Source organism: Apus apus, chromosome 8 (assembly GCF_020740795.1).
Source record: "Apus apus isolate bApuApu2 chromosome 8, bApuApu2.pri.cur, whole genome shotgun sequence".
Lineage (NCBI taxonomy): Eukaryota > Metazoa > Chordata > Aves > Apodiformes > Apodidae > Apus > Apus apus.
Window position 1 is genome coordinate 8,167,253 of NC_067289.1, and position 144,179 is coordinate 8,311,431.

At 42.0% G+C, this 144,179-nt stretch overlaps 1 protein-coding gene across 2 annotated transcripts; it reads right to left on the bottom strand.

Moving 5' to 3' along the window:
• Positions 1 to 5,960: 5,960 nt before the first annotated feature.
• EPHA4 (EPH receptor A4) lies at positions 5,961 to 111,023 on the bottom strand. Of its 2 annotated transcripts, XM_051626518.1 has the most exons (19): positions 110,931 to 111,021; positions 109,896 to 109,963; positions 104,893 to 105,556; positions 69,956 to 70,111; positions 53,861 to 54,199; positions 33,424 to 33,548; positions 32,079 to 32,238; positions 30,901 to 31,012; positions 25,667 to 25,725; positions 24,755 to 24,868; positions 24,389 to 24,574; positions 20,495 to 20,556; positions 19,716 to 19,925; positions 17,062 to 17,211; positions 14,476 to 14,669; positions 11,836 to 11,991; positions 10,678 to 11,551; positions 7,806 to 8,397; positions 5,961 to 7,225 (listed from the first exon to the last, which is right to left on the bottom strand). In XM_051626518.1, exons 1-17 carry the CDS (start codon positions 111,019 to 111,021, stop codon positions 11,437 to 11,439), a joined length of 2,961 nt encoding a protein of 986 aa, XP_051482478.1. In that variant the 3' UTR covers positions 5,961 to 7,225; positions 7,806 to 8,397; positions 10,678 to 11,436. The 2 variants fall into 2 exon arrangements, with proteins under 2 accessions (XP_051482478.1, XP_051482477.1); XM_051626517.1 differs by having other exon boundaries at positions 5,961 to 8,397; positions 110,931 to 111,023.
• Positions 111,024 to 144,179: the final 33,156 nt, after the last annotated feature.

The window sequence follows — 144,179 nt, forward strand, 5'->3', positions numbered from 1 at the left end:
CTTATTTCAGTTGGCTCAGTGTTTGACAACAATTAACTTTGGGAGGAGGGAATGGAGACCATATAATTTTTCAACAAACTGCAGAACTACGATCTGTAAACCCAATGTAGCTCTGTTTTCAGTTAAAATACACACAAACTTAGCATGATTTTGCAGGTGTTTCTGATTAAAGCCACTCGTTTGTTCCCCCAACTCCTTTAGTAACCAAATGACAAGCTAAAGGCCAGCTATGATATAAAACATACCACAAAAGCATCAGCCAGGGCACCAGATCTGTTGCTCCTCAGCTTCTGAGCCTAGAAAGTGTCCCTCTGGAGACCTCAAAATATACAGGGCTCAGGTGCCATCACTAGCTGAGCCTGGGAGCTCACTGCGGTCAGGAAGGGCTTGTGCCGCTTCCATAATTAATTCATTCTTCAGGAGAAGCAACCTTTTCTTCTCCTGATACTGTAACAACTCCCAGCCCTGCCACCCAGCCCAAAAAAAGAAAAAATTACCTTGCATTCTCATGGAAGTGAGCTCCTTCTCTCCTCCCAGAGGGTTGCTGGCTAACTGGGAGAGGAGAGCACAGAGGGCTGTAATTGTGGCTTGCAATTAACAGAAATGCCCAACAGCTGGGATGCACTTGGGCTAATTTTCACAGCTGGCAAGGCTAGATATACACTGACCACTGGTGGCTAATGCAAAGGTCATGCTGAGGGCAACCAGTTGCATCTACCTCAGAGGTGAGGTGCTCAGCCCTGTACCAGGACAGACAGCCAGAACAAAGGTCTTTTCATGCACATGCATGTACATAAGGAAATTACATAAACACATCCATAGATACAGATGGATTTTATACACCTTGTTGGGATGAAAGGAGCCTCTTTTGGAAAACTTTGTCAGATGCTACCAGCAGTATTACAGCAACTTTTTAATAGGAAAAACTCCTCAAATTCTGTTCAAAGGATCCATAAACTTATTATTCCCACCATTTAACTTGTAACTAAGCAAGAGAAAAAAAAAAAACAACACATCCAGTCTAATCCAGCACAACTCTTGCACACCCATCTGTGTGTTTTGCTCATAATACTCAGTACTGTTGAATTCAAACACAGGTTTAATCCATAATTTACAAGTTATTCCCAGAATTGAAACAGTTGTGTGGACTTTCTTGGGTTTCAGAATAGCTCCTTCATAGAAATGCCACAGTCAATCAATTAAAAAAGCTAAAAGTAATCAGTCACCCACGGCTGATTGGATTTAGCAGTTGGTGAATGCTTTTTGTTCTTGGATCAACTACACCCACTTTCAAAGCTGATAAAAAATTTTTGATGATCTCTTCTATTTGTTCAGGATGATAACCTGGGTCCAAAACTAATTAGCTCCAAAACTAAACACCTCCAAAACCCTGAGTAAGTCAAAAGTAACTCTTAGCAGGCTGCAGCGTAGTGTGAAAATAAAAGGAGGTGAAAAGTGAAACAGCACCTGTGTAAGAGAAGTTTCTAGACATCAGTTTTTGAAGCTAGTAACACTTGGGAAAGCAGAATCCTTGGGCATGGGAAGAGTGGAGATGCTGCCTGCAAATATTCAGTAACTGCCAGCAGGCTTAGGGCTCTCCTCCCCACCCCACTGAATGCAGTAAGGAGCCACCACACAAGTTCACATGGTGTGAAAAGGCACCATGGTGGATGAACCTTCAAAACATGAAACTACAGAAGCTGCACTGCTGGTTCTTCTGAAAAAGATTAGTTGTTTTCACCTCTGAGAGTGATCAGCCAAGTCAGCAAAAGACCCTGAATCCTGGCTCTGCCATTCCCACAGCTCCTTCAGGCAAAGCTGAGCTGCTGCTTCCTGCTCGCTGTGCTGGATAACTGGGAGCACGTCGTGTTCATGTACACCTGCCCAAGTCTGAAACTCATATCATGGCAGGGGGGATGTTTCGTTTTCCATTTCTTCCCTGCACCTGTGGATACTAGAGATCAAAATCCAGTGAATGATACATTGATGTCCTGCCTCTTCAACAACCATAGTGAGCAAACTGAGGGTCTGCAAAAATGACAGAAAAGGCCCCCCAGGACTCAGCATTGCAATCCTAACCATTTGGTCAAACAAAACCCATCTGCCGCCACAATATGAACCTGAAAACAAAGCCGACTGAGGCAGGGTTGTGGGACTCCACAGAACCCTTCTTGTCTGTGGATACCATTATTTTGTATTGTTGAATATGTACTTGAAATATTTGCATGAGCAATGGCCACATAAAATAAAAATACGATAGACAAAAAGAGCAACCTGAACGTGCTATCGCTACTGAGTCATTGCCAACACACGCTTTGAAGTACATCTTTTGATGAAAAACACAAATCAAATTACCATACAAGTTTCACATAGCTAAGGACTAAACCCTTAGCTGATACAAATCAGGGCAGTCCCAGTGAAAACAGTTCATACCATGTGCAGGACCAGATCAACTCATTTTCCTTATTTTCTTATTACTGCCAATATCACCTTTCCTAGGCCTTTGACATCACACTGCTCCAACAAACCCAGAAGCCTCTCTTAAGTGTTGAGGGGAACCATCACTCAATTTTAACCTCACAATTTTTTCCAGAAGCATCTTTTTCTAAGGGAGTTTTAACCCATTTTTCAAAAAGGTGAAAGTAAATGCTCTTTAATACTTGTCATACATTTTGAACCTGCTGGCAAGTCCCAGGTGAGCTCTCAGACAGATTTATCAGGTAAACAGATTAGCTGGGCACTCCTCTGATTCCATGGGGATTCTCATGCTGATTTAGATGTTGAGTTTCCAGGTGCAATAAGATGGCATCAAGCTCTATAGCACTTCTGAAAATATGACATCAGAGTTTTCAAGGGACTTAAAACCTACTGAAAAACTCTGTGATGCCCACTCACCTCCCAGAAGTTTGTGTTTTCAAAGCTTGTGTGCCTTGACCAGCCACAGGTACTGAACAGCCTAGAGGCTGATGCTATCCCAGAGCTAATGACATTTCCACAGCCTTCAAATGGATAGAAGCTGAGAAAGCATCTCCCAGGACCAGGAACTCCCACCCATCCACTCATTTGCCAGAGGATCCTCCTCTGCCTTTGACTGTGCTCAGGCCGGACAACAGGAACCCAGGTGAGACCACCAGTTGCTGGTGACGAGGAGGAAAGACAACATATTTCATGAAAGCCAACATCCCAGTAGTATTCTAAGAGGACTGATTATCAAGGCCATGAGAGGCAGGAAGGAAGAAGGGCCTGCACAGGCAGGACCTGCCTCGGGCAGCTCTCACAGAGACTGGCTCAGGGTAGAGTTTGCAGCAGGCTCCAAGGAATGAGAGACACCAGAGCATCACAGCAGGTGATGCTTCTTGTTGTGATAGTCAGCTTCTGAAAAGTTCCTCCCCCAGGTGATTATGATGGAGACATTTTGGAAGCTTCGTCAGCAAGACACTGCAAGGCTGAAAATCCAACTGAGAAGCTGTAGATCATTTCATTGAGCTGCTGCACCCCTTGGCTAAGCAGCTCCAAAGCATCATTAAAAAATTGGCAGGAGGCACCGACCTGCACCTGTAATTGCCTAACAGCCCTAGACTGCCCAGCCTGAAGATTTTTGGTTTTGACCCTGGGGGAGCCAAGTTAGCTTGGAAGAAATGGGAAGAGAGCAGGGCTCCAGACAGTGGTTTTGTTCTACTGACCAGTGGGGTGTTTTTTTAACTTTAAAAACAGTCTCCAAAAAATGAATACCAAAATGCCTCAGCCCATTTAATTTGTTACAAGATTTTATAGAACAGTGATGAGTAACTTCAAGAGCACTATAAACCTAAGGATTTCATTATCTTTTGTTGCTCTGGTTACAGGCTAGTAATCCACAGCAGATTACTGGAATATAATTGCCCTATATATACATAAGTATATGTATAAAAGTAAGTTAGTGCAGCCTATTCCTGTGGCTACTCTCCCCATACATCCATGTAAAATACATTTTATTAAGGTGATTGGAATTGAATGGTTTAGGTTCTAATTTTATTTTTTAAAGAAAATATCCACATATGCATGTAACTTTCTCAGAGGCTCCTGTAAACAAAGAATTATGTCCAGGGCCACTGCCAGAAATAAGATATGTCAGAGGTCTGTAACCCATTCAATAGAGAATCAGTCAATGGCCCAAGGGTACTTCCTTGAAAGGGAAAGGGTAAAATAACTGAGGTCAAGGCCTCAAACACAGCTCTAGTTTTAATCGTGTTGTTGATTTAGAGCGTAACATGCTTTTTTATTTTCTTCTCAATTGTCAAAACCCATTTTGCTTTTCTTGACATGTCTAGAATGGCCCCAATGTCTCTAGATAAAACATGCCAGTTCCTCAACACTACTTCATGCTGAGCCCATGGGCAGCTACATACATTGTCACTGAGATGAAAATATATAGGCTTTAGATGTAACTAGAATCACATGCCTCATGCTACTGAATACATATGTGGAAAGAATGAGGCGTGGAGAGAAAAATGTCTTTTTGCTAAGGAAACAGTTCAGTAAAATCTATATACTTGGAAGAAAATTAAGCCATTGGGGTAAAAAGTTTTGACAGGATGATTTTGTAGATTTGGGAGCTAAAAGGAAAAAGAGCAGAGAGTCAGAAAGAGAAGGGAGAGCACCCAAGTGTTCAATCCTTACAGGACATTTTGAAACAGTTGTTTCTTAAAAAGATATCAAGGTTTTGCTTTCATTTCACAGGAAAACTAAATAATTCATAGAACTTTTTCTTCATGCGTGTGAGATGGAATCTGTTTCTCCAGCAATGACACAATATCTCTTAATATACTGACTGGCCAAATAAAGTCACCAAAGGAACAACCACTCGGCTGCCTTGCTCCCTCATGAATGACAATGAACTTGCTTTTAAAATACAATAAAAATCCAGTGGCATCAGCAGGACTTTCTTGGGACCACCACTGTACAGAGTGATTCTGCAGCCTTCACTGGAATCTTTACCCAGAAGAATTTGCTTCAAAATATTTTTCAAATAGGCAAGTCAAAATCTTAAGCAAATTTCTAAAAGAGCCATCATCCTTTCTATGGTAACACTGAACTGGGTACATACATAATTCAGGTGGTTAAAGTGCCAGAAAGCCAGGATGTCCTACTCTAAGGAGCAGCTAAGGATATGACACCGCTGGCACTTGGGCTTGGCAGCACGTGCCCATAAGTGTGTTACCATTACACAGCAACATCCTTCACACAACATCCACTCTCTCAGTCTCTGTCACAGAAACCGTCCCTCTCCATTTTCTGCTGCTCCTCACACTCCCCACACCTCTGGTTTGCATTTCAGCCCTGAGATTCTCCCTCCCTCCTGCTTCTTTCACCCTCTCCCTCTCTGCTCACGAGTCTGCACCACGAGCCCACTAACCCACGCAAACGCAGCCCACAAGCAGAGCAGCAAGTGCAGTAACTTGGCAGCAAGGTCACAGTTCCCACATTAGAGGCAAAATCCTGGCCCACAGGAAGCTGTGAGAACCGTAGGATTATCGGGCACGGTGGTGTCTGGCCCCAGACAAAGTCCAGACAGCAGGAAACAGGGGAGGGGGACTAGTCCCAGCCAATCCCAGTAGTGCAAACAAAACAACGTTACGATTGTGCAGGTTTTTCTCAGGTGCCCATGGATACTACCTGGTCTCCAAGGAAAAATCACTGAGCTCATGAACAAGGCCAGCCTGACTGCAGCATCCTTCCCACATTGCAGGTGCTCAGCACACCACAGATTCGGGGACAGCAACGAGAAAAAGCAATGTGCTTTGCGGGCACGTTACGCAGTTCAAATGAACTTCAGGGGTGAGTTCCTGTGATATCTACTGAAGAGAATTAATCCCTTTGGGCCAAATGCCAGGACTATTACTCCAACTTCTGTATTCGTATCTGTTGTGATAAACACTAAATTAAAAAAAAAAACACATGCAATAATTAGAAACAGTCCATTTCAGGTTTGTACAGCAACTACTTTATTATTTTCAAATGCAAATGTCTGCATTATTTGCTATTTTACAATTTTACAAACTAGGTATAAAAGACCATAAATAAATGACATAAGTTATGTGTACCTAAAATTCATGGAGGGGGAAAAATTACAAATTAAAACAAAATAGAAAAATCTCTATATCTAACCCAGAGATCATTCAAATGCACGAACCAAGAAATGCTGTTAGATTTTTTCAGGATGAACTAAATTATAATATACCTCATACATTCTAATTTTAACCACAGTCCTTGCATATTCCAACATACTTGCAGTGACACAAAAAAATAAATGCACTCTCTTTTTATTTGTCTGATTAGTATTTCAGATTTTTTTTTTTCTGGTTATGAAAATGTCACATAAAAGAAAAATACTGCTTTTTAAGTCCTGTTTACTGGTTACTTACCAGCCTTTTGTATTTTATACATATATATTTTTAATACATAAGATCCATCACAAAATTAGTACAGCAAGAAACCTGGACAAACATTATCCAGTGGTGTGTGAGCAGGACAATTTCCTAACAAACAGAGGCTTATCATGCGAGACATTGCCAGGGGTGGATGACCTCTTCCCAGATGGCATACAGTGGAGTGACACGCCCTTTCCTTCTGCCCCCAGCTCCACCTGGGGCAGCACCGTGGCACCTCCTGGCACCCCACCACACTGCCAGGCTGCCCTTGCTTACCTCCCATGCACCTGCAGCTCCTCCTCCTCCAGAGCAAGCAGAATTACAGTTAATGGAGAACTTGGAGGGTCAGAGAGGAGGGAAAATAGGAGCAGGAGCAACCTTGGGACACCCATCTACAGCCCTGGTGAAGGCTGCAATCTCTTCTAATGCAGTGTGTCCAGCCCCACCCTGGAGGGGGGAGTGAGCCCCATCCCGGGGCAGTTTGCTGTGCCCCACAGCCAGCGCCAGCCCCTGTGGCCAGGGAGCAGGCAGGGAGCATCACCCGCTCCACTCCGCATTCCCACTGGCCATATGTTTCCCGGGCTCTAGCTCCACTCCTCCTCCTCACACGACACTAACCGTGAGTTCTCCAAACATAGGCAGCTTCTCTAGGCAGTACCAGTGAGTCACAGCAACGTTCCTCGGGCCACAGAAGGACGAGTGCCCTCCAGGAACCTCGCCAGCTCTTCCTCATCCACACAAGGAACAGGACCACCACTCGCCAGCTAGCTACTGCAACCTCACACTTCTTGCTGCATTTTTGTTCCTTAACTGTGCTGGGAGCAAATGAAGTGTTTTGATTATTACAAGTTTTCACAGCTTGCACACAGAGCAAGGTGCTTCTCTGAATGTAAGAATTGCATATTTTTGTTCGCATTCAACAACTCTTTAAAATCCTATTTGTCAGATAAAAAAGGCTACTTAAGAATTCAGTTCAGGGTTAGCAGTGGATGGATGTGCAGGTGTTGCCTCCATCAACTTGCTGTTGAGAAACTGGTTGATCTTGATCATGAACAGGGCATTAGTACAAATAAACAACACTTAAGAAAATCTTTAGCACCCTTATGAATCCTGTAATCCACAACTTCAAAACTTGGAATTGCCCCTATTTCAGGCTGCAGAACTACTCATCAAGGTTAGTGTGGCAGCTAAAAAATACATTTATAGATACAGAAATCAAACACTTTTTGAAATCAAACACTTAGGTGTTCTCCCTACCATTGCAGACATGAGCTATTGGCCTGCTCTCCTGACAGGGGATTCCTGCACTTCCAGAGAGGTTCTGGGCACATTCACAGGCAGCTCTAGACACGAGGTGACTCACACACACACAAACACACAAGCACACATACGCACCTTTCAGAGGAGATAATAATCCATTATCCACTCAAGGAAAAAAATATATTTATATCACTGCAATGGCACGTTTTGTGTAAAATGTCACTTCAGCACTGTATATAGGCAGCTCACAGGAACTGGGTTTTTTGTTGTGGCACCTGGCCTGGTGTCCATGGTAAGATGTGTAGTGCTCCAGCACCTGCACTCGTCCGAGATGCAGCAGTGACAGCCAGGAGGATGAGGAGAGAAAAAAATCTAAATATATAAATAAAACCAATGATAGGAAGTGAAAGCAGAAGGAGGAAAAAAAAAATCTAGAAGTCTGCAGGGCTTTGACACAGTACAACTGGGTGCTGAGTCTTAACGAGTTACACATCTCTCAGTGAAAGAAAAAAAATGGAGTGGGTGGCATGGGAAAAAAAAAGTAAAAAAAAAAAAAAGTCACGCTGTCTTCAGGGATTGATGACTGTTCAATGTGTGTTTTCCAGGATCAGTGCTAGGGAAGACGCAACTGTGGATCCAGAAGGCTTCAGGTCTAGTCTCTGTACCTCCGTGGTCAATGTGATCAACAGGACGGGCTATGAGGCCAGGAAAGCAAAATCTTATTTCCCTGCACAAAAAGAAAACACATATATTAAACAACAAGGAAAAGACCGACACACCCATGGCCCAACTGCCTCCTCTCAGGTTTCCCAGAAGAAGCAGTGCTGTGGGCAGCCAGATCCTCCACGGCCAGTGCAACTGCTAATTCACATCAAAGGAAAAAACCTGAACTCATCTCTGCAGTGAAGAGGTGGATATGCAACAGGTTCAAGGAATCACACCTCTCTGCAGAGGGGGAAGAAGGATCTCCTGAAGGAGAGAGGAGAAAGTAGGAAGAGTTCCAGTTCTCCCACAAGAGGGTGGCTGAAGGGCAAACACAGGGGGCTGTAGCCCATTGCCAGGCTCATGCTTGCCCGGTTTGGCTGTCTGGAGCCAGTCAAGTAACACCAGCACTTCGCAAGGGGGAGAACCCTTTGCCTTCCTTGACCCCTTTCTTTTCCTCACACTATTTCCAAATCTCACTTCCATGACACAGGTTTGTTTTTTTTAAATTTTCTCTCCTCCAGCTACCATAACTTGTAAGTGGATGTCCCCTCACTGGCCATATCTTATCACAGGGAACACAACCATTGGTGGGAGATCTGAGAACCCAACCATGCGTTTTCACAGTCTTCGTTCTATAGGGACACAGTTCTTTTCATTTTCTGTGGAAAATGTTGGAGTGTTTTCAATTACCTACAGAAGAGCAATTTTACAAACTAGCCAGAATATTACGTGTATTTTGTTTTTGCATAAGAAGACAATCTCAGCAAAATGCAACAGATCTACAGCAAAGGGAAACTTAAAAGTATCTCTGCACTTAAGAAGCAAAAGAATTTTTGCTGCTGAAAGTGCAAGTGTCAGGTCTTTAAAATGAGTAACCACTTCTTATGTTGCCTGGCAAAATGACATTAAAAGATGCAGGTTTAAGTAGTTTTTTAAAAGAAATCTTTAGTTTAGTGAAATGGAAAAGCTTTTATAACTAATACTGCAGAACAGTTTTTACTAAGCTGTCATCACCTGACAGGATCCAAATTTAGCATCCCATATTCTGAACAAGTCGTTTTCTGAGAAAGTTGGGGGTGGGGGAGAGTTAGTGGTTAAAATCAGCAAGTAATTGTTCACAGTGACAAAAAGTGATGTGAGTGACAATACAGTAAGTGTGACTTGTCCAACTGAGTGACTTGTTTTGGATTTAGAATAAATGCAATTATAAAAAAATCTGATCTATTAAGCCACTAAATCATTTCTGAATTGGCTGTCAGGTGTGGAGTGGGACCAAAATACTGTAAGACCAAAGAACCAGGCTTAGAGCCACCAAAATATAAATCTCACCTTTCTGACATTGTGCCTGGCACAGCTGAAATGCAAGGTCTGTTCTAAAGAAGGTGTCATGAAAATGCTCCTCTTATTCATAAGTGGGCCTGATCCTGTCTCTTTTCTATGGTCAGCTCATCACTTTCATCCTCACAAGGACTTTAAAAGGAACCTAATTTAAACAGGCTGTTCAGGAAGAGTAATAGAAGCTTAATATAAATAAAATTCAAGCCTAAATGTGCTCAGAGCTTTACCAGATAAAGCTTTATCTGATGTGACCTAATGAGGACAACCACTTTCCCATAGCCATCACCTCCACCCAGCAACCCAGGGGATGCTTTTACTCAGTTTTCCATCTACTCCTTGGAGGAGTTGGAGGGCAGCTTTTCAAGCAGGTCATGCTCCATCTTGTTTGCCATACTTGCAGAGGGGCACTTAGCCCTCAGCAGTGCAGCCTACACCTGGCACTCACACCCACAGTCACCTCAATAATCCAGCCTTCAGGGCTGGTTTCAAAAGCAAGTTTGGTTCCCACAGCTGATGAGACTGGATCACCATGTCTGAAGTATAACCCTGCTGCATAACATAGAGCTCCCACCATGCCTGAAACCCAAACTCTGCAAAACCATGAGTGGGTTTCTTTCACCCAAAAAGTAAGGGCATCCCTATTGGTCCCCATGTGAGCTCTTAGGAATGAAATGAGTGAGCACCAATACACACTCCTACACCTTGTCTGCACAACCTAACATGCAACAGCTTGAGAGCAAGATCAGGTTTCGAAACTGCAATTTTCACTGTCATCAAATAGAGCAAACAATAGGAAACACTAAGCAATTAGTCTGGGAAACCAGCACAGGTTCATACAAACCAGTTGGGAACCCCAAATGATACATACCACAGCATTTTTTTTTTTTCCCCGAGCAGTGATGAAATCCTAGCAGTTTAAGAAATAAAGCACCACAAACATGTTGGACACTGTACTTCCACTGACCTTCTCCATGTGGCAAAGGAAATCACTTCTTCAAAGAGAAAAGAAGTCCAAAAGCTCCACAGCCACGATTGTCACAGCTGACTACTGGCAAGATGTTCATAAAATGTCTTTAAGTGGTAAGCTTCAGCACAGCACAACAGCCAATAATCTCCCTAGAAGTCCAGTTTTGCCCAGTCATCGACGAGGTGGTTGATTTTATGTCTCAAGCCCATAAATGTTTAGATCACTAACTGGCAGGCACTGATTAGCCAAATGATACTCTCACTGAGGTTTCTGCAAAGTACTAGTGATGCATCAAGTCTGCAGAAAACATCATAGGGCAGATTCTTCATTCCAGTGAAAGATGCACAAAGGTGGTTTCACCCACAAATAAAACACTATGGTTGTAATCCTACAGGTCATAGGGAGAAGGAAAGTACTTTTGCTTTTAAGCACAGTATCTGGCAGCAAACATAGCATCAAAACTTGAATGTGACTTTATATTTATATAGATACACGTATTTTACATATGGTTGATCAACAGAGAAGTATGTTCCAAGAAACAATTTGTTCCAGGTCTGGTTTAAAACGACGGTTTGTCATTTCTGGAGGCCCCCTCCCAACACACACGCTTGGTTTCCACAATCTGTACATCAAGCAATGCTGCAGATCTTTATTTCGACGGGCAAGGAGACGAAGTAAAAAAAGTGCAGTTCTTCAATTAAAGTGCATGGATGAGGTAAACTAATTTCAAGAGTCTTGAGTTTATTCAGTACTGGGTCAGACGGGAACCATCCTGCCGTGCATCTGTTGCATTTGGGTGCGCATTGCTTGAACGCTGCTCAAGATCTTGTTCTGGTGGGTGATGGCAGTGATCCCAATCCTGGCCAGGTCACTGTGGAAAGCAAGAGAAGCAGGGGGCTAAGAACTGTGGATCAGATGCTGGTGCAGAGAGAAATACTAAGAGTCAACCACAAGCAACATAGCAAAAGCAAGGCAGATGTAGAGAGATGTTTAATTAAATAAGTGAAGGCATTGTGGAGGCATTTTAAAGTTATCCTCCATCCAAATGAAAGACATTCCATTCCTTTAATGAGTGTAATGATATGCAGCACAAAGCAAAAGAGGCCGATTAAATCCAGATTTACCAGTTTTTTTGTTATATCACTGAGTACTTACTCCTGGTTCATATGCACCACAGCCTCTAGGGTGGTATAGCCAGCAGCTGTGAAGTTATCCTTGTATCGCTCCATTTTAATGGCTTGGAGCCAGTCACCAACAGAAACAACCGCCGAGAACTCCGGGGAGCTGGGATCCAGCAGGGCTGTGCTAGGTCTGGATGCCAAGCAGAGAAAGGACAGAGAAATGGTGTCAGCGGGATCATGAATTCCAAACCAAAGTTTGATCTCTGCAACAATTACCCTCAATGGTTAGGCAAAGTAGGGGCAAGACGTTGCACCCAGCAAAACTGGTGGCTTTCTGCACAGCAATGCAGATCAAGGCAAGAAACTAAACAAACTGCAAAGCATCAGGCCAATTTTTGCTAAGAATGAATTTGACCTTAGGTTTCTACTTTTGCTTTCAGATTTAATTTGAACCACAATGCCACTTACCATTTCTACCTCAGATGCAGCCAAGTTCATAGAAAATGCTTTTATTTACAAAAAAAAAAAAAGCAGCTGGCAATGCTGGAAGGTGTTCAGCCCACTGGGCCTGTATCTCCCAGGCAGCAATGCCAGACCTTGCCAATCCTGCATGTGTCAGACCTCAGCTCGGCAACCTTAGAAACACCACTGAAGTATGAGCACAGAACTGGGAGCTCACAACCTGCCAGACTGGTTTGGAGGGCAGAACTCAGGGCAGGTTCAGATAAGTCCTGTCTCTAGCCAGGTTTGCAGCAAGCTCAGAGCACTCAATCAAACTCAGGACAGCAGGGAGTTAATCCCCTCTTTAATGAATCCATTCCCGACCGGTGCGTGTGCCAGGAGTGGCGGGAATCATGAGCTTTGATCTTTGTTTGCACTGAGGAATGTGTTTCTCATTTTCCCTTGCACAGATTTGCAAATAATTATTTTTACAAAGTTTCCTTCTCTTATTAATATCTTATTTATTATTTCACTTATATTGTAAGTCACAGTTTCATTAAACCATTTAAAATTACTACTATCTAGCTAACCAAAACAATGATCATTTAGCAATTTATTTGAAAATGCACATTATCAAAAATGAGGTGTGCAATAGTGTAGCTATGTCTTGCCTAAGGCACCAAGCACGTGCTGGTAATACTGGGTACAGCTCCCTCACTGTACTATCTAACACTAGACCAATGATGGCAACCTAGTTATATGCGATTATGCTTCATGTAAAAAGTCATACTATATTAACAATGTTATACACCTATTTGAAATTCATATTCCAATTCAAAGAAAAATAAAGATCTATAAATAGCCATGAACATGGAATGACCTTGAATAGGCTATTAACTTACACACAAAAAATTACCTTGAGCAGCCTATTAACTTTTTAAAAATCTAGATATTTTCAAAGAGCATCAGAAATTGAAAGAAAGAAAAATGGAGACATTCATACTGTGATTCTCAAATCAAATTATCCCAGCGGATCATATTGTGAATCTCACCATGTAAAATATTTCAGCCTCAAAGGTGGATATATTTTGCTAAACTACCAATGCAATTATGGCAATCTGAAAGACGGTGTGGCCATAGGGGCCTCACAGGGTTAATAATCCCTCTTCTGATAATGCACTTTATGAGAGTCACAAAGGGATGTACAAGTTTAAAAACAAAAATAGCTTTTTCTTCAGGATGTTGTTCTGTTGGAGGCTGAATCAGAACCTCTGCTACTCCTTCACTTAATTCTGTATTGTCCAATGGATATTTTTCTGCCTTCTTGTCTACTAACAAGTATTTTCCCATTACTCCTGTTTCTTTTCTTTTAAACTATTTTCCATATTTGCTGCAAGCAAATTTACCTGACAAAGCAAAGACATTTAAAATAAATAAATAAATAAATAAAACCTGGTGTTAATTAGTAAAGCTCCTATTACTCCATCAGTGTTTCACCAGCTTAAACAAACTGCTGATCTGTCCCAACAAAGATATTTTGGTTTTACCCTACAACTCTGGGAGTTTCCTTCCTAAGGTGCTTCTTTTGCACGTACCCGGTATACCACGCTCAGCAAAAAAAAAAACAAAACACAAATGTAATGTGGGATCAGTGGAGACATGAACCTGGCTTTCCACAAAATTAAATTCAAATTCACATAAAAATTAATCCACGCCTTCCCAATGCCTGCAAGGCATTGGCTGCAATGCTGTAATGCTCATTTGCAAATCCTACACAAATCTAGGGTTTATAAAACTGGATGATGTACTTTTCCTGCAGAAAACCACATCACTCCTGTTAGCTACACTGCATTAAGACTACCCTTGCAAGCCCTTTTACCAGGGGGGAGAAGAAGATGTGGCAAGCCTCAAACAGCACTTGCCTGCATCAGAACTTTTCAGGACATGCTTTAGACTGGGCTATAAACATGGTCAGTACTGCCATGATAGAGCAGCAGCTCTGCTCATTCAATTCTCCTCTTCACAGAGCTGGGAGAGCCTGGGGTGCCCAGTGGGGTTTAGCCATGCCCCAGCAAGACCTCTCTGCTCTCCTGCAGTGTGCCATGTCTGCTATGCAGCCTGGCTCTGCAGAGCTACAGACCACGCTGTGATCTGAGGTTTCAGCGACCTGCAGCTTTGCTTGTCATCTCCACTGTGCTCCCTTGTACATCACCATTACAAAAGCACAGCTGACCTGGAGCTCTCACTGCCTGTCCTCTTCAGGCTGTTGGGGTTGCGGATGAGTTTGTCCAGCATGTTGACAATCTGTCCAAATTTAGGCCTGTCACTGCGTTCCTTCTGCCAGCAGTCCAGCATCAGCTGATGGAGAGCGATGGGACAGTCCATCGGGGGTGGCAGCCGATACCCTTCTTCAATGGCTTTAATAACCTATAAATGGCACAATTAGGAAAGGCATTAGAGAGCATCAGACACTACTCACATCTACCAGCTGAGTATCATTTATCCTAGGGCGATCCAAAGTATGGAAACAAATCCCACAATTAAGTGAAACAACATGGAAAATTGCACCAAGACTCAGGCAGTTGGTGGTCTCAGAACTGTCATTTCTCCTTGGCAATTCAGAACTAAAAGGGTACAGCATCCAAAGGAGACATCAGATACAGCAGGGTAATGTACCACAAAAGAGCGCACGACATAAGTTAGAATTAAGCAACTATCCTTATTGACCAGAGGGCGGGAGAAGCAACAGTTCTACAGCAAATCTTTAATATCTGCCAGTTTAGGGTGCAATATGTTGAAGATTAATTCTCCTCCATAATTTTTAGGGTGCAGCAGATCATCCCCCCTCCTGGACTACTTCATCTCTGTTGGTAATACAGACCTTGTACAGAACCTGTTCTCTCCCCACTGTATGGTCTGAACCAAAAAATGCAGAGATGGGAACCCTTTTGTGCAGCTTTATCAAGAAACTTACAGAATTCCAACACAGCAGTTTAAGTATGCATTTCATATTTAATAGAAACCAGAAGAACTCCCAAGCTGAAATAATTTCAAACTCTCCAAAAAAGGGCTCCAGAGCTCAGAAATCTGCTTGCTTCTCAGCTCTCAGGAGAACAGGACGTGACCACGACTCAATTCAGCTATGACAGGGACATGACCCAGAAGCCTTCGGATCTTAATTAATCGATATGACTTTGCTTGCAGGATTCACCATGAGACTAGAGACCAGGAGCACACAGAGACTGAATTGCACTAAATTCCCCCGTTCTCATCTTGTCCAATTAGTGGCTAAAATCCCCTGGGAGGACAGAACAAGGGATATGCTTGCACTATTAGCAGCTATTCAGTGACCACAAACGAAGTGACTCTCACAACTCCAGAAAGTATGAAGATCCTTTTGATTTCTGTTGATTCAACAGATGCTGAGAATAACCTGATGTCCACTTCTGGTTTGTTGTGAAAAGCACTGCTCTCACCATTGTTAAGGAGAAAAGAGTGGTGTGTCTGTGCCATGTACTAAAGAGAGGATGCAAAGACAGCAATACTGGCTTTCACTGTCCTGTTTCAGCCAGCTTCTCGACATGCTTTAGCCCTGCACATCAGCAGGGTTTACCAGCCTCAGACACTAGCTCTGTGCTTGCTGCACTGAGCTCCACCGTGCTGTGTAGACATGCCTGATACAACTGTAGACATCTGGTGTTTTATTTTCTTGCTAAGTCTTGATGACTTCCTGTTAGCAAAGGAAGGCAAGATTGGGTGCCAGAAGACATTTCACATCAGAAGGAAATTAAAATTATATCCTCTGTTTAGATTAAATGCCATTCGCATCTAGACACTCTTTGAAAATGTTCAGCTCTACAGAAGAAAGCAGATGACTTGTAAAATGACTTAACCACTCCCATAACCATATATTCAGATTAACATTTTCTTCTTCCTTTATGTGTTTGTAAATCCCTTGGGAAAAGAATTATGGATAATCTATGCCTCATTTTCACTGGGATAATTTTTTTTCATTTAATAAGAATTCTATTAGCAAAAGCTCTTATTAGCATTATTATGAACTACTCTTCAGGAATAGCAGCCATTGTGCATGTTCCCTCTTGGAATACACTGAAGTAGTCCAGATGGTACGGTTAAACAGGACATGCATAATTTAAGAATGGTCATTTAGGAAAGCTGCTATTTACTGTCCTCGAGGGGCAGCTATGCAATTGTCACAAGGATGCTCTGACTGATAATCAAAATTGGATATGTCTTGTTTTAGATATCCTACAAGTAATAAAATAATCTGCAAGAATTACAAGCACACTGGGGCTTGAAAAATTAACTACTAATAGGAAGTCCTATTAAATTCAAGTGTTTTTTCTTAAAGACTTTCAATAAAGTCGAGATTTTATATCAACATTCAAATCTTCCCTCTCTTGACAGTATTATGATCTGACACCTTAAATGTATTTGTTTCCCTTTACTTCATTTTTCTTTCTTAGTTTAATTGCTTGTAATATTTTTTCCTAAAATTAAAAAAAAAAAGTAAGAAAAAAGAAAGGAAAAAAGATACATGCACACATTTTAGACCCTAACTTGAGAATCCCCTACTCCCTGACCAGGCTTGAAGTACTCAAGGAAGTCTTCATTCCAGAGAGCAACCCTGAGAAAACCGGAATCTACCACCCATTACAATCCTTTTAAAAACCTGAAATAAACGTCTTCCTACCATACTGCAGTTGACACAGAAACACATCAGCACACATCTAAGGCCAAAGATACAGTGGCAGGGAGAAGGAGAGAAAAGGAAGAGGAAGCTCTGAAGAAGACTCACATCCTGATTGGACATATCCCAGTAAGGTCTCTCTCCATAGGACATCACTTCCCACATGACGATGCCGTAGCTCCACACGTCACTGGCCGAAGTGAATTTTCGGTAGGCAATTGCCTCTGGTGCCGTCCACCTGATGGGGATCTTGCCACCCTGTCACCAACAGAAGGAACCACAGCAGAGTGAGTCACTGCCCCAGCACTGTGCGTGGCTGGCACTGTTCTGCACTGCTATTAAAAACACAAACTGGTTGTGTGTACGCAATTCCAGAGCCCTTCTTAAGAAGGCAGCCACTTTCTCTTTTTCTTGCCATAAAACTGTCAGCTCCAACCAGGAGGCAATGCTGCCCATCTGTTTTCTTTAGTCACAAGGAGGCCAACCAGTGAATCGTTAAATGTATTTTTATCAGCCCTCCAAGAGATCTCTGCTTAGGGCTATGGTGAAGCATGAGAACGAGCCAGGGGTTTTACAAAGTATATATTAGAGATTTAGTTGACAAAACAAATAAGTACATGCTGTTAATTACTATTTCCTTGCTTGCCTGTCTGACCTGTTCGGCCTGTTTCAGAAAAATGGGATTACAAACATTTTGCTTTTCAAAAAGGTAAAATAAAGAGAGGATAAACTGGGAAGATTTATTAACACTGTGGTGTTTCCCATGGGCAATATCCCAACTCCTACCAGAGATGTGAGAAGGCAAGCAAGCCTCTGGGCTCTCCCAGTCCCTGTGGGAGGAGTTCAAGGCTAGACCACGGTACAAGGCTGCTTTTGATACCTGTTGGAGAGATCTGCCTCTTGCTAAAATACTGCTTTTTAAGCAAATAAAACCACTTGGCCATCTGATTTGGGCCACTGAGGTCCTGCATTGTTTTAGATTCACTCCATCCTGTTTATCTGATTTTGCCTTAGCTGAGTGATCCCCGGCCAGAGAGCTCTCCTTTTGTTTATGCTAATATGCAAGGTGTTTTTAATTGAGCTTTTGGTTTCCTGCAGTTTCATCTGGGGAATGACTTACGCTGAACAAAGGTTTAGGGCTTTTTCATTTGCTTTTATGCTTTTTTGATTAAGTTTATTTTGGTAGTTGTTTTTCTCAGCAATCTTCTTTATAGTTTTACCCATATCTGAGTGCCAGCGTGTGCATACTTAATGGTTTATTGTTCTAATATCTCTCTCAAGTGTTTAATATGGACTTGTTCCAAAGTCAAGTGAAATCCAAAGGGGTCCTTCTCCTGGCTTCTTTGGCCATTTCATCAGGCCTCTTGTGAATCAGGCTGTAGCAGAATGAGCTTTGTGTGGCTACAGGATGCTTCACTTTAATGATCTATATGAATAACAGGGAGGAGAACACACTGTTCTCTTGAAGGATGCTTCAAAAACTGCATTTTATTGCATCGTCTCTGGTTAGGAAAAAGCTCTACTCTTTTCAGACACAGATACATGGACATTTTTTATACATGGTTGTCATTCTAAAACTTGCTCAATAAGCTCTTTTTATTTAGCTACTTGAGTACGGTGCAGTCAATCCAAATTTTCCTGATCCTTCATTACTGATACCAAATGAAGAAAATGCACTGTAATGCAAATGCCATTGATTCCCTGTGGTTTACTCTTGAGACCAAACATAATATTTTATCTCCACACACTAAATTCAAAGGGAAGGTTTTCAATTGTTTCTGTCTTGCCCTTGTGTGCTTGTCTAAACTTTGATTTCCCTGAATACAGCTTTTCAGACCTCTGCTTCTGCTTCTTCCACTTGCCACCCTTGTGAGTGAGAAATACCAAGGCTGGCCAGCATTTAATACTACATGTGTCTATCCTTCCTTGTAATGAACTGCAAATCCATTAAAGGATGAGTGTTGGGATTAAACTGCAAAATCTGAGTACTGCAAAGAAACTCTGCACTAGGGAGAACAGATGGAGAATGGCAGATATTCAAAATGAAGAAAATAAGCAATTAAAAAAGGAGACTTTATAAACTTTTTTTTTCTTTGTGCACGTGTTAATTACAGGGGTATTGGTACAAGGCTGGTAATGGTTGGGATGCTGTTCTGTGGCCAGAAGTACTTGCATTAGTGCTGATCCACATGCAGCATATTAAAAAGGCTTTAGCAAAATTAATTAACTGTGGGATGCTGAAGTATAGATAAAATGGGAAAGAAACAAAAAATGGGGAATGCAGGCTTCACACTTTTCCCAGTCCAAGTTCTTTAGGTCAAATTCATGACTAGCTTTGTGATGGACAAATGTGGATTCAACTTTTTTTTTTTTGTGATATATCTACACTTGTTGAATCAAGCTGTGGTGGGATTAGCTATTTGCAAATAATTATGCGTGTCTGTAGGCATCAGAAGGAATAGAAACCCAAGCTCTAATTTCTGCCATCAGATTCCTGTCATGCACTCTAAGAGCACACTGATGGAACCAGAGGAATACATGGGCCACAGCCCCAGAGAAGAAATACTGATGTAGGTACAGATGTAACAGTAGCACTGCAGCAATTTATACTAGCTATAGAGTCTGGGTCAATGTTTATTTTTAGGTTGTGATACAGGCTTTCTCTTATAACTGATATTATTTTAAAACACACCACTGTCATCTCCCACACAGTCGAGTGTGCAGGCAGGAAAACCCATTGGACCTTTTCTTTCCCTCCTTACCCGTGTGGTATAAGCTGCTTCAGGGTCGTCTTCCAGGACGCGGGACATGCCGAAGTCAGAGACTTTGCAGACCAAGTTGCTGTTGACCAGAATGTTCCGAGCAGCCAGATCCCGATGCACATAGCTCATGTCAGACAGGTATTTCATTCCTGAGCCAATGCCACGAAGCATCCCCACCAACTGGATCACTGTAAATCTACCATCGTTCTTCTGCATATGAGAAAAGGAAGAAAATCAGAGAGCATTAAGCTAAAAGCTACATTAATGCCATTGGTGACACTGGCAAAAAGTGTATCTCTGGATTTCCATGTTCTCTCAAATAAAATGCAATGTTATTTCCTCAATCTACTGACTTGTGTCTATAATTCACCAGTGAAGTACAAACCCAGAGGTTCTGTCACAGCTTCCAGTGATGCAGTACCCAGTTTGCAATGAATCTCGTTTTTAATGAGCCTATAGCACTGCAATGCTTTAAAAAATGGAGCAAATCAGAACAGTTGCCATTAAACAGGGATTATTTAAGACCCTGCTATTTTAAACATCACATTTATTCCAAATCCTTCCACTTTACATTTATTCTGTGTTTTGATAGGAGCAACACAAGAAAACAGAATTTCCCAAATATGAACAGAATTTATTTTAAAATGCTGATCTTCAGTATCTTTCTGAAAAAAACAACCAACCAAACCCAACACCCCCCCCCCCCCCCAACAGAATTAAATCCAGAAAATGTTTCCCAGTATAAAATCTCTTTAGCTTACTATGAAGAAATCACCTACCCTGAGGAAAGCATCCAAGGAGCCATTTTCCATGTACTCAGTTATGATCATTACTGGTTTACCTGGAGTTCACAGAAAGAAAAAACACAATTCCTTGATGAACACCAATGTTAATGGGATAAAAATGGGTTGCACATGATTTTACTGCCAAGACACCTGGCTTACACAATCTAATTTAATTTGAAAAGCACCAAGCTTATGCCCCAGCTGCGGGGAGCAAGAGAAGAAATATTACAGGACAGAAACATTTAAAGGCCCCATCTGGAAGGTTAACCCTTTGGTTGACTCACTGACAAGGTCTTTAACTAAAGTGGCTCCTGTTCTCTAAGGAATATATGAATTCATAATAGAGAGCTAAGAAACAAAGATCTGTTCGAACTTGACATAAATCTTTGGTGTAATTAAATTTCTTGCTGACTAGAAAGCCTTCCTCTTTCCAAATGGAATTTGTGCATGCTTTGGTCTCTCTGCCTCTCTTAAGATCAACACTTTAGGTGAGTCAGAAGCTGTCAGCAGGTACAAGGTACTCCAAGACAACTGGACTCAAGAATGCAAAATATAAGTTGTTCCTCTCAACTTTCTCTGTCCCAAATTTGTATCTCATGTCTCTTGTTATTTACAAATGAGCCAAAGCCATTTGACTGATGAAGTCAACCACAGGATAAATGATTAAATGCACTGTGTCCCAGGTTGGGCTTAGTGCTTCAGCAGCACTCAGCTTTCCATCTGCAATACAGACACACAAGCTGGGCAATCTGAAGAGAAATGGAATGCCATTTTAGTGATACAGGGATGATTTCCAGGTGCTCTCCTACCTAAAGCAACAGCAAGTATATAAATAATGCTTGATGTTGTCTTCAAGAGCTTTAAAAAGTCCTATGATGCTGAAACTGAAAACGTTTAGGAACATACAAGTAACACTATTTCACAGGGCTAAATCATACCGGATATTCAGCACGTAGATATTTGCAGAAAGGGGTCAACATCATTTCCATTCTCCATAAGCAATGGGAGATGTAGAAAAGTGACTTAGCAAAGGTTGAACGGCAAAAGCCCAGTCCCAAGATGAGCACGGGAGTCAAGAGAGCACCTGGCAGTCAGCACCAGGCTGGCATGGCAACCCTTCCTCCCAGTTTTGTTTTAGCCATAGGAATTTCACCCTAAATAAAAGACAGCGTCCCAGAGAAACTCTGCTTCTGTACTTCCTGGAGCAGCTCTGAATAACAGTAAATTGTGGGGAAAGACCCAATGGACGTGTCACCTAGACTCTAGATAGCTCAATACTGTCCTGGCATCAGAGGTATCAGAACTACTCAACTTTTCCTTGCTTCTGTTACCAGCAACTATCTGCTCTAGAACAACCAGCTATGAAAATTACCCTACCATGAAATGCTGCAGCACTGAAAATTCCCCTAATAATTTCTACCTCAGTGCATTTTTCACCAAGATGCTTTTTTCATTATTTGTCAGGGACTTCTGTTTTTGAAGAAAACAATATGTTATAAGGACTGACTGAAAATTTTACTTAGGCAAACATGTCCGTGTTACACGATTTTTTTCTTTCATTACTTAATTTCACCTTTTCAGTCCTAACCTATCTTTTGCAGGGCTTTTACTATTCCTCTTTCTCTCTCCCTTCCCAACTGATATCAAAACTCTTACTGCTTAGGTCCTGTGCAAACTGGCATGCCCATGAAATGCCAGTCTGGTAGCTGAAGCCCTTTCTGATTTGCATGATGGCGGCAGAGAAGTGATGGTGCTGCACAAAGCAAACTGCTCTGGATGAAGGGCTTAGTGACCTTGGCTGAGTACTTGTACCTTTAAGGAGAGAAACATGATAAAATATCATTCCCCTCTAATTCACCTTTGCAAGCATTCTTTGGTGGAAAGAGAAAAAACTCCAACCAAATCTGCATATGTCACTGTGTCATTTATCCTTTGCAAGTGTGACTAGAAGCCTTCCACTGAACAAATACAGCTAAATGAGTTTTAATTAACCTTCCTCAATCAAAAGATACTATGTCAACATAGGAAGGGAGACTCTTTCAGTCCATTAACATGTAATTTCATTACTCAGGCACTTCTTTAGCAGGGGAGGGGGACAGAGAGAGGAGAAGATACCATCAGCGAGTCAATTATTAAAGTACTTGACTAGCAGCCAATAATGTATTCATGGTTTTTTGCTGCCTCTCTCAACCCCTATCTAGACTACTATTTATCTCACATTTTAATTTTCAGTTTATTAAATACATTCATTTATCACAGCATTCAGAAAACCTACGGAGAAATTGAGATAAATGTCTTCTTAAGTAGCCCTGTTTACCAAACACTCCAGCTCTGAGGTAACCAAGCTGGCTTGCTGTGGAAGGAGCAGTTCCAGCGAGGCAGGCAATGAAATGCTCTCAGGTCAGGCTACCACCTCCTCAGTGAAAATTTCAAATCATTTTAATTCAGTGACAACTGCATTATGCAAATGCCTACAGTCATTTATAACTGCTAGAGCTGTACTAGCTCAGGGGTTTCCAGCTACGGTGGGATTTCAACACAAAGATTCCCCTTGTTGCCTTCCTTTTACAGAGGTGCTAGAAAAATCCACTGTTGTAGCACTGTGGCCTGACCACAACTCCCCCCGCTTTGTTACAAGGACAACAAAAAGACAGAGTCAGACCTGTGAAATTTAAACAGAGTAGTACCTTTTCATTTCAGTTTAGAGGGAGGCCCTCAGTAAATGATGGCAAAATAAGCCCAAATATTACAAAATCTGGGAAGATTTCCAGAAACACAAGTGTAAGCATGCAGCTCCCACTGACATTCAAGAGGGACAGAGTTTTTCAGTGGTATTGATGACTTTGGCAACCCTCTATGGGAGACACTTTGTTCTCCTAGTAATATTTAACTTTTAAAATTTTCATCCATATCTAATTTTAACTCCTTGCACTATTAATACCCTGCCTTTATGTTCATCATGCATAGCATCAGCTGCAAGTGGTAAGCTTCACAGATTGAACAGCAGCTCACAAGATTGTTGTCTGTTTTATTTGCTACCCTGAGCATGAGTGCCTATATCCCAAGGGTCTTCTAGGATTAGGGATCAGCTTTGCCAACATGCTACCTAGGGCAGTTGAAGGAGGGACAATAACTACACCACAAGGGCAACCCCCTATGGAGTCAGACCTAAGCACATCTGTCTCACAGGTGTATCTGTAGTTCTTGCCTACAAACAGCACCCAGCAAGCACTGTCATTCTCTTTCTAAGGCAGGGTTCATGGCACAATGAACACTAACAAACTTAAAAAAAAACCCAAAACCAAACAAACAAAAAGATCAGCCAGGTAAATTCTGTAGAGTGAAATTACCACACCTGTAAATCAGTGAAAACAAATAAGCAGCTTTCACACCAAAACAGCCAACTTCATTTCAAAGGCTTGTTCCTTACATCTGTGCTTTGTACCTTAAACATACGACTCTGTAGTTTTGTTTTGGTATTTTCCCCCCAACCATTTTAAATTCTTTGCTCACCATCTGCTTTTGCCTATCCCGTAACAATCAGCTCAGTCTAGCAAAGATGTAAAAGATGCCTGCTTGGCATAGCAAGGAGGAGGTGAAAAAAAAGCTAACCCCTGCAGTATCAATTCCCCCTACAAAATCCTGTACAAACTGCCTACAGATAGAGTATCAGTTGAAACCATAAACCCATTTATAGCTGACAACAAGATTAATGACTTGTCCTGCACTGATTTCCTCCTATTAGCTATCAGTGGTTCTATTCCATCTGTCATTTCACAGGAAGGAGGGGAAAAAGAATAAGAGAAAAATTAAAACAGCACAAACCGTCACAGACTTAATTCCTCAGTGAGTTCCAAATAGGACTTGTCATGAAAATGACCTACTTACATTTAGTAACTACACCTTCCAAGTGGATAATATTGGGGTGGTCAAACTGTCCCATGATGCTGGCCTCACTCAGAAAGTCTCTCCTTTGTTTATCAGTGTAACCAGCTTTCAGGGTCTTGATAGCAACACATATCTCTCTTTTTCCTGGTACTTTGAGACGTCCACTGCATACTTCACCAAATTCCCCTTAAAGAAAAAGGCACAAGAGTCCATAGTCATGAACATGAAGCACATACTTGTATTGTCAAACTGCTATATCAGTTCATCTGGGGGAACTGTCATACAAAAATCATAGGATCCTATGCTTCCTAAAAGCAAATTTAAAACTATATTTACAGACAAAAATGCAAAAGTCCTGGCACTTACCCACACCAATAACTTTTTCAATCTTTATGCAGGAGGCATCGATTTCTTTGGCAAATTCCCTCACAGCTTGGTTTGGATCCTCATATGTAAAAGGATCCACATATGTTCTAACACCTGCAAGGCAGAAATGTTTTATTTGAAGTCACTGATCTACATGCTGCTGAACACAGAACATATGAGACTGAAGCCTTAATGATATACAACAGCAAAGAGAGTGTACAATAAAAATGTACTGTAAGCCAGGAATGACTGATGAAGGAAGGAAGGATTTGATGTATTTTTTTCCTCTGATGCGATTTTTTTTTTTTTTTAATGTAAACATTTAATATTTCCCAATATTTATGTAAGGAACAGGCTTTTGCCAATAAACGAGCTTCACAAATCACTGCCATCACTAATATGCCAATAGCCTGTCATGGACCTAGGAGACTAAAACATATCCAATTTCCCTTTGGGGAGCTAAGAAATTCTGAGATCAGGTCCTAAGTTTGGTACCTGGATGACTGAGATGGAAGTAACAGTAAGATTCAGTCCTGGAAAAAAGGCAGCAAAAGTTCACATTCCCTTTCCTGCAGGACTACCTCCAACCCATCCAGAAACTGTTTTACCTGAGTATTGTGGGAAGAATCATGCCTAGATATCACTAGCCAAGAACAGATGTCTTTCAGCAGAATGCAACAATGGAAAAATTTGATGAACCTTTCTCTTGCCTGTCTTTAAAAAAAATTTTACCCAGCTACTTCTATTTTCCCATTACTAAAGTGCACCATTTCAAAGGAAGATGTTTGCAAGAGAGGAAAATGGAAAAGTATTCATCTCAAAAGGAATGTCACCCCTTCTTTCCCAAGCATCAGAACATGGGCCATGTTTTGTGAACCGAATCAAAAAAACCCAAGCACCACTGCCTCTTACCTTGGTTCAAATGCTTCTCCTCATCTGCCTCTTGCTTAGCCTTACTGTACTTACTGCGCCTGTCAGAACAGAAAAAGAGCAATACAATTCAAAATAAGTATGTGACTTTGAGACAAGCTCAGCCTTCTCGACCTGCTGAGACTTGAGCTGTTTGCACCTGCCATGACCTGTGCTCAGCAGCTCCCCTACCAGCCTGTGACACAACACACACCAGTGGGGTGGGAGACTCCTCAAACTGCTCTAAGTGTTACTGGCATCAACAACAGCATCAAGGAAAGACAAACCCATTTGCATCTTGGCATTTAAAGAAAGAAAACAGAGCTTGTGTTTTGGCTACTCTTTCTTCAAAAGTGTATTTGCAATTGTGCGCAAAAAGGGGCCAAATCACTTTTTAGCTCCCATCTTACATGGATTCAAATACTAAAACAGAGGTGTTTCGGTAGATTGATTTTCAAACATAAGGCAAATGCCAATAACAACACACTTATTTAACTGCAAATTTAAAGTAGCAACACAGTAATACAGAACTCTGGATGGCAGCAAAACAAACCCCTGACCACAAAAAATGTAGATCCTAAGGATTTTGTTAATTCTTTTAATCACTATATAATTGAAGGGGGCAAACAGCTCCTAATGGTAGAGCTCCTCTGCTAATCCTCTGAGCTGGAGACAATAATGTAGTGTAGCATGTTGATGCTGCAGATGACTATTTCTACACCTCCACACACTATATTGTACCAGTTATGTATTTAATTAGTTCAGCCTTAAACTTCAATGGACAAGTGGCATTAAGAAAAGTTAATACAAGAGGTTCTTCTGTTAGGGAAGATACTGAGGAGTCAGTTCAGCCAAATCTGTACTTGGATTTGAAGGTTCCCTGCACCTAATGCTACACTGATACCAAGATTTTGTTTTGGCTTTTACCATCATTCACTGAAAATTCAGAACCAGGCATTAAGAACAGACATTGCCAAAGAGAAGGGCCTACTCCTCAGTTTGCCTCTTCCTATGGAAGTCCCAAACTCCCAGCGTGTCAAAGCCATGTTAGGTAAATGGCAAGAGTCTGGGCCGGTGTGAAGAAAAGGAAGGCAGGAGGAGTAACCAAGTCTGGAGAAGAGAAGGCAAGACTGGCACTGCCTGCAATGTGCAACCCACTGAAGTAGGGCAGGAGGGAACCAGGCCTACCAGGGGCACTGGGCTGAGTCTGGGCTAGAAGTCTGAGAATATCGAATGGGTAGAGGCAGAAAACGGGAGTGGGTGAGAGAAAGGCCCATCAGGAGCTGTAAGTTAAAAAGGGCCAAAAACTTGCAGATAACAGGAAGAAAATAAGTGACCGAGAGCCTCACCTGCAGCAAATCTTTCTGAGTCTTGCCAGTCCCCTCTGGTCAGCAAAACCCTCTGCCCATTAGCAGAAAGAATCTCACTTCCCACCCTGCGCAGGGCCTGCGATGAACAGCCCTGTCAGCTGAAAGGCCGTTGCCCAGCCTTTGTCTCTGCAGTTCTTTAGAGCTGGGTGTTAAACACACTATGCCAGTAATAAAAACTTATAAATTAACCATGAAACAGAAGGGGGAAAAAAATCCTGTTTGACATGTGAAGACTACCTGATGTTTGAACCAAGCCTCACAGGTCCCAATAACATCAACATGACTTAGATTCAGACATAAAAAGGAGGTACACATCCAACTATAAATAGTTGGGAACTTCTTTTCTTGATGAAAGTCAATTAAACACAAATGGCTCCAAATCACAAGAGCAGCATTATTAATAACCACACTGGATCCAAACATCAATTTAAACCGTTTATCTCACTAAGGACTTACAACTCTGGTATAACTGAGCCACGTTAAAGAAAGGGACTATGTTCTGCTCCCAGATACTGAACTGGAGTAGATGGAAGAGGCAGCACAAATCTCACCTAATGTCATCCCAGTCAGCTAAAATGATTGCAGAGATGGTTTCAGGTATTATACAACTTCTCTCAGAGGAAAGAAAAAAAGGAAGGAAAAAAAAAACCCTCTGCATTTTAAGCAGGACCCCTTCAGATTCATGTTATTAATGTTCAGGCACAGATGGGCAATATGAAATACAAACAGGCTTTGCATGAAAGCATTTGAAGTATGAAAAAATGCTCTTTATCTTATTTTTAAAAAGTACAAGCACCCTAACAACAGATAAAAAAATAACCTCCCCCACTAAAACCCAAAGACATGCAAAAGGCAAAGGGAAACAAAGGGATTACTGTTCAGGCAATATAATTGTAGCTTATTAACTTTAAATAATACCTTCCAAATTAACTACCAACTTCCACTTCTCTGTGTCACCTGTTGACCCGTCCTGCTTGGCTGGGGGCAGGACACTCCTGCCTGCCATTGTCCTCAGGAGCCCCACAGCACAGGGCAGGCGGGGCTGGAGCTGCCGCTGGGCCAGCTCAGCTGAGTGGCAGAAGGAAGCTTTTGTCACAGATTTGAACCCCGTAATTACAGGGATTTTGGCGGTGGTGATTAAATAGCCGGCATTCAGGAAAAGAACACTGCAGCTTTCAGAAACGGTGGGGGTCAGAGAGGCAGGCAGGTCACAGGTGGGGGCTGCGATGCAGAGGAGGTAAGAGCAGAGGGCACCGGAGCGCAACAAGCCGGTGCCGCGGGGCTGTCCCCCCTCCTGCTCCCCAGACACAGGGGGCTGGAGGAGGTGCTCCCTGGGGGCAGCTGGTTCAACACCACCAGCAAAAGGTGGGCACACGCGTTCAGCTGTTTACAGCTCACAAGAGAAATCAATCTATCAGTCGAAAGATTTGCCAACAGAAACTTTTCCCTGACCAGAGGATTCTATAGGGCTATCTTACTCCACACAAGCCCTTTCAGAAAGTGGCTCTTTCTGTTTTACACTTTCCCAAATCCCTTACAACACTATTTGTGATATTCTAGTTTCACCCAGCGTTCCCACAGGGCAGTTTAGGAACACACCACCTCCTGCATTCTGTTCTACAGATATGCTCATCTTAACCTCAGGAAGTTTAAACTAACATATAGGCAGATGAATTCTCATGTTAGCATAAACACCGTGGTTGCAGGACAGAACCAAACAGCTTGAGCTGCCTGAAGGCAAAGTCCTTACACAAATTCTGTTGTAAAGACGAATTTTGGGATTTGAGCAATGACTTGAAAAAAACACCATGCTGTATTATTAGTGATAACAGAGTTCAAAAGTGGGCACTTCCAGCACATGCCCAGTTCCAACATTTGGCTCATGGATGTAGATAGATGGATCTGCAGGCCATAGCACAGCTTTGATTGTACAAATATGACTTTTAGGTCTTGACTAGATCACTAAACTCTTCATGGGGACTGTATTGACAGAAAAGCTTCTTCACATCTGAAGTCATCTTGGAACAAAGTATAATTATTTTTCTATTAGCTTCTGCTGGTATAGGAACATAATGAAATATCCCCAAAGCCCACACCTCTAAATGACATTGGCAAAGTGGTTAAAATCGTTAGAGTGATAGTGAATATTAAAGTAGATTCTGTTTATTGAGAGCTACTTCCAGCTACTAGAGAGCTGTGTATTGAGGAATGCTATTAATTAGCAAAGCACCATGCAGTAGTATGCACAGAGCAGTTTTACTACCCTAGTATTTCATTCATCTTGCTCTCTGTCTTTCTCCTTCCACAGCTTCCGTAAGACCTACCACTGCAGAGCTACAGGACATTTCTGAACCCATGGCCACCAGCATACTTTTATCTCCATTCCCTATAGCTTGGACCAGCCTTTCGTTCCTACTGTCCTCTTGCTCTTTGTCTTGTCTTTGTCCAAGTTGAACACTTGTGGGCAGAGATAACTGAACAGACAGCTGGAGCGGTGGGAAGACCTGCCTGAGCATGCACCCACATCAGTGAGTCTGTCAGCTACCTGGCTCCAGGCAGCCTCTCCTTTGACAGCTTTATGGCTGATACTAAAGAGAATCAATATGAGGGCAAGGGGCTGACACTTCATTTTCTAAAAAGTGATCCATTGAGGGCCAATCACCAAGCAGCGTTTATCAGCCTTGGGAAGCGACATTTTTTTATTGGGGGAGGAGAGGAAGGAATCATCTCAAGGCAGCTCGACAGGCTCAATTCTCCAAGGTGGCGACTCATAATTAGAAAGCCAATGTATCCTGCTATCAATCCTGCCTTAAATAATAAAGTGATCAATAAAAGTGGAAAGGACATTAAGTCATCAAGCTCAGTGTTGCTATTTGCTGTTGCAATAGCTTTTAATAAACCTATCTCTCTGCACTGCATTTTCATATGTTCTGCTCTTCTTGCCAGCATGGAAGCTTTGAGTTAAACACCCACAGAAAGCTGTAACAACACGTGCCTACTTTTCAGATATTGCAATCATCGTGACTTAACTGCTCTTTAAAATAATTTGAGAGCAAATCAAGATGAATTTGTGCACATTTATGTGCTGATGCCATTAAACTGATCAGAGATTGACAGAACATGCATCCCTCAGATCCCAGGCTACAGATCTCAGAATTGCACTGAAGCAAAATAACGCTGATCTTTTTAAATGACACAGAACACAAAAATGAAGGCACAAACACTGACATTGTTTTTCTGCCACACTGTCCTCCCAGTCTCAGGATTGTTCCTGATGTCTGGGTTGAATGTGGGAGAATGAACAAGCACTCAGTAGAAGATTATGGTCCTGCTCCAATGAAATAACCATTGATCCAGTCTGCTGTGTTACTGCACATAATGCTGAATGACCGTGGCTTCTGTTTCACAGTCATATCCAGTCACACTGGGAGGACTAACCCAAAAGACTAATGCAGACTCATACAGACAAACACAAAAATCACAAGCATAGCAGTCTGACGGCTTAGTTCACAACAGTGCAGTTGTTTATTCCCTGTCTATCAGGAGTCAGCCTAATAAAATCTACTGTACCCATAGCCATGAAACTTAACTTGAAATTACACTAACCACAAATCTCTAGCTGGCTTGCTTCTCAATGGCAGTTATTGGGATCAGCTTTGCATTTGAAGAGCAAATAGAGCTGGAACTATTGCCATTACATCACATGCTGCTTGGTACTAATGTTGAGAAGATCAAAGCTACATGGGAGAAGGCTTGTAATGCAAATGCACTGTTTATGATGCTAATCAAAGAATTTAGCTTTGTTTGGAGGAGACAAAAAGCTCCCTCATGAAAGACAGAGAGGGAGAGAGAAGCTTAAGTTCTTACCTCCTGCTGATGACAAAGGCTGCAATGAGAATGACCACAAGAACAACACTGCCAGCCACTGAAACAAGGAGCACTGTGGGGTTGGTACCATCGCCAATGATGGGGGAAGGAACTGGAAACAGAAAAGAGAGCGTTAGCATCAGATACCCTCAAAAAATCAACGTAGGTAGTACTCAAAGAGGCTTTCTGGCTTGTGGAAGCAGTTTAGAGTAGCACTCAAATCTACTTTCAGGCCTTTGTTATATAGTCATTTGACACAATTTTCGAACAGGGCCCTAATTAGGTGAAGACATGATGTTTGATAATGATTTGGGGAACTTCAGTTCACTGGGAAAAAGGACTCCCTCTCCTTCTTTCCTTCAGTGTTGCTCAGAGGATTTAATGGCTTTTTTTTTTTTCCTTTCTAATTGCTTTATGCTCTTCTTTCCTCCTCCTTTTTATCTCAGTGGGGCCTGATGATCACTCCCCAGCTGACACAAAGAGAGTAAGTTATTTTAAAATGTCTTCCCTCTTCCTGCTGGATTGATTATTTTCAGCTGTTAACATCCTGAAGGACGTTGACACTAACTGGCATGACCCTAAATTGATTTAAACAGACCTGTATGTCCAAAATCAAACAGACTTGGTCACACTGCCTTCCTGCCACTGAAAAAGCAAACATTTTGGGAGCTAAATTTCCATGTTTCCTTGAGCAAAATGAAAAGGTCTACTGACAACATAATTCAAACATTCTGTCATTATATAACTGTCTAAGGAAACGTGAGCTGATGTAGGACACTTAACTGATGTATGTCAATAGTGTGCAAAGGGGAATAACACGGTTCTGTTGTCCTGCAAATGAGATGTTACAAGAACACATGGGAACATCTACATTTACAGTAAACAAAATAGGTACATAAATCTCTCAAGAATCTGTGGCTTCCAAGTGTTTATAGGGTGAATGTGTCCTTATGCCATACTGAAGTATTATTATTAGAATCTAGAATGCAGCATATCCAAACAGATGTCTCAGGTCAGATTCATGATATCACTAACACTCACACGGCCATGGAAGAACATTTTCCCAGAACAGACACACCACAATCCAATCAACCAAAGGGAAACTCCCAACACACAGCTCAGTTATATTTGCTATCTGCTCAAGGAGAAGAAAAATAAATTGGTGGGCTTTATATTACCTGTGTTAGTTGTGAACTCAAATGGTCCACTGAAGTCTCCATATCCTGCTGCTGTCCTGGCCCTCACATGAAATACATATGAAGTGAGGGGGTTCAAGCCTTTGATGTCAGTATTCCTGGAGGCTGTCTTCACAATGCGATAGCTACGCTCGTTTTGGTCCTAACAAGAAAAGAATACAGTGGTGATCAAGTGAAAATGCCTTGTTGCACCATGAACCGTGGAACCCCACTTCCTTGCCAAAAACTGAAAGAAGACGAGTAACAATGATGGAATTCTCAAAATAAATCCTGAGGGTTCTTGCTGTCGGCCTTGCTCAATTTCCCTACCACTGCGTGCTGCATGGAGCCCTGAGCAAGCCAAAAAAGGATGATGAGGCAGTAGGTATGATGCTCATATATCACTGATTACTTAAAGCACACAACAAAATCCTTTGGAAAACAGCCAAGCCCTCAATATGATCCTTTTGATGAACAAGCAACATTTTACTCACACATGCTGGCACTTCCTTTTTCTTCCTGTCAGCCAGGAGCCATATTAAAAAAAATTATAAAAATATTTTTAAAAAGAAAAGAGCTAAAAAAATGTCTTCCAGAAAGTCCAGTCTTAAAAATGGTTTTATTTTTGGCTGTAAATACATCAGAAAATGTAATAGTCCAGCTTTCCTGCAAATCAGATGCCTTTTTCTGTGTGTGTTAAGGAAGCGAATAAGTGATTCTCTTTACTAAAAACATTCAGAAGTATGCACGTGTGTGTGAGAGTGCACACAACCAAAAGCAGGTATTGTTCATTTTTGCACAGAACTTCCAAAGAAAGCATCTCTTTTCCTAGTTCTATACTTGAGAAGTTACTTGTAAGAAAAACATTTCCCTCTAACTTGGAAAGTATGAAGAATGTAATTTTGTCTCCTTATTCTCTATTAAAAGCCATCCAGCCCACACTCTCATTCCAAGCAGAAGCTATTGGCAAACAGATCTTAGTATTATTACTGTTTTTACTGTTTTAGATACTTCATTATTACATGTCTGTCTGTGAAGTAAAGCTGATGTCTCACTTCTGCCCAACATTATTGATTCTCATTATAAATATGCTTGCTTGAAAAGCTCAGTTCCTAGGTAGGAAAAAATAACAAAATAAACTCATACCATACAGCTGGAACAGCCTATAAGTCTTATTCTTTCAAGTAACCATTCAAGTGTATGAAATCCTTAATTGGATTTTATTAAACTGAATCTATTTGGTTTCATGTGATGGAATCCTATCTGGAAATAAACTGTAATGGAAAGAATTAAAAAGCTCTCCCAAAACCCAAACAAAACTCATTGCTTGTCCATTTCTGAAAAGTACCTTTTCATAGTATTTGACTTCATACTCCAGGATAACTCCATTTGGCCTGTCAGGTTCCAGCCAAGCCAATGCAACACTGTGTCTTGTTATCTCTTTAGCCTGGATCAAAACAATCGGGGATGGAGCTGCCAGGAATAAAAAATACAAAAAGTTTTTAATCATAGTTTTCACAACATGAGAAACCGTGTTTTCCTTGCAGGGGGAAATGGAAGCCTTAAGTATTCTTCCTGTTTTCTCTAATAAAAATTGCATTTAATTCCTCTCTAATAAAGCTTCTTCTTGGATTCTGGACAATACTAGATAGGCAGGCTTTGAATCAACCTTACAGTTGTCTAAACACTGCAGTGTTTGTGAAGTCTAGGTGCAAATCTCCTTAATAGGCTAAGGCACAAAAAAGGTTCTACTTTATTTTTGTCCTTCCTTAGGCACAGTACAGGGACTTGTACTTTGTTCTGTCCATAGTAATTCTCTTCCTCCATCTCCAAAAATTAACCAATGTTATTTTATTAGCTATTTGCTTTACAGGAACTATGAAATTCCTGAGAGGGCAATCTAGTTTTCTCTAAAGCTGAGAAAATACTGCCCCTGAATTAAGACCAGAATAAAGCTGAATATGTACAAATTTGGACCCTCCCATGAAAACCAGGAAACTTGTATTTCAAGAGCCTGAGCCAATTTATGCTTCCTAACTTGACCTGTTTATGCCTGAGTCTGTGAGCAATCCCTGGAGAATGAGGAAGCTCAGGACCCAAGGGCCAGATCCTGACTTCAACAGGTCCTTCTCAGCCTAGAAGATACCAGATTGGCCCACTGTGTACCAAACTGGCATCACCTGACCCTGTCCTGTGTGGCCCAGTATTGATGCAATGAATAGAAAAAGCAGGCTTACACTGCCAAGGGTAAGGGCTGCATGAGTTTTGGAAAAACTCTTAGTGAGTAACAGGCTAAACTCAAAGATCCTTTAAAATGTATCTGTGAGCAGTAATAAGGGCTGCAATGAAGAAGATAATGGAAAACATCTCATTGTGCACCCTATGCTCACAATAGAGCCCCTGCTAATGCTGAAGTTCAGATTTTTGACTGGCTGGAGGACAATGTGTTCTCCCTTTGACTGTGATAGCAGCAGATTCACGGCTGTGCTTGGGGAACGGGTTTCTGAAGATTTATGAACCCGGCTGCCCCTTTCTTGCTGTTGTGTTGCTGTGTGGTCACGTCTCTAGCCAGCTGTTATCAAGCTCTTTTGATGCTGACAATAGCTGGTATAAATGGTGGAGTCTCCAGGGGTAAAAAGGGACATTCATGAAATTTTTAATCTTATCTAACAAAGCTGTCCTGTATAACCAGAGATTAGAGGTCTTCCTAAATTGAATATATTTCTTCTATTGTCCCCTGAAGCTGTAGACATGTTGCTCTTTTCCCCCACCCCCACCCTTTTCTTTTTGCTTCCTTTTCTATGCTTAACTTTGGGATGACAATCCATGAAAATGTTAGAGTAAAAAGTATCCTTGAAACACATATCCTTGAAAACTACCAAGAAGGACAAATAAATAAAACAGTCACAATAAATGAAAGGAAAATTGAACGTTGAAAGCCTCAAACCTACTTGACCATATCAGACAGTTCTGATGGAAGTGAAAATAACCAGTAGACGCTGCACAGTCACAAAAGGGTGTCTCCTCTTGATGTGAAACCATCAGGGAGCTGCTTCCCGATTTACTGTTTGACAGTTTGGCATCTCTGTTAGAAATGCCTCCAGAACCTTTCTCTCTTTTTCCTTGTCTGTCTCTCACATGCAAAGGTAAATACTGGATGACAGAGGAGACTATAAACACAGCCAACAGGGAGGATCCAGGTGTGCTCCATCAACTTCTATATATCTGTGGCATGACTGAGAACCTGCTTAATAACCTCCCAGTTCCTCAACAGACTTTTTTTTTTTTTTTTTTTTTCCCCTTTGCAGTAAGAATACCACACAGCTAATAAATTAGAAATCAGATTTGTTACCCTAAAACACACACATGCATGACATTACTGATAAACCAACCGGAGAGAAATCTGCTTAGTTAATGGGTGCCTCATGCAGGGCAGACAGGCAATTCTTTTTACTGAGAATCTGCCACTTATGCTAGTCTGACCTCAAGAATTGCAGAAAGTTCACTTTCTTTCCTTTACCCTCTTTTTAACCTCCTTGGTCTCCTATTTCATTTCTGCAGGCATTTATATTGGAATTCAGTGAGCCCTTCAATATTAGACTGGTAAGTGCTGTATGAAAACACATTTCTTCTCTGTTGTAAAATGGCTATTTACAGGAGAAGAATACATATAAACTACCTCTTCTTGAGAAAGATGCTTAGCTTTATACAGTTTAACAAGTCCTTTCTCATGTCTCAAAAATGGACAGCTGATCTATAAACATCACATCAGACTGAAATAAACAACTTGCTCCTGGCCTTCAGGACACAAAGACGACTTGTACATCAATTCCTTTGTTACTCCATTGTAAGAATGGCCCTAGTTTTCCCATTCCTGGCAACTTCATTGTACTTAAATGTTTAACCTATTATTTTGTCCTATATTGTGCAGATGCGTGATTTGAGTTATTTTGACTATATGTCCTGCCTCTCCATACACCCTACAGAAATCCTAAGAATGCTGAAGCCAAGCAACAGGATGAAGTACCAGAATTGCAAGATGCTGTCCTGGAGCTCTTTGACATCTCTGCAGCACAGACCTGGAACAGTCGATGCGACAGTGGTGTGCAACTCTGTGAGCCTTGAGGAACTGGACTCAGTACCCACATGGACTACTAGTTATCCCACTGCATGGATAAAATCCTCCATTACCAATTCTCTGTTATTTCTGCAAATAGCCCTAAAAATCAGCTTTCCTTGTTTTCCAGGATCCAACAGATGATCTAAGCAGTGGAAAGTCTGGGCTTATGGAAGAAAAACAGGCCTGGGTCCCCTCGGTCGTATGTTACCAAAAGGGTGTAAGAGCCCCAGACCAAGAGGAGACCACCACGGCCAGCTCTCTATGGCAATCCAGGAAGCAGGCACAGTGAGCTTGTGCAAAATATTCAAAGTTTTTGCTCTTCTGCCTTTTGCCTTGAAATTGCCTCTTAGAGATGATGTGAAGATAACCATGTAACAGGTTATAGAATGATGCTTTGATCACAAGCACAATAACAGACAATCTTCCCTTACATGTGCAAGGGCTAACTGTTCATTATGCATACACATTCCTGCACAAAATATTCTGAGGACAGCTTGACCAAAAGAATAACGTACACAAATAAGATGTTTGCAACAAGGTCACATAAGAGACTGGAAGACAGCTTTTAGTTTTTGCACATTCCTCCTTCCTACTCTCTGCTATTTGGAAAGAAACACTAAGCCAAAAACTTGTTTCTTAGCCACCATTGCTTGAAACAGCAAGTTTTTTCTGCCCCAAGTAGCACACATTGTACATACCGAGCACCAATTCTACCAGAACAGCCTATTTCACAAGGAAGAATGACAAGGTATTTTGGTGCCTAAAACGAGGTCCCCTTGAACAAAAGCACAAAGTGTAACTTTCCCTAGTTCAAAGCTCAGCAGTTCCTCTCCCTTAAAATCTCACTCCCTACTGATGTGAATGTTGCAATTTTCTTTTATCTACTTCCTCAATAACCTGCCATTAAACACCTACTAGTAGTTTTATTACTGCGGTTCTGAGCTTGTGGCCTACAGAGAGAGAAAGAGCACAGATGTACTACAAAAACTTCACCCAAATGCTATAAAGCCATATCCCAAGGCTAATAAGTGCTGAATTATAACAGTTTTGAGGCACTTTAAAGGATGGTAGAAACAGAGTGTCAGTTTTTCATTACTGGTTCAAATTAGGGAAAGGAGGGAGAGGAAAAAAAATAGGAAATAAATAGATGCAATAAAGTCTCTGGCATGTAGGCATCCATGAGTGAAAACAGCCCGTTATAAAACTACAACACATGAGTACTCAGATATCAAAGATACACAATGCCCAGTGTTTTAGTGAAGATGCCTTCCGAACCACAGCAGGGTTTACTTCCCACTTTCCATGATTTGAATTTAAATGGATCATGTTTACTCAAGGGGTCTTTCACTGATTGAAAAACATACCCATAGTTTGTACATTATCTTAGCTAAATTCAAATAACATATTTAAATTTAATTACTTGAAGCTTAGGGGGTTTCATGCTTTTCTTTTTACCCTCAATTGCATACAACAACACTTATTTGTTCTTATCAATGGCTATGCGTTTTGTCAAGCATCAAAATTAAATGCATGAAAGCACTAATGATGTTACTGTGATTAAGGGTTTTTACCTTCCAGGGTAGATACTAAAATTCTGCTCCATTATTAATTACTTTTAAAAAAATAAAATAAAAAAATTCTGAGAATCTAACAGTGAAGAAAAGTCCTCTTTGAAATCTAAACAAGACAATAAAAGAGCCTCCATTAATTTGAACAAAACACATTTAAAGGAACCTGGTACATTTCAAGTTTTCTCTTTGAGTATTTACCTTGTAATACTGTGGGGTTTTACATGGAATTTTGGAATTTGTATTATAAAAAAATCTCACAGCAGGAAAAGGATATACAACACAGAATCAAATATGTTTTTAATAATTTCGAAAGGCAACACCTTCCAGGTCAGATTCTGGTATTATTTTTCATGTAAAAGAGCAATTTACTCTATCAGCTTTTGCACTGATTTGAAATCAAGTGACAGAAAAAGTATCCAGCCCTATTTAGTTACACACACCAGGCTAAATTAAAAAGAAAGCAAGTCTGCTGTTTCCCAAAATGCTGATGTTCAGTCCTGCTTCCCATTGGTTCCTTGGGCCCTTTTTATCCACTCCTCTCTTTGGTTCAGGCAAAAATGCTGCCAGACCCCTCTTTCTGAGGAACACCACCCCTGTGCTCTAAGCAATCCTGGCAAATACCTTCACAAAGGGGAACGCATTTAACATGGCTGAATTTCCAAACATATGCATAGCATATGTATAAGCCATGTACATACATAAGGATCAGCACATGAAAGGGTTTTGCACATATGAACCTACATGCACACACAGAGATTATACGTCCGTGCACGTTGGAAGAACTGAGCTAGAGTTTGGCATTCCCATTTTTCACTGCAGTATGACAGCTACACCTTTCTCTGAGGGACCAGCAAGAGTCTGCAAGCTGGACGTGCACTTTCAAAACTAACCACATGCTTTTTTTTTTTTTTTTTTCTTCATTACTCCCTCTCTTTAAGTGCAGCAAACATTTGTATTAGTGATGACTGGGCCAGGTTAGGACTTGGACAAGGATCTAGAGGCTTGATTGCTCAACCGAGCCACTGGAAGCCTCCCAAGACATTCCCGAGTGCTCTGTCTTCCCACCGTCTGCCTCTCCCTCCCCCAGGAATGACGACTGGCAAGGAACAACTCCAAGCTTGGAAACGGAGACACGCCAAGGTTCAGCCAGCATTTTCAAGCTTTAGCATTTAAAACAAAGACTTTAAATCTACGCCACTGGAGTCAAATGTGCAAGGTTATCCGCCCACGCCTGAAAATCCTGGCCAAGGTAATGTGAGGCAGTGTCACAGCTGAGTTTGCCTCCTTCCTTCAGTTCCTTCAATCAGCTGTAATACTTCTGCAGCCAAGCTTCCCTTCCTTGTTACTAGAAATCACACTGCTCAGGTAAAGCACCAGCTCAGCCACAGGGTACTCTCACAGGACACCTTCATCCCAAAATGACAGGCACAAGCAATCTTCCCTTTCTTTCCAGGTTCCACAACTCAGTCATTGCCGAACAGCTCTAAAAAAAACAAGTGACAAGCTCTCAAACCTAGGGACCACCTCACATCAGTTATGTTTGCCATGATGTGTGGATAAAGAAAGGGTCCAGAAAATGAGATTTTAAAGACTATTAAAATGGCATTATTGTATTTTAAACATTTCCTCTGTTTTAAAGTTTTCATTTCTTGCCTCTCCCAAAAGAACCTGTGCTGCAAACCTTGCCAAACCACAAAAGCTGGCTCTGACTTGCATCAAATCAAAAGCTTGAAGGAAAACCCAGGCTGTTAGTGGCAACAAATAGTTGCTGAGAATTACTAGAGTGCTGTATTTTTACCACCCTACTCCAGCTTCAGTTCTTGGAAACATGCAGTAGCTGCTGGGGATCCACAAAGAGCCTGTGTATTTTCCAGGTTGCACGTCCAGTTCTGTGTCAGTTTTAGCAGAGAGTACTTCAAACCAACAATAGGAGCCAAAGTCTGACCACAGTTCCCCGTGGCTTACATCAGGAACAGCACTGAGGCAGGGATGACAAGGAAGATTTTGCACACCCAGGAGATGATTTGTTCTGACTATTAATTTCCCAGGATCAGCTCTTTACAGCGATAGATTATTTTCAGGTACTGGCCCACCAATTCCAAAGGCCAAATCATGATGTCACCTAATGCAATGCAGGTCTGGAGTAACTCCAAGGATTTGAATCGGAAACCTGCAATCTCTAAGATTGCCTTAAACCAAAATACTTCAGAATCTACATAGGATTTAACAAGAGATCTCTATTACAACTCAAGCATGGGCTCTGTTTAGTCTGAGAACTGCTTGTTTTCCTTCTGCTAGCTTGCTAAGAAATCCTGTTGGCATGTTCTGACAAGGATAACTTAATAGTTGCCAACAGAAACATGGCAGAATACTGTGTATTTCCTGTATGTATGAATGCCAGTTTCAAATAAACAGGAAAACAAGTCTTTCAGTTGGAAGGCAATTTACAAAAATCTGCATGAACACTACAACCACTTAAAAAAAACAGCACTGAAACATTTCTAAATGCTTAAACTAGAATGATTAACACAAGGAGGGTGAAAATATTCAGTGCTGGGAATTGCTCTAAGAAACTCAAGAGCTATAAGCAACTTGTTAAGATGGGGAATTAGTCAGCAGCTGTCTGACCTGAGCAGGTTTGGAGCCACTGGTCACAAAGCAGGTCACGGTGCAGTTACTCTTCCCTCTCATTGAGGTTAGAATCTGACCCAACATAAACAACAATAAATTTTGTAGCCTAAAGAAGCCAACACTGATGCTCCACTGCATTATACTGGGTTGAGAGAAGCAGAGAAAATGGGCCATGCAGTCCAGGCAAAGAGACTGGCGTGACTCTCAGAGCCCCTGCTTTAGGGCGCAGACAAGACACCCTTAGAGGTAGGATTCCAAGACTCACTTCTGTGAAGTCTGAGCTGTAGTCTTCCTCTTACTTCCCAGATGCTGGTTCAGCAAGCAGCCAGAAGCCACCGATGCTGGGACACAATGTATAGCACCCCAGGGTGCAGTGGCTCTGGGGGAGCCAGAATGAGAAATTAGAGACCATAACCTCTAGTTATTAAAACAGATAATAATGTTGAAAACAGGACACTGCCCAACCACTCAAAGTAAGTGGTCTGGAGCAATCTGACCCACTTACCACCATCCCTTCAGGGCAACTCAATCTCACCCACACACCCTAGTGTTCCTCCCAAGCCTGAGGTAGCCACCAGAGCTAACTCCTCCCCAGAAATAGCCTGTCCTTCACCTTTGGGTTGCTCCACAGGACAAGGATCTGCTGAGCTGCCTTCTGAAAGCAAAACTCCTCCGATCCCCCCTTCAGCACCTTCCACAATGAAATCAAAGCTACCCTCAAAGACACATCAGATGGCCCAGATGAGACCCCTGTCCCATTCTCTAAGCCCTTCCTCAAGTCAAGCAACAATCCAGCTACTTCTCCTTCCATTTTTCCATCTTCCTTCCCAGAGTCGGAACAGTTAAGACATATCTGCATACACTCCATCAGCCAAAAGGCAAGAGGAATAGAGCTATTCTTAAATTGTAGAGGATCAACAAAATAACCTGCTGTATCTCTGCCCTGCAAACCACTTCTTGTGCACAGCTTTCTAACCACTTACAATAGCATATTGACAATCCATAAAATAATGCTGAAAATATTGACCCTGCTCTATTAATATCCCAAAGGAGCAGCTCGTTGTCTCACACTGCCAAGGACAGCTCTCACCTGATGCCTCATGTCTGTATCTTAACAGAAAGGTTCACTGGTCCTTTCTTATCCTTACCACCAAGCCACCTGAGCTTGTGGTTACCCCAACAGTCATGGCATAAAGCTTCACCCATTATGGGGCAAATGTGTGATTTGGTACCCAAGGCAACACATACCCTAATACTGTTCTCCTTGGTTCTCACACAGTAACTTTTTACTTACTTGCAACATGGATGTCTAGATAATATATACATGTGCTAAATAACTTCCTCTGACACCTACTTTAACCATTAAGAATATTAGATTTTGTAAAATGAGCTGCTTAAAAGCCTTTCTGAAATCCACACAAATACAAGCTTCTGCCCTTTATGCCACTTTGATGCTTTGGAAGTAGTAAAGTATCTTCTAAACAAAATAAATAAATAAATGACTCATTTTGCGAAAGCAGCATTCGCTATTTTAATAAATAGATTTGGCCACATTGTCTCATCCTGGCTCTGAAGTGCTAGGGCAATAGCAGAGAGTTAGACTTTGCCATATGGGTTTCTCAGATCAATCACCCAAAGTCAGAAATGGCAGGAATCTTACAGGATGAAAAGATAACAAAGTTATAAACGTTTTATAGGATCACAGAATCTTCTTAAAAAGAAATTTAACTTCAAGTATGATACACAGCTCCAAAAGCAACTGCAGGCTGTGTCTTAAACACACCCACCTGAGCTTGCAGCACCCGAAAGAATCAAAACCCAGAACTTGCCTGACAATAAAAATCACAATTCCCATCTTGAGGGAAGATGAGTATCACTTGAACACTTGAGGGTAATAGATTGTTTTGAAGTCAGCAAAGTTAAGGAACTTTACTTTAAGCTCCATCACACACAAGAGCCTGGTACAGAAGGTTTGCATTTACGTATTTACATTTCTGCTGAACAACCTATAGATTTTGGTTATGGTTGATATTCAGAGCATTCAGCTGAAACTCTAGTAAAGTACATTCTGTACTTTAGATGAATTAGATGATTTCAATATGATATGATCTCTGCTCTGGGCTGCCAGGAAACTCTAGAGATTGCATCAAGGTTTAGGTTTTCTAGGCTCACATTAGTAGCACTTTGTGAAGGACACTGGCCTGGCAGCACTTGGAGATCCTCAGTTCTTCCAGGATGCTGAGAGACACCCTGCCAAACTACCCCACAGAGGTCCTCTTCCTCAGGGGAAAAAGATACTTCGTGCTTTTGGGAAAGTACCACAGAGAATCAGACTGTGACACACCCAATTTTCACACTCAGAGCTCTTCTACCAAGTCCTCTCACTGGAACTGAATTAAGCCTCCTTTCCTTCATTCACAACAGACAGATTTCTTCAGGAAATTAAAAAACAAAAATAAACTGATGAGGGGAGGAAACTATTTCTGTGCACAGTGTTGCTGTAAAAAAGCAAAGCTACCTGAGGTTTGCTGTGGTGAGGGACAAACCGGGGAAGAGTCTTAAGCTTCCCGAAACACACAAACCTTAAAATTAAAATCCTAGTTCATGATGTCAGTAACCAATTACATCATTGGTGGCACATAATTAAACTTATAAGGGGGTTTTATTATTTTGGTTTTATGCCGGATACTGAAACTAGTGCATTATTCATTTTAAAATCATGTCAATTAGTAAAACCCCAAATGGAATAAGCAATTAAATATTAAAGATGGCTGCCTCAGTGGAAAACAGTAACAAAGATAATTGGTAAAGTTTCCTGTGCAATGCAAGTACCATTACAAAGTCTGAAAAATCCTAAAAAATATATTAAAAAATAATAATAATAATAAAAAAAATCAAGCTTGTGAGGCTACAAAGATTTGAAGTTGTACAAGGAAACCAGCCATGTTTACTTCCTGAAGGAGTACTGAGCTACAGCCTGGGCACATAAAAGCCCATGAAAATAATAATCCCAAATTAGCTCAGCAATTGTATAGATGGGTCCTGTGTTCTGAATATGGACCTTCATTTTCACAGCCCCAGATTCACAGCAGATGGGACATCAAGTGCCCACCCTAACTCCTGATGAGAAGACCCCTGTGGCAGGTCTCTGCTCCCTTCCCATGCCAGGGCTCCAAAAAGTACCTACAAGGGGGAATCAAGAAGTACATAGGATGGGGGCTGCAAGGAAAAATAAAATTGATTCAAAAGCTGCAATTGAAAAATAATTTATTCTTTCAACAGCATGCAAAGCACCTTTCTATGCCATGTCTCTCCTCCCTGTAAGGTTCATGGTTTTGTCTTTAGTTTCGTTTTGTCACCAACAGGTCCACAAATTTCAATGTCTTCTCATTTGTTACAGATGAAGCTGGTAACTTCCATTTAAATATAAGACTGAAAATAAGCTATGCAACTCTTGTGCTCCAGAGCCTCTCTAACCTGTGATGTTCAGAGCTCGTCAGTATAACAAATATAAATAAAAATATTCTTTGATTAAAGAAAAATGGCACATCTGCAAGTGGTGCTAAAAAAAGGCTCCCTTTGTGCCCAGTCCAAGCTCTTCAAATCAGTTCTTCCCAGCACTTGCATTGTTGCAGTTTTAAACTTCAGCAGAAGCAGCAGCAAAAGAAACAGCTGAAAGGCTCTTGGAAAGGCACTGCTGGGTCTGCACATCTTCTCTGAAGTACAATGGAGAGTCCACAAATCTCTGCAGCTCCTCCAGGATTCCCCTTGGCCACCCTGTCCTAGAGCGCCCAGAGAACTTGAAAAACATGGGATTTAACACTCAGGCACTTACATATTCCAGTCACTTTGTCTTATTTATGTGCATGCACAATATCCTGATAAACTAGAAGGGAGGCTGCAGCCATTCCATCTGCACTCCCTTTTATGCTAAGAAAGATAAATTGAGGCTGATTCAGAGGACAGATTTAAAGAACACAGTATGTTATCGAGACAAGCGCAATCTTCCCAGGGAGCCGTTGTAGTGGGTTGTCCTGAGCTCATGCCTTTATTTGTTTGCTGAAATAAATGGGCACCACACAAAACTCAATTCATAAACAAGATATCTCTTCCAGCCCACTATACCTTCCTATTTTGCTTAGCCAAAACTGTCCTATTCTAGTATTTCTTGACGGGACCATTAAATGGCACATAGAAAATTAAAAATAATAAAAAGCTAATTAAAAAATTCAGTGCTTTTCTTTTGGTCTTCAGTCATCTATGGAACTGAAAGACATTTATATCCAAAGCACATTACAGTTTAGGAGGTTTTCTGTCTGTAATAATCCATGGATACTTTCAGTGGATTTTAATACAGATAAGACCAAAGAGATTTTATGGAACAGTAGAAGTATTTAATAAAAAATCAGAATCAGTCACTTGTCTTTTTAAGACTAGGTAATAGAATTCCATAGCAGGGATAAAAATCTTAATAACTTCTACAGGAACAGTTCAGAAGGCTGAGACAAAAGTTACCACTTCCTTTTAAATTAAGAGTAGGACTTTCCAATAAGGGATGTTTTGAAATACAAATCACCAAAGGAATAAAAAAATACAATCTCTCTAGACTGTATTTAAAAAAAAATAATCCCAAACCAGGATCAACTTTTGTTATGATTAGTTTACAAATCACAACTTTCAGAGACCCTGAATCCATTCTCAGAGTGTACTAGTAAGACTTGTGGGACGCTGGTTCTTGAATTTAGTAATGAAGGCAGATTACCTTAATCTAAGGAGACTCCATGAAATCCTTCAAGTAGCTGCAGAGCGAGGCTACGCGTTTGCCTGCTTTGTTTGGGAGGGGAAGCCCACTGGAGCCCTGCCACAATAATAAAGCGCTCCCTGCACGCCAGTTCACACGTGGGGCTAAATCTGAAGTGACATTTCTCAATGAAAGGAGCAGTATTCACTCGTGTGCTCAGCATCTTGATGGCCGCCAAAATCTGGCAAACATGATTATAGAGATCCAGCAGGCATGCCACAGCTCTATTTAGCCCTCATGGTTCAATGCAATGCTATGCAAAAAATAAATAAAAATTAGCAGCCTGCCTTGGGATGGCATTCTGGGAGTTTGGTTTCATGCATACGGATGAACTTGACACACATTTTGCACCTCCTCATACAAGGACAGAATATATGAACCAAAGGGGGCTGGCTTTACCACTCTTCTAGGGTCATTTCAGCATCCTACCCTCCAAACCATGAGCTGGTGCAGAAACTTTGGGCTTCAGGGACTAGCAATGTTTATTTGCGCTGCTCTGCGTGGCATTTTAATTAGTAATTGTGCAGATTTAAAACCTCTGAATGGACACACAGGGGCAGTTGTGCAACCTAGCTTTTGTGTTCCCATTCTCTCACAAAATCCTGTTTGAGGACATCAGCAGGGGGTTAATGGAAGCTTTGATAAAGTTCTCCGAAGCCTTTCATTGTTGCTCAACTACAGACCAGACTCTCCTGTCTCTCTGGCTGCTTTCCAATTAATTTAGCCAGCCGCAAAAATAACTACAAAATTTAGAAGCCCATCTAAACATTTGGTAGCCACAAACATTCTTGGGCAAAATCTCCTTCCATATGAAAAGATTTCCTTGCCGATTGTTTAAGAGAAGTGCTCAGAGTGGACGGCAGGCTTTGCAAATGTGAAATGCCAGCACGCTGCCAGCAAAAGAAAACACACGGTTAAATTGTCCAGAGCAAATAAAAGCTGCAGGACCGTATCTTCATCTCTGTCAGTTTGGTAACTAGTCATCTGTACCAGCAGCACTGAGACTGGAATCTGATCTGATTTGATGCCTCCTAAAAGTAAATTTATATAATTTAAATATGGTCAATGCTACCCAGTCCTGAAATTAAAACACCCTTCCCCCCAGATGGATATGTAACTACCTTCCACTTTGCAGAGCAAACCATGAGATCTTTTTAAAAATGTGAGGCAACTTTTATTTAAATGCTGCAATTACTTCTTGGCTCTATCTGACATGGAGCTTGTCTAAGCTGTTCACTGAACCCTGAAACCAGTTATTTACTAAGGATCTTTAGAAAGCACTTTTTTTTTTTTTCCTTCCGACCAAGACTTGTATCCCCCACCTTGAATACAAATTCATGGAAATGGGTGGTGCAGACAGCTCTGCCAGCAAGCAGGCAGTTGTTATTTTAATTATTATTTCTTTGTGGAAAGCTGTAGTTACCTTAAAATAATAATTTAATCTCTCCAAACAATAGCTTCCCTGGTTTTGTTTTTAAGACAGAAGCACGTATGCTTAGAATTACACGTTTATTTCAGACCATCAGTTTAAGCCTGCGCAAGAACACAGACTTGTTAATATGAAACTCCCACTTGCATCTGCCAGCTTGGAGAAGCTCCTTACTCAGACACATTATCTTAGACACATAATTAAACGTTCAGTAGAAGAAATATGAAGTGGTCAACACATGGCACCTCTGAAGCTCAGAGAAGTCTCACACTCAGCACTGAAATCTGCCCATTCAAAAGTATCCCTAACTGTTTGCTTCCATGCAATTCCCAAATTTCTTGTGCTGGGATCAGTTATCTTCTTTCTGGATCTCTCACCACGTTTGTACTTTAGAGGTCTGTGGTTTCCCAAAACACATTATTTGGTTTGCATCAGAAGTCCTCGCGGTAACTCCCTTAGATGTAAATCTTCAGACAGCAAAAGCCAAAGCACAACTCCCTTGGAGAGCCAAAGCAAAGGAAGAACAAGGCAGATCCTCGTCCTGCACAACCTGACTGGTCACCTCACAATTTACAGCAGGTGAAACCTCACAACAGCTGACAATTTGTCCAAACCCCTCATCTTGAAAATGTCTGTATGGGGCGTGATTGCTGCTTCTGTTCAGCAGATAAATGAGAAGCCTTAGAAACCACACTGGTTGAGATTAAAAATGAGAAAGTTGCATTCAATTAGCCCGGAATTCTGCAAGATGCTGCAACAAATCAGTCGGAGTGTCACGCTCACAGATCAGCCCTTTTTCAAGTCCCTGCTTACTAGTTTTGAATCCCCTTCCCTATTGAATTCACGCTTGACACAGCTCCATTTGAGGAACAAGGAGAATGCTGATCCATCATCCTTATTTACAAATACCATTACAGCAAAATAAAAACACCCCTTTGTAACTCCTCTTTTCCATCACTCTGACAATTTGCAAAAACAACAAGAATGCAGCAGCTAGAATTATCATAGACACATCCCATGCTCTAAACATCTGGCATGGATCCAGATGTTTGCCAAGAGATTATTTTAAATCAGGCATGCAGGGAACTGGATGGCCAGGGTGCTGTGGCTGCTTATACACACCCACCTACCTGCATGAGTTTCCTCACAGGTTTGTGTGCCTGGAACTGGCTATTTGTATCCTTTGGCTGCAGGGAACAAGTAACTGGAAAGGGTGGGACCATGCTGGTAGCATTACTTTGAAAAAAATAAAAATTAAAAATGGAATTGACTCCTGGATGTCTGTGAAGGCTACAGCCAGGTATTGCTGTGCCCAGCACCTGAGGAGCCACTCACTCCTCTGTTTCGTCAGAGAGACAAACTTGCCCACCTTCACAGCTTCTAGGTTGGTCTGTCTGACTTGCTGCAAACCTCAACACTTTCCAGCTGGTCCAAAACACTCGCCTTGTAGCAGCCTGTCCCAGCACCTTAATCCTGCTCTCCACAATGCCCCTAAACCTCACACCAGCACTACCCCATCCTCCCACCACCCAAGGGAGTCACGTAGGGAGCTGGACCAGAAAACCCACCAGCCATGAAAGGGGAGCTGACCTGCATGAGCCTCCCGATAGCCTCAGTAGGCACTAGGGAAAGGTAATGTCAGAACAGAAAATTACTTATTTTGCCAGTTTATGCTGTTTTAGAGAGTATGTGAAACTCTGACCCAACTGTATGATGAATCTTGTCTTCAAGTTCAAGAGATTCTTCCCTGGCTATTTGGAGACAACAACTTCCCTGGGGATATACAGTCCTTCAAAATCATGTTTCAAAACAACAATAAACAGCTCATCACCAGGATTGCATTAAAAAAAAAAAAATTGCTATCTTTGGTAGCAAAATTCACTTATTTTACCGCCTCCCTGTCAATAAGATACTCAATATACACATAAATATCACCACATACAAAATCCAAAAATGTTATGCTCACTCTCACCAAACAGAAATAATTTACTGTTATTTATACTTAAACCAGAACTATACTCAAACAATAGGATGGAGTTCAGAGAACCAGACTGATTGATCAATCTTCAAAGTCGATCTTATTTTCCAGTAGTAGTTTAAGGCTATTCATGCAGTCACCTAAAGCAAGCTCTGCGCCTGAAAGCTTCTTAACAATGTCTTTTGATGTTTCGCTACAGACCAATTCTTTATAGATAAGTTATAAACATCCAGGAAAGTAGCACATTAAAAAGAAAATACTGAAAACCTTAGGCTTCCTGGCCTTGGCATGTGTTGCTTTTGATCTGCTTGAGCAACTATTACTTTGTCGATATGAGGAGTGCACACTGACCAAGGGCAATGTATGTCCATGAATTTTTACTGACTGCAAATTTAGCTCTGCACAGGCTAAACCACACTGGCAGAATGTAAAACCTTGTATGCATTTTCTGTGCTGTTCTGTACCACACGTGAGGAATGCTAATCAGCATTTGAAAGGAAATGTGGGCTTTCAAAGAAGACCCACCAAAATGCAAAATGGGAATACATATTTCCCTACCAAAAAGTCAAGTAGAACTCATAAGTCATCTGGAAGCAAATAACTTCCACTTCTTTCTCCTCCCCTCCCTACCATTTCTGACTTAAACCACAGTCATCCTCAAGGGATCAGGATCTTCCAGGTTTTTTTTTTTTCCTTTTTGTAATAGAATTAAGAACATAAAAACCAACAAACCTAAAGGTTAAATAAGCCTGACTAACAGCTGACATTTTCCTTTCCTCCACTCACTGTCAATATTTCAGGTTCATCAGTGTGGTCACCAAAACTGCAGCCTGTCCCAAAAGAATACTCAATTCACACAGGTATTTTCAGTGGTGCTTAAGTCCTGGTGGCACCGTGACCTATTTTAGTTCCTGCCTGGAAATGGAGACTGAGCAACCGCAGGGCTCTGAGTGACGGTGAGGGACCAGGGGAGCATTCAGAAGGGGGGGAAGGACTGCAGCACAGCCAGCCACACTGATCTGCCTCTGAAATGAAGCAGCTTTGAGACAGGCAAACAGACAGCTAGACAGGCAAGGTGTGGGGGATTGCAGAGACAAAGGAGACAGGGAGAGGAACAAGAACAGAAAGAGGGAAAAATGGGACAGGGAGCCTGAGATATTCATAACAAAGATCAGTGCTTGATCCTGAGGCACAGGCAGCTTGAAAACATCCAGTCTGATGCAATGGGATAAAGAGTAAGCTTATTTATTTATACTGTATTTTCATCCTAATTGGCACATCCTGCCTCCATCTAGCTGTGCTGGACCACTTAAGGAAGCACTGAGCCCAAGGTAACCTAACAAGGTAACAAATCACCAGGCAGTCTGTTTATTCCAAAATACCAACCATTTTAAGTCCAACAAGCGAAGGAGGAAGAAGACACCCATCCCTCATAAAATGCTAATAATTAGAAGGGAGGAAAGCAAGCAGCATAAAGAGTTTGGATTTTAAATCTCATTTAGACCTTGTGTAGACTGTTTCCCCCTGTCCCCCTTCCACCCTCCCCGAGGCTCCTCTGCCTTCTGAATGCCTTTAGAATCCGTGCAAAACCTCGTCCTTGCAGTGCTGCCCCTCGGACACACACAGACAGACAGATTTACCAATGAACCTGGATGTAAGGCTGGAGACCTAAACAGCTCAGCTGTAATCTTTAATAAAAATATAAATTGTACAGGACCTCTTCAAAAAAGCAAATCTTCCTGCTTGCTGTGGACAAGATCTTTTTATTGAGAGATTTACTTTTAATTTTGAATAGCTTCACAGCATTATCCTGAGTGGAAAAAAAATAAAAGAGCCTGGAGATTTTTGGGCTATTCAGTCAACTGCCTGCTAGGGTTTCTTACTGAAATTAGTTTATCCCAGCAGCATCGCATGAGAATTGCTGGTGTGCATCACCTCCACAAGTCATTTCACATTTTTAAATGATGGACAGGGTGCTGACTTCATTTGGTCAAAACCAGAAAGCCACAAAATCACCATGGTGGGTAGAGACCCTTAATACCAGTATTTCCCGGTATTTGTGATAAGGGCGCTGGCTGCAAGCTTCAGAAACTCAAGTGTTACATCCTTAACTTTTTAAATTCATTTTTAATCTTATATGGGAAAAAGACTGGCAGGTCCCACTCAGAAAACTCAAAAACATTATTATACTAAACATGTAGAATAGCAAGCTGAATTCACCATTCAAAATTCTTAAAATGTCACACCATTTAAGTATTTCACTAAGACACAGAAATTTTTACTTGGTTCAAAGCCTGAAATTTAGCTTCTCTCTTAAAAAAAAGCTATAAAAACAAGGACCTTTTCAAAGGAAGCAGGAAAAATACTATTTCAAATGCTTTTTGATCCTACTTTAAATGGTAAAAGCTTATGTTAATTTAAACATTTTTCTGCAGTATTGGAAACTGAAAACAGTTTCTAAACGAAGGGGGAAGTAAACTGCCTCATTTAATTATCTACAGGAGTAAAATAACAAAAGCCAAAAAAAGAAACACCTGTGCCTTACAACTGCACCTTTTATGTCATTGCAACACATTTCTTCCATTTTGTGCTGAACTGGAACTGTTTTCTCATTGCTTTCTATCCATCTCCAAATGCATGCCTTCTATAGCAGCTGCCACCAATGCAAGCAAACATACCAATATTTAGATTTCTGATTCTGACATCAAAAACTTTACTCTAAAATTTATGTATATTTTCTGTACATTTGGAAGGTCAATTTGAGACTGCTGTCAAGAGGAAGGACTTCCTGGTCCCTTTCATATTTATCCCTACTGAATTTTCCACTTAATTCCCCACAATATGACCTAAAAGCACTGCTCATATCTAAAGAACTTAAGAACCACATTAATGATTTTTTTTCTATCACATGTTTGAAAGCACAAGCATAGGTAGCAAAACCAATAAAGTAATTTACAGATTTTCAGTGTTGGTATTTTCATTTTTATTAGCAAAACAGTGAAAGAGTGTTATTAAAGAAGGAGCATGGATCTAATCTGAATTAGAAATGGCTGCAAAGAAACCAAGGTAGCTGTACATTGGTGTAAGAAACATGCAAGATTTAAAAAAAGGCTGTGGCAGTGCCTTATAACATGGCTTCTTTATAATGAAATATAGGGGGAAAAAAATGAGTGGCACAAGAATTTTAATGCATGCCAGAAACATTTACAGTGCTTAAATGGATCAGTACTTGTAAAACCCAAGGGTCCAACTTTACAAACCATTACTCAGGTAACCAGTTTCACTGAAATCAATGGGATTATTTGCATATGTAAGGACTATTTATCTTAGTTGAGAACTGTAGGTTTAGGCCACACATTTCTATTCAGATCTTCCAGCTCACAGTTGTATGAAGAACAGAAGAACACTGGCACCTTGGAGTTAATTTTCAGTTGTACAGTAGTTTTCTCCAGCCCTCTGAAGCATTTGATAGACTGGGTATGTTTCATAATTGGAAATGTTGGCAAAAATACAAATTTCCTGATGTGAAGAACTGCTACTCATGGATAATAAACAAAATCAATTCTTATTTGCATATTCAATCAGATTTCAGTTTGCATATTAAAGCATAAGATGGTAGAATTTTCACACGGTAGATGGATCCCACTCACTTATTCATGCATATATGCATCCACTAATCCTTACCCATGCCAAAATCAGTCAGAAATACCCTCTTTGGTAGGCATTCATAGCACAAAAACACTGTCCCTGCTGCTGTTCTCAACCTTCTCTTTTCGTACAGCGTATGACAGCGTTCTTCCGCAGCTTCCTCCCCAGACTCTGCAATAGCCCCTGTTCTCTATTAGTCTTCCTTTCACTAGGCAAAGCTATACTTTGAATTTTTTGAATCATAATTTAAAAGGGATGCTGTCAACTGTATGTGTAAAGAACAAAAAACACTGGATCAGATTTTCAAAGGAGCTTCGGCGTGGACTTGACAATTTTGCTTGTAACTGTCACTGCAAAACTGAATTTTTCTCTCTCATTGTTAATATTAGAGTGTTCTGGACTACCACTAAAATTTTAAGATTTAGACTATGCATATCTATTTTTCACATGTATCTACAAAGAAAGAGAATTCAAAGCATTCATATGGTCCAGGACTACCAAAATACCAAGTATCACTATTGTCCCACACACATAAATCTAACAATGAAGGATGACCCTGGAAAGCTGCACCCTGAGGTGCTGAATGCCTGCAAGGTCTGCAAGTCTGTGGGACTTGAAGGCACTCAAGTGCCGTAAGCAAGTCGGTAACAGGTCTGACAGTCTTGTAGCCAGTCTGGGTATCTAATTTGCATATAGAAGAGTGTCATATTCAAATGCATATAATTTTAACTGAAACCTGCTTGAAACCCTAGCTAGCTGCAGACAAGAAATGCTTTCATATAATTGAATAAAAAAATCGTAGGAATGGTCATCAAAACTAAAGCTGCTGCTGCAGTATCCTTTCCTAGGTCAAGCACGGGACTGAAAAAAAGTAGAACTGCCCAGGATATCTGAAACAATCACGTGTAAACAGAAGTAGTATTTCACTCTTTCAAATGAGTAAAATGCAAAAATCAGCCAGTATGAATATGAAAGCTCATATAGGATTTCTATAGTAATGCCAGCTCTGATCAATTGAAACGTTGTTAGCAGCAGGTTAAGGAGGTATTTATTTAACAATGGGACAGGGTCTAATAGACTTTGCAGGGAGAGGAGAGAGAGCAGGAGGGCAACGGAGCACTAACTCATTCCTCTCTCTGAAGCTTTCACAGCCCTTTTTGGAAGGAGGCAGAAGCACAGTCCTGTGGTCCCTGAGTGCCTATTTTGCCCTCTGTAAACACCAAGATCACACTCGTGTCTATGTGCAGGGTCTCCCATACAAAGGGCAGAGCCGCTGGTGGCCCTGGAGCTGCTGGTGTCCTGGCTCTGTCCCCTGGCATTGTCCAGGGCTGCTGTGCTGCTCTGCTTCTGCAGAATGCCTCCCAATGGCCTCGCAGCATGCTGCAGCACAGCTCTGCCCCCAGCCACAGAGTCAAACCCTCCACTGTTTTTCCAGCTTTAAAGAATTTAAACTATCCATATAAATAAGCAGAAAATAAGGGTTTGACTCAGTTACAGATCTTAGGAGTCTCTTAATTCATTTGCTGATGCTTAAATGTAATGGAAATCACAGCTTTCCTAAAAAAACAGGCAAAGAGAGAGGAAAAGAAATTGTGTTAGGCTCCTACCTGCTTGGTTAGTTGTCACAGTGACTGACACAGCTTGGTCCTGGCTGGGGTTTTGCTTGGACACTCCATTCACTGCCCAGACTTCAAAGGTGTAGTTAGTGTGTGCTAGGAGGTCAGTAATGGAGACTTTGGTGGTTTTCAAGCCGTTCTGCTGGGGGCTGAAGTGCACACCACTGCCACAGGACCGGCAGCGGCTCAAGTCACCGGCACCACACCTCTTGCATACCACATTGTAGGAGATGTCTTCACGACCACCTTTGTTCTGGGGGGGACTCCACTCCAAGTTCACTGAGGTCTCATTGACATTGGAAATAAGGTTCTGAGGAGCAGACGGAGGACCTGGAAAGAAAAAGTCCACATTTTTTACTAACTGGAGAAACCTTACATCATATATTCAGACTTAAGAGTCTCAGGTGACACTGAGTGTGTGTAACTCCCTGTTAAGTCAAGGACCAGGGAGACCACACAGAATTTTGCTTCTCTGCATTCTTAATGAAGGTGAAAAATTAACTGGTAGATTAAGCTCTGAGCTCTTCATCTGATGAATTAACAGCATTTTCCACCTCTGAATGTGCCTGAAAGCCAAGGATTGCAATTAAACAAGAGTGGGGTTTTTTCACTTTCACTATTTATACTTGTTACAGAAAACTAACTATTTATTTTACATTCCATTTTCCATGATCTCCCGAGCAAAGCATCCAATGCACAAAGTCCTGCTTCACATGAGATTTTTAAGGTCCCCCACTACCTACAGGCAGACTCTCACTAAAACTGTTGATCACCTGTTCTTTTTATTATTTTTTTAAAGAATGTGAGTGCAATCTTTTCCAGACAAGTTGATGTCAGATCCCATTTAGGGAACACAGAAGCCCATCAAGCAGGGAGCTGGACATGACACTTTGGGATGCAGAAAGGAGATATGAGTAGAAAGCCAGACACAGAACTAGTGCTTTAAAGGCAGGAGAATAAAGGTTACCACAGAGGAGTGATGGAGATGGAGAGAGGATTGGGGGGAAAATACGGCGAGCAGCTGAAAGAAGAGCTGATACAAGAAAACTGGGCAGAAAAAAGAGACCTTACAGAAAGCCTGGAAATAAGACTGAACCAGAGACACAAGGTCAGTTCTTGCAACACAGGAACAGGAGACTTTTAGACTTGTAAAGACACTGCCAAACAGTACCCACTGGGTTCCAGCACAGGGACTACAGGATTTGGGGATGGAGCCAAGGGCAGGCTGGGGAGGACCTCCCTGGGCAGGAGCAGAGCAGAGCCTGCAGCTGGCAACATGTCCCAGCACCCTCAGCAACCATCTGGGACTGTCATGGTTGGTTCTGCCCAACCAGGCAAACTGCCTCCAGCAGAGCCCTGCCTCGCTCTGTAACCAACACACAAGCAGAGATCTATTTTATACACTTAAATCCCCCCAGGCCAAAGACCAGTAAGCACGCTGAAAATGCAGAAGAGCTAATCCTGTGACTCTTAATCTAGTTTCAATATGGTTGAGGTGAGACACTTTTTGTACCCTTAAATTTGGCAAGGATAATTCAGAGCAACCCCATGAAACACATGGGTAGTTTATACATCACAAAAAGCTTCACTGATCTTCAAAAGGCAGCCTGTTGTGGGCACTACACAGAATACTCTGGGAGAGGACATAAGGTAAATATTGTATCGAACAGAAATGAAGCAGATAGTAAGAACAAAGCTTGCAAAATGAAACGATCCAAACTGGGATACAGTAAAAATAGCAGTACTTAGTAATTACTCCCAGTTAGAGCTTTAAACAGAAATATTATTACTAGAAAAATACGGTGAATAGTTTTGTAGAAAGTGACAAATTCAATTTTTATTCAAGATGCAGAAGAGCTTATGAAAGCTTCTTAAATTTTATCAAAATATATTTGATGGTTGGAATGAAAAAAGGTTCAACCAGATCTTCTGGTGGAAAAGGAAGGGAACAAGAAAATTCCGGCAAGTTTAGCTTAATTTAGGTTTTCCATTGCTGTTATTTGTCAAATGTTATGAAACTGGAAAAAAATTCAGCCAGCACCAATAGTCTCATTAAGTGTATAAATAAAGAAATAAATCTCTCACATGCCAAAGGTACAAAACCAGTCCTCAGACTAAGCTGGGAACCCAATACATTATGGTGAAATTCTGCTGAAATTACAAGGTAACTCAAGTGCAGCACTGAAGAGGTTAAGCCATTAAGAGGTCACTGTGGCAAAGATTATTTCTGCCTGCTTAGACTGATCAGGTGCCTTCAAAAGGAAGCCCAAGACCTGAGCACACCGTGAAGGACATGGTTTTCAGGGCTCCATCACATCCCCAGGTCTGTGCTTGAAGCAACCAAGATGTAACAAATGTTCAAAGGAAGACAAAACTTCCATTTTAGCAGAAGCAGGTAGGTTAAGAAAATAGTCTAAAATTACACAGAGGTCAAATGTATCTACTTATCTTCAGTACCTAAGTGAAAGGCCTCTGCAGCAAGGGAGCTGAGCAAAGATTGTTTCTCTGTGCTCACTTCACAAATATGAAATTAATATATTCATTTTGAAAAGAAGGAAATCCTCCCTTCCTGCCAAACCTTTGAAACAGTCTCCAAGTTAATCGGGGCTGACAGGTAGAATTACTGCAAGGAAAAGAAAGAGCCCAGGCCAGTCCCTGCAGTGGGGAGCCCTCCTGCCTGCTGCCCCACCGGGCTTCCATTCACGACTTCCATTTATGCACTGGCAGCATTTAGGACTCCTAAGGACAAAAACCTTTCACTCAAAGATCAGTTACCAAACACAGTAAGAGATGTTTCCTGCTCCAAAAGTGTTCAGAAACTAGTAGAGAAAGAAACTGGTTTTAGTCCCTGTTCATCATGCAGAAACTGAGGTACAGAGGGAGGGGGTGAGCAGGCAAGGACATGCGAGATGTGCCTTGCACATCTGGATATCGGTCACAACTCACCCAAGCCTCAGTCCAGTGCCACCTCCTCCCAAAAGCTGGGCTTGCCAGCTCCCCCAGGCAGGAGAAAGCAGCCTCTGCTCAGCCTGCAAATACACAAGCCTGCTTTTCACAAATACACTCTGAGTGCAAGGAGGTGGAAGACACTCCTGAAATCATGAACTCAAGCAGCAGCCCAGGAACTGCTGAGCAGGAACTGATCCGAACACCATTTACTGAAAACTCCCCAAATCACCTCACATCAGGGCTCTCTTTTCAGGGTGGCAGGTGCTCAAGCTGACAACATTTGTCCCTCCACACTGTAAAGGAGGCAGGAGAACAAACAAAAGCCTCTGGAGGAAAGCACTGTCCTTGGTGGACTGCAAGCCTGAGTCCATGCTGTGCAGCTAAGGTCTGACCTCGCCAGAGCGGATGCCAGAGCTGGTGGGAGCTGAGGACATCTGCCCTCTCAGAGGACCTCAGAATAGCAAGTCCTGCACAGAAAACTGCTCCTGCAGGGAATAGTTAGAGCTTTACAGCGAGAAGAAGCAAAAGACTTTTTTTTTACAGAGCATTATATTGCTGCAAGCACACAGGTGAGAGCATCGACTCAGAGCAAGGCCAGGAGAGCTGAGGTGGTGCCAGAGCAAACACCTCCCCTCCGAGAGCAACGCCTGGCTCTGCCAGGGCTGCCCACATTTCAGGGGAATGTTCGTGAAGCCAAGCACTCCCTGGGAGGAAGGGTAATACTGCCACAGTTAGGGTCTGAAAGAGGTGCCTCTTAGCTCAGATACAGCAGCCAGTTTGGGGTTAAACTCAGATTTACTCTGATGTCCATTAAAATATTTTCCAAGGCTCTAGGTCCAGTTTCACGTGGGAAAATGTGCCAGAATGAATCAAGCTCCTCACAAGTAAAAAGTCAGTAATTAGTATGTGGGACAGAGCATTGCAGTGTCTAAACAGAGATGCAATGAAGCGGAAAACCAGGGAAGCAGATGCTTGCAGGTCACAGAGATGAGTGCACCACCTCCAGCATGAAAAGGAAGATGTGGAGGAATCTCCAAATTGTGGGTTGACATTACAGTGAGGAGAAAAGCAATTTCTTTTATTTCTGGAGCATAGCCATCAATGGAGCTGCTGGTACTGGGAGTGGGGAATAGTTTCAGATTGATGGGCCTGGTTTCAGATGTTGAAACACAGGGCGTATCTGCTCCTTCAGTAGTGATCAGGATTTGCTTTGTTTCTGACAATAGAGGCACTGCTGCTAAATGAGATGAAAACCCTTTCAGGGCCGTGGCAGGCTGGAAGTGCCAGTGCTGTTTCAGGATGAATCCAGCTAGCAGGATCCTGCAAGAACCGCGTCCTTACAGCCAGACCACCAGCCCCACACTAAACCTCCCGCAAAAAGCTCTTAGCTATGGGCCAGGTAAGAGCAGAAACAAGATGTGCCTCTGAAACACTGGTGCCACCTTCTGTAATTTTGTCCCAAGTCCCATGATGTACAGCTTTTTCTTAAAACTCCTGCTGATGGAAATATGCTATTTCATGAACCATTCAGCAGTTCAGAAGCACAGAGCTAATACTGCCACACTACCCAGAAGAGTTTAAAAATGTGACCGTTCCTACAAAAAAAACCACAAAACCTAAAAAAAACCAAAAAACAAAACAAAAAAAACAACAGCTCTAGACCTCTTTATTTTGTAAAATGACTAATTTTAATGTCCATGTCATGATGTTAGGAAGCCAGGTGCTCTTGCTTTCCCTGCCCAAGAAAACAGAAACTGAGGGCCAGATCTGCAAAGCCACTTGCACATCTCCCATTGGGGACTGCAGAGGGACACTGCTTGACCATGGAGCCTGAAAGCAGGATCCCTCACCCAACCCATTGACCAGCACCGTGAGCAGACATGGGGTCTCCTCTGTGGGAACACAGGGAACGGAAGTTTTTAATTTTATTCCTTCCTGGAGCTCCATAAATCTTGCTTCATAATAAACCCATCAAAATGAACCGAGCCATGAAGCAAATGGAAAGGCCCTGGGTGGAGAAGTTCATTGTGTGTGTCAGGGCTGACAGGAACTCTGAAGAGTCTGTTTAGCAACAAATAATCTTTTTGAGCTAAACTCGCTATCTTCCTCAACCCTCCTATTAAATTTACTTAAATCCGTTGGGCAATGCAGATTGTTTGGCCTTCTCTTGCTGCAATAAGCTATATCCATTATATCTAGCTGTCTGTTACACCCACAGATAGACCTGTCTTAAGGACAATGCCATATCCTATGTCAGATGAATATTCAGGAAAACAGAGCTTTTAAAGAGGTTACCAGCATGAGTACTACTTGTACTGATGTATTTTAGCACTCTTACCACAATCTCAGGCTATATTTTAACTTCTCATCCATTGGTATTTCTTTCCCTGCCTTCTTACAAAATGCTCAAGTCCCTCTCCAGTCAGAAGCCTCCTGCACACCAGTGCAAGACAGAGAGGCCTGATTGTGGAGAATAGCCATGGGAAAAGAAAAAGGGCCTCCTCTGTCTCTAGAGAAGTAGACAAAACAATATGAGACCAGCTAAGGGCCAGGGCGTGCTGTGAGCAGCACTGTGAATGCTTGGTGTGTGACTGGCTACATTCTGGGAACCCAAGGACTGTGTATGTGCCAAGAAGCAGGCATGAGTGCTGTTTACACTCACTGTACCCCAGTTTCTTATTCTCAATTCCCACTGTAAAAGTATGTAAGGGAGCATTTTCTAATAAACGATTCCATAGCTTCCCAACCTGGATTCCATGTCTTAACCCACCACACCTAATGAAAACCATGACAAGGACACACATCAACACCTGTCATGCTCCCTCCTACCTTCCAGACCGTGCTACATTACCTCTGTGCCAGCTCTCTGTGGATTACAGGTGTCTGTGGGCAGAGTTAAGGAGCCTCTGTGATTCACACCAGGGGATCAAGTCTAGTCCCTGCACTCGAGTGACTTATGTACAGCTTCCGCAGTGAAGCCCCAGTAGTGATCTCACTATTCCAAGGCTGAACTAGCACCTCTGGGGTGCAGGTGGCAAGAGGCCATGGCTGTGAAGCAAAGCAGGCTGCTGACTAACACTGGGCATAACAACATTCCAGTAAACTGTTTATTTGCAAGAAAAGTAATATTTTGCATTGAACTCAGCTGCCCTACACACTGAGAGACCATCAGAGGTTGCTGGCTCAAAGTCTGCCTCTCGTCTGGATACCATCCTGCTGATGGTCATTTCAAAGCTCCTTTCTTCCTGACACCAATGGGTAACAGCACGAGTGTAGGAAGTTCAATCCAGTGGAACTGGCAGAATTGTTCCACCAGGAAGAAGAAAGTCTATCCTGAACGCAATGAACAATTTCAAAAGCAAACAGCACAAAGACTATTAGCTGCAACAGAGTCAATGTTCCTGCTGCCCTCAGGGATTGGTCATGCCCAGCCCTTAAGACACGCTCAAGGGAAAGCACAGACACCAAGACCCTTAGCATGCCCAGGAATGGTTTGACCAGACTGCACCAGGACTGCAAGTTCAACACTGCCACTGAGCTACACCTCCTCCTTGACAAACTCCATATACTGCAAACCCACATCAAAGGACGTGCTGTAGCTGGGCTCCCAGAGCTGGAGGGGCTCCAGAGAGACAGGCACGATTTACTGGCCATACAAGACAGACTCCAACCAATTCAGACCACCCTTTCTCCCTACAGCTGTAAACCTGACCAATCTACCCAACTGAAAAATACCTCTGGAAACTAGCCCTGGGATCTGAGGGTAGAACTGTAAGTGCACTGTGCTGGCGAACTGTATTTAAATGGTTCTGACAAAGGCTTTAATATCCCTGGTTTTACATCTTCCTTTTTTATTACTGATCTGCCCAGCAAGGTGCTTCTCTAAAAGTCTCTGTGGGTGTATGCAGTAAATCCAATTACAGTTTTCTACAACTGGACCAGACAGACTCGTTTGACATAAAGAATACTGTCTTCACTAAACCAGTTAATTTAGTTTAGCAACAGTGTAGGGGTAGGAGGAGTGGATTAAAGGACAGCAAATAGAGAAGAGAAAGAAATTATTCCCAGCAAAACAGCCGAATGACAAGAAAAAGGAAGGAAGACCTTGCAGATTGGTACTCTGCTGCCCCAGGCTGACAGGGTGCAAGAATCCCACACAGCAGCTCCAAATTTGGGACAAACAGTTTTTGTTCAACAAAGCCATAAGCCAGTAATAAATAAATAAATTCTTTTTTCTTTTCTCAGCAGTCCCGTGGACAAGGCACTGAACACAGAAGTTCTGGGCTTTGGTTTGCCTCATTTTATCCAATGTGAGTAGCCATGATACACTATTCTCTTAGGTTGAAAAATAAAAACACCACAAAACACACTAAAAAGCACCTCAGCACAGGGTTCTGACACTTAATCCTTCAAAGTTAATTTAGCACTTACAAGAAACCCACTCTGATGACACCCAAAATAAAGCACTCTCCAGCCACGAACAGCCACCTGCCCACACCCCTCTGTCACAGCCTGTCCCCTGGCTCCTTACTTTGGGCTCCTTCCTTTGTGCCAGCTTACTCCTCAGCCATTAACAATGCCAGTGGATTATTCTGGCAGCAACATTACCCGTTAAGGACTAAACTGATATTATCAGTATTTGGACTGTAACTGCATCTATACTAGTAACCTATGGTATGGTTAATATTTATTACCTTAACAGTTCTGTCAGTGGGAGGACACCTATTAAAAATGCAAGCTGAAACCCACACGGCCCGTGGAAGTGCTAATGGAGATATTTCAAATATATACACTCAAGAAGGCAAGCCTTCATTACGAGCATCCTGTCAGTCACCAGATCAGTGTATTTAAAATGTACCCTCCTTTAAAATCAAGATGCTTTCAAAAGATATGTATCTGGCTAAGTAACAAACAGGGTGACACTTTCATGCTCTGGAAGGAGAATTTTTTTTTTAAATAATTGACTCATTTTATGTGCACACATGTGTAAAAGCACATTTCTTTATCAGGTAACGGATGTCTCTGCAGCCAGGGCAATGGATAATTATTTTCAAGTGGGTTGTCACCCTGCATTCAGTCTGCGTTTGCTTGACAGTGTGAAATCGGAAGGAAGCTTCACTGGCAATTCCCACCAGACACCAGAAAGCCTCAAGCATGTAGAAAATACTTTAATCTTCTTTAACCATTCCCGCACTCTCCTTGAGGAAAATATCACCTCTTTTTCAGGCAGAAAAAGTAAACCTTAGCTAGATAAGGATTAAAAATTATTCTAACAAGAGGTAGAAATAATACAATAACCTGCTACAATTAGAAGCTTTCTAGCCAAACTGAGAAATACCTAAAAACATATTGTTAAATGCAGCAGAATGCCAACTACGGATGTTTGTTAATCCAAGTCAATCAGGCAGCCCAGCAGGCTTCAATGGGCTTTGGACCAGGACTGACAAAAGGATCCTCTTTATGAGCCTGCTCCAGAGACACTGACCCTCTTCATCTACGGTGATTTCAAAGGGAACTCGGGGTATTCAGAAATCCTGAGCTAATTTGCTACATAATAAACAAGATTCATACAACAGGGAAGGTTGCTATGACTCACCGTCGTTTAAAAGGAGCCTCGTATGAACTGGCTTGTTTTGAATCAGCAACTTGGCCTTGGCTAGACTACAGAGGAGCAGTGAAGTCTTTGATAAGTTACAGGAGCAGCAAGCACCTGGAGTAAGCATCCAACTGTCTAATAGCAAGAAAATCTAACTAGAAATGCACTATCAGAAGCTGTGAAAAGGTTAGCACATCTTCTGCTGTACAAGAGCTGAGCTAGCTATTGTGTACAACACAGCAAGACTAAAGAGAAGAAATAAGGAGGTGTAAAAAAGAAACGATCCATACCAGTAACAACTCCAAAGACCTTTGGAGCATATCTACAGACAGCAATGAAATGTCACTGGAAGTACACGAAGTACCTTTGCAGGGGTTGGCTGAAGCTATACAACACTGCTAAGGATTTTAGTCATATTGCCAGCCTCACCAATGTGACCGTGCTGCTACTCCCTCAGTGAGGCCTCATGATGCCGTTATTGTACAGATAGCCTTTAACAAGTCTAATCAATACTCTCTAACTCGATCATGATCCTAAAATTCACCTCCCTGGAGGCAGAGCTGAGTGTGAAATGGTTGACTATTTTCAAAGTGGATGCAAAGAAAGTAATTATAAAATAATCAATGTCTTTAAATTCTTAACTCCCGTAAAGCGTCTGGCAAAGCAGTGCCAAGCACAGCCTTCAAGAAAGAGCACCTTGGCCTCCTCTTTCCATCTCATAAAGCTTCATTAAACACGTACAACTGTGGAGCCATCAATAATGTTTCAGCACGTGAGCTGTGAAGCCCTTCAGATAAGCCTTTGTTGTTGATCTTTAACCATCTTAAAGACAAGTTATAACACAGAATAAACATCTGAGCTGTGTAAGTTTAGGCTCAGAAATAAAGTCCACACTTTCCTGTGACAGTTGTATATGCTGCGGCCACTAACTGCTTCTTTCAGCAGCTCAGGACAGATCTCCTCTTGCTGTGGGCTAATTTACACAAGCACTGACAGTTTGGACAACCCTCACTTCTTGTCTGCCTGGCTATTCCTGACCATTTATCATTATAGATTGTGTTTTTACAACTGGTGAGACCAAAGTCAACAGCTCACAAGATGCAGCAGCCACTTGAAGTATCAGTCATCTGCTCTATTTCCACCCCCCTGCTCCTTTCTGTGCATGGTCAGCATTACAACTGGGTTTAAATAAGGCAACCGATTTGGTAAGCAATTCTTAATTTATTTACTGGGGCAAGGCTCCTTTGACTTCAGTGGGAGTTTTGCCAAGCTAGTGATCTTGGACTAATGCCAATGATAAAATGCCCATTTTACTGGCATGTATGATTTTCTATTTACTTGCCAAGAGAACCCTGGTTACCAGCTTCACAATAAGTTTTGTTCCTTTCACCCGGAGAACAATCCAACTGATATTTCCTCTTCTCTCCAAGCTAAGGGACTTAAGCGAAGAGGTCCAGTTTCCATAGGTGTGGAAAAACAGAGGCCGGCAGGTGCCACCCCTACGGGCTCTGGGTTTCTCTTCCAAAACCAGCTGTATAAGAACATTTTGCAATGCCACATGAGCTAAGACACATTATCCCATCTACTCTAATATGCTGTGCTGCAGGCAATACCATGCATGTTCACTCAGTCTTTTGAGATAAAAAGCAGAATTCCACTGTGGATACCAGAAAGTTATCTGACAGTCTGACAAGGAAGAAATCCAACCAGAAAAATAAGTTGTTCTGTCATTGGCCCAACTACTGAATTTCTTATTCTGTTAGCCCTCTAATTTACTTCAACAACTCTACAGAACTGGGTCCTGACTAACCAAATCAAAGCCCCCACTTAATTGAATAAATGTCTCTGTTAATTTAAGGCTCCATCTAGAAAATCAGAAGACAGCTAATAAACAGTCACTGTATTTAAAGGAGTGATGATTTTTTAAGTCTACTGATTATAAACACAGATTGTCAAATTACTCCTGTCTCTCCTCTTCAAGCTATAACCACTCCCTTTCTTATTCAACTTTTCTCAATTCCTTCAGCCCATCACCACAGATGAGGGGAGACAGCCTTCTCCTTTGAGATTCCCATCACTCACAATCCCTTTCTCTCAGTCTGGCAGCAATAGATGGTCTATTTTCCCAGCCTATGTGGAGAGGAAAAATCATTCTCTCTCTACTCCCTACCCACTGTTCCCTCTGCGCTTGCAACTGCCACACTGCACCTTAAAAGGCATTTTGACATACTATTTATATACTGAACAACCTTACATGATGTTTTAAGAACAAAATAATTTACTTAAGGCATGGACATATGTAAAGACTTGGAAGAATTACGATGTTACAAATTTAGCTTCTGAAATCCAGAGGCTGTACTGGCATATACTTCATATTATAGAGAAGGAGCTCCAACAGCAGAAGTCAGATTGAAGTAGTGCCAGAACAAGTGTGCTAACCCTGGGAAGAAAGCATAGCAAAGCCAGGGTAAAGCTACCTACAACATACTATCAAGCATGCCCGCACATTGTACCCTTTCTTTTTCTTCTAAAAGCTAGAAGAGTGATAATCAGCGTCTGTCTGGAAATTTAGACGACACACAAGTTAAGTTGAAGGAAAAGGAGCACATTTGTTTGTTTAGAAGTCTAAGCCATCATAATAAATGTATGCTCAAATAATTAGCTCCTGTGTAATTACTAATTTGCAAGCAGAGTTATTAGGTAGGTAAATTCACTCTTTTTGAAAATGTAGGTCAAATATTTATCTCTGAGATATATTAAATGCAATACAAGATCACACTAAGGGTGTATATTAGACTGTAACATTTACAAAATTGAAGTGCTCAGACCCTTCAGACCTTTTTTAAAGTGTTGACCTTGGAAACAAATAAAGACGGTGTTATTTTAATGTGCATTCAAATTTTAACAACACAGTCACACAGCTCTAGTGGAATCCACATTGAGTTTCCACTGTAGATTGCTCATCGTTTCATTATGGTTCATTATGCTGATAACTGTCAGAAAGTATTAGAAGCAGGAGCCTTGAGTAATAGCACTGAAATGGTAATTTAAAAACAATATACTTTCTGGAGAAAATACAGCAGTGCACTAAATTCAATTAGAAGAGGCGAATGTAAAGACAAGTAAGTGACGTTTGCTGTTTGAAGTCAGGCTCTTCAATTTCTTGATAACCTAAACTGGAGAAAGCCCTTTTACAGCAGGCACTTTCCTCTTGCATCTCACTAAATTTGCTCTCATTATCTCTAAGCTCCTCCAGTATAAACTGTCTTAAATGCAACCGTTTTAGAAATATTTCAGGTCACAACAAAATATCAATCAGTCACTGCTTGGGTGGCACAACGGACTAGATTATTCAGGGTCATTTACTGAGACAAATTTCAAGCTGGACAGTCTATGCTAGTAATCTCTCTTTTGTAAAAGGCTCCCAATTAAAAATCATTAATAACCTGAATCAAACAGACAATATAGACAATACAAAACCGTCCTGCTCTAACTTATAATGTGAGCATTGTTTGCCAAGAAGCAGTTACAGAACCCAACTCATTTAATGGTGGGGACGCAGGACCAATGCCCATTAACTTGGGTGGGAACTGCACCTGCCTGCACTATGCTGCAATTCACAGAGTATCTCCTTACGGAGAAGGAAATCCAAGGATGAGGACCATGACTGAGACTGATTATTTTCCAGCCTCATGGATTTGTGTGTTGGCAAGGCAATTTATTCTCCATTAGATTGCTAACCTTATGAAAGGCCCATCCTCTCAGCAAATACTGAAATACAATGAAGGTCTGAATAGCTGCCTATACTACTTTTGTGTTGCTTCCAAAAGGGAAAGGCATCCCTGTCTTCCACAGTTTGTGCTCAAGTGTATTACAGATCAATCATACCATCTCCATGCCCAAGCACACAGCTGACAAGCTCATTGTGCTTCAGAGTTGGAAGTTTAAATTCCTGAGTTAGGCCAAAGTGGCAGATTCAGGGCAGCTCTGCTCCTCAGTGGTGATGGACACAATGATTATCACCAGAAAGCAACTTGGAAGGAAAAGATGCCCCAGTAAACATGCATATGTCAGGGTGTCTATGGCTGGTCTCCTGACTCAGCCCACTCCACTGTTTGCTACACTTAGATCCTGCCACTTTCTGTTCTTACTTGAACAAGCTTTAAGCCAGATAAAACTACTCACTCTAGCAGAGCTAAAATAGAGCAGAATACTAAAACCAGAGCTGGAGTTATTTGTTTAGATTGCAAGCCTGGCTTACTTGAAGGTTAGGCACAGTCTTTACAGCTTAACAACAGATGTAGATGTCAGAGCAATGTTACAGAATGAGAAACCTCTGAAGCACCTCTGCTGACCAGCACATCAGGAAGTAGGTGGTGTGGGAATTGCAAGAAAGGAAAAGGAAGGAGAATTCTCCAATTCCCTTTCATCCTCTACCACAAACATGCTAATGGAAAGTCATAGTGGTCTTCTTCCCGCAACCCAGAAGGCAAGGTAAGCGAGGAGGCCAGCCAGTTTATTACTAAAGGAAATCAATAGCCAAGGGTCAAAGCTTTACAAAAACACATCCTATGAAGGCTGAAGTTCTTAATCTTAAAAAAAAGTGTTTAGAAATAATAAAGAAGGGATCAATCCACAGTCCATTCCAGGTGTTCTCTCCAAATTATCCAATGTTACATTTATTCACCTGGTCTAATAGTTCTCCAAGTGAACAGAAACCTGATTTTACAAGCCAGTGGAGCAGAGTCTATCTTTTTGCTAGAAGAATGGATCTCAGATACTGTGTTTTATTTCTTCATTAGTGCTCCGTCACACTGAGTGATTACTAAATGCAGGACTGAATGAGAATACCAGGGTTAAAGAGAGCATAATGAACAAAGAAGGTGCCTGATTATTATGGCTGTCAGCACATGGGAATTGGGTTTGTCACCTGGTTTAACCAACTGGTAAGAACTTATTAGAGTCTGAATCCATCTGAAAGAACCTTTGATGTTTACGCTCCCTTCTGTCTCCACATCTTGTCAGGAAAGTCAGACAAACGGGGAGCTTCTTCCGGAGGGGCTTCCTTCAGCAGAGGCCCTCTAAATGCTTTCTGTCACTCGCCTCAGGTGAATGGGCAGAAGGCTACTCGGTGTGGGGAGCACAAACAGCCCCCCCAGGAGTCCCATGCACCCCACTCCTTGCACGACGCAGAGGTGCACCACGCACACAGGACTGCATTTGCTGCCCGTGCAGGGACCACTATGGTAGCAACTTTCAAAGACTGCTAAAGCAGACCTCAAAGAGGGGATACCAGAGAGCACAGCAATGGATGGGGGAGAAGGGCTACCCAGCAAGCCAGCTCAGAAATAACCTCTGTGCCTTCTTTCACCTTGGATCACAGAAAAAGAAGTCCTTAAGCTACACAAACATTCAAAGCTATGAAATAGGACCTCCAGAGACACAAGTCTGCTTTCCAAGACCAGGTGTCCATGAGATTTTGGTGTTGGCTTGCCTCTGCGTGCCAACTCCTCCTAGGCTGCTAGATGCAGAGATAAAGACCGAAGCCAGCATGACAGCCCTTGCCTTTTCTTCTCCCCCCTTTCTATTTTCAGAGTGAAAAACCAAGATTAGGGACTTCAACTTGGACTGACCTCCAAAGACAGGAATGGGGAAGTGTGTCAGTAGGCCCACAATTTGACAAAAAAGGGCTAAGCTTGCAGGGCTACATTTTTTAATACTAGCAAATATACATATAATTTGCTTACAATTCCCCCATCTGGAAGTGGTTTGCTCTCTTCTTATACTTCACTCACTGCACACGCCTATTTAAATTCAACCAGCTGATTACTAATTTGATTTCAATTTGGTCAGGATATCACCCACTAGGACCAGGGCTTTAGGAGAAACTTTTGATGATATAATGTTTAGGGTGTACCTTCTGAACAACAGTTTTATTGTTGCAAAAAGACTTTTTCTTATCAAAATGGTAAAGCTTTGTATCTCCTAGTGTACACTGGTGGTAAATTGTAAAAAGCATGTTCCTACCCACTTCAGCAAGGTTTCACAATACAGTCAGACCTCTATACCCAGCCAATGTTTGGCAAGGGATGTACAGCCCTCTATGCTTCCCCAGTGAGCAAAAGCAGCTGCTCCTGGCTATGCCCAGACCTGCTTAACCACCACCCAGCAAAACTCACAGCTGAAAAGGAGATCACTGAAGAAGCTGGAATCAAGGGAGTGTGGGAAGGGATATGTGCTGGCTTAGTTATGAACATACTTTGTTTATGCCTTGTAAGGGAGAAATTAAGATTTAAATAATGTGAGTCATCTATCCAAAATTAATTTGGAATATATTAAAATGTTACAAAAGAAATATCTCAGCCTTCCCTCCCTCACAGACACACACGCACTCTGCATAAATATACAGCTAAACTCCAAAAATCTGGAAGCATTTCCAGTAGTGAAACACAGCCCTTTCACTTATTGTTTTAAACTGCTCTATAGAAGTAAAAACCAAAGAACTAGATGATTGCAATTTAACACCAGGACGTGTCTGGAATCCCAGGTCTTCAGCTGTGTTAACAAACACATAGGACAGGCAGTAGTTCCAGCAACCCGTGGGTGTGCTCGGCACACTACGCTTCTTGGTCTCCCTGTTGAAGGCATTTTGGTGGAACTAAAGCAAATTCCATTTGCTGCATTACAATACGTAAATAAATTACGTACTTATCTACAAAGGATTCCAAACACTGGAATAGGTTGCCAGGCACTGCAACAGGTTGCCCAGGGAGGTTGTGGATGCCCCCTCCCTGGAGATGTTCAGTGCTAGGTTGGATGAGACTCTGTGCAACCTGGTCTAGTGGATGGTGTCCCTGCTCACAGCAGGGAGACTGGAACCTGATGATGTTTAAAGTCCCTTCCAACCTTAATCATTCTATGATTCTATATAAACATACTTTAGTGTTTGTTTCATTAAGGTTTAAGATTCATTATTAAAATCCCTTTCAGACAAATGCTTTTATGTTCTTAAGGTTCACAAGCTATATTTTCAGCAAATTAGATATATAATGAGACTATAAACATTACCTATTTACCTAGGTCATACAATTACGAGAAAAGCTTTCACAATTTCTAGAAATAGCAATATTTTAAGAGATTAAAGGTCATGTGATCTACTGAACAGGTCACTCTGACTGGAACTTAGACTGGCATTTTATTCCCAACTCTGCTACTGAGGTGTGTGAGTCACTCCTCTTTTTTGGCTTGGTCTCATCCCAGTCTTCTGATTTATTTAGGCTATAAGCTCTCAAGGGTCAGAGCAACCATGTCAGTGTCAGGAATTCAGGGCTGAGAACTAATCCTTTCTCTCCCACAAGTGTGATCCAAAACACAAGCTGCATCTGCAAAGGGCTGTAAGAGCTACTGAATGCTGCTCTCAGTAGCAGGACCCTTCTTAGACATAGAACTCCAGGCAGTATCTCCTACATACGCAGTGAAAGAAAACACAGGAGAAGAAATGGATGACAAAAGGAGAAGAGACTGTTCAAAGACGAACTTACGAGTGCAGGGCATGGAGGCAGCATCATTTTCAGCTCGGAAAAAGCCCCGCTCGCAGGTGCAGGAGGTAGAGCCTTCCCAGATGGAGAAGCTGTGAGGCGGGCATTTGGCACAAGCAACATCTGTCGAGAGCGCCTTGTAGTATCCGATTTTGCAAGCTAGATGGAGGAACAGGAGAAGGGAGAATGTTACTTGCCCTGGCTGCAATCATAAATTGCTGGCTTAGTTATTCAAAATCAAGGCAAGAGATATTTCAAAGAGATCTAATGATGTCCTCTTAGCCTCAGGTGAAGAATTAACAATCATCATCCTCTTAATGAGTAATCCTATGTCAGGGGATACAGATTTCTAATTCCAGCGAGAGCCATTTTAAAAGCTGGTTTGGAGATGGTAAAATATATATATATATTATACTCTTTTATTGACAAGTGCCAGAAAATCAGCTGCCTCTTTGTGCTTACCATGAAGCTTCATGTTGCTTAACCCATGTCCACCTGCATACACACACACACATCGGACAAAAAGGATGCAATTGGTTTATTCTATGACCACTTAAGGAACAGCAGCTGACAGTCAGACACTGCCAATTTTTAAGAGGGAGTGGGACAGGAACCCACTGGGATTGGCATCAAGGGCCCCAGCTTGACATTCCTGGAAATGGCACGTCTTCCTCCTGGAAAGGCACAATTCATTTGGCTCTTTCTCCCCAAGGGAGGAAGTCAGCAATGCTCTCTCCTCCTCGAAGCCAGGGCACAGCGGTAACTGCACCACTGCCACCAAGTCCCACATGGGGCTGGCAAGCCTTCAGTAACATCATCTTCCTAAATGCAGTGCTTACACAAATGCCTACTTTTACATCACCTGGAAAAAACTCGTTAGCATCATTAATAACACATTTTAATAGTGGCTAACAGGTATGTCATCCTAGAAATTTCTCCCTTGGCTAGAGATAAAAGCCCATCATCACCACTGGCATTCAGTGTTACAGAGAACAGAGAAAATACCCAGGCACACGAACGTGTAAGAAGGAAAGGTTGTTCCCAGTATTTACTGTGTGACTCACATCTTGCCATTTATCACCTACACTACCTTTAGGGTTCCCCTGCTATGTGGGGGCTCTGGTACATGGGTCACAACCCTCTGCACAGCTGGGGCTTGCTCTTTCTGTTTTACCCTTCCCTTAGCCCCCCCTTGTTATTTCCTCTCATTCTTATGAAGCCCTCCACTGGGAAAAGGAGAGGGATTTCAGTAACATTTCTGAAACAGCAAGTTACTTCACTCTTATTAACCAAAGCCATTTACAGAATTTCCTTAACAACTCCTAACTACACGACGTGCCTCGCACCCCGTAAGGCAGCTGGGCGATCACTCCGCTTTTGCTCGCTGCGGCTGTCACTGGAGCGGAGGATCTTACAAAAACACATTGCTCAAATGACGAAGATTTATGCTTCCAGAGTTTACATGCATCGTGTTATTAGATAAGGTTCAACTTGCAAGGTGCTTTGTGGCCATGCTTCAAACAGCCTTGGGGTTCCGATTAAAATCGGAAACCTGGAAGAATCATGGAGATCAGAACGAGGCTCCCTGCATCAGAGACAATTAGCCCCTAAACACAAACACAAACCCACCAGGTACAGCCTACCAGCCAGGCAGTTGCAGTGCACAAAGGCAACTTGGGTAAAAAAGCTTATTCTGCTTCTGATGTGAAGCGCCAGGAAAAATTTTTTTTAAAATACCCCACCATGAAAAATTACCTTTTATTTTTTATATGCTTTTTCAATATCTGGCAAGTTGAACTATCACTACATGTCCTCTTGTGCCTAGTTTAACAACAGCAGCAAATGGCAGATGCTGATCTGTGATATTATTCCTGGTTTTCACTGTCACAGCTCAGATCAGAAATACACCAAATCCTGTATATGACCATGACAAACACCAACAGGAGGAATCTTGCTCTCATATATAAAGATTATGCATGGAAAAAAAAACAGAATACAAAAGGAGACCAGGCTGACTGTTCTTATCCTCAAAAATACCGCTATTACTCAAGGTTTTTAAAAGAAAACATGTAAACTCTAATATTACTGTTAATATGAATACAGAACTTATTAAATGAAGAGCTGTCTTTTGCATCTGCTTAGTATTAAAATATTTAGAAGATAAAACAGTCTAGTACAAGGCTGAAGATTCTGCTCAAGCTGTATCACTGCAGGAAAGGTAGGAAAATGCCACAGGGAAAGATTTTTGCAACCATTCCTCCTCCTCACTGTCTTTTCAGACTCAGTGGTTTAAAAGGGAATACATGCATACAGTGAGTACTGCAAGGTCAACAGTCTGTAAATCAAGGATTTCCCTCCACACTGTTTCACGCATGGTATTTTGTTTTCTTCTATATTAATCCAAGATCATTAATATTTCAAGACCCAAAGAAAGCTCTCCAAACACAGTTGCTGCTCCTAAAGCACACACAGCCATTTTGCTTCAAAAATCCCCTACTCCTCATCAGTTAGCTTGCCTCATTTTAGCATGCTCAGAGATTCAGCACGTGGCATAAAAGGACATTAGAGAATGTGCTGCATTAAACCAGCAGCTCTTTGCCCTTAAGAGCTTCGTGGTACCATCCCTTAAGTAAAAGCTGTCCTTAGCATGAAGTACTGCTGACACATCTATTACAACCAGTGCCTGCTAAGGCTACAGATGGGCTTCTGCAGGTTAATGATTTAGTAGGCAAACAAGAAGCCTGTACAGAACCTGTTCCCTGAAAGTCTTTATTGCTTGCTTATGACAAATCTTCATGCAGCTTCTTTTCTAGGAAGGATCTCCTGGGTGCAACCTGGCATGAATGGTGTTCTTACACAGCTTTCATAAGATACCATTGTAAAAAGATTAGTTCACATGTGCAATGCAAACTTTGAATTCAATTCCTGAGCTTTGCCTTAATTAGTTCTTTCTGTTAGTTTTTAAAGAAAAAAAGAAAGAAAATAAAAAATCTTGTCTGGTATTCAGATCACCCATAAGCATAACAACATTACAAGCACCTGCACTAAATCCAAGGAAAATTCTAAAAAAAAATATTTTCAGCATGAAAAAGCTCACAGTTTTGCCTCAGAATAAATCACGTTGGTTTCAAATGGATATCAGCTTGAAATTACTATGCTATCTTTGAATTCTAATGTTAAAACAGATTTTATTTCTATTTCCCTTAAAGTGAGACACAATTTCTCAAATATTGTTGGTCATTATATGCCTTTTTATTTTTATTTACCGGAGAGATATATGTTAAAACTGCAAAAAAAATACTCTGAGGAATTATGGATCTTCAGTAAAATTTGGATGCAATTTTTCTCAAACTGTTTTTCAAACTCCATTTTCTCATTAAATATGATTTTCATACTCATAGCTTTCTCAAGAAAAAAAAAAAAGAAAAAAGAATGCATATGTGGGCTGAGAAGTCTGCTTGCTTGGTCGCTCCAAATGCTGTATTTTTCTATTAGAAAATTTTAGCCAGGAATTTAAAAATTTAAAAACATATCATAGTCATATTCTTTTTAGTCAGCTATAGCAAATTATATGTATGATATTGGTTTTAACTATTTTTAAATAAGCAATTATTTTAATGACGGGGGGGGGTTGGGGGGGGGGAGGAATATTTAAAAAAATTACTCCTGCAAATTAAAAGTTGTTAAAAAACCCCAACAACCCAGTGTTTGCTCTTAAATTGCTGTTTTGTCCTTGCTGAAATACAATTAATCTTTCCATCATAGCTTAGAAAAGGCTTGACATGCTTAGTAGTTTTTTTTTAAAAAAAAAGTCTTGCAAAGGCTTGGATAAATAATCCAGTTTCCATGTTGACAAAGTTCTTAAAACATTACAAATGCAGTGTATATCTTTACAAAAACCTCAGCAAGCTCCCAGCGGAGGCGTTGGCAGTGGCATGGAGGCAGCGTTCTGCTCTTCAGCCACAGAAGGTAAAGTGGGATCCTGACCTGGGGAGGAAAGAGACCCTGGAACCAGCAGGGCTGGCTGAGCTCTGAGCAGGTGACAGGACAGGGAAGGTCCAAGCAAGCCACCCCTGAGCTGAGAGTTGCTTGTCCAGCAACTCTGGCAACAAGGGAACAACACCAGAGAAACGGTTGGTACCTGCTGCCTCAGCCTCTGCTGAAGGTGAGAACTCACAACTGAGAAAAACACCAATTTCCACATTAGGAGCTAATAAGAGAAGGGGTGAATAAACAAGCACAGAAACACGAGTTTGCTGAAGTAAATCTAGTTAAGTCAATGAACCTGCATTGGATGAAAATCTGACACAGATGTTCTGAAGTGCTTACTTGCAGCAGCAGAAAAAAAAAGGACTAGTGGGATGGGGCAGTCCTGGGTAGGGGGAGGCACAGCACAGGACTGCTGAGCCACCACCATCCAGTAGATCACTGCCAAGGGCTGCGATTCCCAATGAGTTCTGACATGAAAAGGTCCTCAGCCAGGGCAGGATCGGCACCCAAACACAAACTAGGCTTCTGCTGCACCCCTCCTTCCCAAAGGAGACCAGCACACCACTAATAACTTAAATTATCACAGAGAAGTAAGATAGCTAAAAATCTGTGGAATTACGTGAGATTTCAGAAGCTATGCATTCAATTGTTTCCATTTTTTGTAGTAGAAATACATATCTGCTACATAGTCATGGAAACTTCAAAATTCCTTGAGATGTACAGAAGAGAGGAAGTGGTTTTTAAGTCAATTATTGTTTTTAAATTAAAAACCCTGAAATAGTACTCTCGGTGAAATAAGGGACAAAGCAAGTAATTTAAGAAAAGATATTTCAGTGTCAGTCTTACACATTTAAGTGAGAAAAGAAATTTGTATTTAAGGACTTGAAAAAAAATACTCTGATTTCATGTCTTTCATCACAGTTTATTTTTTCTACAGTTCTTCCCTGTCTGAAAATATTTTAAGCTCACATTTTAACTGCACCCTTAGGAACAAAAGGTTACTTTTATTTTTCCCCTCTAATATTCTTATTCTTTAAGAGGATGGATTTTCTCTCTCAGATTGTAAAAGAACCCACATCTGCCACATAAGTAGGCAGCATCTTCTCAGCTCTCTTTTATTGTTATTACCATTTCTGAACAGATTTTTGTGTGTTAATTATAGAACTCAATTGTTTGGATAGTCTCTTTTGATGAGCTTTCTGCCCCACAACATGAACCCCTCTGTTATTGTACAGCTGTTTTACTTCAAAATGCTCATCAGGGTTTTCTAATTGTCAAGCTGTCCCAGCGACTACTTCTTTTGACCTAAAAGTCAAAGAAAGGGAGTCACCCTTGTCTCCCCGACATGAATACCACAGGAGTCCCAGTGGCCCCCCTAATACCTACAAGACAATGCCTTTCCAGACCATTGCCACTACAAGCATAATTGGGTTTTGGGTGAAATGAGAAGATTTTAAATAGGATGAATTAATGAGTTTCTAGTAAAATTAAGTCATTCTCCTGGTCCAATCTAATTACTCACTGTAATGCCCCTGAGGCTGATAAATAAAGATCCTTAGAAGACAGGAAAAAAATTAAATAAATAAAAATCTTTCTCTTGAGCTTTTCTTAAAAGTCAAGTTGTACAATTTGAAGCGATGTACCAAATGCTGCTTCCAAACAACGTCAGATTCCTTTGATGTTCACAGTGTAAGATCTTTGCCTCCTGTTAATAATGACTGCATGATTGCTACAAATTAAAATGAGTTCCCCATCTTTAACTCATAACTCTAATGAGAAAACCAGTATTTCTACACACTAAGTGCACATATCTGCTGTATGAATGACAAGAGGAAACACAAACCCACTAGGGAAAGAGGCTACACTGGCTTCAGAGCACTTTTACTCCATGATTGGGTACAAACCTGGGAAGTTCAAAACAGAAATAAAGGCATCTCAGAGGACAAAATGTACTATGATGTGAAATCCAAACTGCTTGAGCCACAGACACTGTTCACACAGGTACACTCTCAGGCACACAGACAGGCCTCCTGCGCAAAGCTGCTGCGTAAACGGAGCAGAGGAGCTTTTCACACAACCTGAGCAAGCTTAAAAAAAAAAAAAAAAAAATCTTTGATTATATTTTCCCTCAGTTTAGCAAGCTTGGCTACAAATCTACAGCTTGTGCTGTGGTTTCTTTTTAAACTGGGGACTGACCTGGTGGTGACAGCAGAGCTGCAGCCCTGGCAGGAGTGCAGGAGAGCCGGGTCGCCTAAGCCCACTGGCAGGCTCCTCTGCTGGTCTCCACAAGGCCTCTCCAGGGATGGAGAGAGTGGAGGCCTTGCAGCCGGTCTCTGTGGGAGCTGGGACCCTCCTGCTGCTGCTCACCTCATACCCGTGGCCCTTCCAGAACTGGCTGCAAACAAAGCAGCCTGTCTCCTTGCCCTGGACGAGTGCGGCCTGGGCACCACACGGCCTCCGCAGAGCTGCCCAGAGGCTCACCTTCCTCCCACCCCCGGGGGGTGAGAGGGGCAGCAGGCATCCTCCCCTGGGAGACGGCAGGAGCCCCCGCGGGGCTGCCCGGAGACAAGGCCACCCCAGGCTGGGCCAGCACTGTTGCAGCTGCACAGCCACACATGGGGCTGTTCCCTTCCAACCTGCACTGAGAGCACCTGTTGCAAGGCCAAAGTCCACATCCTCTGAGAGAGGCCTTATCTGGCTGGATTTTCCCAATGCAGTAACTCTGAACACTAAAGAGAGACACCAGGCACGTGGTCTCCAGCTGCACAGCACCACAGAGGTGACTGTATCAGCCACCTGCACCTGCCTGAGCACCTATAGCAGGCACCACAGGAGGACTCAGCCATGCTGGACAAAATTAGGATGGCTCTGCAGTGGATGACTGTTGCAGCCCTTCTGGCCATCAGGAAAGGCTAAGCTGCAGACAGCAGGATGAGGAAGAGGAGGGGCAGCAAGCCAAGGCAGTGGCTGTAGGTAGTCACAACACTACTCAGAGTGGGTGGAAAAGCTCCAAAGTGAGAAATTAGCTTCAGTTCTCAAAAACTAGTAAGAAATATTCCGAACTGTGCTACACATATTTCTATGATATATATAATAGCTTACATATACCTATCATTGCTATAGCTGTGTAGTGAGGGGGAAACAGTTGGGTTTGACATTTTCTACATCATGACAGCTACTGATCTTTGCTTTGACCTGGCAGTAGCCATTGCCTGTTTGCTGCTTCCTGCCCCGCACTGGGAGGGTCAGCTGAAATGTCTCAACAAGATATCGTAAAAAGAAAAGCAGCCCCCTGAGAGAGAAAACTTGCTGTGATGGGGTTTTCTGACTGAAATTTAAAATTAGAAAGCTAAAAATTCGGGGTCTGGGTGAAACAATTCCTTACTGAAAAAAAAAACCCAACAAACCTAAAACCCTTCCTGAGAAGTCAGCACTTCCCACAAGGAATGAAAATCCCAACCTGCTCTGCTCTCTACAGGAAGATATTTGCTAGGACTGGCAGTAGCGAGTGAAGCAGCCGGCGCTTCCCCCGGCGGGAAATGGAAAGGCCTGTTTGTCCTTGCAATGTCTCCAGGAGGTGTCCCCTTCCTTTCCAGGCAGCTGGAGGGTCCAGTTCAGCAGACTTTAAAAGCATTTTACATCAAGTGCTTTAACGGATCGGGCTGCACTGCTGAACTGGGGACACGGCACTTCCAGTGGTCTACATTTGTATTTTTATTTTTTTTAATATTTAAACAATAAACAGATGCCCCAGTATGATAAAGACACACACACCCCCGTTCAGAAACAGCAATAGAGCAATTGTGTCCTTTTTTGGTGCTGAGAATACTAACATTGCCAGCACACTGTGCAAGTGCTAAGAGGATCTTCAAAATATTACTGAGTCAAGTGTTGGGATGCTCTCCATTTCAGATCACTCAAGCTGTCACTCTCTTCTATCACAGATTTCACCTAACTCTGAAAGTTTAATCACCTTTCTACAAGCTGTGAGATTTAAAGATGAGTCAACAAATCAGTTTCAAACAATTACTCAATTAGAAAAATAAGATGACAGTTTCCCTTTAACAGAAGCAGCATGAGGAGAAATCACAAAACTAACACATTTTTAAGGAAAATGAAGAAGAAAATAGTGACTTTTTTTTTTCTCTTTAAACAATGGAATTTTGCAAAAAGAAAAAAAAATATCACTGCTACAGCTTTACAGTATACTCCAGCGAAAGCTGATTAATTGGCCTAAAATCTCCACATTAACAAGCCCTAATCCTCATGTCAGGAGACCAGCTTACAAGCTTCTCTCTCCAGTCCTGTAAAAGCACTGATGGGAACAGAGAACTGTATCTCAAAGCACTGTCCAGCCAGCCTGGGATTATCCCTCATCTCCTAAATCTTAACAGCTCTGCAGAAAGGCAATTAAACTTTCAAAGTTAGATGAAGTCTGCAATAGAGCACAGTAGCAGCTTGAGCAGTCTGACACTGAAAGGCCTAACATATAGCTCTGACATTATTGTTTAAAATGCCTCTTTGCTCCTAACACAAGCATCAGATGGCATCATCCAAGGGTCTTGGATTTAGAAAAGGAGTGTACCTGTAAGGTATTAAAGAGCATTTTAAAAGTTATTTTAATTTATTTTAAAAGCGCTTGTATTTTACACATGCTAATGAAACACTGCAAGTTAGCTGAAATAATTGTTACATTAATACCCTTTAATGAATTGTCTGTTGTCAAGAATCTGTGGATTGATCCTACATAGAAATCCTTTAATGCAGCATCCTTTGTGCAAGCGGAATTTCTCTCGGCAGCAGAACTCAGCATAGTTGTAATGTTTTCTGCTACTGTTTGAACTTGTCTCTTAGCTGTGATGGAGCCCCCTCATGCCAGCAAACCAAAAACTACAGGTTTCTTCTGGGTTTTTTTATTCTTTGGTTAACTGTGAACAGCCTGGAACAGAGTTCAAGCTCATATTATAGCAAGATGCCTTAATATGGATTAATCATCACATGCTCTCTAAATGGCTGTATGACACTATTTTAAAAAAAAGCTATTTTAGTCTCCCTGGAGAATTGCTTAACACAAAGGTTTTAGATGATGCCTAAATATAGACAGTTCTGGTGAGATCTGGGTTCTATGCAAGATAACAACTCTGCACTATTTTTGACCGTTTAACAAAGATCCTGGGAACACAATGGCTTCAAACAAACACAGCTTTGGCTCTCCCCAGCACAGCAGAAAATAAGCAGAGGTGCTTCTGAGAGACTCCCATCAACATCACTGTAAAAAACTATCAATCCTACGCTAAGTAGTACATCAATCAAAATGGTGGCGTGCAAATCATGAGCCATTAAGTACTTTGCACTTGATTACCCATGACATTTTAGAGAGGGTCATACAATGATGAGTTGCTTCTCTCTTCTTTGCCCTTTGCTATTTGGAGTGCCTGACCACTTTTAGTTCATTACCAATGCAAAGTTTAGCACAAAGCTTAATTTCAACAAAAGGAAAACAGCAGCTTGATTTTTTTTTTGTCCTTTTCTCCTTAAATTTGCTCAACTTGTATGTTTCTTTATTCTACACTGATCACAACTTCTCAGGAAAGTGTTGGAAATAGGGCACATGTAGGTGCACCCTTGTTTACACACAGCATTCGTTGCCAAAGATGTTCTGGACATGGAAGAGGAAGGCTCAAATCACCCAGGATTTCTCTAAATACCTTTTCCTGATTATACCTAGATGTGAAAATCAGGCTGAAGATTTGCTGCTCATTGGGCTAATTTACAGAACCCAAAACATGCAGGGAGGCATACAGAAGCCATCCTTCTACATTAGTTCACACCTACTGCCTGATGCCTCACAACGAGGTGCAAACTCATGGCTACAGCAGACAGTTACTCTGGGCTAATCCTGGCTCTGCCACAGAGGCTGAGGACAGCTCGCTTGACCCTCCTCTGGTATTCATGGACACAATGTGTATCACAGTATTAAAAGGAAAAACCATTTATTTCCTTCCCAGCTCGTCTGGCCTGATATTCTGCTCAGCAACTTCCAGGTCAACTTGTGCAGATCACAGGAGGTTTCCAGGTGTTTCTCAGAGTAAAGGGAAGGGAAGGGAGAAAGAGAGAAGGAGAGAGAAGGAGAGAGAAGGAGAGAGAAGGAGAGAGAAGGAGAGAGAAGGAGAGAGAAGGAGAGAGAAGGAGAGAGAAGGAGAGAGAAGGAGAGAGAAGGAGAGAGAAGGAGAGAGAAGGAGAGAGAAGGAGAGAGAAGGAGAGAGAAGGAGAGAGAAGGAGAGAGAAGGAGAGAGAAGGAGAGAGAAGGAGAGAGAAGGAGAGAGAAGGAGAGAGAAGGAGAGAGAAGGAGAGAGAAGGAGAGAGAAGGAGAGAGAAGGAGAGAGAAGGAGAGAGAAGGAGAGAGAAGGAGAGAGAAGGAGAGAGAAGGAGAGAGAAGGAGAGAGAAGGAGAGAGAAGGAGAGAGAAGGAGAGAGAAGGAGAGAGAAGGAGAGAGAAGGAGAGAGAAGGAGAGAGAAGGAGAGAGAAGGAGAGAGAAGGAGAGAGAAGGAGAGAGAAGGAGAGAGAAGGAGAGAGAAGGAGAGAGAAGGAGAGAGAAGGAGAGAGAGAAGGAGAGAGAGAAAGAAAGAAAGAAAGAAAGAAAGAAAGAAAGAAAGAAAGAAAGAAAGAAAGAAAGAAAGAAAGAAAGAAAGAAAGAAAGAAAGAAAGAAAGAAAGAAAGAAAGAAAGAAAGAAAGAAAGAAAGAAAGAAAGAAAGAAAGAAAGAAAGAAAGAAAGAAAGAAAGAAAGAAAGAAAGAAAGAAAGAAAGAAAGAAAGAAAGAAAGAAAGAAAGAAAGAAAGAAAGAAAGAAGTAAGTGGTGGAAGAGAAAGCAAAGTTGTTCCTTTGGGCCTCCCAATTTGAGGGGTGTAACTAAACAGACACCCAGAACTGTAAACTTCATTATCCCTGCCTCAGTTTATGCACTTAAAAAGTGGCAATAAAATTCACAATAAAAGCTCCTGTGAGGTTTAATTAAGCAATAAGCGCATACAGAACACTTGCAGATCTCCAGATAACAGGGTGCCCGTCCAAGAGAGGAGGTGATTACTTCTGATGAAATAAAATATCATAGCAACAACTTGGCATACTCAGCAGGGAACATCCAGGGCTGTCACAGCCCCCCCTGCTATAGCCACAGTAGAGGAAGCTTGCGGAGATTGTTTACCTGCTTCTTTGCATCACAGGCACTGGCAGGAAGTTGGAGAGGATGCAGAGGAAAGTTCGCAGGGGCAGAGTGCTCAGAGCTGTGAAATACAGTCCCTATTTAAAAATCAAAGAGCTAGAATCTGCTCCTGTCAACAAGCCTTTCAATAGAGAATAATTTAGCAAGAATAGATGGAATCTCCCATCTTAGGGTGATCTGGGTTGCTGTGAGGAGAAACGCTTTGGCAGTTCCCACATTCTTTTGTCAAACTTCTGTTGTCTGGGAACGAATGGAGTGCCAGAAGCCCTTGCAGGTGAATACTTTGGCTGTTTCAAGCTCACTTGATTCAGAATGATAGCATGTTTATCTAGATGTTTGGAAAGTTATTAATGAGATCAGCAAATCCTCTCCACATATAAATTATAAATCACCTTCAGCAACACCACGTAAATTATCAAGTCAAGTGAGAACATGCTTATTTATCTGTGACAGTCTTCTACCACCAATAAATGAAAGAGAGGGAAGTATCTGGGGAGAAGTGTATCGCTCATAGCACTGAAGCACAATCTGCTAGGTCACAAACCAAAACACGGGTGCAGCAGAATCCCTGCTAAATTGCCTACCACGAGACCCTGAAGGAGGTGCCAGCAGTGGCACTGTGCCAAGCTAGAAGTAGGAGGGCAGCACACTTGCTGTCCAGGCTGTGCTGCCAGCCCTGTTCAGGTGCACTCAGAATGCCTTCCACCAGGGTGACGAATCAGTGCTTGCTCTCTGGAGAGCAGATGTATCCCCCAAGCCTGCCCTCAATGCCTCTTCTCATTATCACACCTCCCTGGAGAGTGAGGGAAAGGCACTGGATGCAGAGGCTGCTTTGGGGAACCTATTTTAACAGCCCCACCAAGCAAGAAAATTCAGAAAAATAATAGCCAGAGAAATATCGGTGCTATGAGTAGCTGCTGCAAGTTCTGGATAAGAACTAATTTGAGCCTGGCTTAGCTTTCAAGTCCTCTCCTATCCTGAATTCACAAGACACATCATGCACTAATTCCTTTTAGCTGATGTATTGTATCTTTATATCACAGCTCTGCCCATCCATCCTTCAGGTCCAGATAACCCACACATTTACCACACAGCTGCTGCTCTAAGAGTGAAAGATTTGGTCCAGTTGCACAATGGGCATATCACCTGATTCCAGCACAAGGAATGAGCCCATAGCTGACCCAATGGCTAAAGTAAATTAAGACTTCTCAGGGGGCTGGGTTAATGCTAACCAGTGCTGACGAACAAGTGACCAGTTTCTTCCCTCTCTCCATGCAGATCACTGGAGCCAGTCCTGTCCCTGGCACAGGCAGGTGACCAGCTGCCCCAGTGTGGTTTTGCCACATCACCCTGAGCCTCCTTGTGCCCCGGGGCACCAGAGCAGATGTCTGGAGGGCACAGCCCCTCGGCTGGGATACAGGCTGCATCTCAGCCTGCACAGCATTTACCCCAGCAATGTTGACACACAAGAAGAAAAGCTTCCTTTCAAATTCCTGCTGCATGTCACACAGCTGCTAATTAGGAAAAAGTGACAAAACAAACATAGTTTTGCTTCTAATCTGGAAAAGCATCCATCTCCGACAAAACTATTGGCAAATAAACCTAACAATAACATCCTCTTTTGGCTCAGGGGCCCTCATGGCTGACACAATATATTTATTCAAATATCTATATGGTATGTAAATTAGTGCAAGATAATAAACAAATAAATTAACTGTGGTAACCATGGAGCTATTAAGAAATGGCCAAAAGCACCACTGACTTCAGTCCAGGCCACAAAAATTTACTCTAGCAAAGAAATCTGGCAATAAGTCTCTCGGAGGCTTCACACGCGTTGTAACTGGCGTGTGACTCACATCCGCCCCGATTGCCCCGCTCTCTTCCTGCTGTGATAACTTATCAGCTCATAGTTCTTATGAGCACTACTTTTAATCTGCTCTCACTAAACCATATCAAAACTTAATTTTGCCTCAACAATTAACAGAATGCTATCAGTAGCATCCAGATTGCATCTAAGATAGTTCAGGAGCACGAGGTTTTAAAATACTGTCGACACGGTGATCTTACACCAGTTAACCAAATAGAACTGGGTATGTAAGACTATCTATTTTCAGCACGTATCTTTCACTTCCCAAGAGATCTCAAGTTCACACAGAGTAACCTCCACATCCAACTATCAGCCAAACAGACCTGAGGCAGAAATATTCCCCTTTTTCTCTCTGGCTTTATCAACTATGACTGCATTCATCTCAAGTTAGATAAAATCACTCTGCAAAACTGTGCTGCCTTCCTGGTATTCCTGTGACTGTCAGGTTTCCTACAATAAGGCAGCATATAACTACAGATGGATGATCATCAAGAGCAGCCCCAGCAGCCATCTACAGTCACCAGAGACTTCTCCTCTATAACCACCCCACAGAAGCATTACTTGAACTCCTCAACCATCAAAACCAAGTTCACTGTTGTCAGCTGGCCCCACCCAGAAATCATTCTGGGACCACTTTTTGCTTGAATTTTAAAGTATTTCATCACTTGATTACTAACACTCTTATTAGCCTATCAAAAAACCATAGTAGAACCTGTTCTTTTGAAAACTAATGCTCAGATCAGCATATTGCTTTTCCATATTCCTTACTTGCAATTACTTAACATTTTTCCTGCCTGCATTCATTCATTAAGAAATACACACTCAAACAAACCAACCCAGGATTTTATAACAAAACTAAACCAAGAAATTCATGCATTATTAAAACTTGAGGCAGTTAAACAGAGCAGGAAGAAGAGTGCTGGCTGCAATGAATTAGTTATGGTGTGTCTGATGCATCAAATTTCTTTTCTGGACATATTTTTCCTTTGTGAAGGTGCAGCCAAACAGCAGCCACTAATGGGTCAGTAAATTTGCACTGTGCCAGGCAGAGCCCTGAATACATGAGATCAGCAGCTAACTGGGGGAAGGGCAAAGATGGATATTTCACTGTATTTTTTTCTTCTGCATTTGCTTACATTTTGTGAATGTGCCACTTAAACAGAGCTATTTTTTAGGTTGCGCCCAACTCATCATGGGACATAAGCAATCATTTGCAAGACCTGTATGAATCACCTTTGTCAGCATTAGGTGGTTTTTGACATTGCAAATCCTTAGTGTCTTTATTCTGACATACACAAGTAAAATAGTTCATCTGCACAGTAATTTTAGGGCTGCAAGAAGAATACAGGGTTTGAATATTTAACTAAAGGAGAACAAATCTAGGCCTAAATTAGATGTCCCCTGTCCCGACTGCTTTAAAGCAAGAAGGAAAGTCACTCCCATGTGGGAACAGTTACACGAGACTCAACCATGGCCTTAAAAACTAGCTCACCAAGTCCCCTGGTTAAAGGCCTCCCAGGCCTGTGAAGGTGAAAGAGAATACTTCCTGCCCAGGCTGTGCCCCACACCAGGCCATGCTGCCACTGCAGCATGCCCCAATGAGAGGCCATGGGCAGGGGGTCCTGGTCGGGTGCCTTCCCTGGCGTGCATGGGACCCTCAGACAGGGACCAAAGATGCCAAGTCCAGAAGGCAAAGCAGCTGCCCTGGTATATTAAAAAGTTGCCCAGAACCACTGTTAAGCAGCGGCCTCAGCATCTGAGTACCTTCATAGTTAGGTGAACACTTCCAGAGCTGCCACTGTCTCATAAACCCACTGCCCTCACAATTCTGCAACTGGGGATTAATCGTGCTGCCTCAGAGCTCATTCATCTTGTTACACACACAGAACCCAAGACAAAATGCATTTGCAATTCAAACCTGTCACAGATTCAAGGTCATAGCTTTCTAGTTTCAAGGATTCTTCATATGTGCAAAGTCTAAAGCGCTGATACCAACAGATTGATTTTTTAGCACCTACCTCAAGAAAGCAAAGAGGAAGGCAATCATTATTTCAGCTTCTTGAGAGGGGGTTCCCCTGTCAGTGTGTGTTAGTGACTTGTTAAACAAAATGTTTTGCAGTAAATCACATGGAAATGTAAACTCAGCAAATGCCAGAGGCAATGACAGGCAGATACAAATGACAATTAGAAAGGTGTGTCCAGATGCTTGAGTTATGAGCCATGATAAAGTGCTTGTGAAATTTCACCTGCCCAGATTAGGACAGAGGTTGTGGCCTTCATAAAAAAAAAAAAAATCAGATGTGTTAATTAAAAAGAAAACTATATGTCTGAACAGACATTCAAATACTCCAGCCTCAACAGGGAATAAAACCTGCAGATTGTGGGAATTAGTCTGAATCAGACCTCATTAAATGGTCACAGCAAGGTTGGAGAAAGACAGTACAAGCCAATGGTTACTGCAAGCAACTCCAGTCAGTGAGAAGACAGAATTCTTTTCACATAATCATTAATTTGGACTCAGATTCAGCAGATCTCTGTTCACCTCTGAGATGCTTTTGAGTTTTTGGAAAATAAATGTAATTTATAGAGATCCTTTCAATTTTTGAGAAAGAAAAGCAGAAAGACATATACTTTAGCTGATTAAATGTTTAACATTAACAACATCTGTTACCATCACCAGCAGCTAGAGATGACTAACAAAGAAGAACATGCAATCACATTACAGCATTCAGCAAGCCTTCAGAAAATGCTACTTTCCACAATCAAAAATAGCATACCTTACCAGCCCAGACTTCATCAGCCCATTTTGTCAGCATTAAAGTTCTTTTCTAGGCCACAACAGTTTCCATTAATGCAATCTGATTTGCCACTGCATTTTTAGAAAGCTATGGTGAATGAGTGATACTGAGTGAGGGCAATCAATAATCCAGAAATGAAAGTTTAAAACTCCTCATGTAGTGCAAGGTCAAAGAACAGCTGCCTTTGGAAAAGCCCACGCAGAGAGACTTGCATACCACGTTCTAGCTGTGTATTCCCACAAGGGAAGGATATTTTAAATAAAGCGTAACATACTTTGCAACAAATTATTTTAAAATGTGGCAATAATGATTTCTCATACAGCTTTATTACTGTTTGCACTTCTGAATACGTCACTTGGGTAGTTTTATCTACCACATTAGTTGATCTTTAAGAAGTTCTGATTATTGTTCACATTGTTTAGAGTGTTATATCTGTTCCTAGCAACACAGAAAAGAAAACAAGCCAAAACATAATGGTATTTTTTAAGCTACAGTGTAATAGTTACCTAGGATAAGATCCTGCCTTCATGTTTCCAAAAACTTTGGTACTAAACAGAAGTAATGAAAAAAAATGTGGTGGCAGTTTCTGATAGAGACCACCATCATTCATAAGCTAGTGAACTAAACAAAAATTAACAAGCTCCATAAAGCAATTAACATTCAAAGTGTAAAGTGGATGTAATGACTCAACAGGCTGATCACTACTCTCATAAAACCAGCCTAATAACACAGTCTGAGTCTCCTTGCATCGACATCAACACACATTTAAGTAGCAAATTGAAATTCCCATCGTTAGTGGAGTTTCACTGATATAAAAGTTGTGAGGCAGGAGAAACAGATCCAAGGGATCTCAGATAAAAACAGATTGGGCACCATACTAAATCTGAACGTGGTCATATAGTATGTCACTTAACGGGCCAGAGACCAGCTATGGGCCGTTTGCTGCACGATCTGCGCAGTAGTGCTGCTTTATCTGAACTTCATTCTCTAAAAACTGTCACTCCCATCTAAAAGTCAAAGTCAAAGCATATTCTTCCTGGCAGTGAGAAAGTGCTGAAATGATGACCTAAATATTTTCCAGTGGGTTTTAATTAAAAAAAAAAAAAAGCAGCCACCAAGCAGCCTCCTCAGCCCAACCCATAGAAGGGAAAGAAGAGCACGTAAATTTCCAAAATTTCCAATTTCTGCATTTTAAACCTGTCACTACTGGGAGGACAGCCTTCCCTGCCTCCTTCTGCATTGGCAATAGTAATACTGCTTCCAACTTGTTATGTGTGATTCAGACTTAGAAGATCATTCTCATTCTAAACTTGTACCCAGCTGAAAAGTTTCAAAGATGTTGTAAGACTCACTACAATAAAACTGTCCTTGGTCTCCCAGATAACAAGGAAGGCTTTTATAGTGTTTAAAATAACCAATATGCATTCCATGCATATTTAAGGACATCTTTGTATCATTTCTTTATAAAGACAACTTTAGCCCTCACAAAAGGGGCTGTTCATGGTCTTAGGTAATGCAGAGTTTATTAACTGGACAATACTTCACACTTATTTTGGAATGCTAATTTGGACAGACCCTGGCTCTTGCTGCACCGAGCAGCCACTTCTCTAGAGGGGGTAGCCATGAATTAGGAATACAACAGCACATTTGTGAGGTGAATTTCAAGCATTCTTGAGTGTCATGGTATGGCTTGAGCAGTGCTCCCAAACCACAAGATCTGATGGTTTGTACAACCTAGTTTATGTGACTGATGCCATTGATATTCAGAATCAGGTTTTAACTTTGGATGGAGGAAGAGAGTTAAAAAAAATCAACCAGATACTCCCTGCCAATATCCATCACAAAGCCTCTGCCAGGAATGAAGCAGCTATTATAAATTGCTTATGCAGCTCATATCAAGTTAGCCCTCGAACTCATGATTTTAAAGAGTCCTTGCTACATAGTCATTTGGGACACCACCTGCCTTCAGAAAATGCAGGCAGGATGTTTAGGCAAATGGAACAACCCATGAATCAGAAACCTTGGGTTTGAACAGAGGAGCTCAAAGCAGCCAAAGATTTGCATGAATGTCACCGTGCCCTTCCTTCCCACTCCCTGCAGCCCTCCCCAGGACCATGCCCTGAGCAATGCCTGGAGGAAAGCTGAAGAGAGAAAGTCAAGTGTGGCTCAATCACCACTCTGCAGCACAAGCAACTGAAGGAGGCAGAGCGGTACCCTTCTGAAGTCGGAGCTTGCTAGGAGGCCACAGCTCCAGGATTAGAGGCAGCCTCAGGCTTCTTCTGATATGTGCTCATTGGCACTGGCTTTTCAGGACCATAAAAGCTACCAAGGCCCTATGCCTCCCTCCTTACTCTTGGGACTGAAGTGTTGACTCAGCAAGGCTGGGGATGCTCCAGGCTAAGGACAGCCTTGTGGGGAGAGGCAGGTTTTTACAGAGCTTCCCAATCCACTTTTTAGCAAAGCCTGGTCCATATCCCCACTCCTACACTTTACTTCAGTATTTTCCAGAGCAGGATCCATGTCAGTCAGTTATCTTTGCTATCATTAACAGGTTAAGTACCTCAATTTGCCCAGCTTATTTCATCCCAGTACAGCCAGCAGCTACATAATATAGCTTGCAACATTACGTCCCTTCACATATTTACTTTAGTTGTCCTCTTTTTCAAAATGAAACTTTGTTAAATCACCACAAAATAAATGCAGAGAACCAGACAGATACTTACTCCTTTTAAATGCTTTCCACTGACAACGGACAAGTATTTTTGGTGACTTAGGCTTGCTCTGCCATGAGCTCCTCGCTGCCCGGCCCTGGCCCAGCAGGACAGCGCTGCCACCACCGCACTGGGCCTGGGCATTGGCACCTCCGCTCCTCTGACACATCCCTCCTCACCACTCAGCACTGTCACTGTTGACCCCAGCCCTTATTTCCTGCTACTCCCTCCCTGTTGCAATGACATTCCCAGCAAGAGCTTTAAATAACAGCCTGGGGTACAAAAAGAGTGACTAATTCTTTACATTTCCAGTCATACATGGTGATCTCCTAGCAGGCAAAGGCACTGACAAGCCCTTCTTGCAATACCCTATTTAGTATACGTTTTTCTGTGGAAAGATGTTCCTAATCATATCTTACGGCAATTAGAAACCTAAATTATTTTTCCATTTGTCCTCACAGTCACCAGATGGCTGTGCCCTTGAAGTAAATCCTAGCCAGCCACCGTGCAGCAGGACAGGTAGGAGGAGCTGAAGGACCTCAGCACAAATCTCCAGAGGATGGGACTTCAGCTGAACCTGCTGGGATTCATCAGGATTGCTCTGCAAACGAGAGCTCAGGCAGAAGGTGCTAGGTCCGACCAACTTTTAAACAGGGAAGGGCATGGCAGTGGGCAGGGCAGGTGACAACGCAAGATGTCAATATGCTGCCCCTGTGTTTGGTGTTTTTCAGACAGGGTTAACTGGAGGGATACTGGGGGCAAAGTACAGGACAGAGTGAGGTCTGAATATCAGGTAAACAGGATCACTGTAAACTTGTCATTTTTTTGCCACATTTTATTATTCTGGTATTACAGGATAACACATTCAGATTCCCATGTGAGCACTACACTAGTCTTTGAGTTAAAAAAATTTTAAATGTTAGCACTAATATCAGTAGGATCTCAGCTAAAAATACACTTCTGTTCTTTTTAAAACTAAAACCCTGTGATTTGCTAGCACTCACCTAATTTTAAGAAATACTCCTTCTCTGGCACTTGACTAAACTCAGGAGTTTACACTAGCAAACAAAATGAGTGTTGTAGTCTGAAATTACTCTTTGATCCATAGTGAACTCAGGTTCAATTACAGTATTTAAATGTATGACATCTACAGTGCTGTAGCAAGTTAGTGACAAATGCCAGTTTCATATAGAAAACATGTATTAACGTGCACAAGGTCCAAAAAAGAAAATCAATTGGCTCTACACAGATGTATCAAAATGTACTTTGACAGTTTTCTACACTTTTATATGTATTTGTTAATGTTTGGTTGCAGTTCTAGCCACTAGGAGCAACTCAGTATTACGAGGAAATTTCTAGATTGTTATACTGAAAACTAAAATTTGCTTTACTGATATTTGTGCATGCACACTTGCATACGTATTCACAAATGCAGTTGTTACTGCTGAAATTTAATTTGCATGCAAAATACCTCTGCTGCAAATTACCAATAACATAAGGGAGCCCATGAAATGTTAAAGACTTCAAAGGATGAGAGAAAAACTATTTGCATTTTGAGCCTGATCCAAAGCACATTAAAGTCAAGGGGAGTCTTTCCATTGGCCACAACAGATGTTCTGACTCAAGGAAGTTTTGATGCAAATTATTGACATAACAGTAGACCAGCAAGACTACAAAATCCACTTTCAGTAGAAACCAAAAGTTAGCTTCGCTAAATACTGATCAACTGCTTTCAGTCATTGCAGTTGTCTCTCAGCTTCTCCTGGGACAGTCTTTACCGCCTCTCCCACTGTCTGCAGTACATTTTTCTGTTCCAATACCCCACATGCATTCCTGTTTTTACCTCTACACGTTCTTGTCTCTTGTTGATGGCTTTTAAATTCTCTCTCACTTTGCAGATACCTCACTTGGTAATAGCGTTATTTAATTCCATAGAAGTGAGTTGTGAGACAAGTACCTTTAAAAGACAACATGAAAACTGCCAAAATGTGTTTCTAACCTACAGAGCACAGATTAACTACTTTCAGTCTTTGAAAAAAACTGCTAATGGTTCTCATAACAGAAGTAAACTGCTAGCTACTCTCATCTATTTGAGAACAATCAGATTAATATTGCTTCAGTCATCTCTATTCCATCAATGTGCAACTTCTCATTTGGCCTCTAAGCAGAAAAAAAACCAAACTGTTCATGTAAAGGACGGGAAATACAATGTGATGAAAGAAAACAGTAACTGGACTTGCAACAGTGCATGTATCAGGTAGAAAAATAATAGCAAGTTTATTTAAATAAGCTTGAATAATTTATTCCTTCTAGAATGGAACATTTTTCCTAGCATGACCCAGAAAGAAATGAACTAGTAAAAGGAGCATTTCTAGCACAAACGTTATAAACAAAATGCCGTATCTATTCTGTGTGTGGCACAAGCAAGCAAAAAACCCCACTGCAACAGAACAAAGAGAACGTACTAGGAAGCAGTGTACATTTTTCTTCCTCTCTATACTTCAAAGTCAGAAGCATTCCTCATATTTCACGGTAAAAGGTTTTATTTCTTGTTTCCCGCAGCTCAGGTAATGATACCGTAACTCAGATGTGGCGCAAGGCTTGCTAGAGCTCTGACCTCGTAAACAATTTTAATATCCCTTCTCTGCATCCCAACAGATATACCACTGCACCTGAGCAGCCAATATTTCCTCAGTCAGTACTTCTTTATTCAACCTGCAAGTGAGCACATGCGCTGCACATTAAAACCAACCTGGATGCAAAGAAAAGGTTTCTATCTGCACAAGGGAGGCCATCTTTCAACAACCCGAGATAAAAATGTGCTAAATATCCGAGATGCGTGGGAGGGAATGCAAAGTTAAGCCAAAACACACAGCCTCACAAAACAGGGCACATAGTACTGCATCTGCCACACACATCTACTCTGGGCTTTTCAAAGTGTTAGAGACAGGGTGATGTTTGGGTGTGATGAAAGCAGTACTGCTGCACATGAGGGTGGAGGCAGGTCCCTGACAGAAGCTGCATTTCTGCTTGTCTGTCTGGGCAAGCCAGAAGCAGGTAGAGCTCTTTGTGGTTGCTCTGCAGCTTCCCTGCCATACTGTACGATTACCATGGGCTCAGATATAAGGGGGACACTAGGGACAGTAAAATAAAGCTACAAACCTCATAGATAGAGCCACAGTCCTTTGGAAAAGCCAGGGCCTGTTCAGTGTCATTACCTGCAGGAGACTGGAAGGGATAGAGGGGTGTCCAAGATGCCTAAAGAGGGTTCTGGTGAGTTGGAACTACCTGGTTAGTTAACTGGAAAATTGAAATGCAAAAGCAAGAGCTCTAGCAGCCAAGAGACCTCTTCAGACTGAAAAAGTTTCTCTTTTTCCCAAAAGATCAAGAGATAAAACAGTCAAGTCTCTTAATTTCCATGTGAGACCTCAAGAGCTATCTTTCAGCTGCAAGATAATGGTAATTCCATAGCAACTGTGCAATACCATTTTCTATAAGACATGAGGTCAGAGACTACTCCAGTTACTCTATTTCCTTGCCCCACAGGAGGATAACCTGTGCTTAAACCATGCTACCAGAAGTCTAACTAACTTATTCTGAAAATCCTCCAATGCAGAGATTTCCCCACATCCCCAGACAATGTGCACTGGCACTACAGAGCTCTACAATTAGGAATTTATTTTTTTCCTCAGGTCTAGCCTAATCTTCTCTTTTTGCCATTTAGGCTCATTATTTCCTGCCTTTTACCAGCTCCATGCTCACAGCCAGATTCTATGCACTTGTGGTTAAAGAAGAGACATGAGAGACTTGTCAAAATATCTTCAACCCTAAGCAAGTCCAAAGTTTAAACTCCCTAAAGTATGTGCTAACATGGACAGAAGAGATGCCTTGGTCTCTTAAGCCTGAATGAGGGCTACAGATCCATTAAGCAAGGTCTGGACTAGTTAAAGACACCAGCTAGTATTTAAATTACTTCCTTCTGGACTACAGCCAAAATAAGCTAGCTGATGTGAACAGGTAAAACAGAATCAACTACTTTCTCAAAAAAATCTCTTTGAGGAACAAACTGAACCGCTCTCAAAGAAAATTTATTTCCCCTTATGATGTGTACTTGTTGTCAAAGGTCTGCTTGCAAGATTCATGATGCTGAGCTCAGGGCAATAAACAATTTATTTTGAGAAATCACATACAGACTGAATGAAGATACAGGAACCACAAGCTAACACAGAAAGAAGAGGCAGATCACATCAGCACTAGGCTATTTTGGTAGTATTTCTATAGAGCATCAATAATGCTTAATAAAATGAAATTTTACACCAGGCTTGTGGTTCTTCAGAAGGTTTTTACTAATAAACAAAAAAACATCTGGAAGAGGACAGCGGTTATTCTCCAAAAACAGTTGCACTGACTGATTTTGTGTCTTTGGCATGGCTCATCCGTAGCCTCACCACCATGGCAGATCCCTTCCCTGCACAGAATCAATCAGGACAGTGGCACCAACCAGGTCCAAGTCTCCAGACTGTGGAAAAACTCCTGGGAAACATGAACAGCCTTTTTCCAATATCTGCCAATATTATGGCAGGGGACAGAAGGAGCTTTCATCTTTTTATCATAAGAAGTGTAGGTAAGTTGCCAGAATATCACATTTACATATTTGCTTCAGATTGTTTTATAATGGGTAAATTCTGCCCTCTGCTAGGCTTCCACAGCCTCTACTAACTCCAAGTGACACAGGTATAATACTTGACCTAATTGCATTTTAAAGCCCAAATAAGACTCTTGCACTCTAAGATGAGACAGGCAACTTTTTTCTTTGCTCTACCCACAAGTCCCTGTGACAATACTTCTGACAGATCGCAAATTTCTGAAGAGTTATTCCTTCCAAACAAGTATCTTCCTTGTTATTTAGCTGGGATGAAGGGCAGTTCACCATCATTTATGAGAGAGGTACAGAGACAAGTGAATAGCAATTACTCAGCATTTGTTAAAATGAAGGCCTCACCTTTAATAATTGCACAGTCACATTTCTTTGCACAGGGTCAACCAGTACTCCGGAAGGGAGACTTGCTGATTGACACAAATATGTTTGTATTTCAAAGGGCAAACTACAAAGTCAAGTAAAAGGCAGTGTTTGCACAAGAGTTAACTTAGCCATTTGGCATTCTCAAGGAGCTCAACAATCCCACGGAAAAACATCTCTCCTTTGCTCTGCTACAGTGCATTTTTAACTCAAATTCATAGAGGTGTACAGAGAGGTCAAATTACCATGATCCCTGCAGAAGGCCAACTAAACGCACAACCACAAGAAAGAGGAGTCAATGGTGGCCTTTAAAGAAGCAGAGCAATAAGGCAGGCTGAGCTCCTTCTCCCTAGTACCACCACAGCGAGCTGGAAGCTGCTAAAAAACTACAGGGCTCCTCTGACTGCACAGAAGGACAGACCGACACCCAACCAAGCAGGAAAGACAGACTCTTTCTCACACTTTTGTACCCTGATTACTGTTCATCTTGAACCAAAGGACCAGCTCTGCACAGTCACTGTTCTAGTGCAGCCTAACAGAAAGGAGATGTGATATGGAAAAGTCACCCCACTCCTGGGACTGCACCATTCCTGCCAAGACAAGGACAGGCCGCTGGAGTGCTGGATGAGACCCATTGTGCTTCTCTTTCAGCCTCCATCAGAGCCATCACTGCTCTTTCACAGTAGACAAGGTCTCCTGCCCCTTTCTGGAGCCAGCCAACTGCCCTCCTTGGCAATGCGGTGGCCATGCTCCTCTCTCTTCTGCTGCCACTCCACAAAGAAGTGACTGTGAAGTGATTTTCTTCTAATTTCTTTCACAAATTAAAGTATTCTATCCATCCTGAAGCTGTAAATGGGTGATCTCAGTGCCCACAACCCTTTGAGCTCACTTTCCCAAGCTACTGGGTGTGGGGAATCCAAGATTACCAAGCACATTACATGTGAGTACATTAAAACTGGGTACTGAGTGCATGCCCTCAGAGAGCCACCAAGAACTTGTAAGTGATTCAACTAAATGTATAAAGGACCTGCACATGGGTAGATTCAGCCAAAAGGGATGGAAATAGTCAGGTGGGTAATTAGTAATGCACCTTAAGTTATGCACACCAATTTCACCTCTTCAATTCCTTTCAACTTTCCTCCCCACCTAAGACAGGCCTTTGAACCTCAAAGCATTACAAAACAATATACATTATCAGCCATGCCTATGTGTGTGTAGGGTTACCCAGCACCCACTAAAGCATATACTCCAGCCATAAGTATTGGATCCAATATTTTAATATTGCATGGATTTTCAGAAGCAGTCCAAATTCAGGTGAGCCTGAGAGAACTGTGTCTGGGATTAGTGCAGGAGGACAGTTTCTAATGCATCATGGGAATGACTTCAGCAACAAACTGCAAAGTTATTTCACATTAAGTGTAACTATTACTAGTAGAGATTAAATATTACCTGGAAAGTACTCTCATTAACTGCAGAGTCCTTGATTAATGAGCAGGTGGAGTGTGTGTAGGAACCTGGCCCTGGTTTTAGCTGTCTTACTAGCTCTACCCTGGACACTTCTGATCACCACAAAAATAAATGAGGAAATCCAAGAACTAATTATGAGTGGACAAAATTCCTCAACCTAATAAATGTTACCAGATTAAAGGGAGGTTGGCAGATGTGCCAAACACAAACACTGAAGCCAATAAAAAGAAACAGCAACAGATTTTGGCTATCTTCTAGCATCTCCGGTGCACAAGACCACAGGAAGCCTCTCAAGAAATAGTCTCTAATGCAGAATAGCTCCAGTGCAATTCTGACTACTGCAATCAGTTGTTTTAACATTGATAGACACAGGAGCAACCTTCAATGTTCACCCCATCTCAAGGAGGGATGAAGGGGCTGTCTCTCCCCAAAAGCACAGACATGGGACACTGGCCAAAAGCCCCAGGAAGGCCTTCATCAGAATGCAGGAGTTTGGCTACCAGAAGGCCAAGGGCAGGGGAGAGCACCTCACCTAGAGCAAGTGCCATTTCAGGTTTGAAAGGACACAGGCTGGGGCTGAAGACTACATACTGGGGAAAACCAGAAACATCTTCTTGGGTTTGTTGGCAAACAGTTATATCTAAGCATCTCCTGCTACACTTATCCAGCAGCTATTGCCCCAAGCATTTCTGTGAAACAGTAGGGACTGCCCACACACTCTCTTTTTAATTTGTGTCTACTTGTCTCTTGAAAAAGCCTGAAGAAGTCTTTTACACGCACCAGCTAAGCACAACAAAACTGAATACTCCAGCATCTGAAGGAGAGTTCAGGCAACTTGTGCCCTACAATTGATCTCCTATTCCTCCCTATGCTTTCCTTCTAATCCTCTCCATAATTACGCAGGCCCCCTGATCTTCCTAAACCTATCAGTTCCCCCACATCCATTTCAAATTGCCATGCTTGAAAGAGGCTGGGCACTCGATCAAGCTGTCTCAGCTTGATGCAACCCACGCCACTGTTGATGGCTCCCCTGAAACGCACCGGTGCAGCTGGCCAGACCCGGAGCAAGGGTTGCCCAGCCCCAGCAGAGAGCAGGGGAGGGGAAGGTATTGATCCGGTCTTTTAACATGCTAATTTGCCCAGTGGCTGCTTCCCTCATATTGCCAGGCTGGACACTTCAAAAGGAAACTGTTTTCAAAGCTGCGATGTCTTTTTCAACTGCAGAAAACACTTAAAACTGAAAACAAATGAATTCAAGCACCAAGTTCACAGAAGTGCTGGTTGGTATTCTTCAGCTCCCCAGACAGAGATGTTTGATGTATGGAAAGACAGACTTGTTAATTAATGCTATTAAAATGTGGCCTGGCAAAAAGCCCCTGGGATTTAAAATAAGAAAATCCACACCCTTTAAATGCACACTCTAGTATAAAGATAGCCACTCTAAGTATAAAAAAAATTCAGCCATAATCTCTTGAAGTGTTCCACTGATTTCCCCCACCACCACTTCTCAGAAGTAAAATGTAGTTAAAATTCAGTTTCTGTAATTCAATTTCTGTAATTCAGCATCAACACTGGAGAACATTTTGGCATTTCCTAGCACTGGTAATAGGGAAAATAAAGCAAATTGTTCAATACTTTTAGACCGCTGAGAATGCATGGCGAAGTCCAGACAAAACCCCCGGTGTGACAGAGGGATTATGAAAATATTTCAGAAAGCAGCAGCATTATTATATTGACTATCACCTTTGCTACCAGCTCAGTCTTTGATCACTGGCTAAATACAATGCAAGGAATGGATATAACAACAGGATTTAATTGACTTGTCTGTGGAAGTACTGAAACATGTTACATACACGAAGTTTGCAGACAGAAGTCAACTGAATATTTTGCATCCTAGCTTGCGGCTCACATCATGCTTCTAGTTAAATGAGAGATGAGATGTGAAAACTCGGAGTGCTCTCAAAGCCAAGGGAGATACCGAGCTGTAGCTCCCTGCACATTACTCTGCTTTCAAAGATTAAAGAGCCAAAAACTTGAATTTCCCCTCAAGAACATCTCCATTCCCAAGGCTAAAGTCAGCATGGGACAATATGCATAAAGAGCTGAAACCAGATGAAGGAAGAGTCTCAGCCACTGAGCTCAGCCTGCTCCTCTGGACCCTGGCCCAGGGCAGCCGCGACCCACCGAGCCCCAGCTGCACCAGCAGCACCAGCCACTCCCTCCACACTCACCTGCCCCCCCACACCCCCCCTCCCAGCAGGAGAGAATTTGAGATGCTGCTGACCTCTAACCCCTGGCTGCAGGGGACAAAAAGCCCATCGGAAGCCGTGGGAGAGCACAGGCAAACAGCAGGGAGCCAATTGTCAACCTGAAGGCTTTGGAGCAGGCAGCGTCATCAGAGGAAACTTATTCATAGAAACAAGGCATGAAGAGATAACACCAGAAAATATGAACAAAGTGGAACTTGTTTCCTTGCCACTAAATTGTTAGCTTTATAGGACTTCATGCTGAACAGTATGAAAAAAATCCAATTTGCTTTGAAGCACATTAGTCTAACATCCTAATTATTGTTTACATTGCCATTTGCCTTTTATTAAGAATTGAATAATTACCCAGTGCTCCATAGTTTAAAAATACAAGCAAACAGGATTATCTGGGTAATTAAGATACTGTAATGCAGCCTTGTACTGTGGCTGTACAAAGTATTCACATACACAGGCAGAACCAATAGTTATCGATTGCTTTAGTTCAAATGATGTTCTAAGGAGCTCCAGCGTCCAGGATGGATAACTCATTAGAGAAGGGTGACCAATGTCTTTTGAAGAGTGTGGCTGAGGAAGAAGCTGTCTTGCAGTCAGGACACTAAGTCTTCCCTCGGGTCTCATCTCAGCCACAGACATCCTGTGTGCCTCTGAGGAGATACCTACTCTTCCTCCCTCCCACCTCCAGCTGCTGCAGTACCAGAGCATCCCCCCTGCTCCTCCTCCTCCGACCCAGGAGCCCCACCTTGCCCAGCCTGCTGAAGCCACAGCTCCCCCACAGCTTTTGCAGTGCTGCACCAGCCCCCAGCAGCTACAAGGCCTGCTTCTGAGCTCACCTCTTGCAGTGGGGTGTATAGATTAAATTAATTTTACAGGTTCCTTTAGCAAGATTGAAATCCACCCATATAAAAAAGTAGTACACCAGCAAAGTGAGCTTTTTTAGGCATCCATGACTGAATGAGCCAAAGCAAATACCAACTGTACAGTATAGGGTTGTTGTTTTTTGGTTTTTGTTTTTTTAAAAAAAAACCTTAATAGCCCATCCATATTGTACTTTGAACAGCATGACCTCCCCTTCTGGGTGACTATTAGAACAAAAGTAACATTTTTGCACATTCCTTTGTTGTTTTAAAGAGCCTTTCCTCCATTTAATTATGCCACCAGATTTCACACTGTGCAGTTTACTACCCCTGTGAAATTACCTTCAAGTTAAACACTAATTGGACATCCAACAAAAGCAAAAACCCCCCACAACCTTGTTTTCCCGTCTGGTTTCTTATAGAATGCAGCCCCAACACGATCAGGGTCCCAATTTCATACCACTGATTTATAAAGACACAAAATGAAAAACAGTACTTTAAAGAAATATAGTACATTCATGCAGCATGTGTTCTAACTTATATCAATAAACCTTTCAACAAAACCGTTCTGAACAAGCCTGTGTTTTGGGAGCATTTAATGAGCTTCAGCTTTATTTCAAGCCAAAGGCAATTTTAAGTGAAGTTGAAATAAAGGAAAGTTAAAAAGAAAAGAAAGCCACTAAAACCAAAAATAAAATAAAATACGGGTTCTTGTGTAATCATGAAGCTTAAGAAAGCAGAACTTTTCCCACAGATTATTTTCTTTCAATAAATAAAGATGACAGATTATTTGTGCCTGTTTACCCAAGTGCTACCAGCCCCTTTCCCCCTTTGCACCCAAACTATAACCACAGGCCAAGCCTGTTTCTGCAGCCACGCCAGCAAAGTGAAGGGCACTACACCAGGACTGAGAAGGTCAACTCAAAACTTAGAAAATATCAGAAAATATAGTTGCTTTTTCACGTGCTTGTGTGTTCACGCTTACAGCCTGGGGGATCCCACCTCCCAAAGATAGCCACTCTCCAAGTTGAGACTGGAGCTACAGAAGGCCTTCGTGGTTATCAGTGAAGATATCAGTGTAGAAAAGATGACACCCAAGGGCCTGCAGCCTCACCAGGCATGAGAAACGGTACTCCTTGCAACTGCAGCCATCATTTTACAAAAGCCAGGGGTTTAGAGCATAGCGCTTTCTCACACACCACTCTGAAGTAAGCAAGCAGGCTGCAGAGACTGGGGAAAGTTACAATCAGTCATAGTCAAGAGGAGACCTTGAGACACGAGGAGAACACTGTGCAAATATTACACTCTCTTAAACAAAGAGATCAAAAAAATCAAAACAGAATCCATTTGCATAAAATCCAAATCTGAGCTCTGCATAAACTGAAGGAGATTTTGGCTGGCGTTTCTAAGGGAAGCTCTTATCTCCTTTGTGAAATGGGGAAATGGGTGTGCTACTTTGCATGAGAGTGCATACAAAAGATGTAAATGAGGAATTTGCTGCATGCAAAAAGCAAAGCGGCTGACAGCTGCCAATCCTCATTCACAGGGAGACCTTCCTCAGTCTCTAGCAGGAGGAAAGAGAAGGGATTGAACACGTTTGCTTCCCAGGGAGGTGAACGCTCTGAATATTCATAAAACGGCCATTTAGTCATGGGAGTGTTAATTGTCTGAGTCACAAAACTGTGTGACCTCACCTGCTCCTCCAAAACATACCAAAAGGATGTGGCATAATGAACGAAACCAGGTAAGATATTTATCTCACAAGTTTGGGGTCTTGTTGATGCAGTCTCAAAAGACTGACGTATACTGCTGAGCATTTATTTAATCACTTCTTACAAGCACAATAAAGACCGAGCTCAGTGGAACATGTTATTAGACAGATACCCAGCAAGATGAGCTGTCTGGAAAGTTTTGTTTTGCCTTTAAAAAAAAAAAAAAACAACAAAAACAACAACAACAAACCCACCACACAAGTGTCTGTATGCCCCACAAAAGACTACCCAGTCCTGCCATGAAATTCTTACTATCTCAACAGCTCATCTGGCTTTGATTTTGAGGACTGCACTTTTTACTAGTAGACACGTGGAATAAGGACCAGATATTGCTCCCCTGTGTAACAGCAAAACTTTTGTCAGGAACTCAGAAGCAGGCAGTCCCAGAGGCTTTCTCCAACAGATATACTAAGGGACAACTGCTTGACAACTATAGCTCAACTTCTGAGGGGGTCAAGGAGGAAGAAAACATTACAGAGCTTGCAATGACATTTAAATTGAGATTTTGAAGTGCACTGGGTAGTACACAAATCACAGAGGGAGAAACTCTCAGAAGATCTACTGAGCTACATGAGAACATAACCAAATCATTCCTTCAGCAGAGAAGATAACCAACTAAATTTGGTTCAGACAGACTGTGTTTCAATACCGCTCCCATGTCCCTTCTGGTGGCTTCCGTCTTCGCTTCTCCTTTTAAAACATAACATGTTGAGTCTGTGCATTTCTCCCCCCCTGACAAAAATAATCAACCTGAAAAAAAAAAACACCTCTGAAACTCCAAATCTGCAGTCTTAGTCACTCTTCTCATTACCCTTTTATGCAGCCAGACTGTTCAGTGTAATTCTGACAAAAAAGTTGCCTATGACTAAAATGGGGAAGTACACACAAATTACTTCACTTCCCAATCCCTACAAAACCCACCATGCAAAAAAATCTTATCACAGAAAAAAAAAAAAAAAATAATTAGTCTGTACCCTTCTGATGTAAACTCAACTGCTACTCTCAGTGATCACAGCCACTCTTCAAAGTCTCAAAGATAAAAAGAATCTTATCATTCAAATTATTACTTCTTAGGGATCCTCTTATCAAAGTTTGAAGGAAAATTCTAAAAGCAGCAATGATATTAAACCAGGACTGAGCCATATTTTAAATGACACTGGATTTTCTGCCAATTGACCAATTCACAACTCAAAAAAGCAAATGTAGACGAAGACAAAGCTGTTGCCTCTCATAACCTTTACAGTATCACAGTAAAAATCTCAACTGTCTCACATACTTATACTAAATGGCAGGTCTAAAATTGAGATTTGTAATTTCACAGCATCAAAATCATCACAGATGGCTACAGTCTATTGCTTCTTTAATCTGTCTTTTCTCCCTTCCTGCTTGTTTTCTCCCTTCTCCTTTGACTTTAAAAGATACGTTTTATCATAAGAAAATAATAACTAAATCCAAACCACATTATATTAATGCGTAATAAAACAATTTACATAACAATGATACATACAAGCAAAGTTTAAAATTACTTTATGTCTCAACTTTGCCCTAAAGCACTAATTACCTTAGCCTTGAGATTTGCCACGAGTTAGGACAGTTTCATGTTCCATCACCAATATTCCACATTTATGCTCTGCTAAATGGATAACCATTACTGAAAGAGGTTTAGGGGAGAACAAGTAATAATAATAATAATAACAACAACAACAACAACAATAACATACCAACAAGTTTTGTTGTTTTTGTTTTGTTTTGTTTTTAGCACCAAGTTCACTGCTACAAATGAACCTGTAAGAATCAGTGCTCAGCTAATACTTCCACTGATCAGGGCCAGTTTTGTGGAACCAATCCTGTGAAGCTTCCTAAAGAAATATGGTTTAAATATGTGGCTCCTATCCCTTCCTGCCCTCAGTTTTGCATTTTTATGTGCAAACACACATATATACACACAGATGTTCAGTAAGACAATTATCATCAATAAAAAACAGTAGTCAGAGGAAGGATAGTTTTTTGTCATCATATTCAAACACCTTCATAAAACTGACAGTTTTTTAAAAATTCTGTTCAAGGTCAGAGAGTTGTTAATTCCCACTGCAGGCACCACTTTAGATGTGAAGTGGCTTCCTATTACATTTCACACATAGATCAGAAATTAAGCAAAAGCAGCTCAAGGAAAATCCATTATTGAAAAATCAGAAGGTTGAGCGACCTTGAAGCAGCTTTTAGGGCAACCCAGGCACCAGTGGCCCATTCCAGCACCGTGCAGCAAGAGACAGGTCCCAGAAGAGGACAGGGCGCTGCAACAACTCCCACACATCTCCCAACAAGGGCAATGCCCCGATCCACAGGCCTAAACTATTTCTGCCCACCGAGCTTTTGTCAAACATTTAAGATCTTAATCAATCCTAACTCTGACCCTAGGATCACAGGGGAAGATGGATGAGGAAACAGACAACCTCTGACCTCTCCTTGTGTTTGTCCTGCCACAGTCAACCTACTGAAAAACAATTGAGGTGGAACCTGCTCACCAGCTCCAGTCCCAGCCCCGCACCTTTTTACAACTTTACCCAAACTCTAAGTCTCTCCCCCCACCCCAATCCTCTGTACCAAAACCACAGGAATCCTCCTCACTTCATTCTCCTCCTCCCCTCCAAAAACCTGCCAGAGCAGAACATTTGCTAAACTATGAAGTTAAGTGAGGTAAGAAAAGGGGAGGCCTCATTCAGCAGTGTCAAAGGCCAAACTGCTTTAAAGGCCTCACTGGAAACCAGAGAGAAAGCTGCATAGTTGTGGTAACCTTCATGAATTCATGAAGAGGAGCTTCCCAGTAAACTGTTCTGGCCGGATAATGGCAAACATGAGAAAAGGAAACTATAAATAACAGCCAATGAAACAGGCTTAGCACTTTCAAATTACATGCTGGCTCAAATTCTCCCAAAATGACTAGTACAGACCAACTTCACCTTGGAGAACCCAAGGCACAGACCATTTCTGTCTCTTTTGTAAATACGGCATTGCCTGATCTCCCCTTTATCTGGGAAAGACAGAATTGGGTTTCTTGAGTCCAAGCTTCCCCAAGTGCAGCCAAGAGCAGGTAGGTAAACTAACATTTATCCCCAAAGTCTAGACCAACATCACGAAAATATTTTTTTAAAAAAGCATCCTGCTATCACCACTGCCCACAAACAAAACCTTGAGATTTCCTCTCAAGCAACACAGGATTTGTTATACAATTAGCTCATCAAGTCTGGGCCACTCACACTGAAAAATGGTAGATCTGTGTCAATCAAAGTGACCAAGTACTGAACTAACAGGCCTTCAGAAGAAGGCCAAATAATTTTTGTGCAATAAACAAATATGCTTCCAACCCCCTCCCCCCCCTCCGCCATTCACTTTCTCTTCTCACATTGCAGGCTGTAAAGGTGTCAAGAAGCTTTGCCTAGAAATTATCAAGCTATTAGGAGGTAACAACACCATGTCCCCAGCAGCACCGAGTCAGTAACACAGCCACAGGTTCACACATTTAACGATACACAAGTTTTCAAATTTCCATCTCACGGGATTAAAAAACAAACAAAAAAACACCCAACAAAAAACCCCACCAGCACACCAGAGTAATTTACCCCAGACAGGATGCCTCATCATTGTGCTGCTCATCTTTCAGTCCTCTCTACAGCCCATGGTGATTTTGTGGCCAATACAGCACACTTAGGCTTTTTCCATACAGCAAAAACACTAGAAATAAAGGCCGAAGTTTATACTTAGTGCTTCTTTCCTGCCAAAACTTAATTTCAATGCATAATAATGTACTTAATATTAATTGAAAATCATCAATTAAAAGAAATGCAGTAGGACATTCAAAAGACATAGCTCTCACAGGAGTCTAGAACAAAAGCAGCCAGTTACTTGCTCTCTTTTGCTATCAGCCTCAAGATTAAAAAAATGACCTAGTGAAAAACACAACAAGAAAACATGAAGCAAACTCATCCGACTCCAAAGAAGCTTTTCCTAAAATATGGGTCCAAATACACTAAGGAGCTGAGCATCTTCAATTCAGCACCCAGCAAAATTAAGCCCACTGACCTGTGCAAGAATCCATTTGAGTTAGAGCTTAATTTATGCTTACATGAGCAAGAGTTTAGAAGCTGAAGCTTAAGATGTTTTATTTATAAACTCCCTTCTCTAACCTTTTACAACTTCTTCTTCCAGGAAGGGAAAGTGAAGATAACATCTTTTATGTTGTGGTTTTGGTTTTTTTTTTTATTTTCAGGATTATCTGTCTTTCATACCAACTTTAATCCCTAGTTCCACAGCACACAGGATGGGGTGTGTGGGAGGGTTGGGTGGAGACTTTTAACATTTCTAAGAGTATCCTAGCACCTCTATTATTAAGCCGACAATAGAGACCCTCTGCGAAATGAAAATATTTAACAAAGGAAGCAGTGTCAAATATCAAAGGGTTATTTCGTGCTAAAAAATTGCAACAAGTAAAACACCAATGACTTGCCCTTCTCAAGGAAGGAAAGTAATCCAGTTAAAACTCCTGTTGCCCCCTCCCCAACAGGTTCTTATCCCACTGCACTATTCAAAGGAAATTTTGCCAGAATTTCCTATGCTTAACAAAGCTCACTTCAGATAAAACTTGAAATATTTGTGTCTTTAAACAATGGTAGCTCAACTGCACTGTTTTGCAGTCATTCACATTTTGGTGACTACTGGGAGCCAATTCAAATTCAGGCACCTGCTAGAAAATGTGTTTCACCTTCTGCCTATTACTGCGGGATCATTTGTTTTGCATTAGGTAATTCTTAGCCTTGCCACCTGGAGCTACTGGACTTCTTCATTAAACCCCTCTGTCCCACCGCATCCCACAGGGGCTGCTAATTACTGGCTTTACTCCATTTACTCTCATCTCCAATTCAATTATGCATTCAGCTAAGGTCCTAATGAAAAGTACAATATGGCTCATCCTACCTTGGCATTCACCATTATGTTCTTCATAGCCAGCATTGCACAGACAGTTGCCAATGGGCACCAGCCATTCTCCATCTGCCCCACAGTACATTTTTGGCACATCCTTCTCTTCCGAGTTGTTGACACAGGAGCCACGAACCTCCACCAGAGAGGATGTATCAGCTCCAGTAACAGTGTCTGGAAACTGTGCCAGGTTTCGAACTGTCAGAGGACACTTCTTATAGAACACACGAACAGACACCAAAGCAATGCAGGCACCAACGTCCTGAAAAGCCAAGTAAAACCCTTTCTTGCCAAGTGGTCCCACATCCCGTATCTCTGTATTCAGCTTCATGATCCTGTCACCAATGTCCACCTGGGTGAAGCTCTCATCCGCAGCAATGGTGTCGATCTTGGCAAACTGGCTCTCTCGAATAAAACGCTCCTTATCGTTGTTCGATTCATAGTAATAAAGGTTGAAAGTCTCTTTGCAAGTCCCCATGACACCCGGCAGGCTGTTGCAGTCTCTTAGTGTGAACTTGATTTCGATATATACCCTTTGAGCCCCCTCACGGGGAATCCAATCAGTTCGTAACCAATTATTCTGACTGGGTTCCATCACATTGCAGACTTGATAGGTGCGGATCGGAGTGTTCTTCTCATCCATGATGCTTACTTCCTCCCACTGCAAAGAGGGAAAGGGGAAGAAAAATATGTCACTATTGAAAGGAACCAAAAGAGCTTCAAAGCTAACAATCTGCACTTCCAACAACTAATGTGGAGACTGTGTTTCTTCCATTACAGGAAAACAAAGAAAATTCAACAGACCAAGCCATAGCCAAGACCTCAACTACTTGGACATTAAAAGAAGAACCTGTTCAGGAGATAAGCTCCAAATCAAGTAACACCTCAAGAAGCAAGCATCTGTTTTAAAGGTTCTCTGAACTAATCCAAGAATATTGACTTACTGTGCTTATTTGTACTACAGTCCAACCCACAGAACCCTGCCTAGATCAGGGCTACGCACAGCACTTTAGGCTCCTTGCACGTCAGGGACACTAGGCTGCTTCCCCTGTAGCAGACAGGGCAGAAAACACATGGACCCCAGTTTGAACATGGGACTATCAAACAGTGATATCGCATGACTTGGTCACACAAGAACCACCGGGCAGAGACAGAGCAACATCCAGATTTCTGGCATTACTACCACATATGTTTAAGTCTTAAACCACTCCTTAATACTTCTCTAAGCTGTCAACTACTTTCCTGGAGTAGCAATATCCCAGTCATACTGAACAATCTTTATTTTGGAGGTGGACAGAAATAGCCACCTAGAGAGATCTGGGTGGCACTTAAGAGACATAAGGACAGGTAAGGACACATCCTCATCAGTCAACCAACAACACTGACACAACTTTGCAAAGTTTCTTATTAGTGTGAAGGTGAGAAAAGAATGAGGATTACACATCTTTTCCTAGAGGAACTATCAGGAAATAGCAAAAATCATATTCTCAAAAACCCAAAAAGGTGAACAGAGACACTAAGTGCTGAAAGATCACAGTAGCGTGATGCTTCAGAACTCTTACACCCCTTAAATCAAGTTCAGGCATCTTCAGAAGTGCCAAACTAATAGGCAACATAATTATGAAACAATACACACAATTCAAAGAATGAATGGAAACAATAATCTGGCCAATAGTTCAGCACAATTAACTTACAAAAGGAAAGCAAACATAACCAACAGTTTAAAAGTAATTGTTTTAAGGATTATCATAGACAGAAAAAAGCTTATCATGGTGCTTTTCTGGTAGAGATAGACAGGGGAGACAAAGGGGCATTAGGGAGAGAGGTCTTTACAGCAAAAATCCCATAGGCCTTCAGCATCAGAAAAATCCTTCTTAAAAAAATAAATGTGGATAATGATACACTGTCTGGGTTTGCAGGCGATACAATGAAGCATATAAAATTATTCTTGGAAAACAGCAGTAACTTTAAAGACTTCCCAGAAATGCTTTTCAGAACTGCTGAAGCCATGGCTCTGATAAACAGAAGCCTTCTTAACGTTAAGGGGCTTCTTGTATAATATCCTTCATTCTTCTCACAAGGATTGCTCTTATGCAAGTGATTTCTACTTAGAGATTCCAGCTTAGCTGAATCCGTTTATAGAATGACAGTAGTTAGCACCATGAGTCACTAGGAGCAGAAAGTATAATATTTTATTTGCTGCCTAGAGATAACTGCAAATTAAAATGAAGGAGGGGAGGGAATCAATACTCAGCATGTCACTCCTTCTCAGAGAAAAGAAAAAAATAAATCTTAAAAAGTCATCTATCAATGTAAAGTGTAACATGGTGTTAGTAAGAAGACAGAGTTGTTTAATTTACAGCTGCCACAGAGCTAGTTTACTGTTACAATATTGTCTTTGTGATCCATCACTTTCCATTCTGCTTATCTTCAGGCTGTCTATGCTACCTATATTGTGTGTGGTACAAGAGAAAGGAAGAGGCAGAGGGAAATAATACTTGTTGATGGGATTTCCTTTAGTACATTTATACAATGGGAGATGCTGCTAGAGAATTCAATAAAGAGACTGCTGAGGTCAACGGACAGACCGCAACTAAATTCAGCCAGTTTCAGGTCACGTTCTCAACCTGCCTCTGTCTCCTGACACACACAAATGTACAGAGCTAGGTTTCCTATTTCATAAGCACATGTACACAAAACAAACCTAAATGTATCTTACTGCCAGAGCTGAAAATAACTACAGCCCTGAATGTCCAAATTTCCAGCCACTGCAAATGATTCGTAACTCTACGTATGTGGTCAAAGCTGTTAACTTTTTGCTTTCAAGATGAAATTGACTTTTATAATTCAGCTCTTCCCACGGTTTAATGATGTAGAGTAAAACATTCTGGACACAAAACCTGCTTTTCAACTGTGAAATGCAAGAGTAAATCATTAATTATATTTATAATGTTATTCATTAATTCCTCCAGGGCTACTATATATTTGATTACTGCTAGTCACTGCTAAACGACTATATTTCTCTCCAGCCTGATTATCCAAACAACCCTTACATCTCAGGATCTGTGTGGTATAGATTGAGAAAAATATATGTTGTAATAGACAACAAGGCACACACAGTTAAAGAAAAACTAGCACCAAAGGACAGGATCTTCCCAAAAAGATTAAAAAAGGAGTTCATTGCTGCTGCTTGAAATAAATCTGCAGTATATGAAGTTAAAATAAATGCCTTCCAAGCATTGTAACTCAGAGACATACCATGTACTCTTAAATTTTTCACTACTGGCTTAAAAATAGAACACATGTATGTAGGTTTGGTGAAACAAGTCATGTCCACAATAGGAGCACACATTTCCTTCTCAAGCTTCCATAGCTCTTTCAGATAAAGCATGGGAGAATCCAATAGGCATTTATAATATACAACTGTCCTCCAATTATCAGTTCTACTACAGACTTATTGAAACTTGTATTTTAGGTCCTATTTTAATATACAGCTTAGATACCCTTTGGAGAGAGGTATGAAAGACCCTATCTCATTAAGTGACCTTTCCAGGGTATAGGATTAACAAGGAAGCCTGACTCTGACTGAGATAGAGCTGTACCTTTCCACACTGTCAAAAGACGAGGGCAATTGCCTGCAATCAGCAGTGAACGTGCAGCGCCGGCGCTGCCTCAGGCCTGCCAATCACTTCCCCACTCTTTGAAAAACCCGAGTTTGGAGGACAGCAGAGTGCTCCGGCAGAGCACAAGCCAAGACTGTAGTCAAGTTCACCCAGGACAACAATGGGGGAGCAAAACAATCCCCCATTCTTCTGTCTTACGATTATTCAGAGCTTATGCATAATGCATCACCAACCAACGCAACCTCGGATTCCTTCCACTCACTGCTGTTCCCTTAGTTCTGCTTCTTCTAATTATCAGCAGGAACGCACACAAAAAAGTTTGTAGCTTTCCTGAAGAATCCGGTGCTTTATTGTGCACAATCTTTCAACACTTTTTATTTTTCCATCAGTTTGACTTAGTTACTTCTGCTTAAGCATACTAAGCTGTTTTACTCATTTCATATTAAAAGGATTGGGGGGTATATTAGTGTGCATTGCTGGGATTTTTCTTAGATTGTTCACTTCAAGAAAGAAAAAGCCTTTCTAACTGCTTATGAAAAAAAAAATCCAAAAGCACCCATGAATTATTGTCTCCATCAGATCCTACCAACTCCAAAGTCTAGTGCGTTTAGGAGTTTCCCACAAAAGCCCTGGGCACCCTGCAGGACAGGGCACAGATGAGGGAGCAGCAAGGTATCCATCCACTAACAGAAAACTGAATTAGTAGAGATACCTTGCCTGCAGCTCACTAAGCTAAGAGGCCTAAGTCCCAGTGACAGATGTGTGAATCTCTTAATGTCATCACATCACCATCGGGCAGTGAATTCAAGCAATCTTGTCTTACAATTGTCTCTTTGAAAAATACATAAAAAGAAACTCCAAGGAATCACCGTCGAGCACTAGGTGCTTCAGTTTCTGTTCAGACACCAAAACACACTACGTTTACATCCGGAAATAGGACAATGGTCCTGTCACACAAAAATGTCTATCTTGTATATTGATCCCTACTCCTTCATGCAGAAATAGAACAGCAATTGCCCTGAACATCTCCCAGCTGACACAGCCCACAGATACAATAATTACAGTAAAGAATGTCACTTCAGTCACAGATCACATTCCTCGTTGGTATTTTGGTTTTAAGTAGGCATCTAAGCCTATGCTTCAACCAATCTCCTAATTCTGAAACCTCTTTTCTGCCCTTTTGGTTTCCACTTCTTCCGTGACAGAACCATCCAAAGGGAGTATAGAGTTTCTGCAACAAAGAGTAATTCACTTGGTAAACCAGGGAAGAAATCTGACCTCCTCACCACAATCAACAATAATCGAGCCATTAGGATTCTCTGAAAGTTACTAATCACCCCCTTTACCCTTTTGATCAGATAACGGTTTAAAACTTACCCCTCCTTCCAAGGGACTTGCTATCCACCCCAGTTCTCCCTGAACTGATCGGGAATCCAGCAAGGTAACTGCAGAAAGGTACAAATAAAATAAATTAAATTCCAACTGCCAAGAGGCAATATTAAAATAAATCGTTCACCTGAACGTTTCCATATGTGTGGACCATGATCGCATCCACCTCCAACTTGAAATTCAACGTTATTTCCAACTGCGCCATTACCTTAAATAATCTGAAACTCTGGTTTAGATCTGAGGAATCGCACGCTCATTCCTCCGCGCGTTTAAGCCGCTGGCAGACGGCGGGGTGACCAGTGAATCCCCCGGACTCCTCCGGCAGCGGCACCTCCAAGTGCTCCTACTTCGGAGGGACAGCGGCGGGCGGGAGCGGGGCGCGCGGGGCACCCGGCATCTGCCGCCGCGCCTACCGGCGCCACTGCCCGTTAGAGAGGAGTGAGAAGCTGTCACTGACCGGGACCTCGGGCACTCGCCCAGCCCCGCCTGGAGCACGGCCGGGCACCCGGAGATCCCGCAGGTTCCTCCCCCGCCCGGCCGCACCACGGGATGGCCCCGGGCTTCCCCCGAGGAGCGGCCGCCGAACCGTCCCGCGGGAGCAGCTGCGGTGCGGCCGCGGGGAACAGCCCGGAGCCGCGAGAGCTCCCGGGAGAACCGGTTTAATGAGCCGCCCTCGCAGCTCGGGGCCGCCCCGGCGCCGCTGGCGGGAGCGCTCACCCCGCGGCCCGGCCCGGCCCGGCCCGGGAAGGCGGCGGCGCCGAGGGACGCGCGGGCCGCTCCACCCCGCGACACCTGTGCTGCCGTCCCGGGCGGCCTGCGCAGCGCTCGGCCGGGTCACACCGCCGCACGCCCAGACACCGGCCGGGACAGCGCGGGCCCGACGGCGAGAGGAGCAGCCGCGAGGGCAGAGGCGGCCAGGGGGGCATCGCCCGCCGCCCGCTCGGGGGGCACCCAACTTTCCCCCGCGGCGCCCAGCCGAGGGAGCGCGGAGCCCGGCCGCGGGACGTGCGCACGGCGCCTCACCTTCGTTGGCGGGATAGACCCGGGAGCCGGTGACGGCCCCGCAGACGCCGACGAGGAGCGGGAGGAGGGCGCAGAACGGGACCCCGGCCATGCCGCCGCCGCTCCGGCCGCTCTATCCCAGTGGAATAACTGCCTACATGGGGCGCGCGGCGGGCGATAGACATTGCCGGGGGGGCGGGGCAGCCCTGCCCGTCAGGCCCCGCCGCCAATCGCCGCCCGCCCCGCGCCGCCCGCCCCGCCCCGCGCGGTGCTGCGGGCAGGGAGCGGGGCCGGGCGCTGCTCCCGCGGCTGCGGGCGGGGGGCTGGGGGTGCCGGGGGTGCCGAGGTGGCAGAACCTGGCGATGGCCGCGGGCCCACCGGGAGGCGAGCGCTCCGCGGGGGTCTTTAACAATGTCCGGACACCAAAAAAATTACAGACAAACAAAACTAAAATTTAAAAAATAAGAAACAACAAGAAAGTGAGGAGCAGCCCGCACGGTTTCCCCAAGTGCCGCGGAGCGCCGGGGGAGCCGCCGCGCTGAGGGACCCTTCCCGCGGCCCGCCCGGGGTGGCCCCGGCTCCCGGCAGCTCCCGCCGCCCCGCCCGCCGCGGCGCCACCGTTGAGCAACAGCGACACCTGGCGGGGCGCGCGGCCTGCGCTGCCCGTCCCTGCCCCTGCGCTGCCCGTCCCTGCGCTGCCCGTCCCTGTCCCTGCGCTGCCCGTCCCTGTCCCTGCGCTGCCCGTCCCTGAGCTGCCCGTCCCTCGCTGCCCGTCCCTGCGCTGCCCGTCCCTGAGCTGCCCGTGCCTGTCCCTAAGCTGCCCGTGCCCGTGCCCGGGGGTGCGGGAGGACGCCGGACGCGGCCACCGCCGGGAAACGGTTTTTCCAGCAACGGCGGGGGAGAAGAGGACAGCTCAGGCTAATCCGCATCAACGCCCGACGGAGCTTCCGCGGCAGCAGCGACAAAGGACGAACCACCCCCCCGTTCACCGCGAACACGGATATCGTTTATGCACAGGGGCAGCAGCCGGGGCGGGGGGACGCTTAGAAAAATCCAGGGCTAACCCTCCTAGAGGGACTGCCTCTGAACGCGGAGACCCAACAAGGACGCGCAGGCTTACGCACACACCCCGTTCCACACCTATACGTGGAATATATACGTATAAAGATGGGCAAGATCAAAGCAGCTGCGCACCGGTGACGCCTGAGCTGGCCGGTGTCTCTAAGGCAATGCGGAGGGTAACCCCGTGTACCTACACCCCTGCTTTAGTTTAGGCGCTTCGACCATGAGGCTTAAAAAAAAATATTCTCTGCATGCGTATTTACAGTAAATTCAGACATAAAAGTCAGTTCCGTCTCAGTGTGCCGGCTAGTGCCGGTGCCCCGGACAAAGCCGCCGCGGGGCCCGTCTGTCACCCACAGCCTCGCGGAGCAGCGCGGAGGGGACATGGGGGTGCCCGGCCTGCGGCGGGGGCTGCAGCCCCCCGGCTCCTGGGCTCAGCGCTGCCCGGCAGAGCTTGCCAGCTCCGGGTCGGCGCTGCTGCTATCGGTAACGCTGCTGGCAGCAGCCAGAGCTGCGGCTGCTTCGAAAAGCTTCGCAAACAGCAGCTCGAGAAGCTCCTTCTGCTCCCAGGCGCCAAACCCACCCTGCGTTTTCACCTGGGGCACTTGGTGGCGGCGCTGCCTCAGTTTCCCCCCCCCCCCCAGATGAGCAGGGTGGTAACAAACCCCTTCACCTGCAGCTCCCGGGCACGGGGCAAAAAACCCTGTTGGAGTGACGCCGGGAGCGGTGTTTGTGTGCGGGAGGACGCAGTCTCGCCCCGTCCCCCCCAGCCTCGCCCCGGCCCCCCAGCATCGCCCCGGCCCCGCCAGCATCGCCCCGGCGCCCTCGGCTCAGCCTCGCAGGCGGAGCGCGGTCTCTCCGCCCGCGCAGGACACAAGACCTTCCCGGCTGCATCCCAAAGCTCCGGGATCATCCCAGCACCGCGGATTTAGGGCATCGGACCCAGACTCTCAAAGGAATTTTTTTCCTGTCTAGAGTAAACCGAATTCTTGCCACCATTCACTTGAGTTGAAGCAGAACTCTACAGAAGCTCGGTTAGTTAAAAAAAAAATATGTTGAATAAATCTGTACGTTTGACCAACAGTTTTGTGCAGCAGGAAACACGCCTGTCGTGAATCAACTGTTTTATCTTTAAACCACTCTATTTTATCCCAACTTTAAATATCTGTAACACGTACTTCCTAACACACTCTTACTAGTACTTTTTTTGCTTCAAAATACCGCCTATCTTTGACCTGTTTTAATTTTAGGTCAAGATCTACAGAGAATGAATTTTTTTGTTGCTGTTTTTAAAATAGCTTTACAGATATTTACCACAGTACGTGCAATGAGGTTTCGATACTCTGAGATTCAGGTTGTTTTCCTTTGCCTTGAACACTTATTTTGGAGCACCCCCCGGCAGACCCTTAAAGATAACTCTGCAAAGATAGCTGGTGTATTTTTCTCTTCCGTAGAAAATAAATCTTTTAAGTGGCTGCTTGGATAATGGGAGTTGGAAAACCTTGCAGCACAGTCAGTGCAACCGTTAAAACTTGTACTTCCTGACTTTAATTATCTACAAGAATTCTTGGCCTAATGAGGAGGAAGAAAAGGATTAGTTCCTTTCTTATTATTTACACAGAAATATAGGCAGCCCTCAATTAAAGCAATCTGAGGGTTCTTGTTTTCACATCTTTGATGCATCTGACAGATCTACTATAAGACAGGATAAACTGTACGGGAACGGGGGAGCATCAAGATGTCTTCTTTTTTTTTAACTGAAGTTATTTTTGTTGCAAAGCCAGAAAAGTCAGTTGTCATAAAAAATTACTAAATACTTGGAAAATATTAACATTTCTATTACATTAATGCATTTTAATTTGTAAAAAAAAAAAACCACATAAAATAAACACAGACAGCGTAGAGAAAGCCTGCAAATGTAATAAACTGTTCGCAATTCTACCAAATCCACTACATTTTGGCTCCAAGAAAAGGCGCGTTTTAAGAAGCCTTGCCAAAATAATCACAATTTCCTTACTTTGTGTCATTTCAGCGGATCATAAAAGCCCAGCTTTGTTTCAACAGATGTCATCGATACTTGGACTAAATTCTGTTCTCAGCTTCAGCAAGTAACTCCACCTTACAACAATGCACCTGAGATCAAAATGTATCCCTTAAAATTTTGTTAGAGCCATTGAATCTGTTATATTTTTCTTAACTGCCTATTAACTGAGCAGCCTGTGCTGCTGCCAGCCTGCCGGCTTACATTATTGTAACTCACTATCAGGAGTGATTCAGCTTTGATGGGAACTAATCATGTTTGCACCATAATCAAGTTTACACCATTTAAACGGTCAGTTTAATGCAGCTCGAAAAAGCACAGCCAGTGTCTCTTATAGTTGTCTCAGACCTTATATTTGTCTCAGCTCCTTAGCAAAACTATATTCATTTGCAGCACACACTGTAGTAATGATGACAATGTGTTAAATGTTTGATCCCGTCTGCTTCAGAGAGGTCAAGGCCAGATGAATTATTTAGAGATCTGTTTATAAGGACTCAAGTTGTATAGACACACAGGCACATGAACACACAAACACGGAGTTTTTGAAAAAGTGTAAATCATCTTGACACAGAAGGGCTGAAAGATTGTTGTATTTCCTACTCATTCACAATTTGCTTTCCTCTTAGTTTAAAACACGAAGGGAATATATTAGTATACAAATAGTTGTGCATTGGCACAGGTGGTTTGTCTTGGATGTGTTTCTGTAGTTTCCATAATTTCCAATAAAACATTCTGAACAGATATTAAGTGTCTCTCACATACGCATATGCTTATATCCGTGTCGTCACTACATTTTACCCAAACACAAACACAACATTCATAAGTTAAATACATTACAAACCCCCAAACGGCTGTGATTTTGGATGAACATTCAGTTCTATTTTTACTTCATCTTTTCATTCTTCATTTTTCGATGTCCACCTACTCACACTCGTCCATCTCCCCAGAAGCTTTTTGCTGTCAGTCAAGTGACAACCTCAGTAGGAAGCTCTGTGTGTTCATGGGCCTCCTGAGGCCCAGCACTACATTTAGATGGGGGGTGGGGGTGGGAGGGAAGAGGAAAAAGAAGAAAGCAGGGAGGGGAGGAAGCGCAAGCTCTTCCTTTAGTATGCAATTCCACAGCCTGCAGGAAAAAATTCACCCGGCTCCTCTGAAAAGCCTTTTCCCACAAAAAAAATGCAATCCCAGTTACTCCACTCCCACACAACTTCCACACTACTGTGCTATTTGCAAAAGAGTGTAAAATAACCCCAGGAAGTTTAACATACACACAGAGTCTCTTTGTCAAAGGGAATAATGCCCCGAAGGTGCACCTTTATCAGGCTTGGCACCAGAGAGTAACTGCGGCTCCTTCCCATTACAAGTGCTCAGATGTGCCAAGCCTTTCCCTCCTTGGATTTACTGATTCTTAATGGACCTGTGAGTATTAAATGTTTGCTGATAAATTACTTGACAACACTTATTGTTAGCTATTTGAGAATAACGGCTTTTTATTTGATATGAGTAAGATTTTGTTCCTCAGGTCCTGTTTGTTAGGTGAGGTTGCAGTCTGTAATACAAAAAGCCATAGGGGGAGAACATCTACGTGAAGGTAATATGCATTTCTGTAAACATCAAGCTGGCAGAATGATTTTGTTTCAGCTGGGATTAGCAGGAGTTTTGTTGCTGACCTCAATAAAGAAAAGGATCAGGTTTATAGCTCATTTGCAAATCCACTCTGTAAAGAAGTGAGCTTTAGGCACTGCAGATTATTTACACTTCCTTTTCTTAATCATCACAATCACAAGAGATTCCTATTTATTACTGCCTTGATGCTGATTACAGGACTTGTGACAGTGTATTTATTGGGACCAGGCACATGTGGTAACTTGACAATATACAGACAGAAGCATAGATTTGTTGCCACTTCTAACCAACAGTGCTAAGGAAAATGAGATAATCATAAGTGAAATGTAACAGGATTTTAATGGCAGTGGAAGTAGTACTTTTTATTACATTTCTCCTGATAACACAACTCAGATCTCATAACTAGTCTAAAATTTGTAATATGCCATTATCAGGTCCCTGGAAGGAAATCCTATCACCAAAACTATTTACAAAGCCAGGAGTGTTCACAATGTAGTTTAAGCTTCCTAAAATAAACAAACGTTAAAGGGCACTGGCAAAAGGTAAAATCTGCAAAGCAGTACTGAAGGAGCAAACGAAAGAGAAATAAATGCTCCAGCATGTCAAACCAGGTATTACTGCTTTTCACCTAATAAGCAGATCAAGCCCAATAAATGCCAGTGCCCACCTCTGCGATGTAGGTGTCAGCTCTGCTCATGGCAGCTCTCGCCCTCATTAGGACCGGGCGACAAGCACCAACCTGCAGGTTTTTCATGTGAAAGTGTGACCAATAACCCCGTGCAAAGAACTTTATAAGGCTGCAGGTTGTTTGCAGTGCTCACTCAGATGCTTGGCAACCCGGAAAGGAATGTCCCTGCCTACGTTTCTTTGAGAGGTTATTTAAAGCTGCGGAGGTTAACAGACACCTTAATTATTACAAACTGCTTTCGAGTATCGCTGGCTTTGCGCTGCCAGTCCTCAGCGGCTGTGCTTCTTACTCATTCATGATCATTTGGGAGTAGCGTCAGCTTCCAGAAAATAAAAGTTCCTGGGATGAAGATGCAGGAGTGGCACGGGCTGGCAAGCAGCGCTGGCAGGAGGGTTGCTGCTGCCAGCGGCCAGGACCACCAGCCAGAGGGGAGGCAGCTCAGGCAGCCCCCTCCTGAGCACTCCTTGGAGTGGCTGCAAAACAGGGTGGCCCATCCCTGACAGAACACATGAAAGGTAGAAAGCCAAAATTGCAGGGAATCCATTGCTCACAATTTCAGAGGAGCCATAGTAGAACTGGAAGGGTAAAGCTAAAGTCTAAGCACAGAGAACTGCCAATGACATCCAGATTTCTCTCAAAGCATCCATCCATTTTCTGCAGTGGGAAAAAATATTTAGTCAGCCAGACTTAGATTTGCTCTGGCAAGAACAGGGTCACAGTTTAAAATTTCTGAAATGGAGTTTGGGCTGCACTAAGGTAAAGCTGCATTTTAGTAGCAGCTTAGCTACTAAGCTTTAATAGGTAGGCAGCATTGGGCCCTTCATGTGAAAAAGAAGAAATCTACAATTAACATAAGTGGGGAAAAAGTTTCCCAGATTGGTTTTCATACTGGAACTTTAAGTTTTCTGCCATCATTTACTGCCGGTATCATTTTTTAAAAGGAAGGATACAGGATTATTTTTATTGCACCACTAAATGTTCTGTATAAATAAAGATAATTTTTGTGCAAAGTCTCTGATTTTTTTTAGTTTTTCTTTTTTTGGGGGGTGGGGTTGGTAGAATAATCAAAAGAGCAGGGCACTGGAGCTCTAATTCATTTTTATTCTTTGTGTTCAGAGACAGTGATCTTTCAGAGATTATTTATACAACGATGGTACCAGTCAAACTATACCAGAAACAGGTTCTCTATAGAGCACTGAAGATTCCTGGCAGTTCTAATAGCATGTAAATCCTAATTAACTCAGATGAAGCCATCCTATCTGAGGTAGTACGAACAAAATTTTTGCAAGCATGTAGAAGAAAACTGTTTGTGTTTAAAGTAAGAAACAAAACCAACTCCGCATTCTTTTTTAATGTGTGCTAGTTTTTAAGTAGTAGGGAAGAGGAAGACTCTGTCTTTCTTTAGAATGAAATATAAAATCCTTGCTTTTTGTTCTAAAAAGTGGAAAGAATTTGTGCATTTTTTCTGTGTGCAGGCATGACTGATACATTCACAGGACAGGAGAAAGATTAAAATTGGGAATTTACATCTGGGAGATGGGGTCTGCTCCAAGTTCTGCACAAACTTCCCTAGGGACCTTGAACAGCCACTGCAGCAAGACTTTTCAAGCTGAATGCAGGTCATTACCTCAAGTGCCCACCTTAAAATGGTGATGCTAAATAAATATCAAGTTGGACAGATCTGTAGGCAGCCCATACCTGTTGCTCCATTCTTGGAAATAATATGGAGATGGCACTGAGGGACTTGTGGTCTGTAGGTTGGCCAGCCTTAAAGTAATAATGAGCTTACCTCAGAATCTGAACCACTGCCTGTGTTTCTCTGTCCTGATTTCAGAGAAGCTACAGACACCAAAGAATGTTTATTTATTATCTAAGAAACTATTTGTTCTATTTTAGGGAAACCACTGACTGGGGAAAGTAAGAATATGCATATGTGTGTGTTCTAGCTCAGAATTTGCATGGATTTTATAGCAGAATATTGCAAATTCTGGATTAACTTCAGGTAAGCAAAATAGCAAGCACAAAAATAAAAACCTGCAAGAAGGGCAACGGAAAAAAACACCCCCTTGCTTTTGTGTCAGAAAAGTGACAGCCATTATTTTCCTTAGTACTGTCACTGATCTTGGAAGAGTTTGGAGAATAAGGTAATCTGTTGTGCTGGGCAATACTGGCACTGTATTTCCTTGTTCTCTTGTTATTTATACCCATCTACTGGGTCTTGTCATATACTGAGATATTCTTTTACAGCTTCTAGCACAAGCAGATCTCAGATCTACTCTCGGGGAGCTGAGCATCAGTGTAGCATTAGAAAAAAAGATGTGTATAGGTCTGTACCTGCATTCTGCATTACACAGGCATAAGCCTCAGTTTAATATATATATTTTTTAATTTATGACATACAAATTAGTTCCTCTTATTTCATACACTAATGGCACCAACATGCAGGTTTTTATTTTAGTGCAGCCACTCTTTGTCAAGTCCCATTCCCCTCTGAGTTTTCCTTCAGCAGTAACCATTGCATTCCTTTAATGGAAGTCGGCCCCAAACCCTGAGTGTATTTTCTTGCAGACAGATCCATACTAACAGTAAAGAGCAGGAACATATCTCTATGAATTCTACCTTAAGGCAAGGTTTCCCTTAGAAATTACTCATTGGCATTGCTTTACTGAGCCAGTCAATTGTAAGAGTTTTCTAACACATATGCAGCTGGTATTTCCAACAATATTATTTCCCCAAACATTTCCTCTTGCAGTATCCTGAGGTAAACAGCAAAAATCATAGAACCATAGAATTGTTTTGGTTGGAAAAGACCTTTAAGATCTTCAGGTCCAACCATTAACCCAGCACTGCCAAGTCCTGACTGAAATGTTCTGTTTGTGGGGAAATGTGCAACCACTATGGCTTTTACGGGCACAAAAATACCACCCTTACCCTCAGCTGCCTCCCTTACCCAGCACCATTGCTAATCCTTATTCACGTTACAACGCTGACACAGACTAAAATTAGGGAAGTAAAACTCACTTTACCCTACTTGAACAATGGGTTCAATTCTGAGGAATTGTGTGACTATTTGCCTTTACCCATCATGATCCCTTGTCCCCCATTCCAAGGGCTTGCACAGCCCCAGGAAAACAGAAAACAACCATTTGCAGTGTATTGTAAACAAAAGAAGAGGGTTACTGGTCAGGTTTTTGTCCACTCCCTTCTGCACAAAAGGAACATGCAAAGTGTTTTTTCTTCCCTCGATTCATATCTGCAACTTTCATCAAAATAGGTATTTGGGAGAGATGAAAGTAAAAGAAAATGTAAACCTGTTTGAGTTTTCCCCACCATTTCAAACTAGCCAAACTGTCAGCAAGATACTCAAAGAGCTGTAAAAGTAACACAGGTTCCCAGTGGTGACATCTATTAGTATAAGGATTATTCAAACATTCTCTAGAGTTTTCCAAAGAAATGGCAGGATGGCTTCCTACCAAAAGGCAGCTCAGCCTAATGTCCTCCTTGGCTAAATCTACATACAAACAATCTTTCTATATTTTATTGGCACTAAGAAACTCACGTGCTTGTTTTGACATAGCAATAAAAAGAGACTCACAGGGAATCTGAAAACATATAGTGGGGAACCAGTTTAAATTGACCTTGGGATTAGAGAAATGCCACTTTGTGAAGCTGAACACAACTGTCAGTGCATGGCTTAGTAAAAAAGACAGCTCTGCTGAAAGCAACTTTATCATTTGGTGGAAGACAGTTTCAATTTGAGAGGATAACAGCGTGATCAGGTGGTCTGTAAAAGAGTAATTTGCTGTAGATAAAATGATTCGTTTTACCTATGGATGCGAACACACGTGCAAACATGTACAAAACCCAAACAAACAATCTCCCAGGCACACGGATTGAAGTAAAACTGAGAAGGACCCACTAGAAACCCTGCTGCAAACAGAAAAAGAGGCAGCAAAGCTACTCTGAAGTTGCTCCCAGCCACATCATTCTCCATTTTCCTCATACCTCTCAGGTGCCCCATGCAGAGCACCTACAAACTCAGCCTCACGGCACGTGCTCTGGACCAGTAATGGGTTTTTTTCCATTGGTATTCATTTTAGAAGCCAGATCGCGCCAGTGGAATTGCACCAGGACTGAGGTGAGGTTTAACAGCAGCAGCTCCACACCCCACGTGGAAATACCATGATGGTTTCATTACACGGGGAATTTCCTGGAGCCCATAAACTGATTAATAAACTTTACCTGAAGATTGCAACAGTATTTATAGCATTGAGAAGGAATCCACTAGAACTCAGTGTTTCCAAAGCCTGAGCATAGTTACTACGAAACTTAATTTGGGAGAGATTTACCAATGCATCCATGAAATTAAATGTAAGAAGCCAGCATTTACCCTGATTCCTGAGCATGATGTTTGTGACTCATAATGATTTTTTTTTCTCCTTTAATTAAAATTCATTTTATAGTGTTCTGTAAATAAAACATTGCTTAAAATGTAGCAACTCCTTAAGCCTGTCACTCACACTAAGCTTTCAGGAACAATCACTGCAACTTAAAAGGCACTATAGGATATTTAGACTAGAGTTATCTCACAACATGTTAGCTGGCCGCTTTGTTATTTCAGCTCTAAATGTTAAACATGTGGAAGCAACATAAAAGGATCTTCCCTGTAAAGCACATTTTCCAAATTCTCTCTATCTGTTATTTAGAACGCCATAAAGATCTGTGTGTGTCTACCCATCTGCAGCCACATTTATTTTTACATGTTTTTGAGTGCATATCTCTCAGTGTCATAAGGTCTTCATAAATAAATCAACCTACTTAGATCTGCATGCTTTGAATAACAAGTCAGCCACCAAACCAGCAGATGGATACATTTTTAATTAGGGAAGCAGTCAGTGCCTTTTGGTTTGAAAACTCTCTTGTTTCTCTTAAAAAGATGGAAAGTAACCAAATTAAATCCAAAACTGCAGTGGGACAGCACAGTGGTTTTAATCTGCATGTAGCTGCAAATCAGCTTAGAGCTGTGTGACAACTTGAACAAATGCAGTATTTTCTATCAAGCAAATCTCAAAGTGAAATGCTTAAGGATCTTGCAAGAATACATTGTAAACAATATGTATTTTTCAATAACACATGTGGTTACTTATGCAATCTTCTCACTTGAGCAAGACTCTCTGATCTTAATTAATTTACTGGGTTGCCTTTGCAATCTCTCAAGCAAAATATTTTTAAGCAGCAACTTTTAATTTATATAATCAGACATACTTTCCTGGATATCATGGAAGAACTCAGAATTAACTACATCTTGTACAGCTTAAATAATCCATGAAAAGAAATTTCAGCAGTTCCAGTTAAAATCTTCCCACAAAAAGTGTTTCAGTTTTGGACTTGGAACAGAATTTAGCATGACCGATACACATCTTATCCATACCAAGCTTCCCATAGCCCTCTGGAGTTCCCTGGCTCCAGAAAGTCCAGGAAAATACTCCAGAGCACACCAGCCCTGGAGGGAAGGCTGGCCCATGCTAGGGCACCCCAAAGGAAACCTCCATGTGCTGAGGACTTACAGGGTACCTTGCTGCTCACAGGGAATGGGTCAGCCTGGAACCACCTCCCCATCTTGTGTCTCCCTGGTATGTTTTCCCTGTTGGCTCCAGTTAACCAAAACAAGGCCTTTTGTGTCCATTTAATTCTTTTTTCCATGAGAGTTTGGAAATTTTCCTGTGGTTTCTCATGTGGTCTTTTCTTGTTCTTCTGAACTAGTGAAATTAATCCAATGAAGCAACTAGCAGCCTGGACAACACAGCTCTGGCCATCATGCCTCTTCTCCAGCTGGTGCAACTGGCTGCAGTGCCACAGGGTAAGAGGAGAAATACAGCAACTCTGGCTGCCCAGGCAACACTGGCACTCCCACTGCTCCTTTTGGGAAAGAGGAATGACCAAGAGGTGGTGTTACCTAACACAAAACTAACTCAGTGTGACTGAGTAGTCCAGAATACTGTCTTTCTAAAGCCTAAAAAGGCTTCTCTGGCAGTAGGTGAGCCATGGCCTCTCCATGAGCAAATAACTGCCTTCTGCTTGGCTAAAACCACCACTGCCCCACATTTGGTGTATATGTTGACCTCAGTCTGAAGCTTTTTCATGCTTAACACCCAAAACTGTCAAAAGAATGTAAGTGTCCAATATGAGAAACTTATTTCAGTCCTGAGATGATGAAAATATATTTTTTTATTCCTATTCAGTTTTATGCTTGCAAAAAAAAAATTAAAATTCACAGAGCAGAGAAAAACTCCAGATGTAAAATCTGATACTTGGGCAAAATAGCTTAAAAATAAATGGACCAGATTTAATCTTTGATGTCACTTCCTTGGATCTCATGATACAATGCCTGAGGTGAATTTTTCCATTTTATTTCAACAGGCTCTTTTTCCTGTGTATGCTTATGGTAAAATAATAACCAAGTTTCCCATACGTTAAATAATAAAACTTCATTCTATCATTTCTTTCTATCCCTTTACAGCTCTTTTCATTGACTAAATGGAAAATACTGTATCTCTAGATCTGACTGGAAAAGAAATAAAGGTCTGACTCTCATCCCACTTCTATAGGTTTTGTGCTGAAGTAATTGTACTGATTTCAAGGAAATTGTTCAGATTTGTTAGATTAGTTAGAGCAGAATCTTGATGTCAGTGCACCCTGACAATACACAGCTCTGCTAAAAGGCTCAGAATTACTCTCAGAGTTTTACATCCTGAAGTCTAATTGCACTGGGTAAAATAACATTCTGAAAGATCATGTATGAAGCATAAAGATGGCAATTATCTGAAACTTTAGGATATAATATTTGCCCACGGTCTACATGGGCCATAATGCTTAAAAACTATAGTAGTACAGGAAATAAAATTTCTCCTATATTTGGTATGACTTTATATTCTTATTTGAAATGAAAATACTGTAAGATGGTGATTATTTGTAGGGCATGTTGAAGTCAACTTGTACTGTCTAGAAATTCTTTTTAGCTCATAGTTAAGGTCCTGTGCTACAATAGCTCACAATTGAGAAAGAAGGAAAGTGCAGTAATTTCACAGTAGCTGCTGCTGAGAACTCACCCACTTTTTTTTTTTTTTTTTTTTTTAAAGCAGAAAATTACAGTGGGCTACACGGTGCTTTAGTGCACCCTGAACCTCTGCTACCACATACACCACCAGTGCTGAAGAACTTGACCCTGCAAGTCTTGGAGCTCTCTAGAATGGAAGGCAGGTGAAGGAGAGAGAGGCACTACACCCAGCAGCAATCTATGGGATGCCAGGGCTGAAAAAAATTGCATGAAAATGTCTGTGCTGTATTTCAGCTCTAGTTTAGGAAATTACAGTTAAATATGACAAGATGAAGGATGATGTAGCTTGAGTCATTTGCATTCAGGTATTTCTGTATTGGGATTTGGAGCTGTGAGCTCAGACTGCTGCCCTATAGACCATCCATGTGGCATCGCTCTGACTCAGAAGAATAGACCCTGTTAGACAACGGCCACAGTCATTTACTGCTTTACTACTTCGTACAGTTCCTTGGTAGGAGCTATGCAGCCAGTAGCTCCTGTTTTGTTTTATAGGCAACAACATAAAGATGGAGCCTTCCTGTTGAAACAAAGGGATATATACAGAACTGATGATCAATACTGGAATAAGCAGAAGGTGGATTATGCTTGCTCCATTTAACAGGACTTCCAGACCACTGTTTTGAACCACAAGAAAAATCGGAGTAAATTTCAAAGAATTATTTTTTGTGTTTATCCTCCAACCCTGTTCTTGACCTCCTCTCCGAGATCCTCTTCTAAGTAAAAGTGTGTAAGAGCCTGAGGAACACAATACTATTGCTCAATTTTGTCTGCCTTTCATTAACATTTATATGAGTTTATGCCATGCCTTTTACTGTTTTCCAGCTGATAAATGTTTTTTTAATATTGTGCACAGATCATTTTGCTTATAATCAAGGAAGGGAAATTAAGTTTAACATCTGAGAGCTTTAGGCAAAAATGTCAGGCGTGGACCAGATGACCACATGAGAGTTGCAGACTCCCTTTGTGCCCCAGATTGGCTGGTATTGGTTTGATGCTGTTGCGCTGGAGCAATGGCACTAACGTAATTATGAGATCAAGCAACATCTGGTGGATTTGGCACCCAGCTCACAACCGATTGTTCGGTGGGGTCAAAGGAGGAATGTGCCTTCAAGTGCACGTTAGGGTGCGCAATCATAAAGGTCGCATTAGCGCGAAGGAGCATCAGCGACATTCTTGGGTTTCATCACCCCACAAAATTGATGGCCCACAAAAGAGGCAGTGGCACAACACACAAAACTGATGATGCCAAAGAGACTGAGGCGCTGCGGGCGGTATTTGACATCTTCTGACTGTGGGCTGTTGGGTGTTGTGATTTATGTCACCGAAATGATTGATTACTTTCAGATCATTCCCATTCTACCATATCTCTGAGCATTTCCCTTTTCTTCAAACATCTTTTTGTTCCACAAGCCCTAGGCTGCAGATGGCATCAACCCACGCATCTCCATTGTTTGAAGCCTACAAGAACTCACCATTCTTTGGGGGAATGCTCATAGTCGAGTAGCTTGTGCCCAATTAAGTCCTGAAACTGTGGCTGTGGGCACTTTAACCTTTTTACCCCCTCACTCTTCTAGGAATTCCATTGCGTGCAGCAGTTGCAACTTAACAATGCATTAAAAAGTCATCAATAAAGAAAATCAGAAGGAAATACAGTTTTAAGGTTATGGGAAAGTGCTTCAAGTGATGCTACAGCTGCATCTGTCACACCTCCATAAAGGCTCCTCTGATCATGTTTCACAAAATGATTATCATCTCTGGCATGCAGCAGTACAGCAGACTCGATGTAAAGGCAACAGGCTAAAGCTTCTGCATGCTGGGAAGCCAAAAATGCCTCTGGGATGCTTATGCAAATCACCAGTTTTCTCTGATATCTCAACCGTTCTGTGTGACACATAAAATATCAATGACTCAAATATTCATATGATGGGAGAAACAATAATTATGGGCTTATATTAAGAAAATGCTGAATTTTTTAATGTCTTTTTCAATTTTGGAGGATCTAACAGGGCATACTATCAAGGGAATTAGTACAGTGGATAGTTAATACCTTAACTTCATCCAGTCAAAACAAGCAAGTACAACAGACTTCTTAATTCCTATTTTCTTCTTCATTAGAAAACAACAACACCAAGAAGAACATATTTGCTACTACTTTAGACACTGAGAAGAAAACCAAAAGGACTCCAAGTGGACACAATTTACCAAACCTAACCCTCTGACCCTCTAAGTTTTCACAAAAGGGATTTCTGTCCCTGCATATGAGTGCTCTATGGGGCTCTGTGCACTCTCCCTTCTGGAAGCATTGGGAGGTGTGAAGGGATATATCACAAGCCCCAAGAAATCCTTCCACTCGCACATTCCTCAAGTAACATCAAACACCAGTACTCAGATAAAATATTAAGAAGAATCAGAAAAAGCTTTGTTTACCTTCCCTCAAAGCACATACTGATTTGGTTTTTAGGTAGGATCTTTACAACTGTCAGCTTTCATTTATTAACAATATCTGTTCTGAGTCAAATAGGCAGAGGGATCAGCTCCTGTGTAAATCTAGCAGGACTCAAGATATAGGGCAGGCTGAGGCCCACCAGTGCTGTTCACCTGCCACGCAGAGAGATTCAAAGTTTTGGGTTCCTGAGTGGTAAGAGTCCAACAAGCACCACTTTTACTGTAGTTGCACTGTGGTGGTGTCCATGGCATGGGAATCAAAAGCCAGAGAAAGCTCCCAGCTGGACTCAAGGAGGCCTGGTAACACCAGATAAAAGACAAAGTACTCACATTGTTCCAAAAGAAAAAAAAAAATGACTGGAGAAAGAGGACAAGAGCAATAGGTCAGCTTATGCAGGCTGAAGCTACAATTGGTTATCCAATATCTTAAAAACAAAATAATCTTAAACTATACTATTTAATATTTACATGGACTAAGTTAACTTCTCAGTGTCAATGCTCCTCATCTCTTGCTTTCTTTAATTTTTGTACAGGTAACTAGGGATGCAAGATATCTGTCAATGGCTCCAAGCCTGGATGCGTCCTCAGAGTGAAGATTAGAAGCACTGATGTTTTTCTTTTTTTTTCTTTTCTTTTTTTTTTTTTTAATAACTTTCTGAGGAGTTCCTGTGAAAGCATTTAATGTAAGTGGGTCACAAAGAATGAAAGCTGTCCTTGGGCAGCCTTTGAACATGCACAATATGTTTTCCTCCTTGTTTCTTTTTTCAACAGAATAGAAAACATAAGTCCCTTCCCATAAGCAGTATTTCAATTTTAACAGGCTCTACGGCTCCTCAGAAACCGTAAACAGTGCTGAGTGTAATTCAAATACTCTTCGATACACACACTCTGGGCCTGATAACACTAGAACTAAGGTCTGCGTTATCGTTACACCCACTGTAAAACTGTTTTCACTGCTGGAAACTCAATGAAGGCTTTAGTCCTAGGGAGAAGGCAGACCAAAATATTTTTAGAGGGGAAGAAGGCATCTGACACTGCCAATTCAAATGGGAGGTACCGTGCTGCAGAGACAGCCCTTCCACCAACTAAATGAAAGACTTGACCCTGACTTGCATCGAAGCTCTGTATTGACCCTACTGTACCAAAGCCCAGCTCCCATTGAATTCCTTTACTTAAATGCTATGGATGTGTCGAACTTCCAGACTCAAGTAAGGACAGAGAAAGTGTTTCCAGAGGAAAGCAGATGAGCTCATGCACACTGTCATGCTGAGCAGTCACAGTCCTGGCCACCCTTCTGCAAGGAAACATCAAGCCCACTGTCCCATCACATGCTGTAGTTACCCAGCTCTTTGGCATAATAATCTTAATCCTACAGTTAAAATAAATTAAATATAACATAGGTTAAACAAGTCAATAAAAAAGGAGGTATATTCACAGACTACCTATGGCTTTCTTTTGCTCGACTGCCTTTTAGCTGCCTTCTGATGCCCTTATGACTGTTCACAGCTGCCATGAGCTATAGACACTCTCAGCTAACACTAAATTATTTGAACTGACTGCATAGTTGGCTGAGGGAATGGGGAAGGAGAGCTTCTCTTCTGTTGCTGCTGGCCCAGAAAATAGGTTTGACCACTTGCTCTTACCAGCAAAAAGACCAAGTAACTAAGATGGTGTTTCCCCAGTAAACTTCATTGCTAAGTAATATTGAAGTGTGTTTTAGGGGCATCTCTGCACCCTTCACCAATGCTCAGCATCAAAGCTTCAAAGTCTACGTAAAAGGCAGAGATTTAGATGCAATATGTGCCCTTCCTCTTTCTGCTGCACGAACTACATGCTCTTCTTAGTAGTGTTTTAATTAAAATCATGAGTATGGCTCTTATTCAGCCAAGCACTTAAGCTTAAGTATTCACTAGAAAAGCACCTCTCTTGACTTCCTCAGGATTATTTGTGTGCCTGCCTTTGGCATTTAAGCACTTAGTTGAACCAAAGCCCATAGCATTATCTAATGAAAATAACTAAATATATTAGACATATACAAAATTCACTATCACCATTCCTGCGGAACCCATTTTGTAGAATGGATCCCATTTATAGAATAAAATGGGAAAGAGGTTTCTATTGTTATAACATCTGAATTAAAATGAAGAGACTGAGGAGACACCAATAGTCACAGACTGGCTGAGTCTGACAGGGACCTCTGGAGGTCATCTTATCTAACCCCTCTTCTCAAGCAGAATTGCCTACAGCACTTTAGCCAGGATCATGGGCATATTTGATATTTTGAAAGCATCTGTGAATACTAGCAACACCTCCAAGCTGAAAAAAATAAGACATTTTATGAGTGAATTTACAGATTCCCAACAGCACTGAAGTCAAAGCTAAGGCTCACAGGAGAACAGAAACAGTAGTGGACATCACAGAATAAACTCTCCCCAACCTCCAATCTGACAGCATCTGATGATCTTAAGATGGTAAATCATAAATCATCTAGACCTAAAGACTTGACAGTGCTGTTTTGTTGTTTTGGTTTTTTTTCTTGTGAAGTAGTATCTCCTGCAAAAGGACAAAATCTGCTATCAATAGAATCTGTACACCTCTATTTCAGAAAGATCATGGGGACACGATGGAAGATAAAATTTGGTCTACTCTTCTGAAGAGAAAAGAAGCAGCTGTGCAATAGTTTTTTCTAAGTAAACTATTTTGTTGCCTTCTGAAAATTATATATTCTAAAATTTCTTATTATACCATAAAAATTCTACAGTGCCTGCAAAATGCTAATATGCAGCAGAATCAGTCTATACTCATGGAAAAAGGAAATGTGCTTTATGCAGGAATGACTCTTTGTAGGTATTATCTGGCATAGTACTGCCGTGACTATTGATAGGGATTTTGCCACTGGAGACAGTCTATTGTCATGGAAAGCAGGATTGCCAGCACAATTTGTACAGTTCACAGATCCATATGAGATCCGACACAGTGCTTGTACTTTCAGTGTTTGACTCAAAGTCACCATCAACAGAATCTATAGGCAGGGGTGGGCTCTTCCCGAAAATGAAGCAGTCAGAAGAATGAAGGGAGTGGAAATATTCATTTATAGATTGCACATGCTTTTAAGGTTCCCTAGAGCGGGTGTTTCTACAGAAAGAATGAGTAAGCTACTGTTAAAAAAAAAAAAAAAAATCATCTACATGCTAAACACAATCCCAGGAAAGTTTCTGTGAAAATAAGTCTTCACAGTAGACTCAGCATATATGCTTTCCTTTCTGTCCCCCAGATTAGCCTGGCATGTGGACCTGTGCCTGATTTTCTGGTTCATGCTCACAGAGAGGTATTAAAATATAATTCACTTTTAAAATTTCCTGGGTTTCCCCACTCCTCTCATGTTTAAGATATTCATTAAGAGGGCACATTTTACCAGGAATAACAGCAAGGATTGATCAGTGTCCAGAGTGTAGTTCTGAGGAAAGGAGGAATAAATCCAGAGCAACTCCACTAAAAATCAAACAGTATTCTGGTATATATGACTGGCACATAGCTCATAAAATCTTTCCTTGGGAAGAATCAGTATTTGCAATTTCAGCTCAGTCACTGTAACTTTCTTTACATAATCTTCTAGACAACTTATTTATGTATTCCGCTTATAAGGATGTTCTGTTCGGGCCTGCAGACTCGTGTACGTAACAGCCATGAAAATCACAAATACATTTGCAACCCCTGACTGAACAGAGTTAGTGAAAAGTCTTCTTTATTTTCCGTACAATTCTTCTATGACTTACGTTACTTTAAGAGAAGCGGTTGTTTTTCTTCCATCTATACCTGCAACACAATCACTACATTCACCCTTGAAAATGTCTGCCAGAAAACTCCACATCTCCCAGGCTTAAAGGGCTGGGATTTGGGGCTTTGTTTTTCTCCCAGATCAGAATCTTTTTGACATAAAAGGTTTGGAGCTTTCTTTGAGCTACCTCGATGGCTGCAGCCCTGCACAGTGTCAGCCAGCAATAAGCAACCCTCCTGTAATGGTGGAGTTTCTGCAGTTTACCCTCCAATGCAGAATAAATGTCCTCTCCTCACTCTGCAGAGCACTCAATTTCCCACAGAATGGTTTATTTCTGCAGAATTCTCCAGGCACACAACCCATTCTGTTCTGGTGAGCTCTGCACGTCTTATTCATGGTAATTACTCTCACATCTTTGATCTCAGATGAGATCTCTTGTGCATATTTTGTTCTATTTATGTCTTTGATCTTATTAGTTGTTTTTCCCTCTTTTTTTCCAGTCGCCTGTCTTTTCATTTGAAAGACATTCATCCTACATCACTTTAAAGACAAAAGGTGAAACACTGGCACATGTATCCCGAGTAACCTTGCACAATACACAGTAGTACTGAGCAATTTTTCAAGCAGAGCACATCTGGGTTTTGTCTCTCAGTTTAAACGAGCAGTAGCACATCACGCTGCTGATGTCAAAAATGCACCTAGGCAGCTGAAAGTAATATGTGGTACTGAGGAGAGTATATTAAAAAAAAAAAAAGCCCAGTTATTGTGATGACCACGGTGACAGCAGATTATCCTGGCAGAGAGGAGACGCTCGGGACCCACTAGTGTGCATGACAAAATCTGCTCTCCATGGCAACAGGCAAGTGGCAGGGGAGAGCATGGCAGGAGCCCTGTGCCGAGCAGGGACACCCCCACCGTCCCGCAGCCCTCCCCTCCGCCCAGGCCAGGCTTCACAGCTGTGCCCGTGATGGAGAGCTTCAGCCTTCAAAGCACCTTTACAGGGGACTTGCCCCACAACAAGCACTTGCAAATAAATCACAGGAAGCAATAAATATTTGCAGCTTCTCAGGTGCTTGTATTGCTACTACCAAAATACCAAAATACTCACAGCACCGCAGTTGCCCCAGAGGCATCCTGCGCAGCGCTGGCTCTGGTGCTCAGCAAGGAGCTCCTCAGCAGGCCCATAAGCATGTGCCAGCTCTAGCACTTGAACTCAAAGGATTTGGATTTATGGTTGAGAGTAAAAATGCAATACTGTTTTGCTAAAGCTGGCTCTTCATAAGATATCAAAGCAGAACAGAGGAGTAAAATTTCCAGGGCTCAGAATCACTGTAGTAAGATGACCTACTTTTACTACAGCCTTGCACGGGGATTAAGCTGAAAGGCTAGAGGGATCTTCAATTATGAGAGAAAAAGCATTGGTAGGTAAGAGCTACATAAAACAACTGCCTCAAACCCCACATTCAGTCAAAACTCACAGACACTTCTTTACTGTGAAACAATTGACATCTATCATTCCCCTCTGTGCTGGGTTGGCTAAAACTGCAGAGGACTGACAGAGCAGATCTATGTGACAGAACCATGATGAGTATCCTCTTCTCCCCTTTATCACCTCACAGACAAAATCTCATATCAATAATAAATACAGAATCATCACAGGAGGCTACAGGGCTGGTTAAGGATGAATGACAGTTTCCATCTGAGAATTTATATAGATTAATCAACGCTTTTGCACTAGAATTTCTCAAGCTATGAAGACGTGGATGAGAGAGGCAGAAGAGTTCAATGGGAAAGTTGTTTCTAAATGCCAAAGTCTCTTTACCAAACCTCAGTGTCACTCTCAGGCAGCCACATGCATTCATACTATGTTCTAGCACTGAAAAGCTCATTCATCTCTGTGTGGCTTCTTCTGAAGTGCATGGAAGTTGTGGTAAAGCTACCATGTTATGGTAACATGAAGCTACTAGTGCCATAGTCTCTGCTTTCCATGTACATGTGATTAATTTCTTTGAGATCTCAATTACTTCTCTACTCATCCTGTCGTGAAAGTGGAGTTATTATCTCAGCAGGGAATACAGTGTCACATTGCTTACTTTGCACAGGTTCCTCTCCATGTGACTAATCCTTCACCTATGGATATAAAGGTACAGGTTTTGGTTGCTAAAAGCCCTGCAAAAACAGCAGGCAGAAACTGTAGCTTTCAGGTCATCCCTAATCTAACACAGGTGTCACAAGTATGAATAAAAGCTGTATTTTAGGTTCTAATCATCCATAAACAGAAACTCATTAAAATATTAAGATGGTGGGGAAAAAATGTCATGAGGATAGAGCTAAGAAGATACAATGTTATTAGAATATTTCTATTTTGAAAGAGAGAAGACAGAAGCTTTGAGTAATTTCAGTTTCTATTTGATTGCCTTAATTCCAGCAACACAGAGCAAGCACATTTATTTTGCACTGGAACTCATCCTGACCTCCTCAGAACCAGTGATCATATTTTGTCCTGCCTTCCAAAAGTGTATCAGAAATCTCACTTTCTTTTTGTGGATGAGCATTTTCCAGGCTGCTGTCCTCTTTCTTTAAAGCAGAACCAGCAAATACTTTGCAGCCAACATCTTTCTGCTGGCAGGATCCCTCCCCCTGCAATTGATGTGCCTTCTCAACCCGAGCTGCAAATTGTGCAGCAATTATATCATTTGCTCTCTTTGATGATGTGCAGACATCCCAGGCCTTTGCAACCCAACACAATACACTACAGGAAAATCCTTTCTGTTAAAATGTAAGATAATAAAAAGAAATCGCCACGTGTGGAATTCTGTTTAGAAAAATAATTCTATGGCATGGGAGCCTTTTAATCCTTTTTGGATTTGGAATTAAAAGACAAAGATGTTTTAAATAATTCTATGTTTTCTTCCATGATCCCAGTAACACGGGTTACACTCGCACATTTCAGAAACTATTTCATATTCTCAGCCTTTGCTTAATCAGACAGGTTTCTCTAAATCCATCCCTCCTGCCTCATTATAATCACTGAATAGTTAAAAATAAATAGCACAGTTGTGAGCTCAAGAGGTCTAAACTGAGACCTGTGTCCCAAAGCAAGATGTCACACTCCAGACAAACTCTTGCTAGCCATTTCTCAAGAAGGTTTGCAGCACCCCAGGCAGCACTGTCATTTCCCCTCCCCTCAGCACCAACACTGCCTAGCCTGGGTGTGTTCCCACTCTCCACCTTGTCTGTGTCTCACATCTCCTCTCCCGAGCAGCTGGGACAAAAGACCTCCCAGCTCCATATGAGCTTTCCTTGTGCTTCTGCAGACCCAGCTCATTTGTGAGGGATTTGACAGCACCCAGAGCTAAGCAGAGTAGCAGCCACCCCACACAGGGTGCCCCTGGCTCCCCACAGGATGAGCAGGGCAGGAGGCTGCCAACACCAGGGACCCCTTTAGCCTGGGCTGCTGAGCCTCAGCCCCACTTTTCATCTGCCTGTGGCAGCTTCAGTAATTATGGTTAGAGAGAGGACTTAAGGCAATGCAATCAGGCCATAAACTCCCAGCTCTAACACTCCCTGAAGTCAGTAGTGTTTGATGTGAAAAATGAGGCATTTTGTGCCTAGCAGTGGAAATAAGAGAATCACAGAATAGAGCAGAATCACAAAATCAGAACAGAATAACGCACCGCCATGTTCCTGCCTGGGTTGTGCTGAGGGAGAAGTGATGCCAGTGGGAATTCCTGGTGCCAGGGGTAGGAATCAGTGGGTGGCTCTGGGAGGGCATGGGGATTGGAGCATGGCAGCACAGATAAGAGTGTCTGAGAGTGTGAAAAACAGCCAGACACCCTCTTGACTTCATAGCATTTCTGCTGTTCAGGGAAATCACATCAAACACAATATTTCTTGTTTACCTTTTTTTTTTTGTATGTGAAGAACAACCTGCTCTTCCAACTGAATGTATTTTACCTTTTAACCATTGCTTATATGTGATCAGGGAACAGACAAGGTGCTCATACATATTGAGATATATGTTTCTCTGCATAAAGAATCTATATTCTACATGCATCTATACATTCTACATTCACCTATAAATTTAGATTATTGCCATAACTTGCAAGGATTACAACATAATTTTAGACCTTTGCCATAATAGAATATTACCAAAAAACTGAACTCATTTCAAGCAGAGAGAAATTTTAAGCAAAACATCCCTATTTTTTCTTCTGCCCAGGAAGAAACTGTGGTCATTCTAAGCAAGAGTGAAAAGTCTGGTTTCCTCAATACCAAATTTTGTGATTTTTTTAATCTTTTGCAGAAACAGTCAAAACATTTTGGCTGCAACAAAAGGGGTTAACAACACTTAATTCCTTTCAACTGCAAAGATTTACATCATGATCATTTTTTCACTATGTGAATTTCATGTCTTAGAAAAGTATCTTAATTTCAGATTGAATACAATGGTTCAGCACTATAATTACCCCCCCTTTCCTTCTCTTATGGAAATAAAATTCATAATTCTTCCTGTCATTTTTACATATTATATTCATGTCATCAGGAGTTTTAAAGTTTCTTTTTTTTCAGGTAGTTACTGGTGGTATAATAAAAGAGAGAAATTAATTTCCTGTAGTTTGAATCAAAGTGCCCCGGTGTCTCAAGATGCAATGTTGTAGTAAAACTGTAAAGTTAATGGAATATTAAAACCTGTCAGTTGAGCTTCTCAGGGAAAAATAGTTCATCATCTGAGGACTGAGAGCATGATGGTAAAGGAGCTATGTAAATCACCAATTAACCACTCAGAATTAAAATGCAAGAGGACCTGTCCTTTCTGTTTACAGAAATAACGGCTGTATCAAAACAATCAAAAGCTCCTTCTAATTTTCGGGTAAATAACAATTACCAATTCCTTTTAAATATCATATGGCAATAACAGTGCTCCAAACAGAAGCAGTTTTTCTGTGCCTTTGCTGGACTGATTAAAATGTTGAAGGCATCACAGCAAGTCCCCGAGCTCCTTGACAGCTGTCATTGCTATTGAGCACAACTATAACAGCCAGAGAGAGCTTTATTGGTAAACTGTTCTGCGTTGCCACAAAGGCAATCTCACCATCTCTCACAAGCATCTGTTGCCATATTTTGGAGCTTTATTCCTTCCCTCTTGGATGGAGCCAGTGATTCGGTGCCATGTGCAATTTCTCCCTCTTTATCAATACCATTTGGTGAGGTTTGTGACACCAGAGCTTGGAAGGCTTTGTTTCCAGGAAAATGAGCAAAGAAAATACATTTTTGCCTAGTATAATGGTCTCTTTCTGCGCTAGTCATGTGCAACAATAGAGCTGAGGGCTTTTCAATAGGGAGTGGTGTGACTTCAGTGTTTAAATATAAATGCACAGTTTTTATGAGAAGTGCTGTACCCTTCCAATTTACATCTTTTTTTATGGTAGGAAGAGGAGAAAGCTTCACCACAATGAGCTGTAGCTTCAATAAAGAGAACTCAGCCAGCCCCCACGTCTGGCTGTGCCTGAGCCCTCTGCCAGGGCAGCCCCTTCTTCCTCCCCTCCTCAAGCTGCACTGCCCACCACCCGCAGTGCCCCTCCAGCTTTCAGCCCCACAAATGCCCCTGGGCAGAGGGCATTTTCTCCACTTTCTGTATTTTACAGACATCAAACTGAGGCAGAGTGAAATATAATTTTCTGCTCAAAATCCCTCAGGCAGTCTACGATGGGGCTGGGAGCTGAGTCTCAGATTCCCAAATCCCTTGTTTAATGGTGAAGCATTCCTAGCCTCTCTGCCAGCCTACCCCAGCACCTCACCTGCACCCCGGGCTGGCCAAACCTCAGAAATCCTCCAGTGGTGGGAAATGCTATTCCCAGCTCAGCCACCTTCAAGCAGGCCCCCACAGTCCCCATGTCCCTTACCAGCACAACCCCAGTGCACAGAAGAGACTTCCTAGACTTTTCAGCACCTATCCCAGGTGCCTTTGAAACCTTTTCCTTCCTTCCCCTACCTCCCCCACATTTGGAGAGCAGTATGGCTGCAGGGATGTACCCACAAAAGGTAGCTTTGAGTAAAAGGAGGGACACAGTGTCACACGGAGCAGAGGGAGGGATGCTGGGGCTAAACCTGGGATTAAGCTGCACTAACTATTCCGGCAAGGAAGAAGTAATGGGGCCCAAATGTGTCAAAAACGTTTAAATGTTAGTACTGGATTCTCCTGGAATGATAACAAGGTTGCAGAGTACAGGTTTCATCTGCTAACAGCTGCAGTACCTCTTGGCTTCCCCCCCTCAGTGGAAAACAGGAAATCAGGAAAGAGTCATGTCAATCTTGCAATATCTAAAATATGTTTACATCTTTGGGTGCCGAAATAAGTTAATAGCAACCTGTATTTGTACAGCTTTAGTAACCCAAAAAGAAAACTTAAGAACAGCATAATTCAAACTGACATAAAAGTCATTTTTATTCTGTCAGTTCAGAGAATACACTCCTTCAAGTCTCTTTGCACAAAGCAATAAGCAATTCTCTTTTCTGAAGAAATCACTGCCTGCACAACATTTTAAGTTAGAAAATTATGATGTCTTTTCTATGTTCTGCACCTTTAAATCTGCCAGACTACTACTACCCATTTTAGACTTACTGTGTTCGTTCATGTGTGTAGATACACACATTGTGTCATGGAGACTGCAGCATATTCTTTCCTCTTTGTTGTTTTAAAATATAAAAGTTATTCAGACTGCAATGATCTATTTATTCTTCATTGAAATATATAAAGCTTCATCCTGCACTGCAATGTATTTGTGTTTAAGTGCAGCGTGAGAGCTGCTCAGCAGCACAAAGGAATATTAGAACTAGAGCTGGTTAGAAAACACATTTTTCTGTCCTGCAAAACGGTACAGGATTTAGAACCTGATTTCTTCTTATTTCTTGTTGCTGTTCTGACTCAGGTCAAAACCCAACATTTCTTAATGATTTCACATAGTGAAATTCTAGGAGAGGGAAATTGTTTTCTCTTTGATACATCAGTCCTCTTAATTTTTATGTAAAAAGCACATTTGAACTAAAAACATAGTATAGCTACACATTCACACTTCAGAAATGACAAAATCTGGTACACTTGGATTCTCACTAAGCTCCCACTCCCTTTTTCTTTGTCCAGGCCCCATTTTGGCCATTTTGTCCAAGTACTATTTTCTACATAGGAGCTGTTTTTTTTTTTTTTCAAAAGAGAGGAAAAAAAAGAGACCAGATTCAGGTAAACAGAAACTGTCTATCCTCACAATTAAAGTGTGAGCACAGGTCTTGAACATTCACTCTTTCCTAACTGCCAAGCACAGACAGTAACTTAAAACCTCCAGGAGACATCTCCATGTTTTCAGGTGCTCCCAAGAGATCCCCTAACCTCGACTTTCAGATTTGGTCATTTCACTGTTACGAAGCATCATCTTAAATTTCAGACTATCCCAAACAGCTCGAGGAAATTCAACACCATTCCAAAGAATCAGCTCCACTTTGGGTTAAAAAAAAAACACCCTAAAATGAACAGAAGTACTACTGCGTTAAAATAAACGGCTAGCAAGTGGTCTAAATAAAGCATTGCTATCTGATGCCTGAAAACAGATTTGACTGAAAAGGTATGCTTTCAGACTAAGAAAGCAGAAAAAACTAATTAGACAAGAAGCAACCGTGAACAAACATGTTAGCAGAATCAATAACTGGAACTGATCAGCTATTTCTTTAATTGTGCCAGCTGGGCTCTAGCGATGTGCTTAGAGGAGCATAATTACTCGTTTTGGTTGTACAGCAGAGTTCTTTTTCTTTTCCTATCCTTTTATTCACCCTCGCTTCTTTCCTTTTACATTAGGGGCTGGTCATATGCCATTAGAGAAAGAAAAACAGGGTTGAGAAATCAGTGGAAAATGGGCCATCCTTATACGTAAGACGATATTATACGAATAATTAGAAGTAGCCCTGAACAGTTATGCCAAATGTGACCTAATAAGAAAATGAGCCATCAAGGAAATGTAACTAATTTCTTATTGTAAAAGGACATTATGTGTGCTGTGTGCAAAGCAGCACTGTAAAATAAAACAAAATTAAAATTAAAAAGTATTAAATAGAGACCGTTCTCCTTCATATTTCCACATGCATACCAGGGATTGTTCTAATTTGTAAGGCTGTGACTGATCCGGGCACAGAGTTCTGCTGCTAAAGTACTGAAGTCCACGCTGTACAGCTGCCTGCTACTATTAGAAATCAGGACAGACATAAAATAAAGCACAGAAAGGAGAGGGAAAGTGGTGAGGAAAGAGAGAAGGGGCTCACTGATTAATTACCCAGCCAAAAAAAAGCAGCGCTCTCCCCCCTTTTCCTTGACTGATGTTTACCCGTCTTTAATTGACATCAAAACAAAAGGATTCAATAACTGCTCTTATGGGCAGCTCCATGGAAAATCCATAGCGGTACAGAGGAAACTTGACTTTTTTTGATCTATAGCAATGGCTAAATGGGTCTCCATTAAAACAATGGTTACCCCAAAAAGTGAAAATTAAAAACTGAAATACACATTTAATCAGCAGCAGGCTAATATATCAAAAGATTTGGCCTATCCTGACAAGGGGGCTGATTCAAAACACATTGACGTGAGTAGAAAAAAGATTCATGCCCCACAAAAGCTGAAGCTCAGAAACTTGTCCAATGCTGATCTAAACCCTTTATACAGCTGAAAGCCTCAGAAAACCAAGACTGGTCTTATTTTCTGGTTGCAGGCAGGTCACCTCCCCATCACAGGAGCAGTCCTAATTGGTGACATAACCTAGAGGAGCCCAGCGCTGTGCCAGGGGGCCTGGGGGCTCAGCTGCTCCCCGGCAGGGCTGGGCCAGCAGTCTCAGACCTCTGCATTGCCTCTGAGCACCCTCTGCTTCTGCATTCTTCCTCTCTTTCACACACCTTCTCTGAAGCCAGAAACTGCCCCCCTACAGGGAAAACTTCTTCAGGAGAGTGGCAGGAGGCTGAAGGGAACTAGGAGAAAAACAAGCGAGGTGCTTTGGGAATGAAAGGTAAGAATAGGCACAAGGAGCAGCCAGCAGCCTCCACCCACAACCTCCATAGGCCAGAAAGCAAATCAGGGTGACTCCCAGTGAAGTCATGGAGGGATGTGGCACACCAGTGGGGTTCATCCTCAAAAACCAGCAGAACACGTTCAAGCCCCAGCAGCCAGGGCTGACTGGTGTATGCCAAGGAGGCTTGTGGAGGTTGGTATTTTATCTGAGACAGCATTTCTGTGCTTAATTTAATTTTTCTAGCTGAAGCAATTTAGCCTTATTGTGTGGCACATATGTCTTTTGATATGGAAAAGAAACTTCTCTGAAGCAATATTCAAAGGGGTCTGTGTTTATGTGGGCAGTTACTTCTGGTAGACATCAGTTCTTTACAGAGAGGAATAGTGGGATTTAGAGCTAATTAGGGAAATGATAAAACAAAACGGTATTATCTAACAATGAAAGATTCTTCAACCAAGGTCAGTCAATCATCCTGACAAGGAAAATAATTTAAGATTACTTGGTGAAAGAATAGAAGTACATTACATGGGGTTAAGTCCCAACAATGTTCATGTTCTATTTTAATGTGTCTGTACAGGCACTTAGCATTACATAAAACACAGAGAATATCAGAACAGAATATCTCGGTTCCGTCTTTTAGTCTTTCAAAAAGTGTCTACGTTCCTGATCATTTAAACCTTTGCTGATTATTCATCACAACCACATTTTCAGATAGGAGATGCTAAATTAGCTGCTTACTATGGATGACAATCATCATGCTGCTGAGCGCAGCCATGCAGCAAGCCTCACAGAAGCAGTGGATGATAGGTATGATGAGCTCCATTTCACCATCAAACAGGCTGGCACAGAAGGTGGCCATGAGGCTGGGCTGAGGAAGAATGAAAACAGCCATCAGCCCTAATGTAGGTGATACAGAGCCATGTTCCCAGGACTTGATCTTCAAAAAGCCTAATTATGCCAAAACAAACTCAGAAGGGAGAAATTTGCCCAAAATTAAATCAAGTAATTGATTAAATTTTACTGGAACCCATTTCTACACTAACATTAGGCCTGGTTTGACTGTCCATCCCTGGGCCCAGTTAAGGCTCATTTCCACAACTGTTTTAACAGATGCAAAGGGAGCAGAGCTCAGCCCAGGATTGTCCTAGCTCCAGGAAGACCACATGCTCCCATTTACAAACCATGCCTGAGCCCTCATAGGGTGGCCCGTGCAAGAGAAGGTGTTCACAAGCTCAGAGATGCCTGGAGGAGAATGCTTAGGCACACAGGAAAAAGGGAAAGAGAAAAGATTTCTCACTTCTCCCTTTCAGCAAAAACTCCCCTTTCCTCTCATCCTGTGGGGACTGACTTCCTACACAGGGAGGACATGCCTTAAAGACTCAGGCAGAAGAGGAGTCCCTCGGAAGCCTTACGCCAGGAAGCAGGCAGGTGGGACACCGGTCCCTGGGACCACGGCTCAGGAGAGCAGGCTGGCTGTCCACTGCCACCACACTTCTGTGGAAAAGCAAAGCTGAAGGCTCCAGATCATACAGTATCACTTTAACTTTGTACAAGGCTGTTTATATTGCCATTTTCCCTGGAGACCTCGCTGAAGTCGGGTCCCCACTGTGCCAGGGACAGCACAGGCATATGGTTAGAGACAGCCTCTTCCCCCAAGGGTTCCCAGCCTAACTAGACTAGACAGACCAAATTAACATCATTCCTACTTTCCAAGGAGGAAGCTGTGACATAGAAGGATTTCAACAGGAGTTAGGAACATAAATGTTTCTAAAATATGGCTTTCAATTTTCTGGGTCTCAGAAGCAGAATTGAACTCTGTCTTCTCCTACTATGAAAATACAGCCTGACCTTGGAGTGACCTTCAGAGCCCGAGATACAAAGGGAGCATTTGGCCTCATTCAGAGCATGAAACTCAGCCCCAGTCACACAGCCTGCCTGTCTGCAACCACCTGACAGGCTTTTACACCTCTCAAAGCCAAGGTGAACATCTACTTTGAAAGGGAAAATGTTTTAAAAACTGAAACAGCTCTGAGAACTGTTAGGTAAAGCTGTCATCCGTAAATTATTCCTTTCTGCTGGTATATATATATATTTTTTTTCCCCTCCTGTAGTATGATCTGAGAGCTAAGTACACCAGTCAATATGTAGTAATCAGGCTAATGATTGTCTAATAGCTAAATTAGGAGAGTGACTCTTAATCATGCAATATGATGCCAATAGTCTAGCACTGAAATACAGACATGAAGCAAAACTCTTTGATTACACTTCATGTTTTAAAGGCTTAATTAACTTTTATGAGACTTCTTGATTTTTAAAATATCTTGAATGAATGCAGCATTACATCAAAACTGTATAAAAAGCAGCGAATGTGTTTCCCTGACATGTCACTTGCTAGGTCTACAAAGATGGTAGACCTCCATACAAAACTGTTAGAATTATGGAACCCACAAACATATACAGTGTTACAAATCTTTTTATATTTGTATTAATTTTCCAAAAACCTAAACTCCCTAATAAATATGATATAAATGGTCTTGCAGAAATACAAACCAATTAAGCACTCTGTAATCTACTCCAGGACCATCTTACAATGAATCCTAAGTGAATTTGTCCAGTTGAGCCTCAGAGAAAAGGTAAAGGGAAAATGGAGGAGGAAAGAAAAGTGAAATACAGACAATATAAAACATGGACATGAGCCTATGCAATCTCCATTCTGTGCACTAGCATATTTGATTAGTCATGTACCAGTTCTATCATTCATATTACGAAAGAGCTTCCATTAAATTACAGTGATTTCAAATCCTTTATTACAAATCTGTTGAACAACTTCTAATGACACGGGAATACAGAGATTCTAATTTTAAAACAACAAAATCTCAAAATCTACTTTGCTGAAATTACTGATGATGGAGCAGTGGAACTGTCTGGCCTCAAACAAGATTATAGTTCTTGATGCTGCAAAAAAAATAAAAAAGGTATAAGTATCCTACCAGAGAGTTATTTGCAGTCTGGATGATCTTGCAGACTTCCTGCCAGAAAACCATCTCAGAAGCCAAGAGGAGTTTAAAAAGAAATATGCTATGAAACCTAGATCTAATGCTCACTGAAATCACCAGGCAGTCTGTTGGATGAATACAGAACAAATAAGTGCACTTGATGGAGCTAAAGACCATTCTTATTTAGAAACATCGTTTTGTTGGCTTCAAGTAAAGCAACTGCACAGTTACAGCAAGCAGGATTTGGCCCATCACTACTGGAGAAACCCTGGAACACCACAGCAACTAAGTACATTGCTTCAAGGGAAGGGGCAAGGAAGAGGTTTAACATGCTTTTCCTCTACCTGCATATTGAACTAGCTGAAGTTTTGACATTAATATCAATCCTGTCCGGTGCACCTTCCATTGTAGGGAAGCTACAACGCGCCCTCTCATTTTAAAGCAACTTCAGATTACCCTCCCTCAGCCTACATAATGATAACAAGATCTGAAGGTACTACAACATTTCAGAAATCAGACAATGAATTAAATCCTATGTTTCATGGATTAGGCTTTCTCTGAATCAATTTATATTTGGTATTTTGCTGGGAGACTGGCCCAGATTCCATACATTTTTTTAATTACTGGAAAATCATTTCAGCCAATTCTCACATTATGGATGACATATTTCATCGTTGTTCAATATTAAATCATAAAGAGAAGAAAAATGAATGGTGAGGCACAAGAGTTAGCGTTTCACTTCCCCACACTCACTGTAGAATTTTACTAAATGCTTATGCCTAGTCTTATATGTGATTAGTCTGATGGGTCACTGAATTGCCTTCAGATTACTAGGTCCGAAATTCAAAAGCATTTCTTCTATTATTACTTAAAAATTCAGTCTCCTGTTTTTTTAACAAAGGTGCAAGTCAAAATAGAGTTTTATAATATGTTATAATATGTTTTCCCTGGCCCCCTGCCTGCAGTTGTTTGGATAGCTGGCAGAGCATGGTACTTGACAGTAAAGGAACAGTGGGGATAGTTTGCCGTTCCTATGGGGATCTATCTTTGGCAATAAATTTGGACTGTATGTCTGTTAGTGCAGTGTGTCAAAACTGTGCCAAAAGCACTTTTGGATGTATAATAATAATAAATGAGTGTTGCACAGTATTAGTAAAAGAAGTCTAATGCAAGTTGTCCATCATTTCACAGTAAGTTCTTTACCATGTAGCTGAATTTATGTCTCATAATAAATTAACCGTATCAAGTACTTCATCCCATAGGTTCAGAAAAATAAACACACATAAGTCTAGGTAACTTCCATGCCAACAGAACAATGCCCATATCCCTGCACATTCCTTCCACATACAACTCAAACAAACATAAGTCTAAAAGCCAAATTCATGGCTGGAGCATGAAGACATATTTGAGCACAAACCACAGAGCTGGGCATGCTCACACCAGCCATCAACCGCCTGCTAGCCTGAAGTTCTGGAGAAATCCTCAATTAATGTCATATAGAAAAGTTTGTCCACATTCTGCTATTCTGAGTCTGTATCAGCCAATCTAAAAGGGCTTGTCTTTGTATGGTTTTCAGTCTTATGCATAAATGCAGACAGTAAATACCAGTAGGAAAAATAATACTTTAATTGCTATGAGAATCATGCCAATCCTTTACAGTGTTACTGGTCAGTATTCACAGAGCAGTAGCTATTGTTCAAAGCAAACAGACACATAAGAAATGTTCTGTGTTTAGTGAAAAGCCTCGTAAGTATAAGAATAGGTAAATACCCGAAAGGGTTTTGGCATCTCCAAATTCTGAGAGCATTTGTGAGAACAGATGTGTTGGTACAACATGAATCTCTAAAGATGCTGAGGTTTGGTATGTGTGATGGTCCCACCAAATGATTATGGCATGCAAGGAGGCACATGTGGCAGCCTGAACAATTGTTGTGCTTATGGAAAATTTACACTGCAATCTGCAGGGGGAAGAGTGAAAAAGGATTTATTTTGGAAAATGGAATGTCACCAAAATCTAAACTTTGCAAGGGAAAATACACAATAGTTTTAACTGCTTTTAAAAGAATACTTAAAGAACTTTCTCCTTTAGAAAGGAGAACGGTTCCAAAAAGGATCAGTTATATCATGATTAAAGGAACACATGGTTAGAAATTTATGATTCAGGTTTCACCCAATGGCTTTCCTATTATATGGTCTACTGACATGAGAAACACTTCACAACTGGCCAAAACTCAGGAATCAAAAACTAGCCCAACTATAAAGAGCATCAAGAACTCATCCTTTTGAAGCCAATAGAAGGTATATGTGAGCCCACTTGTCAAAAAGCCTGTTTTTAAAACTGCTTAAATATGGATTGGAAAATGCTCATGTCTGAGCAGTAACTTGCAAGCACTGAGTCCCCTGGGATAGCCTCTGGGGTGCATGCAGGAATGCCAATGGGCTGAATCAGAAACACAGCACATGCTGTCTT

What these genes read in the sequence shown, in the direction of transcription:
- EPHA4 (XM_051626517.1), bottom strand. Translation starts at nt 111,021, where the DNA reads ATGGCCGGGGTCCCGTTCTGCGCCCTCCTCCCGCTCCTCGTCGGCGTC. An exon ending in TGTGACAACTAACCAAGCAG is followed by an intron (nt 33,549 to 53,860) that starts GTAGGAGCCTAA and finishes TATTCCTGGCAG; the next exon opens with CTCCATCCCCGATTGTTTTG. An exon ending in ACAGGCAGTGAGAGCTCCAG is followed by an intron (nt 11,992 to 14,475) that starts GTCAGCTGTGCT and finishes CTTGGCATCCAG; the next exon opens with ACCTAGCACAGCCCTGCTGG.